Source organism: Mytilus trossulus, chromosome 2 (assembly GCF_036588685.1).
Source record: "Mytilus trossulus isolate FHL-02 chromosome 2, PNRI_Mtr1.1.1.hap1, whole genome shotgun sequence".
NCBI lineage: Eukaryota > Metazoa > Mollusca > Bivalvia > Mytilida > Mytilidae > Mytilus > Mytilus trossulus.
This window is the reverse complement of record NC_086374.1, coordinates 53889775-54033953: the sequence shown is the minus strand read 5'-3', so window position 1 is coordinate 54033953 and position 144179 is coordinate 53889775. Positions and strand designations below refer to the sequence as shown.

Genomic DNA, 144179 nt, shown 5'->3' with positions numbered 1-144179 from the left:
AAGTTTTGGATTTATGGGGCTTTATTCATAAAAATGGGGGGATTTTCAACACTTCGGACAATAACTCAAAAAGGCTTTGACCAATGTCCATGAAACTTTGGTAAATTGTTTATATCTATTGACGTAAGCTCCCTTTCGTTTTTTTTTTTAATTTCAGATTTTAAGTTTTGGATTTATGGGGCTTTATTCATAAAAAAGGGGGGATTTTCAACACTTCGGACAATAACTCAAAAAGGCTTTGACCAATGTCCATGAAACTTTGGTGAATTGTTTATATCTATTGATGTAAGCTCCCTTTCAATTTTTATAAATTTCAGATTTAAAGTTGTGGATTTATGGGGCTTTATTCATAAAAAAAGGGGGATTTTAAACACTTCGGACAATAACTCAAAAAGGCTTTCACCAATGTCCATGAAACTTTGGTGAATTGTTTATATCTATTGATGTAAGTTCCCTTTTAATTTTTATAAATTTCAGATTTTAAGTTTTGGATTTTTGGGGCTTTATTCATAAAAAAAAGGGGGATTTTTAACACTTCGGACAATAACTCAAAAAGGCTTTCACCAATGTCCATGAAACTTTGGTGAATTGTTTATATCTATTGATGTAAACTCCCTTTCAATTTTTATAAATTTCAGATTTCACATTTTCTTGTTATAAATTTTTATGCTTAAAAAGGGGGGAATTTTCCAATAAAAGACAAGTTAAAAGAGCAACGGGCGTAATTTGCGCTGAAGCGCAGCCCTTTATTAGGCTTGAGGTTATAGACCGGTTTATAAGTACTATTTTATGAATATAAACTTATCATAGATACCAGGACTTAATTTAATATATACGCCAGACGCGCGTTTCGTCCGTTATCTATGTATTACCTGATATAGATTATTAAATCCGGGATATTGGTGACAAACAAACTACTTGAAAATATTACTAAATTCTTCCATAGATATAAAGTTTTAGTTTTGAAGTTTGGTTGAACCTGTAGAATATTTATTTCGAACCAGATAGTCCATTTTTATTTCTACGAATTGTCGTTAACCGTGCGCGGACATTTAGATATAATCTGGGTAAATCAAAAGGGTTACCAATTCAACACTGTAATTATATCTTTGAACATTACTTTAATTTTTATTAAGGTAGTTCAGGGTATAACGCCATCTTGATTTGTACAATCACAGTAAATAGTCGGTCCAGTTCTTTGCCTAAATCTGCATTTGAAGACAGATTTGCAATGTATTGGTTACACTGATTAACTTTATAAAGAAAACTTAGTTAATTCATTGCATTATCGAAAAAATTTTAAATACTTAATATTTGTGCTTTTAGAATTTAAAAAAAAAAAGCCATTTAAGGGGAGATAACTCTTTTAGTACAAAATTTATACTGGACATTTCGGAAAATTTTCATTTGTTTTGCTTGTAGCAAGAAAACAAAATCAGTGAGACCATTTTTTTTATTTTCTTATAATATATTATGAAATATATTATTTAAAAATTCTGTCACATAGATTTCTTTTTATGCACAAAAATGTGTTTCTTCGTGAACAATCTAACAAATTTAGGCAATTTTAAACGACTCTTACCTTGAAAAAAGCATAGTAAAACCTTTATTTTGGCAAAGTTTAAGAAAATTCTGTAATAATTTTTTTTACACCCCTGAATTTCTTTAATATTGATTTGGCAGTAAATTAAAATCAAATTAAATGTTGTTTTATATACAGATACATATGCTTGACAGCCACAAACTGTCGTTCCTGTGTCTTAGCATCGACCAAATGTTTTTCTCTGACTTTTAAGATCTGTTAAGGATCCGTTGTATGTTGGAAGTGTTCTAACTGACATTTAAGCGTGTACCTAACACTACAGGGAGATAACTCTGTAAAATCAGCAGAACGTTTTAATGACGTTGTGTTCATAAGGGAATATCAAGCTTCTCAATGTCAAACTGCTATATAACCAGTGTAATTTTTCTGATTAAACGGTTGGTTCAATTGTTTTGAAATTTTCATATTTTTGTCAAAGGGTCAAAGTAAATACTTTGTCAAAATTTCAAGAAAATTAAACGAGCCAAATTAATTTTAGTTAAAGTGTTAGGTACCACCTTAAGTCTTAAAAGCATGCCTTTTTCTATCAGTTGGTCTTTGCTTTGAACTAGCAGTCAGTAACTGTGAGTACTCTCAAGTTTGTACTAAAGTGGGTTTTTTTTGTTGTGGTAATTGAAAAATACTCTGTCACGTCCACCCTTTGTTTGGCTAGATATGTTTTTTTATCTGTCTTATCTAACTGTTTTTTATAGTTTGTTTTATATTGTACCATTACATCACTTTCCTAGGTAAAGAGAGGGGTTGGCATGGTTAAATTGCAATTTTGTTTAACCCCGCCACATTATTTATGTTCCTGTTAGGAGCCTGTAATTCACTGATTCATTGCCACTGAGACAACTCTCTAAAGAGATCAAAGACACTGAAATTTACAATTATTGGTCACTGCACGGTCTTTAGCAAAGAGCAAAGCTCATACCAAACTAATAAAAGCACCAAAGTGGCAAATGTAAAACAATTCAAACGAGAACACTGACTGCCTAATTAATGTATATACATTGTAGTATTAAAAGTTTGCGAATTGAACGTCAACATAACAAGTGTGTTGTCTTTTTCCTATCATAAATAGACGTATGTTCTTGAGAAATTACACTGTAAAAGAAGAGGGACGAAAGATACCAAAGGGACAGTCAAACTCATAAATCTAAAACAAACAAACAACGCCATGGCTAAAAATGAAAAAGACAAACAGAAAAAACAAGAGTACACAGAAATATAGAAAACTAAAGGATAAACAACACGAACCCCATCAAAAACTAGGGGTGATCTCAGGTGCTCCGGAAGGGTAAGCAGATCCTGCTCCACATGTGGCACCCGTCGTGTTGCTTATGTGATTACAAATCGGGTAAATAGTCCAATTCGGTAGGTAACATTCATGAAAGGGAAGGGGATTGTAGTTACGACGTAAAGAACATATCCGATATCATTTGTGAAACGGTTATCCCATAACGGTCAACCAACTCGTGATGGCGTCCGTAAAATTTACGAAGGGATGATTTCAACTTCACCATTTGGAATTCTTGGTTTAATAGCTTCCTTGTGAGCAGCAACCCTCTATCAAGAAAATCATGATAGGAAATGCAAGCACGGGAATATCGTATCAATTGGGAGATATATACCCGTATGCAGGTGCTGCTGGAATGTTGCTACTTAGAAATGGAAAGTTCACAATTGGAAAGCTGAAATCATCTCTTTTGTCATAAAGTTTTGTTTTCAATCGACCCTCATTGTCAATTTCTAGATGTAAGTCAAGATATGAAGCCGACTTAACTGTATCTGTAGTATCCTTTATCTCTAGTTCTAAGTTAAACAATCATCATTTAATCAAAGCGTACGAGGGTTTAACGTCAAATAACCGAATAAACCAAATGACTTCAATCTGTGTTTAAAACAGAGCTTAGGAGAACATCTGCTCATCAAGGTTGATGACTCCTTCTGGTGTTATGTATAAAATTGCACTCTTGATCGCTAGCTCTAATAATTAATGAGGTTTTTTTTTCTTCATTTCCTTTGATAGATTTGCACATGTTCTTGTGAAATTAATCAATTGAAATTTTACGTAAAGCGACCTTATAAACCAAATGACACTTATCTATGTTAAAAGTATATAATTAAAACATCGGTCCATTTTAAAGTGTAATGTTATGAAAACAGCAAACAGTGATATATTTAAGAGGCAAGTTATGTTGTACCCTATCCCACAGGGAAACGTCATGCACAGAAAATTGTTTCTATAAGTCTTAATACAAAAAGTCATACACAAACTGAAATTCACCAAAACCCGAGCTAAGTAACGAACGTTGTTCGCATCTTAGTAGGTGAACTTCAAAAGGTCTATACTTTTTGGAATTTTGAATCCTCAATTCTCTTTAACTTTTTACTTGTTTGGCTAAAAAATATTTTGATATAAGCGTCACTGATGAATCTTATGTAGACGAAACGCGCGTCTGGCGTTCTTAATTATAATCCTGGTACCTTTGATAACTATTTGTACCTGTTTTTACTAAAACTCTTTTTCTATAAACTTTAGGAATGAAAGCAGTGCATGCCATAGCTATGGTTACAGGTACAGAGATTGAATCGTAATCAAACACGTAATGTTCATGACGCGATATGCAATTGACCATTATCAAACATAATAATATTTTGAAAGGTAGGCTTACTGAACGAGTACATTTTTTAGGGGCCAGCTGAATCACGCATCTGGGATGGGGATGTTCCCGCTGTATGGAAGACCAGTTGGTGGACTTTGTATGTTTTCTGTATTTTGGTCGGATTGTTGTCTCTTTGACACATTTTCCATTTAAATGCTCAATTTTATTGTACATACACTTTGAATTATTCTATCATGTTGGGTTTTTTCTTCACTTTTTAATATAGTTATCACAAAAAAACTGAACTCCGAGAAATATTAATAAAAGAAAATCCCTAATCAAATGGCAAAATCAAAAGCTCAAACACATCAAACGACAAACATGGCACAATGCTGACGGGATGTAAAAGTACACAGCCACGTTCTATATCAGTAAGAAACACAAAAAGGTATATAGACAAAGCATATTACCAACAATAAAAGATAGGAATACAAAAATGATCAGAGAACAATGAAGGAATGTATAAGTACAGAGCCACGTCATTGCAATAAAGAATTACTAAAAGGAGATATGCCATATGTTATGGTACCTTTGATAACTATTTACACCACTGGACGTTTCGTCCCCGAGGGTATCACCAGTTCGATGAATGAATATCAATAATGTGGTAATTTTTATAAATTTCCTGCTTATAAATCTTTGAATTTTTCAAAAAACGAAGAATTTTCCTATCCCGGGCATCGATTACATTAGCCGTAATAGGCATGCATAACTTTTTGGAATTTTGTGTCCTCAATGCTCTTAGTACTTGTTTGGCTTTATACATATTTTGATATGAGCGTCACTGATGAGTCAGTCTTATGTAGACGAAACGCGCGTCTGGCGTACTAAATTATAATCCTGGTATCTTTGATAACTATTATAAACCTGCATCTCCAATGGCAAAACCAGGTATAATAACACTTCCACTCCGTCGTCCATAAAACCTTAAAAAAGGACGCTTTTGGTATTTTTTCTTGGTATATATGACAAGAAATGATTTGATATTTTCATCTTGTTAACGCTGAACTAAAGTGTGTTACCAATTTTAAATCTGAAGTGCGGACCCTCATGTTTGCCTATGGGTTCAATTTCATACCATACGGAAAAAAATTATAGCTGATTCACAAGGGAACGATTTATTACTTGTTTTACAGTTTTGTACTTTAATGTTGGAACAAGAAAAAATGTTTACAATTGTAAAACTTTCCCATCGAATTTGAAATTTAACAGCGTTCATTGTTGAAACTCTTCCTGGCTTCTATGGAAGGGAATCATTTTATATTTTGGTCTCCTGCTTGATAATGTTGAGTCCCAGCATGTTAGTATTTTTGTTTGTCTACAGTTTGAAACTTTAAAACAATAATAGTGCGAGGGAAATTTAAGTTTTCGTCAAAGTTGTCATGGCTTTGATGAATGGAAATATTCAGTTATCGTTGAGTGATAATGTTTAATCAGTCATTTGCATGAAGCAGCAACGGATATCCAGAAACTTTATAGCTTGTTGTTCGGTGTGAGCCAAGGCTCCGTGTTGAAGGCCGTACTTTAACCTATAATGGTTTAATTTTTAAATTGTTATTTGGATGGAGAGTTGTCTCATTGGCACTCACACCACATCTTCCTATATCTATTTGATTTGTTCATCCTAACATTGCTTAATCGTGTGTACTACTGTTTGTCTGTTTGTACTTTTCATTTTTAGCCGTGGCGTTGTCAGTTTATTTCAGATTTATGAGTTGGACTGTCCCTCTGGTATCTTTCGGTCCTTTTCTCTTGCTTAGATATATTTAAAACATGATTATACGTTAGACGAAGCAAAACAAAGAGACCAGTATGCAAAGTATATCATGAAGCCGTAGGATTGAAAAAGACACACAAATATCACCCGAAAGACAAAAGCACAGTTTTCTGCTTACAGCTGCTTGGCGAAATAAGAATGCAAAGTACAGGAAATCGATAATTCATAAGCAGTACTCTTTCTATTAAAAGGTATGAAATGATTTTCCTTTTAACACTTGATTTACATTCCTTACAAAAACCAAAATTAGCAATTGCACTTCTTTTCGGGTAAAGGATTTTACTGGTACTTTTGAGGCTTATATCTATATATATTTGTCTCAATAACAGCCCAGCATTGTTATATCTGTTCTCCGCTAGCCTAAATTTGAACCCGTGCTACTGATTTATCGTGGCACACGTTGTAAGGCTGTTATTTAGACGAATTATATAATAAACAGTACGTGTTTTTAGCTTTGGATCATCATTACTGGTGATCCTATGGATTAAATCTATTATAGCGTTGTCATTGGTTCAGACGTACTTGTAATATAATTACATATTGTTATAGTTAATTTGTGACTTCCTCTACGATAGATAATTCAGCTGATCTGTAATATGCCTTCTTCATGCCTGATATATCATGTCTTGTGTTATGACGCTAAATACAAACTGAAGAGGACAGGTTTCCCGTCGACCGAAATCTTGATTTTTGTCGACCCTATGTTGTCGATTGGTCTAGCACGGGGCATAGTGCAAGGCAACTTGGTGCCACGATATCTCAGTAGCATGAGTTTTAATCCCAACAAGGGAAGAACAAATATTTGCTTTCGAAAATTTACAGTTTTAACATTGTTTTTGTTGTTATTCATAAGACAAATTATATATACAGGATGTGTTACGCGTCTGGTGTATTAAATAAACTTATCATAGATACAAGGTTTGAAATTTCATATTTAGATATAAACCATGGTACCTTTATTCAGCCGTGTTTTCAGCCTTGAATTACCATCACTGATGATCCGAGGGATTAAATCTGTCGTAGAGTTTTCTCTGGTTCAGACGTTCTTGTATATGTGCTTGTGTGTGCGGTGATGCAGTTCGAATTTGGATTGAGGGTCAAAATACGTGATCAGTCGATGGAATATCCATGTTTACAATAGAGTTTTGTTTTAAAAAGGTTTGTTTTTTTCATTTTGTTTTTAGCGTTTTGTATGTTATATAGTCAATACTATTAGCATAACCACACAAATAAGTTAAAATGCGCTTTGTGACAGCTAGCATGATATTTAGAGAGAGAAGACATTTCTTACTCATGTTTAAAAACGGTTTCGGGATTTTCGCCCTCGCCCCTCAACGGTTTTTTTTTAAGTTTTGTATAAATAAACATTTTAGATGGGTGTTAGCATAATTTCTTATTTACACAAACGGTTTAGGTTTTGAAGCCAACTTAAATATTTCACTTCTGTGACGATTAAAATCACCATTATATAAATCGAACATATTTATGTGTTGGTTACTGTCAGCTTACAATTTGAAATCATATCGTATTTTACATGTTCATACTGGTATGTATATTAATTAACAGGTCTAAAAAGCATACATTTGAAGATATTCACGATACATACTAGAGCTTTACGAGTTCAAAAATGTAAAACGTAACATGATCAATATGAATTTATTAATGAATAAAATAACAATGTACCGTACACCAAGAGGAATTCAAATCGGAAACTCCCTTACTGCAACAAATTGCAAAAATAAACCTCTCACCTGTATGTCAGCTTCATTTAAATTTCATTTTATGACAAAAATGTGAGCAAAACATACATACATAATAGGAATGAATGTAAAAAAAAGTGTTCATTATATAATTTTTAAAAATACATACAATAAGTTATCACTGAACTAGTATATATTTGTTTAGGAGCCAGCTGAAGGACGCCTCCGAATTTCTCGTTACATTGAAGACCTGTTGGTGACCTTCTGCTGTTGTTTTTGCTATGGTCGAGTTGTTGTCTCTTTGACACATTTCCCATTTCCATTCTCAATTTTAATAAAAGCAAGTACAATAATTTTTCTCTTTTTTTGCATAAGTAGGTAATAAAATATTGCACCTGTGGTAAATGTGCTGGGGTTTTTTTTGTGTGTCCCCTTAACCTACAAAGAATCTAAAAAGGCTCTTGAATCCCAGCTAACCGACGAGATGAATAATTTCTCGATACTTTTAGCCTCGATCACACCTTACCGGATAGCTCGAACGGATGCCTAACGGATAACTTCTTTTCAATCCGTTCATGTCCGTTGTTATCTTTTAGATGTCCGTCCATATCCGTTGCATGTTTGTTAAGCGTACGTTTTATCCGTCGACGTCCGTTCTGTCCGGTGGAAAATTTTGAGCATGTTCAAAACTTTGAACGGACATCCAACGGATAAAATGTCCGTTTTGTACGGTACTCGTCTGTTTTGTACCCGTTACGTGTCCGTTAAATATCCGTTGAAGGTCTGGAAGATAAATTCACCAACGGACATATAACGGACGATGAACGGATCTGAAACGGATAAATGCCAATTGAAAATTTCGCGTCAGAAATGCAAATTATTGGTATGACAGATTTCTTAAGGTTCATGAATTCTTATTATTCATAATCGATCTTAGATCTTGTCTATCCCAAATTCATGTATTTGGTTTTGATGTTATTTATGTGTTATATTTGGTATTCTCGTTGGATTTTGTCTATGTGTGTTACATTTTAGTGTTGTGTCGTTGTTCTCCTCTTATATTTGATGCGTATCCCTCGGTTTTAGTTTGTTACCCCGATTTTGTTTTTTGTCAATGGATTTATGAGTTTTGAACAGCGGTTTACTAATGTTGCCTTTATTTAGAGTATAGACACGTCTTCACAATCAAAAGCTCTTATTCAGGTCAGATACTGCCCTTTGGCGGAATTTTGAAGACCAAAACAAAACCAGTTACACAGAAACATTTTGAATATTTATGCAATTTACATGTATTATTATTGGCGCCTTTGCTTTTTTCGTATATTTTGTTCATCCGTTTTATCCGGTACGCTTCCGTTAGGTGTCCGTTTCATGTGGTATTCGTCCGTTGGATGTACGTTCGACATCCGTTCTGTCCGGTACGATTCTGTTTCTCGTACGTTGCATATCCGGTATGTGTCTATTATCCATCCGTTACTCGTCCGTTTTATTCTGTCAGTCCTCAACGGACGCCAAACGGATAACAATTTTGTCAACGGACAACTTTTATTTTCATCCGTTAGGCGCCCGTTCGTGCTATCCGGAAAGGTGTGACCGAGGCTTTACTATCACATGTGTCTTCTTATGATTGCTTTTGTAGTCCAAATAAAAAAACGGTGTTTTTCAGTTCATATCAAGTGCAAATGTATCCACTCCATGTTGTTCTAGAATCTTTATTGTCTCATTGCACCCGTTTATAAAAGCATAGTGAAGAGCTATCCTTTTATTAATGTCACTTGCGTTTACTTATGCCCCGTTTTTTACCAAACATTTTCAAGCCATATTTTTTTCAAGATGACAATCACATGTTACTGCATCACATGCCGCCATCAATGTTGTTACTCCTGATGAAAGTTTTGCAGAAATATTTGCTCCACCCTCCGTTAAAACTCGTGCGAGTTGAACAGTAACTGTTTACTTTTTGTGTTGCAAATGTCTGGTTATGTAATGTATTTAAGTTGTTTCCTGTAATTAGTTAATACTTCAGTTTTATCATGTACATCTTTTGAATAGTCATTTTATAAAATTTACTGTTTGCAAAAGTATTAATTATTCTAAATAACAGGGATGTTCTGTAACTAACAGAAAACCCTTGCCGTTTTTGGCACAACTTTTTAGCTCACCTGGCCGAAAGGCCAAGTGAGCTTTTCCCATCACTTGGCGTCCGTCGTCCGTCGTCGTCGTCGGCGTCCGTCGTCGTTAACTTTTACAAAAATCTTCTCCTCTGAAACTACTGGGCCAAATTAAACCAAACTTGGCCACAATCATCATTGATGTATCTAGTTTAAAGTTTGTGTTTGATTACCCGGCCAACCATCCAAGATGGCCGCCATGGCTAAAAATAGAACATAGGGGTAAAATGCAGTTTTCGGCTTATAACTCAAAAACCAAAGCATTTAGAGCAAATCTGACATGGGATAAATTTGTTTATCAGGTGAAGATCTATCTGCCCTGAAATTTTCAGATGAATCAGACAACCCATTGTTGGGTTGCTGCCCCTAAATTGGTCATTTTAAGGAAATTTTACTGTTTTTGGTTATTATCTTGAATATTATTATAGATGGAGATAAACTGTAACAGCAATAATGTTCAGCAAAGTAAGATTTACAAATAAGTCAACATGATCAAAATGGTCAGTTGACCACTTTAGGTGTTATTGCCCTTTATAGTCAATTTTTAACCATTTTTCGTAAATATCCATTATCTTTTACAAAAAATCTTCTCCTCTGAAACTCCCAAGCCAAATTAAACCAAACTTGGACACAATCATCATTGATGTATCTAGTTTAAATTTTGTGTTTAATTACCCGGCCAACCATCCAAGATGGCCGCCATGGCTAAAAATAGAACATAGGGGTAAAATGCAGTTTTCGGCTTATAACTCAAAAACCAAAGAATTTAGAGCAAATCTGACATGGGGTAAAATTGTTTATAATGTCAAGATCTATCTGCCCTGAAATTTTCAGATGAATCAGACAACCCATTGTTGGGTTGCTGCCCCTAAATTGGTAATTTTAAGGAAATTTTACTGTTTTTGGTTATCATCTTGAATATTATTATAGATGGAGATAAACTGTAAACAGCAATAATGTTCAGCAAAGTAAGATTTACAAATAAGTCAGCATGACCAAAATGGTCAGTTGACCCCTTTAGGAGTTATTGCCCTTTATAGTCAATGTTAAACCATTTTTCGTAAATATCCATGATCTTTTACAAAAATCTTCTCCTCTGAAACTACCGGGCCAAATTAATCCAAACTTGGCCACAATCATCATTGATGTATTTAGTTTAAAGTTTGTGTTTAATTACCCGGCCAACTATGCAAGATGGCCGCCATGGCTTAAAATAGAACATAGGGTAAAATGCAGTTTTTGGCTTAAAACTCAAAAACCAAAGCATTTAGAGCAAATCTGACATGGGGGTAAAATTGTTTATCAGGTCAAGATCTATCTGCCCTGAAATTTTGAGATGAATCAGACAACCCATTGTTGGGTTGCTGCCCATAAATTGGTAATTTAAAGGAAATTTGACTGTTTTTGGTTATTATCTTGAATATTATTATAGATGGAGATAAACTGTAAACAGCAATAATGTACAGCAATTTAAGACTAAAAAATAAGTCAAATGACCAAAATGGTCAATTGACCCCCTAAGAAGTTATTATCCTTTACAATCATTTTTTAACAATTTTCATAAAATTTGTAAATTTTTACTAACATTTTCCACTGAAACTACACGGACAAGTTTATTATAGATAGAGATAATTGTAAGCAGCAAGAATGTTCAGTAAAGTAAGATGTACAAACACATCACAATCACCTAAACACAATTTTGTCATGAACTGTCTGCTTCCTTTGTTCACATATACCAAGGTGAGCGACACAGGCTCTTTAGAGCCTCTAGTTTGATCTTTTGGTCCTCGATGCTGTTAAACTTTGTACTTGTTTCAAAACTTTTGTATCTGGGCGTCACTAGTAGGTCTTGTGTGGACAAAATGCACTTCTGGCGTATTAAAATTTTGAACTTGTTGCCTTTTGTTGGCTGTTGTTCGTGTGATTCTTTGTCAATTGTGTTCTCCAATTTATTTATATTGTAGTCCTGTGGTGTTGTGTTGTCATGTTGATGTTATATTTCACATGGCCATAAAAGTGCGAGGTTTGGCTGCCACAAAACCAGGTTCAACCCACCCTTTTTTTCCTTTAAAAATGTCCTGTACTCAGTCAGGAATATGACCATTGTTATATTATAGTTCGTTTCAGTGTGTATTACATTTTAACGTTGCGTCGTTTGTTTTCTCTTATTTTTGAGTGTAAATTCACATTGCGATAAAGGAGGGACGAAAGATACCAAAGGGACAGTCAAACTCATAAATCTAAAACAAACTGACATCGCCATGGCTAAAAATGAAAAAGACAAACAGACAAACAATAGTACACATGAGCATATTAAAGGGCTATATAAATAACTATATAAGCATTTCTAAAGATGATTGATTCAGTAATATTTGTCACACTCCTGACCTATACATCTAACTGTATTCATATTCAAATTATAACAAAGGCAACAAACATATATACATAATATGGAACGCCAAAACTGTCTTGTTATGACCATTTATCATTATATGATGTGCATTTACCTTTATATGATGTGCAATTGTCATTATATGATGTGCATTTACCTTTATATGATGTGCAGTGGTCATTATATGATATACAAACACCTTTATATGACGTGCAAATATGCTTATATTATGTGCAAGTATCTGTATATGATGTCCAATCATCTTTATATGATGTCCAAACATCTTTATATGATGCCCAAACATCTTTATATGATGTGCAACTACACTTATATGATGTACGGACATACTTATATGATGTGCAAATGTACTTATATGATGTGCAAATGTACTTATACGATGTGCAAATGTCCTTATATGATGTGCATTTTCCCTTGTATTATGTGCAAACATCTTTATAATATGTGGTTGTGTCATTATATTATGTGCTTGTAATTTTTTATCATGTGGTTCGGTTAAATTCATTATATTATGTTGAAACGTCATTATATGATGTGCTGTCATCGTCGTTATGGTCAATGAACATGATTACGATTAGAATGATTACTGTCTACGTCATAACTGATTCCGATCAACTTCTGCAGAATTAATATAAACCCGGATCAAATCTTAAGTTATTTAAAAAGAGAAAAACCTTGACATGTTTGTCCTCAAATTAAGATGAACAAATCACACAAAATAATGATGGAAAATTGTCAAATTATAAATTTTAATCGATGGGTCTACAATAATGAATATACGGGATCTACAATAATGAGCATACAGTTAACTTATTACGTTTTAGAAATAGATCTTTAATCTTTTAAGCGAAAGTGCATTTTTAAGAAAAAGTGAGACAGTGCATTTTAACAAAAAATAACGTTTCAAACATTTCGGCGGAAGATTAAGATCAATTAATACAGGAACTAGTTGAAGAATTTCCCGGCAGCGGCGAAAATATGATAAAGCAAATTATGTGGCTCATGTTTATAGCTTGCTGTTTGGTTTGAGTAAAAGCACCGTGTTGAAGGCCGTAATTTAACCTATAATTGTTTGCTTTTTACACATTATGACTTAGATGCAGAGTTGTTTATATTGATGTGGGAAGCCGAAGTCCCCGGAAAGAACCACCGACTTTCGATACGAAAAGTTATAATTCTATTCAATTGAGATTGGAGTCGAGCTTACCTGCCACGTGTGGGATTCGAACTCACAACCTACATGTTAGTGTTGACAGGCTAGATACATGGACCACTAGGCCATCGAGCACCCCCCCCCCCCCCCAAGGAATGAAAGGAGAAATGGGATGACCTTCAACTCGATGCATGACCTTTGCTTGCATCTTTTTATTATGTTTTTATGCATTTATTGCACACTTACAGGATTATGAATGTATTCTTGACGTCCAGCGGAAAATTGATATATATATATATATATATATGATATAAACGAGTCTAAATTGAAAACTACGTTCAAACCTATGACTGCGTTGGATAAAAACCGCAATTTTTAAACGTGTGCATGTCAAACAAATTTCGTTGTAGAAGGGTCTAAAAACAGCACAAACAACATTTTCCAAAAGACCAAAAGCGTGAAAAAGTATATTTAAACAAAACGCATTTGACTAACAGGTCGAACAACTGATGTTCTTTAACCCTGCTGACTGCCATTGACGATTGCCAAAATAAAATTGATCACAAGATGTTAATATAAATTAAATACGTCACAGAAAAAAAAAATGTTAACTTGTGGACAGGATGTTGTGCCACAAACATTCGGTGTCAATATTTCTTTAGTACACCATATCCGGATTTCGACAATACATGTCTCTTCAGTGATGTTAGGGATCGAAACGGTATTTGGAAGGCCATATAAAAAGTACCCTCATTTTTTAGAGAAAGTACCCTCATTTTTAGATTAACTCTTGAATTTTAAAATCAATATATAGGATGAACGGATCATATAAACCGGAGGGAAAATATGATACATGCCCAAACAAAAAATATAAACGAGTCTAAATTGAAAACTACGTTCAAACCTATGACTGCGTTGGATAAAAACCGCAACTTTTATACGTGTGCATGTCAAACAAATTTCGTTGTAGAAGGGTCTAAAAACAGCACAAACAACATTTTCCAAAAGACCAAAAGCGTGAAAAAGTATATTTAAACAAAACGCATTTGACTAACAGGTCGAACAACTGATGTTCTTTAACCCTGCTGACTGCCATTGACGATTGCCAAAAAAAATTGATCACAAGATGTTAATATAAATTAAATACGTCACAGAAAAAAAAATTGTTAACTTGTGGACAGGATGTTGTGCCACAAACATTCGGTGTCAATATTTCTTTAGTACACCATATCCGGATTTCGACAATAAATGTCTCTTCAGTGATGTTAGGGATCGAAACGGTATTTGGAAGGCCATATAAAAAGTACCCTCATTTTTTAGAGAAAGTACCCTCATTTTTAGATTAACTCTTGAATTTTATATATATATAAAAGACTATGTGGTATGATTTCCATTGAAACAACTCTCCACAAGACACCAAATGACACAAAAATTAATAACTATAGGTCACCGTACGACCTTCAACAATGAGCAATTTTGACTCTTATGAGTGTTGTTGTTTTATTGCCTATTATCTTGCTACTTATTTATGAGAAACCTTTTCTTACAAAATAGTTTTCTCGTTTGAATTGTTTTACTTTGTCATCATGGGGCCTTTTATACTGACTATGCGGTATGGGCTTTACTCATTGTTGAAGGCCTTACGGTTACGTATAGTTTTTAATTTCTGTGTCATTTTGGTCTCTTGTGGAGAGTTGTCTTATTGGCAATTATACCACATCTTCTTTTTTTATATTATAAGAACAGATTTAAAAATAAGTAAAATTAATGATAATTATTGTCATTTTCATCATTGGTGTAAGGGACGGGGTAGGAAAGATGGTCTTAGATTTTCAAAAGTTGAAATTAGGCAATTACCTGTTATATTGTCTGATATCCGAAATCTCAATATATTGCTAGATTCAACATATCAAAGAAACCTAATAATTGCTTGTTTTAAGTGCCGTTTAGGCCCCTTATTTTTAAAAAGTTTTTGTTTGGCAACAAATAAAATTGAGAATAGATATGGGGAATGTATCAAAGAGACAACAACCCGACCATAGAAAAAACAACAGTTCAGTGATAATAAACGCCGTATTAATATCCAAATTGTACACAAGAAACTAAAATTAAAATAATACAAGACTAACAGACCAGAGGCTCCTGATTTGGGACAGGCGCAAAAATGCGTCGGGGTTAAACATGTTTATGAGATCCCAACCCTCCCCTATACCTCTAGCCAATGTAGAAAAGTAAAGTATTTTACAGACAACGAACACATCGCAAAAACATTATACTGCGTCAAATCTATGAATATAAACCATTTTATTTATTTTTTCAAAAATCAAAATTAAAGGCTCCCTTAATTTCTTCTTATCCACTCTTTATGGGGGTTGCAAATGACCCGTCCATTATATTAATTACCCTATCAATGTCCGGTTTTTGTCTATTTTTGTGTCTTTCTTCAGAAAAGTGATATTTAAAGACAAACTTCCACAGCTAAAATTATCAGCAAAGCAAACTTTACAAAACAATGAACATACTACAAATTCATGTATTTACTTCTTTAAAAAAAAAGCGGCTAACGCTAGATATAAAGATATTGTCCAAATATGCCTTGTACAATGAGCATAATGATGGCATTACAGAATCATTTCTTTAATTTAATAACTTTTACTGTATGCCCATTATTGCAGACCTCGTATATAGATATAGGAAGATGTGGTGTGAGTGCCAATGAGACAACTCTCCATCCAAATAACAATTTAAAAAAAAGTAAACCATTATAGGTCAATGTACGGCCTTCAACACGGAGCCTTGTCTCACACCGAACAACAAACTATAAAGGGCCCCATAATTACTAGTGTAAAACCATTCAAACGGGAAAACCAACGGTCTAATCTATATAAAAAAAAAACGAGAAACGAGAAACACGTATATATTACATAAACAAACGACAACTACTGTACATCAGATTCCTGACTTAGGGCAGGTGCAAACATTTGCAGCAGGATGAAACGTTTTAATGGATCCAAACTTTCTCCCTTTTCTGAAACAATAGCATAACATCACAACATAGAAAAACACACACATTATTGTAGACCCATTAATTAAAAATAATGTTTGCAATTCACAATTTGACAATTTTCCAATAATATCTGGTGTGATTTTTTCATCATGTCAAGGTTTTTTCCTTTTTACATCTCAACCATTTTCCAAACGATAGCTACAGATTTGATCCGGGTTTATATTAATTCTGCAGAAGCAGATCGGAATCAGTTATGACGTAGACAGTAATCATTCTAATCGTAATCATGTTCATTGACCATAACGACGATGAAAGCACATCATATAATGACGTTTCGACATAACATAATGAAGTTAACCGAACCACATAATATAATGACACAATCACATCATATAAAGATGTTTGCACATAAAATAAGGGAAAATGCACATCACATAAGTACATTTGCACATCATATAAGTACATTTGCACATAATATAAGTATAGGTACACATCATATAAGGATATTTATACATCGTATAAGAATGATTGCACATCATATAAGTATGTTTGCACATCATATAAGAACATTTGCACATCATATAAGTATTTATGCACATCATATAAGTATATATGCACATCATATAAATATATTTGCACATCATATAGAGATGTTTAGACATCATATATAGATACTTGCACATAATATAAGCATATTTGTACGTCATATAAAGGTGTTTGCTCATCATATAATGACAAGTGCACATCATGTAAAGGTGAATGCACATCATATAATGACAAGTGCACATCATATAAAGGTAAATGCACACCATATAATGAAAATGGTCATAACAAGACAGTTTTGGCGTTCCATAACATAACATTAAATTGAAAGTTACATGTAGTGTCAAAAATGTTTTTTTTTGTGACAGCCACTTCTTATTTCCCTATTTTTAAGCTAAAACTATAAGAAAAAAAGAACCTTCTGTTATTTCTTGCAGAACACATTTAATTATGTCAAGATAAGATAAAAAAAAAAAAAATAAGCTACTAATTATAAAGACCTTTCCCTAATTTTTTATCCGATTTTTTTTTACATAGAAATTGTAAAGCACTGATTTAAAAACAGCTGTTTTTTAAACAAAAAAATGTCACACTCCTGACATATATTTCTGATCACATAAAATTCAACTTTCAGAACAAAATAAACACAAAACTGTTTTACAAAAATTTGTCGGCATGTTTCAAGTTTCAAGTTTCAAGTTTTTATTTCTCAAGACCCTTAACCAGGGTATGTGAACAAATACAATTGAATACAATTTAACACAATATAACAAAATAGGTTGATTAAATGAACAAGTTAACATATATACATGATATACATTTCCAAATATATGGAAGACGAACATATTATATAAACAGTAACTTCAATCATTTTAGTAAAGAAAGTATGATTTTACAAAATTTTGCAGCTTTGAATATTACATTATAATTGTCTGAGTTAAACAAAGCATGAAATTTATCAACATTTGGATTTGTAGTGAATTCTTTTGGCAATAACATTTTCCTCTCGTTTTTGAAATAAGAACATTGGAATAAATAATGAAATTCATCACCGAATGAGTTACAGTCACAAATATCACAAATTCTATCATCTCTTGCTATTCCCCAAAACCTGCCCTTTTCAACTGGCAGTTTATTATTAACACATCTAAAATTACATAAAGATTTCCTTAAATCTGTAGGAAGTTCTATTAAATATTTTTCAAAACAATGCTTTCTTTTAAAAATTCTATAATTGAGACATTTAGGTGATTCATACACAGTAGCACACCATTTCTGCTTAAATTGGTCACATAACCTTTGCTTTACAATCTTAGCTAGGTTGACAGATTTAGACACATTTTGAGTTAACCAATATTCAGAACAACCACATTCATTTAGAGTATTTTTAACACAACGTATCCATTCTGAATGGTACATATTTCTGTTATGCATGGTGTATAACAATTTATACAAAATAGATGAAATCTTATCTTGCTTACTACACATGAATCTTTTCCATAGACCAATCATCCTACTTTTAATAAATACATCAATAGGATATCTACCTAGTTCTCCATATATAATACAATTTGGAGTTGACTTCTTAACATTTAAAATAATCTTATAAAATTGTAAGAATAAACATTCAACAGTATTATTGTTACTATAACCCCACACTTCACACCCATATAACAATATAGGTGCTACCATTGTGTCAAACATTTGTAATTGCAAATCAATAGGCAATCCTAGACTTCTACATTTTCTTAACATACTGTACATGGCTTTTCTACCTTGTTCTAACAATTTATTCTGGTTATTTTTAAAGGAACCGTTATACATAAATATAATACCTAAATAAGCAAAATCATCAACAATATTCAAAACCTCCCCATTCAGTGTAAATACAGGTTTATCAGGGGATTTACGTTTCCTAAATACAACAACTTTTGTTTTTGTAGCATTAATTTCAAGTTTCCAAGTCTTACAATATAAATACATGGAATTAAGTGCAGCTTGTAACTCAGCCTTAGATTCAGCAAGTATAACAGTGTCATCAGCATATAATAATAGATACAATCTTAAATAGACAGAAATTTCATCAGTATCAAGAGCAGTATGAACAGCATTACAAACATCTGACAACCCATCATATGCATTAGATACAAACTGGACTAAATCATTAAGAAACAGCGAAAAAAGTACAGGCGACAGGTTTTCTCACTGTCTAACACCAACATTACTTTGAAAATAATCTGACATTTGACTACCCTGTCGTACACAAGATTTAGCATTTTCATACATAGCATGTACAATATTAAACATTTTACCATCAATACAGTTTTGCAGTAACTTATTCCATAAAGCTGTTCTATTAATGGAGTCAAAAGCCTTGCGATAATCAATAAAGGCACAATATAGTGGTTTATTCTTGTGTAAGTACAAATCAATTAAACATTTAAGATTGAATATATGATCATAAGTTCCATAATTCTTTCTAAAACCTGCCTGTTCTTCACAGAGAACATTCATATTTTCAAGATAAACATTAAGTCTGTTATTTAGTACAGCTGTAAAAAGTTTACCATAACAACTAAGTATTGTAATCCCCCTGTAATTGTCAGGGTTAGTGACATCACCTTTGTTTTTATAAATTGGACATATAACACCAATCGACCATAAGTCTGGCACAATACCAGCTTCAAAAATAATATTAAACAGCTTCACAAATATAGGAAGCATTTTATGGCTTGAATACTTTAAAAATTCATTCAAAATTAAATCTGTACCACATGATTTGTTATTTTTCAAATTCTTAATTGCATTTTCAACCTCTTTTTCGGTGATAACAGCATTTACATTAATATTCAGATTAGTAACAGTATTTCTATCAACATCTACAAAATCACAATCATTGTCCTCTTGTGCATTGCTTAACTTCTTAAAATGCTCAAAAAAACATTCATTCGACACTTTTTCAAGTACCTTATTTTTACCATCACAATTTCCTGACCTATTTAACAATGTCCAGTAAGACTTTGGATCATTCCGACTAAGATTTCGGAGTTTCTTGACAAAGTTTCGTCTATACTCATTATATTGACAATTCAATACCTTTTTATAATTTTTACTACATCTGACTAAGTTATTCATGCTATCAACAGTTTTGACACGCCAATTATAACATTTGGCTTTGTGATAATCACTCCTTTTTCTTTTACAATCTGCCTTAAACCATGGTTTATTAACCTTACACTTAGGTTTTTTTCTACTTTTCTTCTCACTAACATTTATTTCTTTTAACATATTACTATCAGTAGCAGCATGAATAATAATATCATTACATTCAACAACAAAGTCATTAATCATATCTTTGGTAACAGATGTAACATCAAGTGAATCAAGTCGCTCATACAAGTCATTGATATTATCAGCATTTAAAGCATCATTAAACAGTTGACAGTTATTATTATCCCATTTAGGTTTGACAATATTGTTTTTATCAAAATTTTCAATGTCACATGTAACAATTGGATTACATAGTAATTCAATGTGTAAAGCATTATGCACATCACTTATCATATGATCAAAAGGTAAAATGTGAAAATCAGAAACAAAGGAAAACAAATTAGGTGACAAAATACAATAATCAACAGTAGAACAATTTTTACATGTCAAGGCTCCTTTTTCCTTATCTGTACCTAATCTACCATTTGCTATAAGAATTTCAAAATTTTTACATAATTGTAATAGTCTATTACCATAATTATTAACATTTTTGTCAAAGTTATAGCGAGAAGTTTTTACATCAAAATTTTCCAAGTTTACAACATCAACAATGTCTTCTAACTGGACAGAATTACACACGTAACCGTCCAGCAGAGTAAAGTCAGACTTAATGCCCGTACGAGCATTGAAATCTCCCAGCAGGCAAACGTTGTAGTCTTTCTCAGCAGTATGGCGGATTAAATCGGCTTCTATTACATCGAAAATGTCAATTTTACTATAGTTACTATTTTCTGGTGGTATATACACAGAACCGAAAAGTACATTCTTAAATAACACATCATTTACAGCAAACCATAATACATTTTCACATGAACTATGCAGCACTTTAACATTTTCATATATATTTTCCCTCACAAATACAATAATCCCCCCAGATTTACATTTTGCATTTGAACGATTCAAAGGAGGCAATGCCTTAAAATTTTCAATTTCAATATCATCATACTGATCCAATTTTGATTCACAAAAGCACAATACATCATAATTTGCACACAATTCCTCTAGATCAGGTGCTTTTAATTTGGATTTGATACCGCACACATTCAAAGACAAGATTTTAATAACACTATTAATATCGGATTTTACATTATTATAGAAAGACACACTTGCATTTTCCACACTGTTTCCATCATTAATACAAGGAATACCATCCCTTCCTTCATCACAAACACTAGAATTGACTGATATTTGAATAATTTCACTACATTTTTGGGCAATAGCTATAGGCCTTCCATGCCTGTACTAATCAAGATCTCCCATTCCAAACAGACTGTAGTCAACATGGTCTACTCCAATTTTGAAGAGGTCATCGGGTGATTCAATAACAAACTTAGAATTGTTTTTCGTCAGGCAATGAATCTTTCCGTCACGAGTAAATACAGATTTCAGTTTCATATGTTACAGGTAACAAAGATGTTTGTTTTACTTTTCCTGTTGGAACTATGGTAACTGAGATAAACAAACTACAAAATAGATTTACACTTCTGAATTTGGTCAGTGTCAAATTTTAAATAAAGTCCTCTTCCAGGAACAATTTCAGGTTGCGCAAAAACTGTCAGTATGTTGCTCAATGCTTCCCAACTTTCATCACTTCGTTTTGGCCATTTGTATACACCATTTTCAAGAGTTTCTTTCTCCAAAAACTTCAATTCAATTTCATCACTTATTTGATCAGTTTGTAAAATCTGAAAAATTTAATTATGGCCATTTCTGTATATTGCCACTAAATAGTATATATTTTTGATTTGGAGTTGAAAGCACTACAAAATATATAGATATTTGGACAAAAAATCAGAATTAGTTTGAAATGTTTAAATTAACACAAAACTAAATTGTAAGTGATAACTTTTGTGAATAGTGTAAAAACATGACGTGTCCAGACTTTTACAAATAAACCTGGATAAAACTGTTAACATATATGCAAGACCAAGACTGTATTAGTGGATTTGGTACAAACCTTAGCTATCTGCAGTGCTTTTCTTCTTCCATTTTCAAGTCGAACACCAACAAAATCTCCAGGTTTATAACTATAAAAAAAAAAGAAAATATGAATTTCAATTATCCATATATTGGTGGATCTTAACTTTTATCACAAAAAAATGCCACCTTAGTATTGGTGCAGCAAATGGAATTGCTTTGTACATAATTCCTAAAAATATCAGTAAATCCTTTACTGTATCTTTTAATGTTTAAAAATATGATATAGAGGTGTTAATTTCTCCCAAAGTGCAAAGTCAGTAAGATTGTTATTCGTTTAGCAAGTAAGATTTAAAATGTCATGGCCCACTGGCTGAATTCAGCTTTTTCAAATGATGAAAGGAGCAATAAAGTTGATACATGTATATATTTTTTAATCATACCTCAAGAAGTGCTCCAGGCTAGTGTAATGTTCCATTTCTGCAATGAACCCAATAACAACCAAGTCTTCTAGATCTGTGTCACCAATAAGTACATGATCTCTACCATCACCATGGATAACTCTAAACCTGCATTCTAATATTTTGGACAATTGTTCAAGACAAATGTGGTCCCCATAAGTTCCAGACTTGGCCAAGTTATCCAAGTAAGCAGGCAAGTCTGCATCTGTAATGAACCCAGCTAACTCTGTCTTTTTGTCCTGTAACACAACATATATTTTTAATTAAAATATATAATATTATTTATAAAGAATTCATATGACACAATATCTACATGACAGAATCAAACACAATTTTTAATTTGGACTTACTGGGATTAATGATTGTTTTTGGATTCAATTATAATTATCATTGTAAAAAAGTCTTCATGATCTATGCTTAGATCAAATGTATGACTATATTTTGTTCAATGATAACTCTTATAAATTCAAGGTGATTTTTTTTCAAATACTTAACAATGTATTAAAAATATGTTTCACAAAACCATTTAAATGGTAAAAAAACCATCAAAATGCTGGCAGAACATAAAGTGATGAGCAAGCAAAAAAGAGCAAGCATGCAACAACAACAAAATAAGCAGACAAAATATATAACGAAATCATGCAGTGAACTTGGAGAACAATGGATTACATCAGAAAGCTCGTTAATGGAGTCCACAACCATCCTTCTCAGCTGGATATGGGTAAACATAGTTGGCCTGTTCAATCTATCCAATTGGTAACTAACAGCCCAAAAGAGACAATTTCCATCAGCTGGGGTATCTCATCTTGTGGTTGCAGTGAAAGGTTTTCCGAAAAGTCCATGACCACTAAACAATGGTCCATTGGTAGCTCATTTATTATGTTTGATTGGACTCTTTGTTGGAAATTTGAACGGAAACTGTGGCTTGAAAATTGCTCCATACTTTCTGAGACTTCTTTGACCACATCACTAACAGGCTGTTTTTTCTGTACTTTAATCCAACGGTTGGTTCTTTTCTTGATACCTTTTCTGTCTTCATACTGTTCAGAAGTCGTTTCCCACTGATGATATTTGACTATCTGATTACATGTAGTACTACTTTTGGTGATGAGGGGTTCATACCAGTTGACAACATAGTATATTCCACAGTTGTTACAGTCTCGATCACTGCATTTCCTCTCTGGAAATTCAATGTATTTACACAGGGACAAATCCGACAAATCCCTGACTGAAATCTTGGTCTCCACATCAAGGGTTGTTCCTAATTGCTTGAGGGCATTTACTTTTTGTTCAAGGTTGTAATCCTTGATGCAAACGCACACCTGTCTGCAGCTGAGATTGAGGGGTTTGAAGTTCTTTGGTACCATTTTTCGAAAGGTTGTAAACTTCCGGGGAAATTCAGGGTGTAACTCCATAAATCTGCTGAAAGCTTCTCTCTTACTGCACAGGAGATGACGTTTAGCAACCACTTCACCATTAATCAAGACTGTGTCTTTCTTGTTTGGCATAATCCTAGAGTGTACCTCTAGAAATCGTTCTACCCTCGGTTCCCAAATATCATAAAGGACTCTTATTTTATGTAATCTTTTTACTTGTTGTGCCTTTCTGGTCTTGTATTGTTGAAGTTTTTTTTTATTCTTCCAAATAGACTCTGGTATTGACTTGTCATCAGCAAATGCAAGTGATCTTTTAGCCTTTTCTGTATGTGAGCTTGGTCTTCCTGCTCCAGTAATATTAAGGATATTGCTGATGTCACTTTCTGTATTACCTACTAGCAGACCTTTTTGCCTTCGAGGTGTGACATTCTTAATGATATGTTTCATGGTACTAGCCCATGCTGTAGGGCTTTCTGGAAGAATTTTCCTTGCTCTTTCTGCACGCTTTCTTAGTGCAGGACCAGAGGAATAGTTTCTCACCCGACTTTGCTTAGGGTCTTTTGTCTCTGTATTGGTATTAGTGCAACCTTCTTTCTTCTTTTGTTCAGCTCTCCTTTTTCTACTTGCTTGTTTCCATTTTCTCTGTTTTATTTTAAAGTCATCATTAAATTCTGCATCCAATATTCTTTTTCTTTTCTGTTTTTCTTTGTAGGCTTTGTTTTGATTTTTCTTTTTTTTCTGTACCTTTTCAAGTTTTGTTTGATTATTTTGAATTCTTTGCCGGTATTGTCTTGTCCTCTCTTTTGATGTCTGTTTTCCATTGCTCTGGTTTTGGTTGGGTCTATTTTGTACCAGTCTTGTCGATTTTCTAAATGCTGGTAGTTTCACTATAAGCTTCTTCATCATTTACATTAACTTATACTGAAAAAAATGCAAATGGTTATCTCCTTTCCTATTTTGTCTATTTTATGTCAGGAGTGTGACAAATTATGCCTTAAACAGAATTGCATTTAAAAGCTAAATTTGTATAAATTCCAAAAGAGATGATTGTGTACCAGAAGGATATTGACATTTCCTTAAATATTCAAGCTATTTTTAATCTATAATTTACATTTTTCATTTATATATTGAGATAAATGTCAACATGTTATGGTGACAATTAGTTTCATAAATGAATTATTACTAAATAAATATTATCCATGTGTCTTAGAAATCACAAAAAATGTTTAATAACCTTCTTCTATCAAAATTTTGACACCAAGTAACAATGGATCATTTTTTTGAATATGTAATTAAAATTTAAACAATGTCATTGAATGTATAAAAAAAGTGCCACACTCCTGACATCTAAAAATCAAGTGTGTAGATTCAACATATAGATTATCACAGCTGCAATAAATGTTTTTCTTCTCTATGGAACAGGTGCTTCTGAAAAATAAATAACAATGTAAGATGAAAAGCATTATATAAATTTGGTACATGTTTAAAGACAGTTGTCACACTCCTGACATTTTTGGGTGCTTGTATAGAAGTTAATCCAATATGTGAATTATGCACCTCAGGATGTCTGTATAGCCTTTTACGGATAGCTTATACATGTATACAATAAATACTTACCAGTTTTACACACAAATACTCCTTTAAAATACTTTAATTTAGAAATTATCAAATTTTGCCAATATTAATTTTTGGTACATACCTTTTCACAATGTATATTTATTTACATAATATTTGTGCAATGATAACACCAATCTATAATCTACAAAACCTAGTATTGAAGAATGATTATAAACCATCTTCATATACATGCATTCATCATAATAATTTTTACTCAACATGTAAATTATTAAAAAAAAATCCTCTCACACAAAAAGCGTCACACTCCTGAAAAATTTGACATGTTTTTTTAATAAAACTTTTGGCTGGTACAAGATATCTAAATGAAATTTGGCTGCAAGTTAGCTGGTATTGAACTTGTTGGTTTGACATTTAATTTACTTTCCTAAATATAATGGGGGAAACAATATGCCCCAATATGTTAAAATCTTCATTTTTTTCTGATTCCACCCATAATTAAAAAAATACAACGTGGGATATCATTTAATATATCGATTAAAGAAGATTTACGGACGTGTTTATAAATAGAATGTATTGTCTTTGTGGATATTACTTTTACTGGGTTTTTTTTTGTAATATCCATTTGATGTGGCTCAGTACTTATACATCCCGTCATTGTGCCGAGTTAAATTTTTGTCTTTCATTTTTGCTTATGTGCTTTGTCTTTATGCCTTATTTTGTATATTTGTTGACATATTACACAGTGTTGGCTGCTGTATCCCTTTTTTGAAATTTTATGTCTTTTATTAATTGTTCACGCATTGTTGTCAATATAATGGAATGTTAATAGTTATCAAAGTTACCAGGATTATAATTTAGTACGCGTTTCGTCTACATAAGACTCATCAGTGACGCTCATATTAAAATATTTATATAGCCAATAATTGAAAACAATAAAAAGAAATCGCAGGAGTCTAATCAATAAATGAACATCTCAACGAACGACATATAACTGATATGGAGTTTTTGCGACATATTGTTCAGGTCATCGCTATGTTTGAATTTAAGCTCTGAGCCTCAATAACATTACCAAAATATATCAAATGATAGAAGGATATTTATTTATTTATTTTCGATTATTTGCCGCTTACCGCACATTGCAATGCTAGGGGACATTTGCAGCCCTCACATTAGTATTGTCAAAATAATGACAATGCTTATCAAAACAACAATTTAACGTTTTAATGTTTTGAATATATACAATAAGCAGGTAAAACTACTCCTCAAAAACTTAAACGTCCGAGGGCATCTGTGAAATAGAAAATGTGGTATCTTTTTTTCTTCTGACCTGCATTAAAGCATTTGACATAATAGGGCGTCCAGTTATAACAATAACGGTACCAATTTTTCTGCACCAGATGCGTATTTTGACAATACATGTCTCTTCAGTGATGCTCGTGGCAAAAATATTTGAAATCCAAAGCGTATATAAAAGATGAAGAGCTATAATCCACAAGTTCCAAAAAGTATAGCCAAATCCGTGAAAGGAATCAGAGCTTTACATGAGGGAGATACATTCCTTAATTTATAATAATTTCTAACATTTTGTAACTGCAAATTTTAACGAAACCAAAAATCCGTTATTTAGTACTGGAATACTGGCTACTGGGCTTGTGATACCAGTTAACTGTGTGGGATGTATAAGTACACAGTCACGCCCGATCAGAAAAGAGATATATAATTAAATTCGATGATTCATGTTATTATAGGGCAAACGCTCTTTGAACGTTAAGAACCGTTGCTACACCTCTTTCAAGTGTCAGCAATTTGCCATTTGCAAGGTATTATTCTGTCAATATCAAACATAACTTTACTTACTAATTTGAATCCGATTCCCGGGCGACCTACTTTTTTTTTTATTGTAAACCTGGTTATCGTCTTGACCATGCATGAACTATTTGTAATTTTTCGTTCCGCATCTAAAAATCAATCACTCAAGAATTCAATTTGTGTTGTTTAGTAATTTTCATCTTTTATCTTCTTGTTTCTCTTATTCCTTATTTTTTTCTTGATCGCCTCTCTATAGACAATTCTTTTTATTTCCATTAAATTTGAATGAGTCCTTCCAAGCAGTTCTGATTCGACAAGAATACAACCGAAATACCAATTTAGAAAATGATGATCATTTTTTTATTTTTTTGTTACAATAGAATCGAATTCATAACAGTGTGGCTGTGGACATTGATTGACGCACTTTAATGTCACATTGACTGGGACAGATTAGGTGAACGTTCGTCTATAACGCCCATTGTTCACGACGTCCTTAGTATAGACATTTAAACCGTGGGGTCACCAAAGGTTCTCAACGCCTAATCAAATAATTCGAAATACTGATCAGAAATTTGTGTTTTGATTTATATTAAATAATTAAACGTCCTTTACTTGCGTTTTTGTTATGTTTTGACAATCAATTTTCATAATATGATATCGCATGTTCTTTCAGAAAAAAGAATGACTTACTGGCTTTAAAAGTTGCAATGCATGTGTTGATTATCTTTTTCGGACGTCAAAGCGATTTAACAATTGCGATTGTCGAATTATGTCATCTTTTAACTTTTATCTGGTCTAAAATTTTATTTTAGAACAAATGCATAATCCACTTTCAAAAGTGGTGCAAATACAAAATATATAGACAAAACATACTTCTGCACTGTCTTTTTCGTACTTGAAAGTTATTGGATAGTAAGAAAGCTATTTGGATTAAACCTTGTGAAATTTGCATGCATTTACGTTATTGTATTGGTAAAACGTATCATTTGGTGTATAAAGGAAAATTAAACTGTTCTGCTATACTGCTTCTATAGTTGTGAAAACACTTGGCAACAGAAACGCATTCATCTTTTTTATATATTTAAATCCACCCAATTGACATAGAAATTGACGACTTTGTGCATTTTGTGATCGCAAATAAAATATGTTCCGGACCATATGAGTATTTGGACCATACGCGTATGATCATGGTCATGACCATACACATATGGTCCAAATACTCATATGGTCCGGAACACATACATGCTATTCTGTGCGTTGTAGGTCGTCTATTCATTTTTCTTTCTTTTGTTGATTGATTTGACGTCTTTCTATCAGTGATTATTTGTTAATGTCTTTAAACTTACTTGCAAATAATTTAAAACCAAGACTTGAATTATAGAAATACCCAAACAAACCATGATTTTTTTTTTAAACATACATCACATCCATTGAAAAAGGCTAAAATTATTTCTTAAACCTACCATTTTTTTGTCTGTGTTGGTTTTGTGTGGCATTAAAAAATGCAAGATTATAAACTACACAGTGCAACTTCCAACAAGAATACAAGATCTATTGATTTTAAAAATGCGACCAAAACTAAAAATTTCCTCGCAGCGGAAAAATTCAAGTTTGATTTTCAATTGAAATAAAATAACTGTTATGATTTACATACCGTTACTTTTTCCAATATGAATATTCGAACTATTTTGTTTGTTATTTCTTTTATAAATTTACATCATTTTTAAAAAGACCACTGTGTGACTTCGATATTTAGTAGACTATAAAAGCGATGTTCATTATCTCACTTCTGCTGTAAGTTTAATTAAGTTAATTTTGTGTCATGAATGCCATCGTATGTTAGGTCCGGTAAGGACTCATTTTGGCCTCAAATTTCAGTTTCATCTGACAAAAGATTTTGACCCCTTTTTAAACACTTAAGTGTCTATTTCACTTGATTCAATTAGTTTATGTGAAAGATTTTAACTGATTAAGTCATTAAAAACGATCCGACTTCAGCTCAAATATGAAAAATCTCTCAAATATGCCAAAAAATGTCACTTTTCAGATGGTTTTTGTTAAAAATGAAAGTGGCCGCATCCGTGTTCATCCACAACCTTTATATATGTTATGTATTATCATAAAATACAGCTTACATTTTGAAATTAAGGATGAACACGAATGCGGCCACTTTCGTTTTACACAGAAACCGTCTAAAATTTAACTAAAATGATAGAACTTTGAAGATTTCGGTAATTTAGCATGACTTAATGGTGCTACAACCCGATATATGTGCATTGTTTTGTCAAAAACAGCCCATATTTATGTAGCAGAAGCATTCAACTGTCCAATAAATAACTAAAAGTTTACATTTTAACAATTTTGTAAAACTGTTATATTTTGGGGCCAAAAAAAGTTCTTACCGGACCTTCTCCTTTGATAAAGGAGAGTCAGGTTGTCTTATACTTCAATGATACAAACACAAAAAACGACAAAAAAATAAAATAAGGCGCAACATGCATTCTCCATCAAAAGGATACATCATGTGAATGTAATTTTGTCAGAAAAATACCAATTTCGTGAGAAGTTGTGTGTTGGACTGAAGAGACAAGGCAAACTGACAAATATCTGAATGAACGAATCGATTTATGGTATAAAACAAAAAAAATATATGGTATAAAACAAACAAAAAAATTATCCGGAACTTTTCACAAACAAAGCCCACATTGTTAGCATTGAATAGATAGTACGCCACTCTTAAGGAAATGATCACAATGTCGATATTTTTGTTCCTTTAATCAATAAGATATTTTGTGAAATAACGCGGGTCCCCATTAACTTAAAAGTTTGGTTTTATTTTACAATGAATAAACTATTTTTTTTTTATATTATTTATTGATATCAGCTCTGAACATTATTGTTCTTAAAAGTGAAACTGTTGTAAGGATGGTATCAAAATTTTCTAATACAAGTTTCATTTTTAAATCCCCACTTGAAGGCCTCCGATAGACTGAGTGAGCATAACATCATCGGCAACGACAATCAAGTTATAGGTAATTTTTTCAGTATAATTACTAACAAACGTGTTACCGTCGACCACACTGTTATGAATTTGATTCTATAATCTTAGTCAAGTACGATATCAAAATAATACCATGGATAACGCTGTCATCTTTAATTAGCTTTTTGTGTGCTTTGGCGATTCCTTTTTAGCTCACCTGGCCGAAGGGCCAGATGAGCTTTTCTCATCACTTGGAGTCCGTCGTCCGGCGTCGTTAACTTTTACAAAAATCTTCTCCTCTGAAACTACTGGGCCAAATTAAACCAAACTTGGCCACAATCATCATTAGGGTATCTAGTTTAAAAATTGTGTCCGGTGACCCGCCCAACCATCCAAGATGGCCGCCATGGCTAAAAATAGAACATAGGGGTAAAATGCAGTTTTTGGCTTATAACTCAAAAACAAAAGCATTAAGAGCAAATCTGACAGAGTAAATTTGTTCATCAGGTCCAGATCTATCTTCCCTGAAATTTTCAGATAAATCAGACAACCCGTTGTTGGGTTGCTGCCCCTGAATTGGTAATTTCAAGGAAATTTTGCTGTTTTTGGTCATTATCTTGAATATTATTATAGAAAGAGATAAACTGTAAAAAGCAATAATGTCCAGCAAAGAAAGATTTACAAATAAGTCAACATGACCAAAATGGTCAGTTGACCCCTTTAGGAGAGTTTGCCCTTTATAGTCAATTTTTAACCTTTTTTGGTAAATCTTAGTAATCTTTTACAAAAATCTTCTCCTGAAACAACTGAGCCAAATTAAACTAAACTTGCCCACAACTATCATTGGGGTATCTAGTTTGAAAAATAAGTGGCGTGACTCGGCCAACCAACCAAGTTGGCCACCACAGCTAAAAATAGAACATAGGGGTAAAATGCAGTTTTTTGGCTTATAACTCAAAAACCAAAGCATTTAGAGCAAATCTGATATGGTGTGAAATTGTTTATCAGGTCAAAATCTATCTGCCCTGGAATTTTCAGATGAATCAGACAACCAGTTGTTGGGTTGCTGCCCCTGAATTGGTAAATTAAGGAAATTTTGCTGTTTTGGGTTATTTTCTTGAATATTATTATAGATAGAGATAAACTGTAAACAGCAATAATGTCCAGCAAAGTAAGATTTACAAATAAGTCAACATAACCGAAATGGTCAGTTGACCCCATTAGGAGTTATTGCCCTTTATAGTCAATTTTTAACAATTTTTCGTAAATCTTAGTAATCTTTTACAAAAATCTTCTCCTCTGAAAATAAACCAAACTTGGCCACAACTATCATTTGGGTATCTAGTTTAGAAAATGTGTGGCGTGACCCGATCAACCCACCAAGATAGCTGCCACGGCTGAAAATAGAACATAGCGGTAAAATTCAGTTTTTGGCTTATAACTAAAAAACCATAGCATTCAACGCAAATCAAACAGAAGTAAAATTGCTTATCAGGTCAAAATTTATCTGCCCTGGAATTTTCAGATGAATTGTTTGGTTGCTGCCTCTGAACTGGTAATTTTAAGGAAATTTTGCTGATTTGGTTATTATCTTGAATATTATTATAGATAGAGATAAACTTTAAAATACAATAAATGTTGGCAAAGTAAGATCTATAAAAAGTCAACATGATGGAAATTGTCAGTTGACTCCTTTAGGAGTTATTGCCCTTTATAGTCAAGTTTTAACCATTTTTTCGTAAATCTTAGTAATCTTTTACAAAATTCTTCTCCTCTGAAACTACTGGGCTAAGTTAATTATAGATAGAGATAATTGTAAGCAGCTAGAATGTTCAGTAAATTAAGATGTACAAACACATCACCAAAACACAATTTTGTCATGAATCCATCTGCGTCCTTTGTTTAATATTCACATAGACCAAGGTGAGCGACACAGGCTCTTTAGAGCCTCTAGTTTTAATGATACTACCTTACTTCATGTAAATTTATTTTTCGAATAGATGTGCTCCCTTGTAACGTTATTCCGTTGACACATTTCACATGACCATGCACATGTATACATGATGAAAGAGGCACTAGCTGTCAAATTCATGTACACACATTTTACTTAAATTCTCATATTTGTTTTATAACAATGTAAAACATTTATCCAAATTAAAAAGTCTAAAACAAACAACTTACAGGTCATTGGCTCGATAATATGTAGCCTTGTTTTGTGTGTACTTTAGTCTAGATGCCATCTCATTAACTGTCGAGTTGACCTCCCGAAGACCACCGATGCCCATATAAGCTATACATACATAACTATGTATATAAAATGAAAGAGAAATTCGTGCAATTAGATTCTTCTAGGTCTGTTTAATTTCCTTAAAAGATTAAAAAATATATGTCAATCATCATTTTGACCTGAATCAGAATGATTTTTGGAGGATCGAATCAGGCAATTAAATGATTTACCTTTGTTTCACTTTCAGTGTTTACATTCTGTTCCTTTAAATAATCTAACACGCACACTATTCATGCGTTATTTATCTCTAGTAAACGGGTTAAATTGAATTCACATGAATACGGATTCAATGAAGTCAAATTATTAACTTGCCAGTAAATAATTCATCATGAATGTTCATTGCTTATTTTGACAGATTTGGACCATACTGGATTCTAATAGCGAATGACTATTTCACTATTTCAAACATGACATCATTATCTATGACAAACAAGACGATTTTAATTTTGAAATTATAAATTTCCCCCACCTTAGTAGATAAATAAAGGCAACAGTAGTATACCGCTGTTCAAAACTCATAAATCCATGGACAAAAAACAAAATCGGTGTAACAAACTAAAACCGAGGGAAACGCATTAAATATAAGAGGAGAACAACGACACAACACCGAAACCACCTTGGACTTTGTAGAAATATACCAACTTCACCTTCATATGGAATATACATTTCCCAACTCATTCGGCATTCAAGAGCTTGTAGCTCATACTCAGACTTTGTAAAACGTCATCAGTGTCTGAGCAGAAAGTTGATGAACCAGGGGTATGTCAAAGAACGTCTCGTCCTTTTCTTTAAAAAATTCATCGGAAGGTACCAAGACCTTGTTGACAAATATTCCGTATGAACTTCACAAATAATACAGGATGGTCTTGATGTATAGATTCTGAGTACTGACGATGTTTATCATTTTAACAAATTACATCTTAAAATATTGATATTTAGTCGTCTTCGTTCCATCATTAATGTTACTTTTACTGTTGGATTGTGTTGTGTGATATCCATTTAACGTGGCTCGGTGCTTATACATCAATGTGTTTGTATTATCTTTAATTTTTGCTGGTATGATTTTGTATATGCGACTGTTTGTGCTTCGTTGGTTCTTATAGCCTGACTTTGTACTTTGAAATATCCTGTCAGTATGTAATTGTTTTGTTATATTGCTGTTATGAATTGGAAAATACTTGGATCCTCAAACGTCAAAATTATTTAATTACGTAGTGGAATGAACTATTTATGGATTCTTATAAATTCTATAGAACTTTTGGACTATTTTAAATCTCGGTCTATTTCTGAAACTAATTCTAACATACTTTTGATTGTTTAACCCTGTATGCTAACATTTCCCATGTGAAATTTTATAGTTGTTTGTATGAACTTTAAATGACAAAAATATGTGACGTATAAATTTTCTGACGTCAGACACGCGAAATTTTTTCTTTTAAAATTATAAGACGATGATAACTGCTGTATCCATATTTTAACCCCGCCACATTATTTATGTTTGTGACTGTCCCAAGTCAGGAGCCTGTAATTCAGTGGTTGTCGTTTGTTACATATTTGTTTTTCGTTCATTTTTTATATATATAAGGCCGTTAGTTTTTTCGTTTGAATTGTTTTACATTGTCTTATCGGGGCCTTTTATAGCTGACTATGTGGTATGCATGGGCTTTGCTTATTATTGAAGGCCGTACGGTGACCTATAGTTGTTTATGTCTCTGTCATTTTGGTCTCTTGTGGACGGTTGTCTCAATGACAATCATACCACATCTTTTTTTATATTTGACTTATATTTATTATGTTTGTTTAGTTCACGCATCATTGTAAATATAACGAACTTTGTTGACACTTTCGTACAAAGTGAGAGGTGTAGCGCTTTAAAACCAGGTTTAATCCATCATTTTCTACATTTGAAAATGCCTGTATTTAGTCAGGAATATGACAGTTGTTGTCCATTCGTTTATGATGTGTTTTGTCATTTAATTTTGACAAGTGATAAGGGACTTTCCGATTTGATTTCCCCCTGAGTTCAGTATTTTTTGTGATTTTACTTTGGTCGATGCTACTGCTGGTGGACGTTTCGTCCCCGAGGGTATCACCAGCCCAGTAGTCAACATTTCGGTGTTGAAATGAATATCAATAATGTGGTCATTTTTATAAATTTCCTGTTTACAAAACTTTGAATTTTACGAACAACTAAGGATTTTCTTATCCCAGACATAGACTACCTTAGCCGTATTCGGCACAACTTTTTGGAATTTTGGATCCTCGATGCTCTCCATCTTTGTACTTGTTTGGCTTTATAAATATTTTGATATGAGCGTCACTGATGAGTTTTATGTAGACGAAACGCGCGTCTGACGTACTAAATCATAATCCTCGTACCTTTGACAACTATTTGATTTATTATTTTGCAGTTTACATTTTGTATATCCTATATGTTTGCCTTTGCCAATTGTAATTAAAAGTAGTACAGTTCGCTTTAAAGCATAAATGATATCTGACAATCAATACCAGTGTACAGTTATATGCCATGGCTGTCAATATTTTTTATTTTAGGTATTAAGGTGTACTAGTGACCTCTTTCCCTTAATATGTACCGTTTATTCCGTCTGAACAGCAAACTGTTATAAACACACTATTGTTATTTTGTTTCTTTTTTTTTTAGTCCTTAGGGCACAATTTTGGTCTTTTTCCTCAATAAACAAACCTTTTTTCAATAAATACTATAACTAAAAACTTTAACTTTACATAATCATTAACACCACCTACATTGCCTTTCCAAGTAGACATATGTTGTTGACACAACCTGCTTAATAATTGCATCCATTTGTAAGAAAGAGGACAGTATGTTGAAATCGATAATAGTTTTCTGTAGTATCACATATTATAGACAAGCAAGACTCAGATTTAATTTCCTATCCATATTCAATAGGATTTAGAAGTTTAACAAGGGAATGTAGGACCTCGATAATCAGCATATTTTGTAAATATGACAAATCAATACCAGTGTACAGTTTTTCGTAATTGCTGTCCATATTGTGGTTTAGGTACTTAAGGTGCATTAGTGACCTCTTTCCCCCATATATCTACCGTTCATTCCTGAACAGCAAAGTGTTATAAACAAACTATCGTTTTTTGTTTCTTTTCTGAGTACTGAGGGCACATAATTGGTCTCTTTCCTTAATATACAAACCTTTTTTCAATGTGTCAGAAAGACATTGTTTTTATTGTTATACTGGCTATTTCAGGCTAAATTATATATACATATCGAAAAAGAGTCCACATCATAACTAAATACAATGTATTGTTCAGTTAATCAATAGCGATGAGATAAATTGATTCAGTAATGAATTCTAACTAAATACTATAACCAAAAATGAAATGAAACTCAAGAAACTTATAGACAAGCAAGACTCCGACATATAACATCCATATTCAATATGATTTAGAAGTTTAAAGAGGAATTTAGGGCTTCGTCTCACATGTCAGATACCCAGCAACCACGATTCCATTTATAATGCGTCTGCTGTTGGCATCATCTCATCTTCGTTGGTCATACGATCCCAAATTTTTTTTCATATCTTCTTTTAGAAATCTAGATTCCTTTAAATAAATTCCAAGTGGGTATATTCATGTACAACAATAAGAAAACAACCCAATTGTCAACGAGAATTTAAAGACGTCAAGAGGTCAATACGCAATTTTAAACAATCGACAAAATAAAACCAAAAGCAAAGCCAATTATAAAATTTAAAAAATACAAAATCAAAGATATGATGAAAATAAAAAAAATATTCATCCAGTAAAATACAGAAAATTAGCTACCACTATAAATAAATAAATTGCCTAATTACAGTGATTCTTCATTTCAGTTTTTCGGAAGGATGAAAACAACGAACAGATTATATCTCCAAAGGTAGATTTCTTCTTCATCTTTGGACCATCTGAAAAATAAGCGCAACCAGTTATAAATATAAGCTGATCAAAACTGCATTGTTAACTACAAACTTAATTCAAATGTAAAGCGCATGTCCACTACGATGTATTATTGTATTTCTTTTTTTTTTTAGAGATATCCTCTTCTTATGCAAATATTTATACAAAAAAGCATTTGATAATGACGAAAGCATCTTAGAAATATATGTATCTTAAAAAAACAAAATGGCAGAAAAAATTACAATGTATAATATGAGATAAAAGTACTAAGAATTGATTGAGTTCTATATACTTTTGTTTATTTCTTTTTAGTTTGATTATCCTCCGTCTGTCTTTTATTTTTACCAATGTAAAAAGGTAATGTGTAAAATTTTAAAAATAAAGTTTCGTGATTGGTAATAATTAAGAATAACAAAAACTTTTTGAATAATTATTTTGTATATCTTTTAATTATTTGTTAGTCTTTGCTTATTGCAATTTTAATAGTTAATTTCACTATTAACATTTATGACATGTGACAAATCAATACCTGTGTACAGTAATTCGTAATTGCTGTCCCTATTTTGGTTTAGGTAATTAAGGTGCATAAGTGACATTCTTTCCCTTTTATATCTACCGTTCATTTATGAACAGTATAGTGTTATAAACATGGTCTCTTTCCTCAATATACAAACCTTTTTTTTCAATTCGACAGATATTGTTTTGTTCAAAGTCATTGTTTATTTTTGTTATACTGGCTATTTCAGGCTAATTTATATATTCATATTGGAAAAAGAGCCCACATCATAACTAAATAAAATGTATGGTATATTTAATCAATAGCGAAAAGATAAATTGATTTAGTAATAAATTCTAACTATATACTATTATATAACTAACTAGAGGCTTTCAAGAGCCTGTATCGCTCACCTGACTACTTTTATTTGAAATCATAAAAAAAGAAGGCTTTTCTACCTCAGGCATATATTACATAAGCTGTATTTGGCAACACTTTTAGGAATTTTGATCCTCATTGCTCTTCAACTTCGTATTTTATTTGGCCTTTTGAACTTTTTAAGATTCGAGCGTCACTGATAAGACGAAACGCGCGTCTGGCGTATATACAAAATTTAGTCCTGGTATCTATGATGAGTTTATTGGCTACAAAGAAACAACACTTGGCCAGCACCTGATTAGGAAAGGAGCATTCATGCTATGTTTGGTTTTATTCAATTCAGTGGTTCTCTAGTAGAAGACTTTTGGATGCATTTCCCACAGGGTCCTATGTTAAACTAAGCCCGTCGCTGGTGGCCATCTTGTACGATGGATTGCCTACAAAGTAACAACACATGGATAGCACTTCATTAGGAGCATTCATGCTATGTTTGGTTTCATTCAATTCGTCGGTTCTCCAAAAGAAGTCATTTGTATGCATTTCCCTTAGAGTCCTATGTTAAACCAAGTCACCCCACTGGCGGCCATTTTGGATGTTGGATCGGCGACAAAGTAACAACACTTGGTCAGCATCTCATAAGGACATTTATGCTATGTTTGATGTCATTCCATTCAGTGTTTTTTCTAAAAAAAAAAAAAAAAAGAAAGTCATTTGTATGCATTTCCCATAGGGTCCTATGTTAAATTAAGTCCCTCACTGGCGGCCATCTTGGTTTTTGGATAAGAAGAAACACTTGGTGAGGACCTCATTAAGGAACATTCATACTGTGTTTGGTTTCATTATACTAGTATTCAGTGGTTCTCTAAAAGAAGTTATTTGTATGCATTTCCAATAGGCGGCCATCTTGGATAATGGATCGTCTACAAAGTAACAACACTTGATCAACAACTCATAAGGAACATTCATTGGTACCGTTAATTTTATTACTACCACTCGGTCGATGCCTCTGCTGGTGGATATTAGTCCCCGAGGGTATCACCAGCCCAGTAGCCAGTACTTCGGTACTGGCATGAAATACGGATTTTTTGTGTTATTAAAATTTGCTGTTACAAAATATTATAAATTATTATAAATTAAGGAATGTATCTCCCTCATGCAAAGCTCTGATTCCTTTCACGGATTTGGCTATACTTTTTGGACCTTTTGGATTATAGCTTTTCATCTTTTATATAGCTTTGGATTTCAAATATTTTGGCCACGAGCATCACTGAACGAACATGTATTGTCGAAATGCGCATCTGGTGCAAGATAATTGGTACCGTTAATTTTATTATCATGCTATGTTTGGTTTCTTTCTATTTAGTGGTTCTCTAAAAGAAGTCATGTGTATGCATTTCTTATATGGTCTTATGTTAAACAAAGTCCCTCGCTGGTGGCCATCTTGGATGATGGATCCGCTACAAATTAACAAAACTTGGTCAACAACTCATAAGACACATTCATGCCATGTTTGGTTTCATTCCATTCAGTGGTTTTCTAAAAGAAGTCATCTGTATGCATTTCCCACAGGATCCTATATTAGACTAAGTCCCCGGCTGATGGCCATCTTGGATGATGGATCGGCTAAAAAGTAACAACACTTGGTCAGCACCTCATAAGGAACATGCATGCCATGTTTGGTTGCATTCCATTCAGTGGTTCTCTAGAAGGAAGTTCAAAATGTAAAAAGGTTACGCCGACGAACGACGGACGCCAAGTGATGAGAAAGCTCGGGACAGGTGAGCTAAAAATGAAATGATACACTAATAACACTTTAGATGTACATAATCATTTACACCACATATGTACAATGCCTTTCAACTCACATAGACATCTGTTGTTGACACAGCCTGTGTTATAATTGCATCCGTTTGTAAGAAAAAGGACAGTATGTTCAATTCGAACATAGTTTTCTGTGGTATCCCATATCATAGACAAACAAGGCTCAGATTTAAGTTCCCATCCATATTCAATAGGATTTAGAAGTTTAACGGAAGAATGCAGGACTTTGTCCCACATATCAGATACCCAGCAACCACGTATCCAGTGATTTTGTTATGCTTCTTATGTTGATGTCATCTCATCTTCATTGACTATACGATCCCATACGTTTTCTCTTATCTTCTGTGAGAAATCTAAATGAATTTGTAAGTTGACCTTTTCGTGTGATCTTTGGAGAATAAGAAGGCTTTTTAGTAAAGGTTATTTTTAGTAAATGCTGTCATGTGCTTCAAAAAGTATAATGTACCAATAAGTCTATAACATGCCAAAAGATCATCGGGATTGGTTTCTGCAATCAGGAAAACCTGTGACTTCTGTACCTAATATGAAATCAGAGTGTTTCCAAAAGTTGTCAAACACTATTTTTTGTTGTTGTAAATCCTCTGTAGAAAGAGACAAAGTTAAAAGCAATTACAATGAATAGATTGTGTAGGCATTTATAAAGTTTTTTCAATTTTGTAAAAGAGATCATTTGCTATCTCACTGCTTAATGTGTTCATGTCAAGGTATATTTTCTAATTTTGCTGTCCTTCAATTGACTGAAAATTGTTTTAGTTTGATGAGAATTTCAAGACACAATCAGAGGTAAACATATGAAGCAAATATCTGCATTAGGACTGTAGAACATCATATTTGTACAAGGAGATTAAGAGGCATTTAACCATGCTCTACTATACATTTCTTTGCGATTTCTTGTCACGTTCAAAGCCCTGATGCAGCAAAAACAAAATCGAGTGACTTTGAAAGTTCTAAAAAAATAATTTTAATGTTTCTGCTGTTGGCATCATCTCATCTTCATTGACGATACGATTTTCAATTTTTTTTTCTTATTTTCTCTTAAGAAATCTTTATGAATTTGTAGGTTGTCCTTTTCGTGTGATGTTTGGAGAATGGAAAGGCTTTTTTGTAAAGAATCTCTTCAGGAAATGCTGTCCTGTGCCTTAAAAAATATAATGTACCAATAAGTCTATAACATGCCAAAAGACCATTGTGAATGGTTTCTGCAAGAGAAGCTTTGAATTCAGTACCTGATCAATAAGACACCACAGTGTTGAAGTTGTCTAAAACTATTCGTTTAATAAATCTTCTAAAGAATGAGACATAAGCACAAATATGTGTGCGCATTTATGAAGGTTTTCAATTTTGTAACAAGAGATCATTTGCTTTCTCACTGATTAAAGTGTTCATTTCCATGTTTTTGTTTGTCCTTCAATTGAATGAAAAATGTTTTATAGTTTTAATAGGCTTTTCAGACACAATCAGAGGTAAACATATGAAACAGGTATCTGTATCAGGACTGTAGATCAAAATATTTGTACAATGAAATGAAGAGGCATCCAACCATGCTCTGCTATCCATTTTTTTTTTGGCGTTTTCTATTGGCCGTTGAATATTCAAAAATTGCGCTTTTTAGAACACATTGCCTTTGTCTTTCTTGTCACGTTAAAAGCCCTGTTGCAACAAAAACAAAATCGGGTGACTTTTAAAGTTTTAAAAAATGAATCTGATGCTTCTGTAGCCATTATCTCATTAGCATTGACTATACGATCTTCAAATTTTTCTCTACAAATCTAAGTGAATTTGTAGGTTGTCCTTTTCGCGGGAATTTTTGGAGAATGGAAAATATTTTTGGTGAATAATCTTTTTCAGGAAATGCTGTCATTTGCTTTAAAAAAAATATAATGCACCAATAAGTTTATAACATGCCAAAAGACCATCGGGATAGGTTTCTGCAAGAGAACCTGGGAATTCTGTACCCGATATGAAATCGCAGTGGTTCATAAAATTGTCAAAGACTATGCTTTTAGTAAATCCTCTGAAGAAAGAGACATAGTCACAACCAGTTGCAATGCACAAATTGTGATGGTATTTATGAAGGTTTTTCAATTTTTGTAAAAAGATATCATTTGCTATGACACTGCGTAATGTGATCATGTCAAGGTATAATTTTTCTTATGGAAATTGTTTCAGTTTTAAGAGCATTTTCAGACAATCAGAGGTAAGCCTTTAAAGCAGGTATCTGTATCAGGACTGTAGATAAAACTTTTTGTACAAGGAGATGAAGAGGCATGCAACCATGCTCTGTTATCTCTTCTTCGTGCGGCCTTTGAATATTCGAAAATTGCTCTTTCAAGAACACATTGCCTTGTTTTTCTTGTCACGTTCAAAGCCCTGCTGCAACAAAAACAAAATCGGGTGACTTTGAAAGTTTAAAAAAAAAATTTTTTAATGTTTCTGCTGTTGGCATCATCTCATCTTCATTTTTAGTTTAAACATATCTATTTATAGTGGATTTGGAAACAAGTTTAGCAACTTATATTAATCCCTTTCCACTTTGCGGGTGCGAGTGCTGCCTTGTAGCGGCATTAGCCTACTCTTTTTCGAAATCTACAAGGGTGTCTTTAACGTGCAAAAGATGTGGCTCTCTCTTAACACGGGTCAGCCATTTATCGTCCCTTTCCGACGGACTATCGTCGTTTCCTCAAGACCATACTCGCAGATGGTGTCAAGGGAGAGCCGAAAATTGAGTTCCTGAAATTTTCATCCCAAACGGGAATCGAACCAGGAACCTTTGTGTTAGTAGTCCGATGCACTTTTTTTTATCTTTATTAGTAGTCCGATGCACTAACCACTACACCACGGCTCTCTATCTTCATTGACGATACGATTGGTGAAGAAACTTTTAACTTTTTCAGGAAATGCTGTCCTGTGCTTTAAAAAACCTAATAAAGCAACAAGTCTATAACATGCCAAAAGATTATCGGGATTATTGGTTTCTGCAAGAGAACCTGGTAATTATGTACCCGATATGTTATCCCAGTGTTGCCTAAATATGTCAAAAACTTTTCTTTAAGTAAACCCTCTGAGGAAAGAGACGTAATTACAATGAACAGATTTGTAGACATTTACGAAGGTTTTCAATATTTTGTAACAAGAAAATATTTGCTATCTCACTGCTTAATGTGGTCATGTTAAGGTGTGTTTTTCGAAATTTGCTGTCCTTCAGTTGAATGATATTTTTTTTAGTTTTATTAGAATTTTCAGACACAATCAGAGGTAAACCTATGTAGCAGGTGTCTGCATCAGGACTGTATATCAAAATATTTGTACAAGGAGATAAAGAGGCATGCAACCATACTCTGCTATCCCTTTCTTCGTGATTTTCATTGGCCTTTGAATATTAAAAATGTTTGCCTTCAAGAACACAGATGGCCTTGTTTTTTTTGTCACCTTCAAAACCCCCTTGCTGTAATAAAAACAAAACCATGTGACATTGTAAGTTCTAAAAAAATAATTTTAATGTTTCTAATTGTTGGCATCATCTCATCTTTGTGTATACGATCCAATTTTTGTTCTTTAATCTTCTCTAAGAAATCTAAATAAATTTGTAGGTTGTCCTTTTCACCAGATTTTTGGAGAATAAAAAGTGCTTTTAGGTGAAGATTTTTTTTAAGGAAATGCTGTCCTGTGCTTCAAAAAGAATATGTAGCAATAAGTCTACAACATTCTAAACGACCATTGTGATTGATTTATGCAAGAGAGTCTAGGAAATCTGAACCTCATACAAAATCACAGTGTTTCCTAAAGATGTCAAAAACTATTATTTTAGTAAACCCTCTGAAGAAATTAAAGGGACATAGTTATAATGAACAAATTTGTTATGCATTTATGAAGGTTTTAAATTTTTGTAACAAGAGATCATTTGCTATCTCACTGATTAATGTGTTCATTTCTAGGTATTTTTTTTAAAATTTGCTGTCGTTCAATTAAATGAAAAAAGTGTTATAGTTTTAAGAAAATTTTCCGACACAATCAGATGTGAACCTTTGAAGCAGATATCTGTATCAGGACTGTAGATCAACATATTTGTAAAAGGAGATGAAAAGGCATGCAACCATGCTCTGCTATTCATTTCTTTGCGATTTACATTGGCCGTTGAAAATTTAAAAAATGCCCTTTGGAGAACACATGGCTTTGTCTTTCTTGTCACGTTAAAGCCCTGCTGCAACAAAAACAAAATCGGGTGACGTTTTAAAGTTCTAAAAAATATGTTTAATGTTTCTGCTGTTGGCATTATATCATCTTCATTGACTATACGATCCTAAATTTTTCTCTAATCTTCTGTAAGAAATTTAAATGAATTTGTAGGTAGTTTTTTTCGGTGTATTTTTGGAGAATGAAAAGGCTTTTTGGTGAAGAATCTTTTTCAGGAAATGCTGTCCTGTGCTTTAAAAAATATAATGTACCAATAAGTCTATAACATGGCAAAACGCCGTTATGAATAGAACCTGGTAATTCAGTACCTGATATGAAAAAAATTAAAATCACAAAAATACTGAACTCAGAGGAAAATCAATTTGGAAAGTCCATAATCACATGGCAAAATCAAAAAACAAAACGCATCAAAAACGAATGGACAAGAACTGTCATATTCCTGACTTGGTACAGGCATTTTCAAATGTAGAAAATGGTGGATTAAACCTGGTTCTATAGCGCTAACCCTCTCACTTTAATAACAGTCTCATCAAATTCCGCTACATTTACATGTTACAGTGTTACAATTCGTTTAGTAAATCTTCTGAAGAATGCGACATAGTCACAACTATAAACAGACTGTGTGCGCATTTATAAAGTTTTTCATTTTTTTAACAAGAGATCATTGCTTTCTCACTGCTCAATGTTTTCATGTCGAGGTATGTTTTTCAAAATTTGCTGTCCTTTAGTTAAATGAAAATTGTTTTAGTTTTAAGAGAATTTTCAGACACAATCAGAGGTAAATCTATGAAGCCGGTAGTTAGCGTATCAGGACTGTAGATCAAAATATTTGTACAAGAAATGAAGAGGCATGCAACCTTTATCAAGATGCTGTGATCCAAACATGTCAATACCATTAGTGGTTCCGTGCCATGCAATCAGTATTGAACCACAAGTTTTCGTTTTCAAATTTCTTGTAGAAAGTTGGGACTTGAGTCCAACAAAACGGTTGAATTTAATTAATTTTGTTTTTCCTGTTTTAAAAAAAGATAGAAACTACTAAAAATTTATTGATTTATTAAATAATATTAGGTAAACACAAAAACATACAGTACCGTTACGAATGGAGGGTTTTTATTTACATCAAGAATAATGAACAGTTAATTGCTGCAAATCATTTGTCCTAAGGTTTCCCGTTAATAATAATCAGACATTCTCGATTTATTTATGACAGCAATGCTATCACGCCTTGTGAGTATATGAAATTTGTTCTGCATGAAATTTTTTTCTGAATAAAATTTGGGAACTTTACCGTTGATGTCAACTGCAGATTGATCTGCCCCATTTTCCTTAAGAATTTCAATAATATCCGGACATCCATTTATACAAGCATAATGAAGTGGTGTTCGGTCATCGTTGTCTTTAGCATTGACATCAGAGCCATTTCTAATAAGACATGATATGACTTCACATTTCTTTTCCAAATGTCTGTCGTCTATAACAGCATCACATGCCGCCATCAATGGAGTTATACCAGAGGGTAGCGTTGCCTTAACATCAACTCCCCCTTCTGCTAAAATCCTAGCAAGTTTAAACTTCTTTGATACAATGGCTGCAAACAGTTTATCCGTGATTAGCTGGTCTTCTTCAAAACTGGAATCATTTCCATTCGTATCTAAAAGGCTTTTCCTTTTTATGTCCATCGTCAAAGGAAATTGTGATTTGTTTAGAATGATTACAGTTTAGTACCTGACTAAAACGTGTGCCAGATCTCAGTCGTTTTATATCTTCTTTTCTTTGATACATTGAACAGATGGTTCTTAGAATACCAACGGAAGGTTTTATGACATTTACATTAACAGCTTGGTCAATCTTAATTAGCACATTTATTAATTATCCTATGTTATGTTATGTGTACTAGTATTTGTTTTATGGTCGTTTGTTTATTCGTTTGCTTGTTTTTTTCTGTTGTTTTTTTTATATAATGTCAGTACGCTTTCATCTTTTGAATTTGAATACTGATTATCACTTTCTTTTATTTTTCTTTATTTTCAAAAGATCGGTGTGGACAGTAATTTTGAACTTTTAGAGTGTTGACTGCTTTTTTCTAGAGAATTCAGGTATATGCCCTACAAGATATTTTCTGAGATTTTGGTTTGTATTTATCAAGGTTTCTACTGCTTTTGTTTCACGTTGATTTTTTGGTATCAAATAAGTACTAAAGCTGGTGGTGCTGACAGAAATTAATGGTTTTAAAAAATTAGTTGTCGAAATGCGCATGTGTTGCAATTAATTGTTTCTGTTTACGTTATTTTTATAAAAGGTTTATGTATTTAGAATGCAATAAATCAAGATCTTTCATACTACATTTGTAACACCACAATAATGTTTTTCTACTGTTACAAAAACTGAATGTTGAGAACCTTTCCACTAGGGCTAATTGACCATAACATCATCTTGACAGAGGATGGAATTGTCAAATTTGCTTATTTCAATGATAACTTTAAACTAAAATAAAGGCAACAGACGTACACCGCTGTTCGAAAGTCACAAATCAATTGAGAAAAAAGCATGTCCGGGATACAAACTAAAACTAAGGGAAACGTTCTATAAGATGAGAACTACGACACATCAGAAACACAACACTAAAATGTTACACACACAGAAACGAACTATAATAATAAAATAAAAAGCTTTTTTTAAAAGCGGTAATGGACATATGCTATTATGAAACACTATATATTTATTTCCTGTGCCTGAGGGGCATATGAATATCTAATTATCCAAGAATATTCATATTTCACGAGGGCTGTTCCCGAAGGAAATATATTTTTTCGAGGATGATCAAATATTCATATCTCCCAAAGCCAAGGGAAATGAATGTTTTATTCCACTGCTTGTGCTTAGTTTACTACCTGAACAAACAATATAAGTTTGCATACATTTTTTTTCTTATCCGCTTGTTTTTAGAACTAAACACAATATACACATAATTGGTAAACAGTAAGGATCAAAGGTATTTATTAGTCTTTTTGTTTAAACGTCTGGAATGATCACGATAATGATTTTGGTATCGCTATATTAAAAAAAAGAAGTTCAAATAAAGGCAACAGTAGTATACCGCTGTTCGAAAGTCGTTCGTTCTTCTGTTGTACTGTTATACCACTGTCCCAGGTTAGGGGAGGGTTGGGATCCCGTTAAGATGTTTAACCCCGCCACATTATTTATGTATGTGCCTGTCCCAAGTCAAGAGCCAGTAATTCAGTGGTTGTGGTTTGGTTATGTGTTTTTTTATATAAATAAGGCCGTTAGTTTTCTAGTTTGAATTGTTTTACATTGTCATATCGGGTCCTTTTATTGCTAACTATGCGGTATGGGATTTGCTCATTGTTAAAGGCCGTACTGTGACCTATAGTTGTTAATGTCTGTGCTATTTTGGTCTCTGGTGTACAGTTGTCTCATTGGCATTCATACCACATCTTTTTTATATAAATCGATTGAGATGAAACAAATCCGGGTTACAAAATAAAACTGAGGTAAACACATCAATTATAAAAGGAAAACAACGAAACAACAGAAACAAACAGAAACACTGAATTGCAACAAAAAACAAAACGACATACAGAGAAACGATCTATAAGATAACAACTGCCACTTTCCTGACTTGGTACAGGATTTTTTTAATAAAAAAAAATTGGTAGGTTGAACCTGGTTTTACGGCTAGCCAAACCTCCCGCTGTTATGGCATTGTTAAATTACATGACAGAATTACAGTACAAATAAATGCAAAAACAAAACGTTATGCATATGCAACGTTGCAAGATATGTTGTCCCCACAATCCACGGAGGAATATGATACTCTAAGAGAGGAATATAAAGATTTGTTCAATGACACGTAGGATAGTCTTAACCAATCAAATATTGATGTAATTATAAATACGAATAAATAGTGTAATAAAATAGATTATCCATAGACAAAATTTATTGATTTTAAATTTAGATCATCGTTGAATTATTTTACCATTTTGAGAACCTTTAAAAAACCGTAGGACGGAAGTATACAATACCCAAAAAGACTTATTGGAACGAAGTACTTATTTTTACATGAAATTCAGTAAACGGTTCCTTGTAATATTATGTTTTTTTTATCTCTTTATCTAAGAGTTCAAGGGGACCATATCCTAATTGCTGGTTACTAAATAATAAATTCTGACGTATCGATGGTTTTTCATTCAATTAAGATCCAAGAAGGAAGGCATAAGACAATTGACCTAGAATATATAACCAATATCACCGGGCGCCCAGTAAATGAATAATGGTTGTTAATATAATTATAATAAGATTTAGTTACAGGTGATGATGTAGTTGACATTTGTGAACGCCTTCATATATTTTGCTTATTGGGAAAAAAAGGTGAGAAAGTCTGATTAATGTTATCGAACTTTCGGACAAATTCTGATTTGTAGAGTTCGCTGCTTGAAATTATCATTTCGATTAATAAAAAGTAGCATTCCCTTCGAAGATCCAAATTGATTTTATCTCCCATTCAGTTTCCACAATCTAATATTGTCATTTATATTTATATGTGACAGAACATTTGCCATTATTAGCAATCTGCAACTAGCCAGATATATTGAAGACGGTTCTATGGTCAGCAATCTACAGTATCTTTATATATTGATATCGTTTAAATACATTATGTTCCAATCTGGAAGTAATAATTTATTAATGCTGTGGCATATTAGAATTGAGGTTTTGTACTTCGATAAAGTTATCATGATGCGCTGTTCCATAATGTTTTATTTCGGTTATCAGTAATTGTAATGAGACCATGATCTCATAGTTAGTTACTTAACCAAAACTTTGACGAAACGATCCTTTTTCAGTTTGGATTCTAAAAAGAAACCTAAAGACAACTGAACTGCAATATAAAACCCGATATCCCCCTTTCTTCCTGGGAATAGAAATTGTTTTTCTACAAGAAACTGTTTTGGTTTAGTTATAAATTTCAGGTGTCATTAGAGTTGACTTAACCGAAAGCCTTCATGTATTTGGCTAAAATGACAGGTGCAGACGGCTGGTTAATGTTATCGAACTTTCAGACACAGACTACTTTTACCTTGTCTGTGATTGACAGAATTCGCTCCTCAAAAACATTTCGTAGATAGTATCGCTCATTTAAACTGATTTATAACGTTTATTCTTATGTTGTTTTTTGCACCACCGTCCCAAATTAATTACAAAGTTTATAGCCAGCAAACATTTTAATCCCAACTGATTCCGTATGTGTCTGTTTTTTGTCATAAGCCTGTAATTCAGTTATTGTTTTGGGCTGTGTGACATGTTTTACGTATGTTTTGTTCATAAACCAGGCCATTCGTTTTCATGTTTGAATTGTTACAATTTGTCATTAGGGGGCTCTTAACGTTGCTTCGCGGAATCGAGTTTTCTTATTGTTAAAGGCATACAGTTTTTAACTTCTAAGTTATTTGTTCATTGGCAATCATACAACATCTTATATTCAAACGTAAGGGCTTTGATCCCTGACCCGTGTTGCCACAATCCATGGTAGTCATTTAAATATATACTTGACACTATGGTTGTATTTATAAGCGATCTGCGAGAAGCCTCATATAGGTGACAGTTCAATTGTCAATGGTATGCAATACTTACACATACGGTATTGCAAACTATGTTATTAATATCAAATACGCGCATATCTTTCTGGTTTTATTCATAATTAGCTAAATCTCTCACTTGTATGACAGTGACAACTAAAAGACATGATAGGAAGGAATGTCAAAAATAAGAGTACAGCAGTTAACATTGTGTTTCAATCTTAAGCACTATAAAAAAAAAGAAGTATGTACAAGGAGCACAAAAAGACATATAGACAAAGTACATTAGCAAAAAATGAAAGACAAGAATACCAAAATTTACCATAACACAATACCGGGATGTATAAGTTCAGAGCCACTTTAATTTTTTATTACAAACATTTGTAAGGGTTCCGCGGAACCCAGTGTCTCGCCTATTTTTGCTGTAAATCGCAGGCTCAACAATAATGAGGAAAAAAATCAATAAAAATATTCCTCTTGTTACTGTTTTATGATTGTGAGAAAATCTAAGTCCATTTAAAAGTAAATTACAGAATCTTTTTACAAACTTTACTTGTGGTTACAATCTTATGATCATAAATAAGCTTCTGTCCAAGTTTGGTACAAACCCAGGATAGTTTAAGAAAGTTATTAAAATTTTAAAAACGTTAACCACAGAGTGAATGTAATGGTTCCCCGCAGAAAAACTAAGTCCATTTAAAAGTAAAATATGGAAAAAATGGATTTATTTATTTACAAAATTTACCTCTGGATACTATCTTATGATCAAAAACAAGCTTCTGTCCAAGTTTGGTACAAACCCAGGATAGTTGGGGAAAGTTATTAAAATACTAAAAACTTTAACCACAGAGTGAATGTTTTGTTCTCCGCAGAAAAAACTAAGTCCATTTATAGTAAAATACGGAAAAAACGGAATTTTAATTTTACAAAATTTACTTCTGGATACTATCTTATGATCATAAACAAGCTTCTGTCCAAGTTTGGTACAAACCCAGGATAGTTTGAGAAAGTTATTAAAATTCTAAAAACTTTAACCACAGAGTGAATGTAATGGTTCCCCGCAGAAAAACTAAGTCCATTTAAAAGTAAAATATGGAAAAAATGGATTTATTTATTTACAAAATTTACTTCTGGATACTATCTTATGATCATAAACAAGCTTCTGTCCAAGTTTGGTACAAACCCAGGATAGTTGGAGAAAGTTATTAAAATTCTAAAAACTTTAACCACAGAGTGAATGTTTTGTTTCCCCGCAGGAAAAACTAAGTCCATTTATAGTAAAATATGGAAAAATGAAATTCTATTTTTACAAAGTTTACTTCTGGATACTATCTTATGATCATAAACAAGCTGCGGTCAAAGTTTGGTAGAAATCCAGTATAGTTTAAGAAAGTTATTAAAATTTCAAAACTTTAACCACAGAGTGAATATTTGTTGACGCCAACGACGACGGAAGGTAGGATCGCTTTGTCTCGCTTTTTCGACTAAAGTCGAAGGCTACACAAAAAGCAGTTCAAACAGACAAAAGTTATATCCATACAGGCAAATGAAAAAATATCATATCACGTTATTTTGTTGATAAACAACATCAGTACCCAAAAGATATCATTCAAGACCATCGTGTATTAATTGTGAAGTTGATATTGATTATTTATCAACAGGGTCTCGATATCTTCCGATGCACTTTTTACAAAAAAAACGACGAGACTTTCTTTTCATACTCCCTTTTACTCAGACACTTTTTTTACAAAGTGTTGAGAAGCAACTACAAGCTCTTTAATACCGAATATGTTGGGAAATATATACCCCTTATACAGGCGAATGTGGTATATTGCTACTAGAGTATCAGAAATAATTTCAAAATAAATCGTCTCGATTGTCATAAATTCTGGTTCTGAATACACTGCAGCTACCTTAAACGTCTTTTTAAAGGATTTATATTGGTGTATAGATGGAACCAAGTCACTGAACAAAATGGTATTTAAGTCCTTCTGACTCTTATTTGTTTCTGAATGAATTGGTCTTGTTTTTACACTAATAATTCCTTTAAGGTGGTATGGGTGTCTTCCTCCATCTTGGATTGTAAAAAACAGTGAACCAAAGGTCCAGATTTTCTATCATGTTAGCAAAATTTTATGCAGGAATGCAGATATTTAATATAAATTTTCATATAAAAGAACCAATTTATAAGAATATAACTTATAAATATTAATATTTTTGCAAATGATGATAATTTTTGTTTGTTTTTTATTTATTTAGAAGTTACTTGTAACGAAAAGTAAGATTACAAAACTACAGAACTCCAAGTGAACGAAGAGTCCTTTAACAAACGACAATATCGAAAGCTGAAACATTTATTTTTGTTTAAACATGTTTTATTTGTTATGATCTATAATAAAAGGGATCAGACATAAGTTATCACTTGTAAGATAGTCCTCTACTAAGTATAATAAGTTATGATATAATATAAACCAGTTTTAAAATATAACATTTCACTGTTGCTAAAGGTAGGCCTGTAACAATTCTTGCATCTTCACGCTGTAGTGTGTCCAACAGTTCAGTATTATCAACACTATATTCATCCTATACTTCGCAATTATGCTCAAATAATGATGTTATATAAGTTAAATACTGTTTTTCAATATATGAACGAGTTAGCTTATATTTTAATTTTGCAAGCACGTCTTGATGATTAAATATGTCTTTTAGTAATTTTGAGAACAAGATCGTTCCATTTACCAGCTTAATTTAAAAGTATACTCAAGAAATTCCGATAGCATCTAATCAAAACACTTGATTGTCTAATCGAAATGAAAGTTCATCTAGGAGTTTCTTGTTTATGAAGTTCAGAAATATGTATGAAGTCATTAAACACGTTATCAACAAGTTATTAAATTGATTTAAATCAGTATGGCTATTCTACTAAAATACCCAAAGGAGTTATCATTCACATATAATCTACCGAGAGACGTTACATTTTGATTATATAATTTATGTCAATCTAAAATAATTCTTTTGAGGAATCTGCCAAAAACAAAGCAAATATCTTCCTTATTTTCGAGTGCATTAGAATCGAATTATAGATGTCTAAGAGGGACGAAAGATCCCAGAGGGACAGTCAACTCATAAATCGAAAATAAACTGACAACGCCACGGCTAAAAATGAAAAAGACAAACAGACAAACAATAGTACACATAACACAACATAGAAAACTAAAGAATAAGCAACAGGAACCCCACCTAAAACTGGGTGTGATCTCATGTGATCGGTAAGCACATGTGGCACTGTCGTGTTGCTCATGTTATAACAAATCCGGTAAATAGTCTTATTCTGTAGGTCACATTCATCTAAGAGTTAGTATGTAGTGAGATCATTTGCCAAACAATCAAGACCGGTAAGGGTAAAAAAAGGCAATGCTCAACTATCAAATTATAAAGCGAGTATGTACTTGTTTGGATTTATAAATATTTTGATATGAGCGTCACTGATGAGTCTTATGTAGACGAAACGCGCGTCTGGCGTACTTAATTATAATCCTGGTACCTTTGATAAATTTTTACACCACTGGGTCGATGCTACTGCTGGTGGACGTTTCGTCACCGAGGGTATCACCAGTCCAGTAGTCAGCACTTCAATGTTGACATGAATATCAATAATGTGGTCATTTCTGTAAATTTCCGGTTTACAAAAATTTGAATATTTCGAAAAACTAAAGATTTTCTTATCCCAAATTTAGATAACTTAGTCATATTTGGCACAACGTATGGAATTTTGGCTCTTCAATGCTCTTCAACTTTGTACTTGTTTGGCTTTATAAATATTTTGATTTGAGCGTCACTGATGAGTCTAATGTAGACGAAACGCGCGTCTGGCGTACTTAATTATAATCCTGGTACCTTTGATAACTTTTTATATATAACCATGTCGATCATTTTATCTAAACAGCTTTTAAGTGAAATCAAACGATAGTAAGAAGGAATAGAAGCATCTCCAATTTTAAAGACATGAATAAAATTTGCCAATTTTCCTTGAGAAGGACACATACATGTATGTAATGAAAAATGAAAAATAATACATAAAGGCACTGATATGTTGCTTCGTTACAGCTGATCAGTAGCTTGTGAGTTATCAAATCAGGTTCAGCCGCTTTACTTGGATTTAAGATTGTAAGATTCATAGATTGAACATGTTGTAAAAAAGGTCTAAGCTCCAATCTCTATAAATTACAACGTTTTCCTTTATTTCATATGATAATGAGATTGCATTATTCAGACGACCCCAAAAAGACACGGAAAAAATGTATACTTTATATGTTTAAATAAATTTATGTTCGTTCTTTTTAACATTTTCAGAGTGCGCAATAAAATGAGTAAGTCAAACAATGAAAAACATACATATCACTCTTCTGACGCTATTTTATTTGCTTAAAAAAAATCCAAATATACAACACTAACCAATATAGCCAATACTAAAAAAAAATACTTTTAAACACCTAGGATGTTTTAGTATACGAATATGGATAGTAAACTGAACAAAGATAATCCATACTTAACAAAGATAATCAATACTTTACAAAGATAATGAATATTTTTACAAAATGAAACAAAGATATGCAAGTCAAATTTTATGTATACTTATATGTTAATAAAATCACATGAAGAACCAAACTTTTAAAATACATTCAAAAATTCTCTGGAGTCCCAGTGACGGTAAGAGAAATTTGTGTTCATCATACTCTCAGTAGCTATACTGTCACGCTGTGTTCGAATAGAGAACTTTTTCTGTGTGAATTCATTCTCTGTGTAAAAACTAGGTTTCTTTCCGTTTAAGTCGAATTCCTCTTTGTCGGCGCCATTTTCTTCAAGTATTTTCATCACTTCGGCACAACCATTTATGCAGGCGTAATGCAATGGCGTTCTGTCATATTTGTCTTTAGCATTAATATCAGCACCATTTTTAAGCAAGCAAAATATTACCTCACATTTCTTTTTTAGGTGTCTTTTTTCTGTGACTGCATCACAAGCTGCCATTAGTGGAGTGACTCCAGATGAAAGTGTTGCTTTAACGTCTGCTCCTCCTTCAGCTAAAATTCTAGCAAGCTTAAACCTTTTCAACACAATAGATGCAAAAAGTTTATCAGTAATGAATTGATCTTCATCAACAGTAGATTGTGAGTTGATTCCTGGTGGACTTTTGTTTCTATCCTCCATATTGTGTGTGTTGCTGTCATTAGCCTAGACACAAAGTCGGTAACATTTATATAATTCAATCGTCATCGTTATTTTGTCACTCGACATTTAACATTGGAGTTAACCAATGAAATATGATATATTTTTAAACAATGAACTTTTTCTTATTATCGCTACAATTAGTGTTAATTTCTATATAGCAAGATGAAACAGACATCATGTAGGTGTCGTCTTAATCAATTTTATCATACAATATAAATAAGTAGTTTTTTTCAGTGGAATGATAAGGTTATTTGGAAATGAATTTAAAAAAAAAAGAAAATATCAAAGATATAATAATAGTTGTAATAGTAATGCAAGAACTTCTATGTACATGGATATGGTATATACTCAAAACAGGCTTCAGTTGTAGTGCCGTATTCCAGAGAACCTAAACATAACATGCCAATGTGAACAGAAAGGTTTCATTAAAAGTTTATTATCTAGGCATACGATCAAGTTTTCATCCAATGGGAGTTTTGTTCGACTATTTGCGACATTTTTTTTATAAGGTCTATTAAACATTTGATAAAAAAAAAATGGCTCCATATACTTCTGAAGAGATGAAAAGGGTCGAAATTTTAGATGATTACTCAAAATTTCTAGCGATTTTTTGACAATTCTATCCGTTGAGAAAAAATACTTAACATTTGTCAAATCATTTGGATAATCTTCTTTCATACTAGGATCTAAATATGTTTAACGGTGCTTTTTAAAATATTTCATACTCACTTAATTTTGCACGATTTTAGCCCCATAAAAAATTTGGTACAAGTATATCTTCCTACATAATTTAACCAAAAGTTTTGAAAAAAACAGAGGTCGATGTATTCACCTGTCTTATAAAAGTCAATAAAAAGGTGTTAAGATGAATTTCAATACGTCTTCAGCAGACCTTTCTCTTTTTAAGGAATGGCTGGTATTAGAACAAATTCACATCATATCATCTTCAAGTGATAATTGCCTTCTCAATAATTTGAACTATGAAGAATAAGAGAATTTAATAAAAGAGGGACGAAAGATACCAAAGGGACAGTCAAACTCGTAAATCTAAAACAAACTGACAACGCCATGGCTAAAAATGAAAAAGACAAACAGAAAAACAATAGTACACACGACACAACATAGAACCCCACCAAAAACATATTAACACTACAGCAAAAGGATAAAAAGAGTTTGTTGGCCGAGGATTATTTCATTTGTCACTTAAAAAAGCGATGAAGAAACACTCCTTCACTGCAAATCTACTAAAACATCTGTCATTGATCGGGATATATGGGCTTTGTTTTTCTTTTTTTTTGTCACGTTCAAAGACATGTTTGTACTAAAACAGCACAAGACCTCAGATAAAAAAAAAAACTAATGCAAAACGTGAATCTTCAAACCATGTCTATTATCGGGTATGAATAAGATAACTATCGTATGTTGAACGTGAACACCGTATGTATAAATCCTACTTATAACTGAGAAAAGTAACATAATACTAAAATAATATAAAACGATAATACAGATATCAATTCCGAAAAAATATCCAAAAAGCATGTTAATTAACATGACTTAGTTTCACGAGATAAAATGTCAGAAAAATGAGTTATTTATGAATGTGCTTTCAAACGACGGTGATAATATATATATAATATCTAATCCAAATATAAAGTACTAGGTTCACTTTTCATATGCGCAATAACTGCTTCATTAGGATATACATGTTTATTTCACTACAATCTACACACAAAATGTTTACACTTTCCAAATAGCAGTAAACATAAAAATGTAATTTTATGCCATAGGAAAACTCACGCCACTGAAGATCACTAAAACCTAACAATAGTTTGTCTGTGAAAAATGTGTTGAGTAAATAAACTATTGACGAACAAAGTGTAGGTATGAGAGTTCTTACATAAAACCAAATATATGATTAATATTTTCATAACTCTTTAAATGGTTGATCAGCGCTGGAAAAAAATCTTAGATATACATTTCATAAAATACTGGCAAGAAATACACTCGAGAGAGCGATTACGATTACTAGAGCAAACATTGCTATAAAGTTATAATTGTCAATGAATTTTATCAGGTGGAATGATACTTCAAAAACAATCTATATATTTGAAAAGATGTGACCATTCTTTCTGCGTTGGAACTCTTCATCAAAAGAGAGGACTATTTTGTAGTTTATTTTTACACTTGTAGGAAGTAGTTGTGATAAGACTTATACATACTCAATAAATAGAAGAAAATATTTCTCAGATTCTGGCCTAGTAAGTATTTGTTTGCTTTATAGTGATTAAGATTATAACAAAATGTTAACTGCTGTACCCCTATTGTTTACAGTGTTACCTATTTTGTATGTTTGTTTTGTCAATATAATGGAATTTTATGTAACAATCATACAAGTGAGAGGTTTAGCTTGCTTTAAAACTAGATTCAATCAATCATTTTATATAAGTTCTATGATTGCTATGGATCAGTCATTATTGTTTCTGGTAAATGTTGGATGTAACACGTAAATCTCATAATGATATCAGGCTTGTAATTTGGAACGAGCGGTTTTCGTCTATATCAACATTAATGATACCAAAATATTCGGAGTCGTAAAGCATTGGAATCCAATAATGTCAACATTAAAATTGAAGCAAGAATGAATTATTTGGTTGACTGATTCGATCACCACAAAAAAATCATTTGTATACATGTAAAACGATAATGAACATAGTTTAAACATACAATATGAAATAAAACATAGACATATTGCACGTGGACATTTTCTGTTTATATCGGGTTATATGAACGCCGGCAGTCTTCGGAGGACATCTCAATGGTTAAATTGATCACGCTTAAACAAAATTACCTACGAAAATGTTGATACATATTATTGTCCATGCATTGTTGATTGTTTATTATAGACTTTTTTTTTAGCTCACCTGGCCTAAAAGGCCATGTGAGCTTTTCTCATCACTTGGCGTCCGTCGTCTTCGTCGTCGTCGTCGTCGTTAACAATTTTTCAAACATCTTCTCCTCTGAAACTACTGAATGGATTTGAATGTAACTTAGCATGATAGTTAGATTTCCCTGCACAAATATTGTGCTTCGACTTTTGATCCGTCAAAAAACATGGCCGCCGTTACTTAAAATAGAACATAGGGGTCAAATGCTGTTTTTGGCTTATATCTCAAACACGAAAGCATTTAGAGCAAACTGACATGGGGTTAAAATGTTCATTAGGTCAATATCTATCAGCCCTGAAATTTTCAGATGAATCAAACAAACCATTCTTGGGTTGCTGCCACTTAATTGGTTATTTTAAGGAAATTTTGCAGTTTTTGGTCATTATCTTGAATATTATTATAGATAAAGATAAACTGTAAGCAGCAAAAATGATCAGCAAAGTAAGATCTACAAATAAGTTAATATGACCAAAATTGTCAATTGACCCCTTAAGGGGTTATTGTCCTTTAATGACAATTTTTCACAATTTGTTCTTCATATTTGCTAACTTTAAAAAATCTTCTCCTCTAAAACTACTCAACCAAATTCAACCAAATTTCAACTGAATGATCAGTAGGGTGACAAAATAAAGTTAGTGTTTTATTTTCTATTTCGTCAAAAAAGATGGCCGTCATGGCTAAAAATAGAACACAGGGTAAACTGCAGTTTTTGGCTTATATCTCAAAAACTCCAGCATTTAGAGCAAATAAGTCAAGAAGTTAAAGTATTTATTAGGTCAAGGTCTACCTGTCCTGAAATTTTCAGCCGAATTGGGTAACTGGTTTATCAGGTATAATGCCCCTGAGTTGATGATTTTAAAGAAATTTTGCAGTTTTTGGTTATTATCTTGAATATTATTATAGATACAGATAAACTGTTAATAGCAAAAATGTTAAGCAAAGTAAGATCTACAAATAAGTCAATGTGACCAAAATTGTCAATTGACCCCTTAACGAGTTATTGCCCTTTAAAGACTTTTTTCACAATTTGTTCATTATGTTGACTTACTTTTAAAAAAATCTTCTCCATTGAAACTGCTGTTTCAATTTCAGCCAAACTTAGGCTAAATGAGTTTCAGAGTATCTAGTATAAATTTTATATTTTATTTCTTTGTATGTAAAGAAACATAGCTCCTATGGCTAAAATAGAACATGGGAGAAAATGGTTTTATTTTTTTTTTGCTTTTGAAGAAAATAGGACGATTCAAAGAACATTTAAATAAATTGAAAAGCCAAAATAATCATTGATGAGAGATTTAACCAAAAAAAATTAAGGTGAGCGATTCAGGCTCTTGAGAGCCTCTTGTTTTATTTTGATATACGTTTTAACACATTATACATCAAATATGAGAATTTGATTCAAATCGCTGACCTTTATATTGACAAACAATGACCTTTTAAGTCTTCTAAGAACAAAATGTCTGGAATATGAAATCGTATATTTTTTTTTTTTTATTAGGTTTCTACTGTCAAGGACAAGAAATGCTGTTCCGTTTGTGAAATGTTGCTACCACAAAGAGTCCTGTAAAATTAATCGCAGAAAAGTATTATAGACTATTTTAATATAACCGATAAAAAATATGACTACCAAAGTCGGTATTATGAAACTGGTCTATTGTATAATGTGTACAAGATATTATTTTGTTATACTATTAACGTGTGCTGACTTATTTGTTTTAACTCTCGCCTTCTTTCCACAAGTGACAGAACTTTATATTCAATAATAAACCAACCAGATATATGTTTTATAAATAATGATGCATATATAATAATATATATTAAGCTTCGGCTTTTTTAACCACAAACCTGCAAAAATTAAGAGATTTGGTGGGTTTCTATTTGAATATTTCGTTTGTATTAGTTTCTTAGTTTATTGAAGATCTAACATTATCGCTATTTTGTGCGTTTTTCCTTTGGTCTTTTTTTGTGATAATTTTCATATCATGCTTCTCGCTCGAGATGGAAAAATTACCGCTAGAAACTAAGGAAGCCACGTGGCGTTACTAACGAAATTGACATTGAAATTGACAACATCGTCATAGGAAAAACAGCGATAAACAGATTATCATTGGTCATCTCAACTCGATTGCTTTTCTCACTTTCGCTGTACCAGCTCAAGCGAGAAAATCAATCTCGTTGAGATAATCAACGAAAATCTATAAATATCATATTTATATCAGTTTTATGAATTATCAGAATAAAATTAGCATGAATACATATGAGGCATGTGCATTTAAGACATGGTTTCATGTATCAGACATGTTCAATTTCAACATGTAGTCATGTACATATGAGACATGCAGTAATGTACATATTAGACATGGACATATTTTAAGCCTGGTTATTATGATGCGTTTATCAAAATTCAAATACATGTTTGTGGGTTAGTTGTTTTCAATCAATGATGGTAAGAGGTTTTCAAAATAGTAATTACATGCACAAAAAATTGTGTGAAACTTATCATTTGTTCACAATTTTGAAAACATTTACAATAATTTCTCTTAGCTTGTTTGTTTGATAATGGGAATTTAGACACATCCAACGATTAGGGTTAACCTTTCCAAGTAAAAAGTAGGAACAGAAGAAAACCCTATATTAATTGAATAACACTTTACAAAACTTTTAAATGAATATTTCAAACAATAAGTTTGAATGAAGAGCACGTCTTTATCATTATCTTTAATGTAGACAATGGAAAATATAAACACACATTTAAAGGTATTTTGGAACAAATGGCAAACTTTGAATTGTATTCACTGGATTCCCTAAAGGCAAATGAGAGCTAATTTTTTTCAGGAGTTAATTCCCAAATATTAAAAAGTTATTTAGTTTTACCAAAAAAAATAACATTGTCATAGCTACTAGTAAAATTGAAAATGAAAATGGGGAATGTGTCAAAGAGACAACAACCCGACCACAAAAAAAACAACAGCAGAAGGTCACCAACAGGTCGTGAATGTAGCGAAAAATTCCCGCACCCGGAGGAGTCCTTCAGCTGGCCCCTAAACAAATATATACTACTAGTAGTTCAGTGGTAATGAACGCCATACTAATTTCCAAATTGTACACAAGCAACTAAAATTAAGATAATACAACACTAACAAATGCCAGAGGCTCCTGACTTGGGACAGGCGCAAAAATGCGGCGGTGTTAAACATGTTTATGAGATCTCAACCCTCCCCCTATACCTCTAGCCAATGTAGAAAAGTAAATGCATAACAATACGCACATTGAAAATACAATCTTTTATATAAGCTTTGGATTTCAAATATTTTGGCCACGAGCATCACTGAAGAGACATGTATTGTCGAAATGCGCATCTGGTGCAAGAAAATTGGTACCGTTAATTTGATTACTACCACTGGGTCGATGCCTCTGCTGGTGGACTATTAGTCCCCGAGGGTATCACCAGCCCAGTAGCCAGTACTTCGGTACTGGAATGAAAATACAGATTTTTTGTGTTATTAAAATTTGCTGTTACAAAATATTAGAAATTATTATAAATTAAGGAATGTATCTCCCTCATGCAAAGCTCTAACTCCTTTCACGAATTCGGCTATACTTTTTGGACCTTTTGGATTATAGCTCTTCATCTTTTATATAAGCTTTGGATTTCAAATATTTTGGCCACGAGCATCACTGAAGAGACATGTATTGTCGAAATGCGCATCTGGTGCAAGGAAATTGGTACCGCTAATTTAATTACTACCACTGGGTCGATGCCTCTGCTGGTGGACTATTAGTCCCCGAGGGTATCACCAGCCCAGTAGCCAGTACTTCGGTACTGGCATGAAAATACGGATTTTTTGTGTTATTTAAATTTGCTGTTACAAAATATTAGAAATTATTATAAATTAAGGAATGTATCTCCCTCATGCAAAGCTCTAATTCCTTTCACGAATTCGGCTATACTTTTTTGGACCTTTTGGATTATAGCTCTTCATCTTTTATATAAGCTTTGGATTTCAAATATTTTGGCCACGAGCATCACTGAAGAGACATGTATTGTCCAAATGCGCATCTGGTGCAAGAAAATTGGTACCGTTAATTTTATTAAAGAGAAAGTCCAAGTCTGATGTCAGAAGATGTAACCAAAGAAAATAAACAAAATGACAATAATACATAAATAACAACAGACTACTAACAGTTAACTGACATGCCAGCTCCAGACTTCAATTAAACTGATTGGAAGATTATGATTTCATCATATGAATATCAGGCACAATTCTTCCCGTTAGGGGTTTAGTATCATACCATCATAACATATATGAGAAGAACATAACCCGTGTCATGCCAACAACTGTTTTTTTAATAAATGTGTTTAGTTCCGATACAAAGTGCATACTTTGAGTTTCTTTATACGTCATATTTGTGTGCAATAATATTGGGAAAATGACATTATTAATTCTTCTTTTACTAGTTTTTAAACCATTTTCGTGTTAAAAAAAAAAGGACAATCTGGCAATGTTCATTTATATGTGTTGAATTAATAAACACTTCCTATGAAAACCTGATAATATGTTCTGCGAAAATTAACGCTTTCCATATTGAAAAAGACTTCCTACTTCCTTATAAAACAAATATTTTATTAACACTTTCCGTTCCAACAAATCTATCGTTTGTCTGTCAGTTAACACTTTCTATTGTTGTAAACATTATTCTCTTTGTAAAACCGTTGATTAATGTATCTCAGACTTTACTTTTGTGACTACTCATAATAAACATCTTTTAAATTGTGTTAATGCCACTGCTGATAGAGGTTTTCTCCTTGATTTATGTTTGCATATGAAATATCATTGATATGGTCATATTTATAAATTAACAGTTTACAAGGGTTTCAAAAAATACTAAGGAATATCTCAGGTCAAAATTATTCATGGCAAAACATTTAAGAGTTTGAGCTATATATGCTCTTCAACTTCGTCCTTGATATTGCCTTTTAACTTTAAATTTTATTACTCGAGCGTCTTGTGATTTTTTTGTGGGCGAAACGCCTGATTTTCATTGTTATGATTATGTTTTGCCATAAATCTAGAAGAAAGTAGCAATAGCAGATAAGAACCCTAATTACTTGAATAATAAGCACAAAAAAAATTACTCAATATTTCAAATAATATCTACATTTGAAGAGCATGTCTTTGTTAGTATCTTTATGGTAGCCAAGTGGGAAAGAACTAACATTGGAGGGCATTCTGGAACAATTCGTAAAGGTGTGATGCGAAGGACATAAAAGCAATTTCTTATTATGCACAAGCTAATCGCGAAAATCAAAGCGTTATACCTTCATGTCCGTACTTGAAAAATTAAAATATGTAATACGTACTGAAATTTATAAAAAAATACTATGACTCGCAACATTTTAAAATGTTTTGTATTGTTATTAGAACATCCATACATACGCAATACTTTATAATCATCTCATTTTTGTGTGAAAATTAACACTTTCCATGTTGAGAAAGACTTCCTATTTCCTTAATTACATATTGTTTAACATGTAGACCTCACTTCAGTACCTTAATTAAAAAAATCGGATAATGTTAAAATAAAATTAACTGGTATAAATTTAGGAATTACGTTTAAGTTCCTTAAATTTTTCACTAGATTTGAAATTTCCAAGACTTTAGACTCAAGCATCGCCTCATATACAAATTATCAATATTCTCATCTGGTACAGTAAAGCTTAGCATCACCAGCCCGGTAGCCAGTAATTTGATACTGGGCTGAAGATACGGATGTGTTTATGAAATTTGCTGATATAATAAAACATTACTTTAATCCATTAGAATAAGGAATGTATCTCGAATATGCATAGCTCTGATTTTTCGTTTAGCTTTGACTTTACTTTTGTTAGTCCTTTTTTGTTTCATCAGCTGTTCCACGTTGGAATTGGATTTTTAATTTATGTTTGAACTATCGCAAACAGCATTACTGTAAAAAAAAAATGTTATTAACTGTGGATATAATGCAGTAAAATATATACCATTAATATTCTTAAATCATAAATCATTCTATACTTCAAAGATCTCCAAATATAGTTGAACTATTGCTTATTTAGTATCTGAGAAATAAACTCAGGCATAAGAGCTCAACATTGATAAATACACAATTAAAATGAGGATAACGTCGGGCTAGTCGAATGTGTTAATCTTACAATCATTCTAAGCACAGATTAAAGTTGAGCTATCTTTGATTATGTTTTTGCAACATGGCAGCTACCCTTGTTGTTGGACGTTTCGTCCCAGTGATGTTAAATCATTCAGTTGACTGTTCTAGGCTGATACAGAAATGATTGAAAATTTCTGTTAATTTACTTTTAAAACTAATAAATACTTTTCAAACAATTATTTGTCTGGCCTCATGAGTAGAAGTTCTTATTTGGTTCAAACGTTTGAAGTTTTTTCTTTTAATGCACTTTAAATTGCAGTAAATATTTTTCTCGAAAAACTTATTTGGCTTACTAATTTATTCAAGTTCCACTAATGATTGTTCGTTAGACAAATGACATTTTAAACTTTGCAGTTTTTAAACAGCCGCTAAACCATTAGGTCATTTAATATCACATTCAGATTATTGTCATTTTATGATGTTCTTTCCATTAACAATTGCTTTTCTGATTTGGTTGATATCGCACATAACTAGAAATTAAAGAAACAACACATAGGGCTTCCTCGAATTTGACATTCACGTTCATCTCAGTACCAGAATCTATGACAAGCGAGACGAATTTAATTTAAAAAAAATCTATTTGCCCCACCGTAGTAGCAATATGCCAACTTCACCTTATGGGATATACATTTCACAACTTATTCAGTTTTCAAAAGCTTGCAGCTCCTACTCAGACTTAGTAAAACGTCACCCGTGTCTGCGAAGAAAGTTGATGATACACGGGTTCGTCAAGAAACTTCTCATCCTTTTTTTTCATCGGAAGGTACCAAGACCTTGTTGATAAATATGCTATATCAATTTTACAAATAATATACGATGGTCTTGAATGATAAGATTCCAGATACTGATGTTGTGAATCATTTTAATAACATCCTGTCATTGTATTATTGTGCTTTGTTACATGTGTGTTTACTTTTATAGTAGTTAAGATATAACACAATCTTGAATGCTGTTTCCCTATTTCTAACTGTTTACTTATTATGCCTATTTTTTTTTTGTTCACACTGTTGTCAATATAACAATGGAATTTGGTGCGACTGTCTTACAAGTGAGAGCTTTAGCTAGCTATAAAACCCGGTTTAATACACCATTTTCTACATAGGAAAATGCCTGTACCAAATGGCATTATGACAGTTGTTATCCATTCGTTTGATGTGTTTGAGCTTTAGATTTTGCCATTTGACTTTCCGTTTTGAATTTTCCTCGGAGTTCGGCTTTTTGTAATTTTACCTTTTTCTTAACTAAAGACATCTGTATATAATAGATACGAGATCCATGGTTTGCTTATCCGATTTATGACTTTTGAACAGTGGTTTACAAATGTAACAAGTTTCACCAGCCACTATACTATAAGTGATATACTGCCATATTATTGTATGTAAATGTACATGATAATTAATTAGTCACCAAGTTATTTGATATGGGCAAATGATAAGAAAACATCAATAAATTCAATGGAGCTACACTGGGTAATTACGTATATCATTTATCTTAAAACTGAGATGCTCTAACACCTGTACTACAAAATTTGTATTTGTAATACAAATGCTTTATTATTAGAAATGTAAGAATTAACAAGTCACTTAAGATTGACTATAAAAGAACATGGCTCATCATTGAATAGCTAGAACTGCACCTCTATAAAAATGCCGAACTCAAAAACCTAATAATGAAGCAATGTAAATAGTCAATGAAAACCATAACTCAGACGATGACTACAATATTCTGTTTTCAGAACTGAAATTTAACTAATATCATGCTACTGCAACATGTCATAAAACAATGGTCTTCAAAAACTTCTCTTCATTAACACAACTAATCAGAGAGTTTATAAATTAAAAAGTAGGTAAATATCTGAGACAGCAAACCATAAACATTTTCACATACCTTAGAATCTGATATTTAATTATAAACTTAGTCATTAGTGATGTACAATACCATTGTTTCAACAAAGGCTAAAAAAGTTTTGCCATCAACTTCAAATTTATACATTTAAACACAGTTTAAAATCTGCGTTATTTGGTCTTTGTTGGATTATTGTCCGGTTGGAAATCATCTCACATCTCCATATTTTATAATAATTTACAACTTAACAATCTTATAAAGTCAATTCAGCTTGATTAAGAGGCAAAATAAATGAAAGGAAATTGTCAAAACAAATCATAAAGCCATTACCAGAGGTCAATTTTAGATGCAGTGGGTCAATTTAGTGCACAAGCATTTGTTAACTTTTTTTTTTAAGAGGAAAAGTGATTAGACAGTTGACATTCTAATTTAAAAGAGTTAAACTATATGCATTTATTTTAATCTGCAAGTCAAATAAACTATTAATAATCATATGCTTAAGATTTTTTAATATTTATCCAGAAATACATGTATCCATAAAAGATTGTTCAGTTGTATGCTCATACCAAAATTCTATTTTCAGTGGTAGTAAGTATCATATGTGATGTTGGTTTGGGTAATAAACCTTGATTCAATAATACCTTATCAACATTATTTTCCCAAGATTAAGTATAGTTGAATTTTGTGACTGCTTAATTTTTCAAAATGAGTCATGCTGGGTAGGGCTATATATGTATATATAAACAAGAATGCGCAACAGTACATGGATGCCCCACCCACACAATCCTTTCCTATGTTCAGGGAGATGTGAAATTGGGATTAAAACTCTAATTTGGCATAATATTAGAAAGATTATATCATAGGGAACATGTGTATTAAGTATCAAGTTGATTGGACTTCAACTTCATCAAAACTAACTTCACTATAAACTTTAACCTGAAGCATGAAAGAAAGACCAGAAATCAAAATGCCCCTCTACTATTGTATGTATGGCATAAAAATAAAATAAACAAAACTATCATTGCTGTATCGTATATTTTATGAAGTATTATTTTTCAACCTCTACAAAACACATGTGGTGGAAGATGTCACACATTATTATTTACAACACAAAATCATATTACAAGCTGTTCTAATTTCAAAGATTTGCACCTGTCAAAGAGACCATAACGTGTTGTACATGAGTACATGTATATGTACTACAGATTATAAACACAACAAGAGAACACAATGATACTAAAATGTTACTGAAAACCATTCACAAATTTTAAAAGTGGCAAAATTTCTTTAAAATATTCTTTATGAATTCTAAACTAATCACTTACAGTTCTGATGGAAAATTTTCATTTATAAAAAAAAATCAATTCAGGTAGTAGATATGAAATAGCACCATTGAAGATTATTTTAAATACTTCATACTAGCATAAAATGGAAGAAGAAACAGTTAAGGACTATAAACACAAAATATTTAATGAGATATAAGATGAAACCAAGGTAAGAATATTCACATAGTAAAATACATAAAAATGTACACACATTCAAAAAAAACTACACAATAGTCATGTATAAATTAAAATGATATGTACCCTTCAAAAGCAATGACTATATACTACTATATACATTTGTTCATTCATTTTCTTTCAGACTTAATCACCATGCCATGTGAACTGTATGTAATTTAATGAATCAGGAAGCATGAAACTGAAATGTGGCCTCTTCAACACAGACAACTGTATGTCTAAATTGCAAGCAAATGTTTCGGGTCAAATGTACTATTAGATTTTAGTTTGAACTTCTAATCAACATAATTCAGAAGCAGACAGATTAACAAACATGTCTAAAAATAATTTTTTGTAGGAATCATAAAATTTTATCTATAGCAAACACGAGATGTAATTTGAACTCTCTGGAGTTTGCAAGAAATACAAAACTAACTTATCAATTAGAATATACCTTAAAAATGAGAGTGTATTAAAGTCAGATATAATAACCATGTGGTAATCCACGTGATTTTGTTTTCACACATGATTAATAGGGATTGAGTTTCATATCATTGAATACTTCTATCCAATTATAAAGATGAAAATAGAAAAATAAAATAAGATGCCAGATGATATGCCAGAATACAAAAATATGATAACTATAACATTGATTTGATTTCTTTGTTTAGCTTATCTATGATTGGTTTCAAATGAACAAGAAAATCTGAAAATGTGGGGATAGCTATTTCAAATGAAACCACCTAACATGCATGCTTAGCATCCCTTTTTATTATTACTTATTCCAAAGGCAAATAGTTTTCCAAATTATTGTATTAGTTAGTTAAAGTATATTGTTTTGGCCCCAAGATTTTTTTCAAGAATTGTAAAAATTGAAAAGAAGAAACTAGTCTTTACCTGAATTCTTATAGAATAAGGAAAAAGTTAATTGAACAATCAATTTTATCACATAAAAATTATTTATAAAATTTGATAATTCAGATAGAATTATTTATAAATCTATTAATTCTGTCAGACAAAAATCATACATCAATGAGTTAGTTTTGACAATCCTTCTAAAGGGCCTGCAAAACCTTTGACTTGAGTTTTCAAACTCCTCCTACATTCATTACTGATGAAGATTAGAATTGTACTTCCAAATACCTTTCAATTAATCTCAATTTTATAAGAAGAAACATTTGAAACTAAAAAGATGGATCCACCATCATCATTTTCTTAAAATCACATTACAATCAAGTTATAACTAGCAATGAAAAGTAATCAGATTGATTAACCTTGAAAATTGCATGACCTTGGAATAGTTTTTGTTTACTCCTTGTTTTTTTACAATATGACCTTGGACCTGTTTGTTTACTACACCAATGTTAATAACACCTCTGACAATAAATAATTAACTAGGATTCCATTGTCCTTGAAATAGTTTGTTTACTACATTAATGTTTACACCATCTTAATCAATTACTAAATCAGATTCCATGACTATTTACACATCTGATTCTACTGTCATTCGACTATCTGCACTTGATACAGATATCTCACTAAAATTACTGTCTAAAGAAGTTAAAGAGAGTTGTCTCCTCATGTTAGAAGATGGTTTCACACTTCCTTTTTTTGGACTGAGAAATCTTCCTGGTGACTTTGGTCTACAAGTAAAAAAAAATAAAAGGTGAATAAAAGTAATAGCATATTGCAATTCCTCACCTAGAATAATTGTTTGAGCATGAACATTTTAATTCATGACCACATTTTAGCCACTATCAGAACGGACAAATAAAAAATATCAAAAAAAGATTAAAATTAAAATTACTTGATTGAGTTAATTTAAAAGGCAAATGGATATCGGGATTTCTTATATACATTTCTAACAACAACAAAAATAGCTAAAGCAAATCTTACAGTTTACAAGTTTCCAGACGTTCCAATTTATCCTTCATAGAATAGCTTTCATTAAAACATTGATAATATAAATATGTTAAAATTACCGTTTAAGTATAAAAATTGAACTGTGAATATTTTAAAATTACCATTGAAGTAATATTGTACTGTAAATACGTTAAAATTACCATTTCAAAATAAAAATTAAAACCGTCTGTTATAAACAACTCAATCTTTTGGGTTTTTTTTAAACTGACCTATTTTCTTTATCATCCTCATCCTTGAATTCTCTTGAGATTCCATCGTTTCCTTGGAGAACTATTAATTCTGTCAGGTATCCTGTTCCCATGGAAATGTAAACAGTACCACGAGTAATACCTACACCCAGAAATCGGGGGCCTTGAATATCTATACAGGTCTGTTTACCTCTATAAGGATAAGAAACAAACAAAATTATTATTAAAAATAGCATTTGTAAAAAGTTTCAATTAGAATTTTAATATTCTTACTAATTGAAATTGATACACCCTATCCATTGGCAATATTCAATAAATTTGAAATGTTAACAATTTTATTAACTGTGAATAGACCATATAACCATAAAATATTAAATACACAGGGGACACAGCATTTTACAAATACAGGTGAAAAAACTATATATATATATATTGTTTTCAGTAATTTGGATTATACTTCACTCAAGGAAACACCAGTGACTATGTAGACAATGAAGTAAAGAGATTTCAAGTATTTAAAAAGTTCTGATAAATAAAGATTTTTTTACTCCAAATCATAATATACATGTATAAATATTAACAAACCTTGTTTCTCTTTTGTCAGCAGGTATTGTAATACATTGTACACTACTAAAGTATGTGACATAAAGGAATGGTTCACTGTAAGCTGTCAAAACAATAAAACTAATAATAAGTTCAGTCTCATCATGTTAACAGCAAGTTATTCCTTGAAGATTTTGAAGTCAGATAAATGATTAATTAAATTACTACTAATAATTTTAGGGTCACAGAATCACTTCGTGTGTGTAAATATGCTCCAAAGTGGACACCTCAGTAAAAATACTGATCAAAATAAATATAAACTTGTAATGGCATTCGGCATAATTGTTATATTTTATATTGGGGTTAAATTCATCAATTATGGAATGCATTTATAATTCTGATTTTTGAAAAAAAGGACTCAAAGTGCAGGATTACTAATTACAATTTCAGGAAAATCTGCATACAGATGTATGTATAAGATATCAGAATATGAGTTCTAATTATTATGATACTCACCCAGTTAGTGTAAACATATTTTACTGTTCAAAAATGACAAATGGATTAGACGCAAGTTTTTCAACTTAGTAACGTCTTCTCCAGCTCACTTGCATTATTCGCATACATAAAAATCTCACAATAATTTCTAAATTTACAGTATAATGAACAACAAAAGTTAATGGAGAATAAAAAAATCTCTGTGCTTCAGGTAAAGAGGCAAACTTCTAACTTTACCTACCAAAAGACAATGGGAGACAACTCCATTTCAGCTCTGTTGGTCTGCTTCTTTTTCCCTTTGAATCAACATAAAATCCAAATTCTGCAAAAATAATCAGTTACATATTGACTTTTTATGTTCAATGTAAAGTCATTTTGGTTTCTGCTTAAATGCAAATAAAAACTTATATCCCTTTATTTGCAAAGAAGGTCTTTATTCTTACAAACTTTGTAGCTTAGAACTGGTACCTTTATTTCATTAGAGAAGACATTATATAAATAACACATAGCTGAGAGGGTGATAGAGCAGATTGTTTCCCCGAGAAAACATTGTCAACTGAGGCAAAGCCAAGGTTGACAATGTCTTTTCGAGGGGTAACAATCTGCTCTATCACCCTCTCAGATATGTGTTATTTACTTTATTATACTGAATGTTCTGTTATCACTGTCGATTAAATTTAAAATTCAAAGTAATAAAGTATGACATCTTGTATATAACCATCCGTATTTAATAAAGCGCACACTTGAACAAGCGTCTCTGTGAAGGGTGATAGAGTATTTGTCATAGGATAGAGTCGTGTTTAATAAAGCGCACACTTGATCAAGCGTCTCAATGAAGGGTAACACAGTAAATTGACACCCTCTCATTAGCCAATCAAAATCTGGCATTTTGACATGAAGTATAATAAATATTACTATTCACTTTTCATTCATTATTATTTGTGAGACATCAATTTTCATGTATTTCATTGGTAAAGGTAAACTACAAATCAAATGTTCAATGATTTTATTTTGTTATGCCCCACCTAGGATAACAGAGGGGCATTATGTTTTCTGGTCTGTACATCAGTCTTTTTATTTGTCCGTTCGTCCATCTGTCCCTCTTCAGGTTAAAGTTTTTTTTATACTATGACGTAGGCAAATTCAGGAAATTAATTTACATAAATATACAATTTTTCTGCCATCAATGGAAATTTGTATCCACGAAAATAAATGAATGCACAAAATGAAGGGATAATTTTTTGGCAATCGACAGTTATCTGGGGCACTTTTGTATCGGAAAAGAAAAGGCTCACAATGTAAGTAACAACTGTACTGTAACACATAACAAATGTTAACAAGCTTGATCTTCAATAAAAAGACCTTATAATGTATCTACAACAAAGATGCTTTTAGATCTTGTCTGCCTTTAAAGGTCTCTCATGACTAAGTTGTTATCTAACACGGATATATGCACTAACCAGAAGCTGTAGAGCTGTTTGAAACAAATAAAGAAAAGAACCAATCTAGATTTTTTTTTAGTTGTAATTAATGTTTAACAAAATCATTACCATGAAAACAGATGAGAAATTCTAACGGCAATCCTTCAGGTGATACTTTTACAACTGCTAAGGGGAAGCTATTGTGTATTGCTGCTCCAAAAGCTGCAAATGCTAAAGAGTTATCCCTCTTGTCAACAAAATCTACAAAAACAAAAAAAAAACAAATAAGTTTATATGAAACATTGTTCATTCAATTCTAACATCTTGACTTTCCTTGTTCATTAAATCTTTATTTTTAAAGATATTATAATTTTTGAAACATACAGAAAAACTTGAAAAATGAGAAGTAGAAGCATTATTCTTGAAAAATATTGCACAATTTATTCAAATCATAGAGTAGTTTAAATTGATTGCCAATCTTTGGTATTATAAATTATATGCCTTTGTAATTACCAATAAAATACAAATAAGAATAATAGTAGTTCAAGTTCAATCTATAATTTAAACACAAATGTTACTTTTTTTGTGTAAACATCATTCATGGTAGAATCCTGGGTAAAACAAAACAAAAAGAAGCATAAAAAAATATGCATAAAATTGCAATGTGATAAGAAATTTATTCCACATTTGGTTTAAAAAATAACATTCTATTTTTAAAAGAAGCAATTAGTAAACATGCTAATATTTCCTTTCTGCAGTGAAAAACCACTTGTTAATACATTTTCTATGAATAAATATTTGATTTTTATTCAGTCGACTCCACTTAATTGCATACTGCTTAATAGCATAATTCGGTTAATTGCATAATTTTCTCCTGCACAAAACCATTTTTCATTCATCTAATGTTAAATTGTCCAGTTAAATGCATAGCTCTTCAAGTGACCTTTGGGTTAATTGTATAGAAAATAAATGCCAGCTAGATGTGCTTTGTTAAAACTGACAAGATTTATGACATAGTATATTTTTCTTGAATGCATCATAATTATCTTTATTTCATATTTACTTTTCTGTTATTTAAATAAAGTTTTAAAACAGTTTCTTTCATGTTTATATGATGGAATTTGATGATAAAATAAACCTTGATCTGTACACATGTTCTTTTACGTATTTTAAGCCTCAAGGTCATAAAGTCAAACAGGTAATTGTTGTAAAAAAGATTGGATTTCAAACTTGTCAATGGTGAATTTTAAAAACAATAACGCCTGCTAATTATCGATCATTATCCAACGTGTACGCTTGGATGATCTGCATTTATGGTAAATATTACAGGGCATTTATACAAGGTTGAAGAATTTTATACATCATTTATTTATTCTTAATATTTTTTTGAATGAGCATTTACGTCTAATTATCATATTTGCTCACTTTCAACACTTGTGTCCAGCAAATAACCCGTGCAGGGTCCCATTACCTGTTTACTGCTTTGCATATACGAAACTAACAAGGTTAAAGAAACAGTGTTACATAACTATGCAAGCAGAAAATAATGCAGTTCATTGCACATCTATTATTCAAAATGATTAAAAACTGTGTAGTACTGTTGAACAGTTTATTTTAATAAAAGTGGAACAATGTACATTGTACATACGGGTCATAGAAACAAATCTATTTTTAGAACAATTTGTTTTTTATTTTCAGATTCCAGGTAAAAGGAAACTTTGGTATGCAAATAAACTAAAACTAAATAAATTAGAAATATTATTGAAAGAATACAAAATAAAATAGCATGAATGACACTAGGCATATAACTTTTATTAGAATAAATCAACATTTAATATGTTGTAAGTGGATTATGGACGTTCATCTTTCGTCAGTGATTTTCTTTAATGTTCTGTACTATCGATGTCATTTTGACTTCGTTATTTGGCATATCGGATGTAAGCATACTCCGCTTAGTTGCAAAATTTTGTCTGACAATTAGGCTATGCGAATAACCAGAATTGACTCTAATACTAATTAATCAACATACCAGTAATGTTTGGATGATCTAAACTCAAACGATAAAATTTGTCTGTTCCCACTATTGCAAACTCATGGGATAAACAAACACAGCTGCATGGCTCATTAGTCATGAATTCCTGCAAAAAAAGAAATAAATCACAGTTTTAAAATTATTAAATATTAATAAAAACCTTCTATGCTAGTTCTGCTGTGAAACAGGGTTTTTACCAACAGCAAAAATTATATATATGGGTATTATATAACATCTTTTTATTCTATATTAATCAAGCCTTTAAATTAATTTCTTAGAACCAAAACTTAAAGTCATATGAAACATACTTTTCTCAAACAGAATGACTTCATTTCTGAGTTATACTTCATAAGTAGAACTCTGTCAGCCATACCAACAACCATGTAGGAACCACCATGACACTTGGAAGCATCCATCACAGTACATCCAACAATTCCCTCAATGACTGTATGGGGAATAGGATTTGTCTCTTCTTTAGCAGCAGAGTTGGCCTGATCTATTCTGGAATGTATCATACGCTTGTCAATGGTGACTACAGACCTTTCCCTTCCTGCAACAGAAACAAATTTTGTTAGTAAAGGATTGAAATGGTACATGATATCAACAATATCTTTTCTTCTTCAGTGCACCTGGATAGCATGTCACAAACATATCATTTTTACTGTCAGGGAGTATGTTAACCAACTAAAAAATTGGCATACTTTTGTAGTTTTTGCTTGTAAGAATTTATTTTTTTTTAATTTTGCTATGAATGAGGATTTTTCTATTCTTCCTATACTGTGGATTCATTTATTTTCGTGGGTATCAATTTCATGGATTGCTGAACACTTACATATTCCAGGATATTTCTTGGTTTTGCCTATCTCTGTTTACATAGCCTATTGAAAATATGTTATTCGTTGAACATTTGAATTCATGGTTCACCTGTTCCCACGAAACCCACAGAAATTGGTATCCAACGAATAACAATCATTCTAGTTTAAATTTATTTTTTTGTCTTGGTTATGTAAGTTTCAGCTTGTCAAAATAAAATTAAGAAGATATGGCATGTTTGCCAAACTGAGACCAAAGTTAACAGTTATAAGTCAATATACTGCCTTCAACAATCGGAAAACTCATACCATATGATTAAAATTTTGATTTAAGTTTCTAGTTCCCTCATATCTTGATTTAAAGCATCTAAGAAGACACAATATTTATTGTAATGTGCATCTGCTGCATTAAAAATTTGTAAGGGTTCCGCGGAACCTAGTGTCTCGCCTATTTTTGCTGTAAATCGCAGGCTCAACAACAATGAGGAAAAAAATCAATAAAAATATTCCTCTTGTTACTATTTTATGATTTAAAAGTAAATTACAGAAAAAACGGAGTAATCTTTTTACAAACTTTACTTCTGGATACAATCTTGTGATCATAAATAAGCTTCTGTCCAAGTTTGGTACAAACCCAGGATAGTTTAAGAAAGTTATCAAAATTTTAAAAACTTTAACCACAGAGTGAATGTAATGGTTCCCCGCAGAAAAACTAAGTCCATTTAAAAGTAAAATATGGAAAAAATGGATTTATTTATTTACAAAATTTACTTCTTGATACTATCTTATGATCATAAACAAGCTTCTGTCCAAGTTTGGTACAAACCAAGGATAGTTTAAGAAAGTTATTAAAATTCTTAAAACTATAACCACAGAGTGAATGTAATGTTTCCCTGCAGAAAAATCTAAGTCCATTTATAAGTAAAATACGGAAAAAATGAAATTTTATTTTTACAAAATTTACTTCTGGATATTATCTTATGATCATAAACAAGCTTCTGTCCAAGTTTGGTACAAACCCAGGATAGTTGGAGAAAGTTATTAAAATTCTAAAAAATTTAACCACAGAGTGAATGTTTTGTTTCCCCGCAGAAAAAATTAAGTCCATTTATAGTAAAATACGGAAAAAATGGAATTTTATTTTTACAAAATTTACTTCTGGATACTATCTTATGATCATAAACAAGCTTCTGTCAAAGTTTGGTAGAAATCCAGTATAGTTTAAGAAAGTTATTAAAATTCTAAAAACTTTAACCACAGAGTGAATGTTTTGTTTCCCCACAGAAAAAACTTAGTCCATTTCTAGTAAAATACGGAAAAACTGGAATTTTATTTTTACAAAATTTACTTCTGGATACTATCTTATGATCATAAACAATCTTCTGTCAAAGTTTGGTAGAAATCCAGTATAGTTTAAGAAAGTTATTAAAATTTCAAAAACTTTAACCACAGAGTGAATATTTGTTGACGCCGCCGACGACGCAGACGCCGACGGAATGTAGGATCGCTTAGTCTCGCTTTTTCGACTAAAGTCGAAGGCTCGACAAAAATGGTTTCACCTAAAATTATTACTATTTTTTTACCTGTTATTAGAATGATCAGGTTGAGAGAGGATATGTATACAATTTGATGCACACATTTAAATCCTGTCAGCTGTGTAATAATGGCATGTGTACCATGGTATAAATTCACACAAAATAGTCCCTCGTCTGCACCAAGTAATACCAGCTGAAGAAAAAGAAGAAAAATTTGTAAGGGTTCCGCGGAACCCAGTGTCTCGCCTACTTTTGCTGTAAATCGCAGGCTCAACAAAAAGGAGGGAAAAAAATCAATAAAAATATTCCTTTCGATTGTAAGAAACATCTGTCCAAGTTTGGTAAAAATGTAGGATAGTTATAAATGAATATATAATTAATGTTTTGAAAACTTAAACTGCAGACTGTATGTAATGTTAACTGGAAGAAAATCTAAGTCCCTTTAAAAGTAAAATACAGAAAAATTGGAGTTATCTTTTTACAAAATTTACTTCTGGGTACTATCTTATGATCATAAATAAGCTTCTGTCCAAGTTTGGTATAAACCCAGGATAGTTTAAGAAAGTTATTAAAATTTTAAAAACTTTAACCACAGAGTAAATGTAATGTTTCCCTGCAGAAAAACTAAGTCCATTTAAAAGTAAAATACGGAAAAAATGGATTTATTTTTTTACAAAATTTACTTCTGGATACTATCTTATGATCATAAACAAGTTTCTGTCCAAGTTTGGTACAAACCAAGGACAGTTTAAGAAAGTTATTAAAATTCTAAAAACTTTAACCACAGAGTGAATGTAATGTTTCCCCGCAGAAAAAACTAAGTCCATTTATAAGTAAAATACTGAAAAAATAGAATTTTATTTTTACAAATTTACTTCTGGATACTATCTTATGATCATAAACAAGCTTCTGTCCAAGTTTAATAGAAATCCAGTATAGTTTAAGAAAGTTATAAAAATTTCAAAAACTTTAACCACAGAGTGAATATTTGTGGACGCCGCCGACGACGATGACGCCGACAGAAAGTAGGATCGCTAAGTCTCGCTTTTTTTACTAAAGTCGAAGGCTCGACAAAAAAACTGTTCACACAAAATCAACCCTGAGGTTTTTCCACACATGCACCACATTTTTTTATAGAGTTAAATTAACCATGTTCTGAAAATACTAATCAAATGAAAACTGGTTGAAAAAAATAATTTCCCATGTCAGTCAATAGATCTGCACTGTTTACGCTATGATAATTTGGTATGCGCTATATTTATCACCACATATTATTCAAGAACATCTTTTAATTTCTTCATTTCATTTTAACATTTTAAATAAAATTGAGAATGGAAATGGGAAGTCTGATGTCAGAAGATGTAACCAAAGAAAATAAACAAAATGACAATTATACATAAATAACAACAGACTACTAGCAGTTAACTGACATGCCAGCTCCAGACTTCAATTAAACTGATTGAAAGATTATGATTTCATCATATGAATATCAGGCACAATCCTTCACTTTAGGGGTTTAGTATCATAACCATCATAACATATATGAGAGGAACATAACCCGTGTCATGCCAACAACTGGTTTTTTAATAAATGTGTTTAGTTCCGATGCAAAGACCCTATAAGTGAATCAATATTGAAACAAAAATATGCAATCTTTAGTGACCTGACAACAGTATCGTAACTATATCCCTTCTTAATAAGTCTATTTAAAGGTTTTGCTAGTTTCTGCAGTGAATACTGACATTTTTGTGCTTTATAAAGAATATTTCCATAAAAAAATTGGATGTGAAATACCTAAATGTATAAGAAGTCTGCGTGTTGAGCTATATTTACGAATGATGTCCTTATACTGATGATAAAATTTAGTAAATGTTTTGACTAGTTTGTGATATCGAAAACCCTGGTGTAATAAAGTTTATATATAACATAATTTGTTCCAATTCAAAAAAGAAAATGTAAGACCACCAAACTTTGTCATGTTTTTCAAAAAGCATACATCACTCTGTAGACATCTGTATGATAACTGGTTTTTTTTAGTTTTTGTTCTTTGTTGCTGTATATCGTATTTATTAATCGTTTATTGTTTTGTTCATATATCAGGAGGATAGTTTTTGCATTTGAATTTAGGGACCTTGGCCTGGGTTTGTCTAAATAGTTCAACTTCTGTATTATTAGCCTGTCAACACTGTGGTTGTGAGTTTGAATACATGTCAGGTGTGTTTGACTCCAATCTTAATTGTCTGGGATTGTCAGTTTTCCTACGGAAGGGAAGTTGTTCTCTCTATCATTAGCCTGTCAACACTGTGGTTGTGAGTTTGTATACATGTCAGGTGTGTTTGACTCCAATCTTAATTGTCAGGGATTGTCAGTTTTCCTACGGAAGGCAAGTTGTTCTCTCTATCATTAGCCTATAAACACTGTGGCTGTGAGTTTGAATACATGTCAGGTGTGTTTGACTCCAATCTTAATTGTCTGGGATTATCAGTTTTACTACGGAAGGCAAGTTGTTCTCTCTTTCATTAGCCTATAAACACTGTGGCTGTGAGTTTGAATACATGTCAGGTGTGTTTGACTCCAATCTTAATTGTCTGGGATTGTCAGTTTTCCTACGGAAGGCAAGTTGTTCTCTCTAACATTAGCCTATCAACACTGTGGTTGTGAGTTTGTATACATGTCAGGTGTGTGTCACTCCAATCTTAATTGTCTGGGATTAGCAGTTTTCCTACGGAAGGCAAGTTGTTCTCTCTATCATTAGCCTATAAACACTGTGGTTGTGAGTTTGTTTACATGTCAGGTGTGTTTGACTCCAATCTTAATTGTCTGGGATTATCAGTTTTCCTACGAAAGGCAAGTTGTTCTCTCTATCATTAGCCTATAAACACTGTGGCTGTGAGTTTGAATACATGTCAGGTGTGTTTGACTCCAATCTTAATTGTCTGGGATTGTCAGTTTTCCTACGCAAGGCAAGTTGTTCTCTCTATCATTAGCCTGTCAACACTGTGGTTGTGAGTTTGTATACATGTCAGGTGTGTTTGACTCCAATCTTAATTGTCTGGGATTATCAGTTTTCCTACGGAAGGCAAGTTGTTCTCTCTATCATTAGCCTGTCAACACTGTGGTTGTGATTTTGAATACATGTCAGGTGTGTTTGACTCCAATCTTAATTGTCTGGGATTATCAGTTTTCCTACGGAAGGCAAGTTGTTCTCTCTATCATTAGCCTATAAACACTGTGGCTGTGAGTTTGTATACATGTCAGGTGTGTTTGACTCCAATCTTAATTGTCTGGGATTATCAGTTTTCCTACGGAAGGCAAGTTGTTCTCTCTATCATTAGCCTATAAACACTGTGGCTGTGAGTTTGTATACATGTCAGGTGTGTTTGACTCCAATCTTAATTGTCTGGGATTATCAGTTTTCCTACGGAAGGCAAGTTGTTCTCTCTATCATTAGCCTATAAACACTGTGGCTGTGAGTTTGTATACATGTCAGGTGTGTTTGACTCCAATCTTAATTGTCTGGGATTCAGTTTTCCTACGGAAGGCAAGTTGTTCTCTCTATCATTAGCCTATAAACACTGTGGTTGTGAGTTTGAATACATGTCAGGTGTGTTTGACTCCAATCTTAATTGTCTGGGATTGTCAGTTTTCCTACGGAAGGCAAGTTGTTCTCTCTATCATTAGCCTATAAACACTGTGGCTGTGAGTTTGTATACATGTCAGGTGTGTTTGACTCCAATCTTAATTGTCTGGGATTATCAGTTTTCCTACGGAAGGCAAGTTGTTCTCTCTATCATTAGCCTATAAACACTGTGGCTGTGAGTTTGAATACATGTCAGGTGTGTTTGACTCCAATCTTAATTGTCTGGGATTATCAGTTTTCCTACAGAAGGCAAGTTGTTTTCTCTGTGCTCTCCAGCTTCCTCCTCCAATACAAACTGGCTTCCACAAAATAGTGGTGATAGTACTGTTGAACATCAATCAATTGTTTGAATTGTTTTACATTTTGTCATGTTGGGGCCATGCACGGGTTATTTGCTGGACACGAGTGTTGAAAGTGAGCAAATATGTTAATAGCTGGCTATGTGGGGTATTGTTTTTTTTCATTGTTGAATGACATAAGGTTTCTGACTTCTATGTCTTTATGCTTTATGTTTGTATTGTTCACATGTGCTTCAATATTTTATGTAATTGTTTATATATTCTCTGTAACTATGTAACTTGTAGTTTATGAGAAATAAAATTCATTCATTCATTCATTCATTCATTTGGTCTCTTAGTCGAGAGTTGTCTTATTGGTAATCACACCACATCTTCTTTTTTTGTATCAAAAAAACTATTCATTTTATTGGCCTACCTCTTTACAAAGGGCAAAGGAGCAGTTGAGTTCCAGTCTTCGACTTCCTTCTAATTCTAACAGTGTTTTGGAAAACATTCCCTGTAGAAATCAAAGCAGTATTATGTCAGACATTAATGAGTAATCTAAGTTTTTTAAGTTAACAATAAAAATGAGTAATCAAGGATGTTAAAGTTTGTAATCAACATTAGTTATTTAGAATTCCAAAGTTTCCTACAGACATAATGTCAAATCTTGGGTTTACATTGCAATGGGTGGATTTAAAAGATTACATTTAACATTGAGTAATCTAGCATCAGAGTTCTCTTTCATTTCACTGCTGACAGAATATCAAATCTTGGTGTACAATCAAGAGGATGCATGTCAAAGTTTACATTAATCTTTAGTAATCTAGGATGTCAAGTTTTCCTTTCATTTTCCTAACAAACAGCATATTAAATCTTGGAGAACATTGCATAGGATGCATAAAACAAAGATATGGACATAAAGACTTTGGATAGTTTCAAAATATATATATTATAAAAAAGGCAATAAAAAAAACAGAATACAGGTAGCTTCAAAATCAATTTTGCCAATTTCATGACCAATAATGCTGAATTTGAAAATAATATGAAAACCAGGTACTTGCAGGGTGCAGCTTTATACGACTGCAGAGGTCAAACCCTGAACAGTTGGGGCAAGTATGGAAACAACATCCAAGCTTGATACAGCTCTGAATTTGGATTGTGATCAAATTTTTGACATATGGGTTTCTTACACAAAAAAACAAATGTCAAGATTTTACAAATCTATTGAACAATATTGTGCAATTAAAGATTTCTTCTTGAAACTTTAAAAAAATTTAAAATTTAACAATTTGAGAGAAAAAATTGAAAACTGCAAACACCCCCTTTTTTTAGAATTAGTCCAAAACCTGACATTCCTTAAAACGTAATGTACAAGTAGTGTAAGGGAGGTAAATCCGAACATACCCAACATTGTAAGTTAAATGTTTTTGAATTACCTCCCTTACACTGCTTTTAAATTGTCTTAGTTGTCCATTGACCAGAAAAACCTAGTTTTTCCCCTTTTTTTGCCCCTAATTCCAAAACATTTTGAGCCATAACCCCCCAAAGTCAATACTAACTATCCCTTCATGGTATTGAAACTTTTGGTATAATTTCAGAGAGATTCATACACTTAAACACAAGTTATTGTTTGAAAACTACAAAAAATATTATTTTGGGCCCCCTTTATGACCCCTAATTCCACAAGAGTGCACACGCTGAAATGTCTGGCCTTCTTTACTAATCATTGATATTTTGTTGATAGTCCTAAGTATAAAGCTTTATTACAACTGTCACATAAACTTAACATTAACCAAGACTAAATAAAGACCATGATAATGAAAATGAGGTCAAGGTCAGATGAACAATGCCAGGCAGACATATAAAGCTAACAATGCTTCCATACAACAATTATAGTTGACCTATTACTTTAAGTTTGAGAAAAATAGACTAAACCACAAAAACTAAACACTGATCAATGACCCGTGAAAATGAGATCAAGGTCAAATAAAACCTGCGCCACTGACATATAGATCATAAAATATTTCTATACACCAAATATAGTTGACCTATGGCTTATAGTATTAGATACAGAGACCAAAACTCAAAAACTGAACTTTTGACCACTGAACCATGAAAATGAGGTCAAGGTCAGATGACATCTGCCCGCTAGACATGTACACCTTACAATCATTCCATACAACAAATATAGTAGACCTATTGCATAAAGTATGAGAAAAACAGACCAAAACACAAAAACTTATCCATAACCACTGAACCATGAAAATGAGGTTAAGGTCAGATGACACCTGCCAGTTGGCCATGTACACCATACAGTCCTTCCATACTCCAAATATACTAGACCTATTGCTTCTAGTATCTGAGATATGGACTTGACCACCAAAACTTAACCTTGTTCACTGATCCATGAAATGAGGTCAAGGTCAAGTGAAAACTGTTTGACGGGCATGAGGACCTTGCAAGGTACGCACATACCAAATATAATTATCCTATTACTTGTAAGAGAGAATTCAACTTTACAAAAAATCTGAACTTTTTTTACAAGTGGTCACTGAACCATGAAAATGAGGTAAAGGACATTGAACATGTGACTGACGGAAACTTTGTAACATGAGGCATCTATATACAAAGTATGAAGCATCCAGGTCTTCCACCTTCTAAAACATAAAGCTTTTAAGAAGTTAGAGAACGCGGCCGCAGCCACTGCCACCACCACTGCCTGATCACTATCCCTATGTCGAGCTTTCTGCAACAAAAGTTGCAGGCTAGACAAAAACTACTGGGACCATAAACACCAAATCAAATCCCAACCTTCCTTTAGTGGTATTGAACCTTCTGGTAAAAATTTATAAAGATTCATTCACTAAAACTAAAGTTTTTGTCTGGAAACTAAATGCGTCTTCGGATGATGAAGCAGACAAGGACATGATAGCATTATACTACACAAAAAAAAATGTTGGTTGTATAAAAATACTACTTTTACCTGTAAACTTTAAAGTAAAACTTTTTATAGACTTACAGTTCTGACAATGGTGTCTTTTCTCTGTATACTTTTGACAGCAGCCTCCAAACATGCTACCCATTTCTGCTTGTCTGAGAAGTTACTAGCCATTAGATACAACACTCTAAAAAGAGAATAAAGATATGCTTCTTGAAAACATAGATTATATATATACAATGTAGGTAGGTAGTTACAAAGTCAAACAAAAATATTCATACACTTATCTGTTGTCAAATCAGTACCTTTATTGACAAAACATTAAATTGAGCAGGGATAGAGGATAGCCATACTGACTTGAAAATTGTCAACAAATGTGTCTGTTTTACAAGATTTTTTCTGATTAGAGATCAACTCAAAAGATCATTTTCTCCAAATCTATATTCCTGCCGTTATCTTTAATTAGCATATAAGTTATTTTATAGGGGTTCAAATTTGCTTCAAAAAGGAAAGTTCCCTGAATATTTAAATATTCAAGTAAAAAGATCACCTTAAAAAGTTAAAGATCCTGTAAAATGGAGAAAGTAAAGAATGGGAGGTCTTTGAATTTTACAGGAAAGACAGGTGGTGGACCTGAGATTTTTACCTTCCTGGCCAGCAGGTTGTGAGTGGTTGCTGTTCTAGTTTCATGACATGAGCAAGATCAGTGTTTGTTGTGTTTGGCAGTTCTGCTGTACTAATTGCACTATGAACTGTCACATCTGTGTTCGGTGGACCAAGATCAAAAGTGTCTATTGGACTAGCATCAGATTCATACACAAATAATAACAATATATTGTTTTCTAGTGAAGCCCATCGTCTCTCCCAGCCTTGTTTCTCTGTTCTGGTAAAAATAATAAAAACACATTAGCTATTTTAATAAAGATAAACAGAAGTTAATTCCCACTAACATTGAACATTTCATTCCACTATATGAAAATACTGATAGTTATATTAATATTTGATTGGTGGAAACTATCCCATATGACATTGAACAATATTTCATATTCCCCTCTAATTTTGTAACATGTGCATCTTTTCAGCTCTTTTTGCCATAGTAAATATATAGATATAATGCTTCAGCATATTTAATAATAAAGTGTACAATCTAAATGGAAATATTATAAATAATGAATTACTAATGTACTGTTTTTGCCATATAGTTATAAAATCAAGCAGGTATGGAAAATTATACATTTGTATATGTTTACATGATGTCATGCCTAATATATCACAGACCTTGAACAAATGGCCCTAAAACACAATGCACCATATTTTTTCTTGCTTTGAGTCAATACATATTTTTTTTTATAATAAAGTTATTAAAAACTATAAATAAGAATTCAAAAATATACATAATTAATAATTTTACCTTGGAACTTTGAGCCATCCTTCCATTTTGATAGGGACATCAGAAACTATTGGTGAATACCTGTGACTAGACTGTTCTACCTGACCCATAATGCTCGAGAATTGTTGAATATACTCTGTTGGCATGCCACAATTATCTTTAGCAGATGACACACATTTAGGGTGGCATATCATGCCACATTCTGAAAAAAAATATTCATAAAACATTGGTGAAGCATGTACAAATCTCCCAAAAATATCAATCTTGTCATAATTAAAGTGTGGTGAGAGTCATTCCCCTCTCGTACATTCATTTCCATATGAATTTATTTTGGACACTTAATTTTCTTCTCAAAACAAGCATTGGTACTCATACCACATCCTCTTATATCTACATATATGTTGACCCTTGTTGTATTGGCTGTCCTTAAATACTTGTAAACTGACTTTTCTACTATCAATCAAATAGTCAAATATGATATACCTAAAAAATATACAAACATATATAAAACAAGAATGTGTCCTCAGTACACGAATGCCCCACTCGCACTATCATTTTCTATGTTCATTGGACCGTGAAATTAAAGTTAAATCTCTAATTTGGCATTAAAATTAGAAACATCATATCACAGGGAACATGTGTCAAAACTTTATCAAAAACTACCTTGACCAAAAACTTAAATCTGAGGTGGGACAGACGGACGGACAAACAGACGAATGGACGCACAGACCAGAAAACATAATGCCCCTCTACTATCCTAGGTGGGGCATAAAAACATGAAATAAAAGAAAAATCAATAAAACTTTTTGCTGTTCAAATATCAGTTCTACATGTATTTAGTCCTGACTAGTGATAGTGACATGACCCCACTAGGTAAAAGTCATTCTCCTACCTTGACATTTAGATGCCTGTTTGACAAACGGAACACTCCCTAAACACACCCCACATTTAGTGGCTCTAGAGTTTAACCCTGTAACAAATCTATGTGGAATCTTATGATGCATTCTCTGGTGTGTTGAGTTGTAATTCATGGTGGCAGCTCTTTTAACACTAGGTGTAAGAAGTCCAAGGTTCACTGCCTTCTTCACTTCAGGGGTGATGGTGTCCGTTAAAGGTCCTTTTAATCGTAATACTGTAAAATAATTCAAAATTATTCGATGACATTAGTTTATATAAGTTTAACCAATCATCAGAAAAACTATATACAATACAATATTCATGGTTTGACCAAAATCTAATGTTACACATATCTTCAATAAATATTCAAGTTTTATTCATTTAATTTTATCAGTTGAAATATTAACTAAAACTGTTGAACATCTTTTTATAACATTATATCACTGAGTCGTGAATTAAAAATTTAGCAGAACTATGTACATCTGTTGGAAACATATCTTGTCAATGTGAAAATGAATTTAAATGGCTTTAAAGTTTTAAACCACAATTTTAACGAAGTTTAACTGTAAAGTTAAAATAATATGGGCTCTACAAATACGAAAATAGATTGATGCTATCCATTACTTTTATTATGGCATATAAACCTAATAGGTGTATCATTATAATGTTTATTTGAAAATAACCTCAATTCTATTATTTTTTTCCAAATAATAATTCTCAATTCCATCCATCCTGTCACAATCATGACAATGTAATATAAATATTGCTCCATGACAGTAAACTTTCTCTAAATCTGTATACATTTAAGCTTGTTTTTACCACTCATATATTTTGATAAAGTCATTATTGCATGTAGTTTTCCCCTCCATAACTAGTTGGAACATTACACTCATCTTTTTCCATTAAATCAATAGAAAACTAGATTCTACCACTTAAAACTATTGGCTACAACATGTATACCATCTTGAATGTTGAATTTTTCCTTTAAAAAAGCTCAGCAAGCCTCATTTTAAAGTTTGAAAATATAACTACTTTAAGATTGTAAATATTGTGTTCAACCACTTTGTGCAGAAGAAACTGTATTTATAAATTGAGAAGAGAATTTACTTTACTCATAACCATTAGGTTTTATTCAAGTATTTTAAAACCTCAATATTCAATGAATAATTCATGACACTGAGTGTTTATGGACCAGATGGTCTTCTCCAAAACAGAATACTTTTTTCTTTCCATACATTTTCAATATTTCATAGCAACAATTTTAAAGGGAAGAATTTGAAGTGTGGTAATAACAAGCCCCACTTAAATGTTATCTCACAGCATTGGACTGAGAACTCCTTTACTTATATATAAAATTAAAATAAATAAATGCATGTTTTACAATCTACAAAGCACTTTTATGAGAACCTTATATAATGTCTTGAACTTTATCTTGGATAGAGGGTAAAATTTATCTAGATATAACTGTAAGGATTGATTTGATCTGATCTCAGCCCATTTGTATGTTTCTATGAAATTTATTAATAGCAAATGTAATTTAGGTTGTTAGAGTTATTGACTAATACATTTTATTGCTTTAATTAGAATGTATGGAATACTAGTATATGTTTTTTAGCTTTCTAAGTACCCATTACCAAAAGCAGTTTCACTCTGGATTATGATATGTTATACTTACTTGGTGCTACAGACAGTGTAAATATCATTCATTTTAAAATCTTTACAAATATACAAATACAAATCACTTATTCCCTGCCTAGATGATCAACTGATTGAAAGGTATAGCCAGTGCAGGAGAATAAAAAAAAAGTAAAACACTGTCAGGTACTATTCAACAGTGCTGCAATAAGGTTTGATAGTACACATGTATTGAAAATCACAGGGATAAATCACTTTGAGAAAACAGTTTTCTGAATGGCCCTTTGAATATGTGTACAAATTATTTTTTTAACAAACCAAAAGGAGCTCACAGCAACTTGAATCATATTCATTCAACCAAATAGTTTTTAATTTTCCTCCTCGCAACTGTTAAGCCTATCTAATGTGATAAGTTTTTCATGAAAACATCTATCAAACAACCTTAAACTGTGCTCACCATGGAAACCCTTTACCACAGAAACTGTGTTTTCCTTCTCACACTTATCCCAATTTTAACCCTTAATACGAATATTAACGCAAACACTGAAAACTTTCTTACTTGAAATAACCTTGTAGCATTTACCTATGATAAGAGATCAAATATTCATAATTACACCTCAAACTTTATGTATGTTAACCAATTTCATATAAGTGGTTAATTGTCAATTGCAAAAATAAAATTGATATCATGATTCACTGACACTTGCACAATTTCACATTTAAATCTTAATGTTGGCGATGATATGTAATAGTCTTCATGAAAACTGAAAATCTAATCTCTCTTTTCATCTTGCTCTCAATTTAAGGTAGCTAGGGTGTCTAAATGTTAGACAATATATTTGTCTTTATCTTCTGTATGACTAATGGGTTTATGAACTTTTGAATTTCAATATAGTAATGGACCTCATCTGCTTGAAAAATTTAAAAAAACGCATTTTGTCCTATCAAATACTATATAACTATCTGCCCCTGATTTAATGTTTAAATTTGAATTTTAGATTTATCGGTTGCATATCAAATGATATTTTGTAATATATTTTGAAAACAACAAAAAAATATTTCCAACATCAAGAGATAAGATCAGATAAAGACACTACAAATCAGATCTACGTTAAATATAACAATTCTTCTTGCAACTTTTTTGCTTAACAACATTAAACAAGGAATATAAAAAATTTCAAGAATAAAGCATGAAAATATAAAACAAAAGAACATCTGTAACAATGCTTACAATCTTGTGCTTGTGAATAATTTTCTTGTCTTAGTCTTTCGTTCTGTTCTTGAAGTCGTGCATTTTTCTTCCTCTCCTGATCAAGAGCAGCCTGTAGATCTCCACATACATTCATCACAGGACTTATGGTGTCTTTGCCTTTATTTCCAAATAATTTACCCGTCTGATTGAAATGTTGAAAAAAGTTAATTTTAAAAGGAGGTAGACCTAGCTAAGGAAAATAACCCTTAAAATCATCACTACATTTATGTCAACCATTTTTATGCATATATTCTAAGCTTCAAGACTTTATAGATTATTTTCAATCTGTTTCAGGTAAATGCTTAATATACATTGATGAAACTTGACTTTTACAAACACATTACTGATATACCCACTTAAATACCTAAAAAGTAATTTATATTTATCTGGATTTTTTTATTCAAATTACTTTTTTTTTCCAATTATTCCTTTAATTTATAATCATATACATTGTTTTTATCCAACTAACTGTGTTTTTATCCAACTGTCAATTCACAGTAGTTTAATACAAAATGTATATTCAAAGGCATAAATAAAATTTGGGTGGATTTTTCCTTTAATTTCAATCATCCTTGCAAAAAATTCATGGAGTTATTATTGATTCAGAGGTTATAATTTCTATGAGTCTTCTAATTTATGTAAAAAATAAAAATTAATCTAAAGCGATAAAATGCTGCTTGAATATTAATTTGAAAAAAAAATCTATATAAAAGGCTGACCCTCGCATGCATGAACCACTTCCATATAAATAAATGATGTGCTTTTTTGACTTAGGATTTAAGTATTTTTGTCTAGTTATATAAAATGTGCATAACTTGATTGTTAATACTAGAAAATTCTAATTTCTATATGTACGTATTTATGTTCTGTTGAAAAAACCTGTACAATTTTAAATACATAAACATGTAAATAAATATTTGTAATATCTTAGTATCAGGTGTATGGCTGACATAGAAAGACATTTGAAAGAAGCGCAATAATTCAACAAACCAAATAAGCTCAGCAGTGCTATACTCTTTTGTTTTAATTTATCTTTATTAACTTTCAAAAGGGATGTTGAGATTAAAAAATTTGGAAGAATTGCTGTATTAAGAATTAGGGAATAAACTGTCTCAGCGTGTACTAAGTTCAAGGTATACAAAAAAAAGTTATTGGACAAAATGCCCTGCTTTAATACAATATCACATTTCCCTATTCAGAAAATTGAAATCTGGGTTTAAATCCTAATTATGTCTATACTTATATGAGAACTGTTTCAAGTTGATGTGACTACAGCTCCATGATGAACTACCCCACACCAAAACTTTAACCTGATATGGCTAATTGATTTAGTGTTTTCTTTCAAGTTTTGTCAGTACAAAATAGCTATGAATATGCAAGCTGTTTAAAATTTCTGATTATTATGTCATACTTACATCATTCTATAATAAGAATAACAATATTCATATTTTAATTATCACAAAGTTCAACCACCTTATACATTTGAAAAGTTACTTTTGTTGTTAAGTACAATATATTCATCTGTACTTTATAAATTTTTTGAATCACATCACTTTTATTCAGTTGCTTTTTTTTTCAATTACAAAATACCAGTAGAAAGTGGGTTCTTCATAAAAAGAGCTATAATTACATTAAATAATTCAAATCTAAAAACAGATTAATTTATCAAAAAAAAATTATCCAGAAATCATAGCTAATTATATATTAATTAAGCTTTAACAATATTCAAAATATAGACTGTAAATTCATTCAGTCGCATTATTTGCATTAATAAAAACCTCGCAATAATTGTGAATATACAGTGACAAGTAAGTGATATAAATGACAAACCTTCTTCTTTTTGCCATTATTTTCTTTATATAATTCCTGAAGATAATCAATTAACTTCATCTGCTGATTTAAGGTACTTTCAAATCTGTATTTATCTAAGAAATGTAATCCCTGAAATAACAACAATATACCACATATTGAATAGCAAGAACACAAAATGCACAATTTATTGAGATATTGTTACCAATAAAATCAGGAATTTATTTTATCTATATGAGCTATTTTGTCTGAAAAACATACATGCAGTGCTGTAAAGGGAATGTTCACCCTTAAATTCTTAATACACTTAACTGTTCAAGGAATGTGAACTTTGACTATGCTTCTTAATACACTTAACTGTTCAAGGAATGTGAACTTTGACTATGCTTCTTAATACACTTAACTGTTCAAGGAATGTGAACTTTGACTATGCTTCTTAATACACTTAACTGTTCAAGGAATGTCAACTTTGACTATACTTCTTAATACACTTAACTGTTCAAGGAATGTCAACTTTGACTATGCTTCTTAATACACTTAACTGTTCAAGGAATGTCAACTTTGACTATGCTTCTTAATACACTTAACTGTTCAAGGAATGTCAACTTTGACTATGCTTCTTAATACACTTAACTGTTCAAGGAATGTCAACTTTGACTATGCTTCTTAATACACTTAACTGTTCAAGGAATGTCAACTTTGACTATGCTTCTTAATACACTTAACTGTTCAAGGAATGTGAACTTTGACTATGCTTCTTAATACACTTAAGGTGGTACCCAACACTTTCATTAAAATTAATTTGGCTCGTTTAATTTTCATAAAATTTTGTCAAAGTATATACTTTGACCCTTTAACAAAAATATAAAAATTTAAAAAATTTTGAACCAACCGTTTTGTCAGAAAAAATACACTGGTTATATAGCAGTTTGACAAACACGAATTTTGATCACTGAGAAGCTTAATATTCCTTTTACAACAAAACGTAAGTAAAACATTTAGCTGACTTTACAGAGTTATCTCCCTGTAGTGTTAGGTACCACCTTAACTGTTCAAGGAATGTCAACTTTGACTATGCTTCTTAATACACTTAACTGTTCAAGGAATGTGAACTTTGACTATGCTTCTTAATACACTTAACTGTTCAAGGAATGTCAACTTTGACTATGCTTCTTAATACACTTAACTGTTCAAGGAATGTGAACTTTGACTATGCTTCTTAATACACTTAACTGTTCAAGGAATGTCAACTTTGACTATGCTTCTTAATACACTTAACTGTTCAAGGAATGTCAACTTTGACTATGCTTCTTAATACACTTAACTGTTCAAGGAATGTCAACTTTGACTATGCTTCTTAATACACTTAACTGTTCAAGGAATGTCAACTTTGACTATGCTTCTTAATACACTTAACTATTCAAGGAATGTGAACTTTGACTATGCTTCTTAATACACTTAACTGTTCAAGGAATGTGAACATTGACTATACTATAAAGACTTAGTGTTAATACCATTGTCACCGGATATATTTATCCATTTTGGTTCATTATTATGCATTTCATATTAATTGTGTTTTCCGTGTTATATGTTTTCCATTCATATCATATTCATATTTCATATCATCATGTTTCTTGACGATTGACGACAATAGTTTTGCGCTGCATATTTTGAAATAGACTATAGCTTTATACGCTATGCTTTGCTTTACGTACTCAATATTTAAATTAGTACAATAGAAAGTTAAAGCGATTCCTATTATTATTTAAATGATATATATTTATATTTAAATAGCATGAGTTATGCATGAGCTCAAAGCGCGGCAATACTAACCATATATATATTAATACAATTTCACTTTTAAAGTTAGTCACTGGTCATTATTACAATCAGGGAGGCGGCAGACTAATGTCTACGCTGCAGGTACTTGTAAATTTATTTATTCTTTTAGCAATGTTTAAAATGTTTCAATTAAAGTAAAGTTATTTTAGTATTTCATATATAGAATTCAGTATGGCTTGAAAGCCGCATTTTGGTATAAAGTTAAGGTCAGAATAAAGCTCCGTTGCATGCAAATATTTCAGTATATATATTGTTCATATTTATTGGAACATAATTGTAAACTTGGTTTACAATTTGTATACTTGCAGATTTATATATAATAAAGTATTTATATATTGGACGACTCATTAAATGCAGAAATGGCCCACACGCATTACAACGACAAGTTTATTATGGGTTTATGGTGATTTATCCCTCATCCCAAGTCGATTTTATATGGTGTCCCATTTTTCCTGCGACAATGGAGGTTCCACCGAGATCGTCCAACGTTTATTGTTATACAGTCAAATTCGAGAAAATGGTTCCGGAACAATTATAGTACCGCTACTTCATGGTGAGACAACAACCACTTGTCAACTTTGATGTCAGCAACTGCTTTATATATTGTGAATTTACGACTGTGAAACCCTGTTGTTTGAAAGGTATATTTGAAATTCATATTTCTTATAGTGCGCATATCTACCGGGAAGCTCATACTACATCATGTAAATATGTTTGATGTTATTTATTATTAGTGAAAGTCAATTTACAAATTTCAACTGAAACATGCACGGTCAGCATACCTGTGAAGGTGAATGTGTATTGCTTTATCACGTGACAACCTAGACATAGAAGGAATTTAATCGATCAACGTTCCGCACGGATGGAGATTTTTACAACTGTTGCCGGTGAACTGTAGTAGTATTTATTTGACATTCATTTATGAAAACAAACTGTTATAAATATTTATTGATTTAAAAATTCATTGTGTTTTATTGTTTGAATATATTTTATCATCTTTACTGTATTTTACAGATTTGATTATTGTTTGTGCATGAATAGAAGCACGCACCTGATTTAACAAGTTACGCACTAATAGTTACAGCAGCGACTTAAGAAAGCGACTTGCATTGACACAGACATATGAGTAAGTTCATCATCATTACATCATTTTCATTTCATTCATTTGTATTGCCCTTGTTTTGTTTTGTTTATTTTGTGTTGTTTTTGTCGTTGGTTAAAGTTCAAGTGATGGCTGAAGCGGAGTCAAAACAAGGTTTAAAAACTGAACCTAAGGTTTCAGAAGAACACGTTCAGAAAATGATTGAGTTTTTGAATCATAATACAAGCTATAGAGTTGTAACATCAGATGAGTTTGATAAATTAAGTAGTGAGAAGCATGTATCTTTTGGACATAGTACTCCTATAAAGGGAACTACTGCTCATACTAAGCCTCCTTTGGCACCTGTTAGGTCTTCGTCTATAGCAAGAGTGGCAAATTATGCTGCTGGTTTTGGTAATAATACTACCGTTTCTTGTTCAAACTCTTCATATGCAAAACCCAAGATACCTGTATTTTCTGGGGAAGAAAAAAGTGAAGTGTCTTTTGACGTATGGAAGTTCGAAGTTAAATGTATAATACGGGAAGGTAATTATACAGATACTATATTATTGCAGTGTATAAGAGGGTCCCTAAAAGGTAAAGCTAGGGGTTTATTGTTATCACTCCCAGATGGGGCTACACCCACACAGATTATTGAAAAATTAGATGGGATATATGGAAATGTGTTCAGTAGTGAAGCATTGCTTCAAAAGTTTTACATGGAAACTCAGAAACAAGGTCAGTCTGTTGCTGATTATGGTATGAGACTTGAAGATATTGCCCAAAAAGCTGTTGAAAAAGGTCAAATTAGCTCACAGGCTAAAAACGACATGCTTAGATCAAAGCTGTGGTCAGGTCTCAGAGATCCCCTTTTGAAAAATGCTAGTCCTTATAAATAAGATACTGTTGAAAAATTTGATCAGTTATTAAAAGAGATCCGATCTATTGAATTGGACTTATCAAATTATGCCTCAGGTTCTGACAATAAGATTCAACATCAACCTGCGGTTGTTGAACAGTCGGGTATGCAAGAGATGATTAAGTCCATGAAGCTCTTGAATACTAGAATGGAATCATTTGAGGGAGAGTTAAAGAAATTAAAAGAAAGTAAACCTGATGATCATACAAGTTCGTCAAATAGTCAGTTTCGTGGCCAAGGTCGCGGGAACTATCGAGGGTCTGATAGAAGGGGTAGATTCAATAATAACCGTGGCTGGCGTGGCCGTGGCTATACAGGAAACCAACAAAACCAGAATTATAATTCTCAGACGAGGGGTTTAAACGAGTAAAGGTCTCGGTTGAGGGACAAACCAGAGACTTATATAGGCCTGAGAATGTGCCTAGTCCCAAACTTGTTGATACTTGTACGCAGAACATTCTTGCTCAACGTATGATTGGTTTGGCAAATGAATCTTTTATTTACATTAATAATACAAAGTGTAAGGCTTTGATTGATACAGGGTCCATGATATCAACAATATCTGAAGGTATGTTGAATGAGTTAACACCTCCACCTGAATTGAAAAGTTTAGATGACTTTAGCTTATCAATTAGTGTGGCAGGAGGTACCACTTTACCGTATTTAGGTTACATAGAAGCTAGTATAAAGGTTGATTTTGTAGAGCAAGATTTTATGATACCATTGTTGGTTGTCTCTCTTACTGATTATAACAAAAATGTACCTGTTATTATTGGTACAAATGTTATCAGATTGTTAGATTCATGTTCTATGGTTGGTAGACAGCAAACTAACATAGACAAGATCCCAAGAGAGTGGGATATTGCTTTTAATTCTATCAAAGATGAAGCAATAGGTCAAGTTTACTCTACGAATAAAAATCCCATCAAGATCAAACCTTTATCTGTCTTAAATGTATCTGGTTTAGCAAGGTCTAAGACACCAGAAGCATGTACAGTAGTGACTGAGAGTCTGTCAGATGATTTGTCAGATGTGTCAGTATGTAGTAAACGTTAAGGGGTCAACTTGTCGGGTCCCAGTTAGAATATTTAACATGACGGCCAAAGCTATGGTCATTAAACCTAAAACACACTTGTGTTCTCTGAATGAGGTTAAGGTTGTCCGTCATGTAGACGTGCAAAGTGCTGAAAGCGCTGTTGATGAAGAGAAAGGGAGTTTGTCTGATCAGGAGTTATCATCCCTAGGAATTAACTTAGAGAGTTTCGATGTTCCTGATGATACTAAACTCAGATTGAAAGGTTTGGTTAGCAAGTATAGGTCTATTTTCTCCCAAGGACCCACTGACATTGGGCTCACAGATCTGATGGAGCACGAGATCCAGTTATCAGATGACAAACCCTTTAGACAACCTTACAGGCGTATTCCTCCAGCATTGTTCGATGAGGTAAGAGAACATGTACGTGAAATGCTGGAGGCCGGCTGTATAAGGGAGTCTAACAGTCCTTATGCCAGTAACGCAGTTCTCGTGCGTAAGAAGGACAGTTCTTTGCACTTCTGTTTAGATTTTAGGTCTTTAAACAAGAAGACAATTCGGGACAGTTATTCTTTGCCTCGCATTGACGAGACAATTGATTGTTTAGCTGGGGCTAAATACTTTACGCGACTGGACCTTCGATCGGCATATTGGCAAATGGGCATTAAAGAGTCAGACAAGCATAAGACCGCGTTTTCGTTAGGTCCATTGGGGTTCTATGAATTCAATAGGCTCCCCTTTGGTCTGACAAACGCAGGGGCATCGTTTCAAAGATTGATGGAAAGATGCATGGGAGAAGCTCATTTGCGTGAATGCTTAGTATTTTTAGACGATATTGTGGTATTTTCACGTAACATAGATGACCATTTTGCTAGGCTTGAGTCTGTTTTTAGTCGTCTTAAACACCACGGCTTAAAACTCAAAGGTAGCAAGTGTGAATTTTTTAAGAAGGAGATTAAATATCTTGGTGTTATAGTGTCCGCCGACGGTATCAAAACCGACCCAGAGAAAGTTATAGCAGTCCAAAATTGGCCAGCTATAAAGAGCATTAAGGACCTTCGTAGGTTTATAGGTTTCACTTCCTATTACAGGAAATTCATTAGAGACTACGCTAAGATTGCAAAGCCTCTTAATGACCTATTTCTTGGACACCCTACGAACAAGAAAAACCTTGGGTCTAAGCGAAAGAAGTCTAGTAAGCCTAGTCCTTGGAAATGGGGTCCCGAGGAACAGAATGCTGTTGATCTTATTATTGAAAAGTTGACAAACCCACCAGTTCTTGCATATGCAGATTTTTCATTACCTTTCATTGTAAACGTTGATGCAAGTGGTACCGGTTTAGGTGCCGTCTTGTATCAAGAACAGGAGGGTAAAGAACGGGTGATAGCTTACGCTAGTCGTAGCCTACGTGGCCCAGAGAAGTTATATCCAGCCCATAAAAGAGAATTTTTGGCGCTTAAATGGGCTGTAACTGATAAGTTTCATGATTATCTCTTTGGTAGCAAATTTACCGTTAGAACGGATAATAATCCACTTACGTACGTTCTCGGTAAAGCTAAATTAGATGCTACCGGCCATAGATGGGTTGCTTCATTGTCAAACTATGATTTCAGCATTGTGTATAGAACAGGCAAGTCAAATATTGACGCTGACGCTCTTTCTAGACTTCCGTCCGATTGTAAAGAAGTTTTTAGTGACGTAGTTCAGGCTATTTGTAAATCTATAGTATTAACTCCAGATACAAACCCTGCTATTGAAACTATATGTTTGTCACATGATATTCAGTTTATAGACAGCGATAGCGAGATTTTGGCCGATACATCCAAATTCGCTGATATAGATTGGACGTATGACCAGAGACAAGATTCATGTTTAAGTAGAGTTAGTGATTTAGTTACAAACGGTCATAGACTCACTAAGCGTCAGATGTCTCATGAGACGGATCTTGTCCGAAGATTATTGAGAGAATGGGATAAACTTTGCCTGAAAGATAAGGTTTTATATAGGAAAAGCTACATTAATCATGAAGCTGTGTTTCAACTAGTATTACCTTCTATTTACCATGAACTAGTACTGACTGCTCTGCACGACGATGTAGGTCACCAGGGGCGCGATCGTACTTTATCACTTGTGAAATCAAGATATTTTTGGCCGGGTATTGATAGAGACGTAGAGAGAAAAGTTTCGAACTGTCAGAACTGCATACTCAGAAAGTCGAAGTGCAGGAATTCTGCGTCATTGGTAAATATATGTTCTTCCTACCCTTTGGAGCTCATTTGTATAGATTTTCTAACTCTTGAGCAGTCAAAGGGAGGATATGAGAATATTTTGGTCATTACGGATCATTTTACGAGGTACGCTCAAGCTATACCTACGAAAAATCAGTCCGCTAAAACTACAGCTAAAGCATTATGGGAAAATTTTATTCAGCACTATTCTTTTCCATCTCGATTTCACAGTGATCAGGGACGAAATTTTGAGGGTAAGGTTATCCAGGAACTGTGTAGATTAGCAGGCATAAAAAAATCTCGCACTACTCCGTATCACCCGCAAGGGAATGGTCAGTGCGAGCGTTTTAACCAGACTTTATTAAACATGTTGGGCACTCTTGATGATGAAAAGAAATCCAATTGGAAAGTGTATGTTGCGCCGTTAGTACATGCCTATAATGCAACAAAACACGATACAACTGGATACAGCCCACATTATCTGATGTTTGGTTGGCACCCGCGGCTTGCCATTGATGCTTTTATAGGTAATCCAAACCAGTCTGTTACAAAAGATCACTCTGCATATGTGAGTGATTTGAAAAAACGACTGCAGTTTGCCTATAGAACAGCTGAAAAATCAGCCGAAAGGACTGGGAGACGTCATAAAACGCGATATGATTTGAAAGTCAGACAGTCGGTACTGGAGCCTGGTGATAGAGTTCTACTTAAAAATGTGGCGTTTAGAGGGAAACATAAATTAGAAAATAAATGGGGTAAACAACCTTATGTTATAGTTTCAAAACCTGACTTTGATATTCCAGTTTATATCATCAGACAGGAACACGGTCGAGGCCGTAAAACAGTTCAGGAAATATTGTCCTTTAACCACTGAGACTGAATACAATACTATCATAGAAATGTTGACTCATTTTAAAATGATTCCCAACACTGCACTACCCCAGAACAGTGTACAAATGGAAAATTCAACCCTAAAATGACGTTTGAATCACAGTTCTATTAAGAACATTATAAACTGAACAACGTTGAAAAGACATATAAACAATACAACTGATAGTTCTATTCAGGAAATAACTTGCAAGATAGTCCTGTTAACTATATACCATAGTTTTATTAATAATATACCTGTAAGGCCTCTGCAAAGTTTTCCAGATCTACTTTCTCTCCAAATATCATTTCAAATTTGTCCATTGCATCTTCAAGTCCATGTTTAAGCTTCAGGCTTTTCTTCCTTAATTCTTGATTTTCTGTAATCAACTGGGATATCTGGTGGGGAAAAAATGCATTTATTGTAAACTATTGATCCCTATAACACATAATTCTAAATGATTTCAAAATGTCGATGATGTTCATATGACAAAGTTTTTCCGTTTTATAAGTTGTTTTAAAGAAATGTGCATACCAAAAATCAAATGGCAACTAAAATAAATTTATTCTGAAAAAGAATGATCTTCTCCTAAATAACTGTTCACCTGTTCTACTGTATAAACTTCATCTACTTACCTCTTCTTTCAATGTCCTTTTGTCGTCTGCTTCCACTTCCATCAAACGTTTATAATTGTCTGATGACATTTCCCTTTTCTGTAGCTGTTCACGTAACTGACCAATCTGAAACAAGTTTGTTTTATTATGTAAGAAATTTTTGTTTTATACTATCCATCCTTTCATTTTGTGCATACCAATTTGCAAGAATTTTATGATTCAATGGTTTTAAACAAATTCAGCAACAAAAAAATTAGAATATTTTGAATTTGTTGAATATTAAAATTCATGAATACTAGTGCCTTCAAATTACAAAACAATCCAATATTAAATGAAATTGTATTCGTTTCATTGAAACATGAACAAGGTAATAATACTAATTGATTTCTGGCTGCTTAATTTTCAGTGGTAAATATTCAATGGACTTGAACAAGTTTAAAAAGAAGACTAGTAGATAACCCTGAAAGTGGTATTGTAATTTCCCAAAATCATACCAAACAGGCTTACTTAGAATTGCTATTAAGAAAAGAGTAAATATAGATTTTCCCAGTGTGAAAAAAGAATGGATACCAATACAAGAACTCTAAAATTTCATTAGTTTGCATTTCAACTGAATTATTATTTCAAAAGAAGTTTTACATATCCAAAACACCTGAATGAACTCACCTCTATATTATATTTCTGTGCTGTTCTGTTAGCCTCCCATACTTTGTGATTTAACTCCTCGACTTCAGCTTTATGTAAAGCCTTCGACTGTTGTACTTGCTCTTTCATTTTGTGCATTTTCTGACTAGCAGATTGCCTACAATATCAAAACAATAATAACTTATATACTGTGGATTCATTTATTTTCGTGGGTCTCAATTTTCATGGATTACTGAAAACTTACATATTCGTGGATATTTAGTTTCATGGTTTTGCAAATTTTTGCATACAAAACCTATTGAAAATCTGTTATTTGTTGAACATTTAAGGAGGCTCCTGGGTACAAACATTTTAGCAAAAAATTAAACCTTTATTTTCTCATAACAAATTTTATTTATTACACAATTAGTTGTTACTTTATGATATGGTACATAAACAACCCACAAAAATGATTTGGTTTGGCCCAAGATGACTTTAAAACTTGAAAAAGCTCCAAATTATCTCCCTTTGGTGCGAAAAGGCCATTTTTTGGCCTTAAATTTGGAATATCTTTTTTAACTCATCAGTGACCTGTATTTTTTATTATTGTTTTCAAATAAGCTGTACATAAACTAAATTATTGTAAAATTTAAGCGATTTCTTATATTAGGTTATTTTTTTATTTCGATATTTCCTCTTTTTCTCCTAATAATTCAACAGAAAAAAAGGACATTAACAAGAATGTATGCTTTTTCCAGAGACAGATTTTAGCTTAAATGAACCGTGACCCCTTTTTTTTATTTCATTTTTCTTTTAAGTATATGATAAAGTTCATTTATGAAAAAATATAGCGAAATCCTATATTAGAAAAAAAAAATCATTTACTGTGGATTCATTTATTTTCGTGGGTATCAATTTTCGTAGTTTGAAGAAAATTTACATATTCGTGGATATTTAATTTCGTGGTTTTGGCAAAGTCTACACTCATTCCTTTAGAAAATTTGTTATTCGTTGAACATTTGAATTCGTGGTTCTTCTGTACCCACGAAATCCACGAAAATTGGTATCCAACGAATATTAATGAATCCACAGTATACCCAGGAGCCCCCTTAAATTTGTTGTTCACCTGTACCCACGAAAATTGGTATCCAACAAATAATAATGAATCCACAGTAATGATACAGGTTAAGTATAAATAATGGGCTTAAAACTGCCTTGGTTTGCCGTCTAATTGATGTACACCCCAAATCTTCTTTCATTCATTCTTATTACATCAATATATATTTCTTTACTACTTGTTGAATGAAATACTTGTTTTTCATGTTGTTTACATGTGAAGATACATAATGTCAACTCACTTTGCCTGTTCTAAAGCATGAATTTTCTGGGTAGTTCCTTCAATTTCATCTTCTCTTTCATCAACAGCTGTCTCAAATGTTTTCCTGTGAAGACAATAAAACATTAAAAGTATTCATAAAATGAGAGAATTGGGAATATGGATATGAATAGGATGAGAACAAATTAAAAATAGATCAAAGTAGGTTCTGCAAAGTGGTAAGACCAAGATGGAGGTGCAATAATTTTGACTACCATGGGAAAGAATGGCATACCTTAGTTATTTATGGAACCGCCCTTATGATGAAAGATGTTTCTTACTTGATATTATCCCATTCCACATGTCGTTCCTCATTTTCTGTATTAATGGCTTCTAAATCTTGTATTTGCTCTTCAAGTTCTCCACAGATCAGCTGTAGTTTTTCTGCTTTCTGTTAAAAATAATGAGCTTTTTAAATATCCAGACGATTTAAAATTACATAGAAAGGTGTATAGACAAGGAGGCACCCTAAAAAATGCCAAACCTGCATATCATTTCAATAAGATATTGTTCAAAAATAAACAACCTCTACATTTTTTTTCCTATCTACCAACCCTTTGTATTCATCTGTGATATGCCTAATGAAAGAGGTAAATTTACATTCCAAAAACCATCAAACTTGAGGATTTTATTAATCAAAATCCTTATCAAAATCCTTCCTTCAATAATTTTTTTTATATTTCAGCTCAAATCACTACTGCAAATATAAATGCTTGTTTTTATTATTACAAACCTGTTATTGTAAATTTTTCATATTAATAAAACCTTCCATAAAATTTCCAAATTTACGTTACATTTGATTTGTACTTCTAAAATCCTTGAAACCTCCTTTACACAACATACCGTGATTTCAAGTTCCAATTGATGTTCTTTCTGCTGTAATGTATCTTTCAATGTCTGTTTTTCCATAAAGGCTGAGCTTTTCTCTCTCTGGAGTTTACTAATTTTTTCATCTTGCTCCTAAAATACAGTGAGTATATGAGACAAACCACATTTATTTTTGGAAACTTAAAATGAGCAATTACAGACTGATAAAATCTTGTGTCACTTAAAACAATGTTAATAAAAAATTAACCCTTTTATCCTTTTTGTCAAATCAAGGAAATATAATTATTAAAACATTTCAATTTGATGTTAATCCACAGTACCTATGCTACTATCCTTCCAAAAGTCCCAATTAATAACCATATCCATCCCAATCCTTAGATCTCTGGTGGATAGTTACTTCATTGGCAATCATACCGTATCTTTATCTTATACTTTCTTTAAGAAATTATGCAAACGGTACATCAAATGGACATTTATAAAACCATAAAAGACAAATATAGCATGTCCAAAATCAAATAATTCTGTTTCAACTCTCTCACAAATTTTGTGGATGCTGTTAAATACTTCAGTAAATGATTATATTTTACACAGATGTTATAATAAACAGTAATTATATCTCACCTTAATATGTCTATTCAGTTTGTCTCTCTCAGACTTCAATACATTTACTTCATCGTCATTATCTGGACCTGATGTCTAAAATTAGATAATACAATTGTTAAAATAACAAAAATCCCGCTGTCAATAACTTAAATACACCTGTAACATGTGTGAGAAGACAAATAAACAGCTGCGCCATGAGAGCATGATACGCCCATCGTCTTGTGTGTGAAGTTTCATGCAATATCAATAAATAGTTTCTGAGATACAGTGGACATGTGAACAATTCCTTTTTTTCTTCTTCAAAAAACTCAATAAATCTAAAATAAAATTTTGAATTATCACCAAAAAGTATACAGATCTTTAGATAAATAATTGTGTGTAGTTTTAAGCCGGGCGGGTAATACTTTGCAAACCCTGTTTAAGCAATAACAATAAATTGTTTTTGACATACGCCACGACATGTGAAACACCACCACCCCCTCACCCCCTTTTTTTTTTACAAAAAACTCAATAACTCTATACTAAAATTTGAATCATCATCAAAAAGTAAACAGATCTTTAAATTAATATAACAACATAACTAAGAAATTTGTAAAGTTTTAAGCAATTATTTAAATTGTTTTTGAGATACGGCGCGACATGTGAAAAAATCACCCCCCTTGTTTTTGTTTCAAAGTCCTGTAATTAAAAAAGTTTTAATTTTGTTCTCACCAAAAAGTATACAGATCGTTTGAGCATCATTAGAAACAACTTTCTTCAGTTTCTTGAATAAGTTGTTCTCAAGTTACAGTGCGACATGTTTACACCGGACAGACAGACAGCTGAACATTTGTATACCATAATATGTCTGTCAAAATTTTTAACAGTGTATACAGAGCATATACATTTATACACATAAATAACTTCTTTTCTGGAATCATATTCAGTTAACATATGCTTCGAACATTACATGTGCAATTCCTAATTACCTCAACTCACTATAGGATTTTAATGACTGCATCTAGATTGTAATACATATGTTTTGCATACTGCAACTGTCACCGCAGTAAACACTAAAAGGAATATGGAATGTTTGGTTCATGTTTACCTCTAATTTGTGAAGCTTAAGTTGCAATTCTCTTATATCAGATTCCAGTCTCTCCCTCATACTTTTCTCCTGTCTCTGTGTAGCAGCTAACAATGACCTAGCTTCACTCAGTGCCAAGTTAGACTCCTCTAGTTCCTGTCTTACCTCCTGGATAGCTTCTTCATGACTTTTTCTATCCTATGTAATAAGAATAAAAAAAAATTGTGAATAGTCAACAACTCTCTTATATCAGATTATTTATAAAGACCTTTCTTGAAGCACAATCGGCTCCTTTTTACAATTCATAAGTGAGTTGTGACTTTTGTTTCTATCATTACTTACTAATAAAGATGTAGTTTTATCATTCATTGCATAAGTTACATGTCAGGAGTGATCCTGAAAATGACTTTCTTAATCAAACATGTCTAAGATATTTGTTAATTATGCATGTAAAAGGATTGCATAAATTTCTAATATTTAAAACAGTAAAATAGACCACACAAAGCAGCAACAAACTACAGCTCTGATAAAAAGATATGTTCAATCAAAATAAACTGTGCCGATAATTAAATTTCTACAAACTATACCTAAACATTAAGATCCAGATAAAAATTATGCATTTATTAAACATCATACACTACCTTCTGGAATCTTTCCTCTACATGTAAAACATCTTTTTTAGTGTCTGTACTCTGTCTCTGTTTTTGTTCTAGATCACGGTTCAGTTCAGATAACTTGACCTCTGTCGACCTTTTCTCCAAACGTATTCTGTCTAACTCTTCCATTAGACTTTTAATCTTTCCATCTTTCTTGCTGATTTCCTTTGTTTGTTCCTCAAGGTTTCTTAGTTTGATTTCTAATTGTTCCAATGTATCTTGCTGTGTCTTTATTTTACTTTCTAAATACCTGTTAACAGAAATCCTAGTGATTTATGGTTTTTATGAAACTTTTGAATTAAACAGCTTTACAAAAATCCAAATGAAACTTCCAAGTTGATGAAATTTGTTTTCTTTTTATCAGAAAATACAATAAATGTGACTGGAACGGGTTAACAAAAATTTGTAAGAACACAGTGTCTCGCCTTCCTTATGAATCTTATTAACGTTTTAAGAACTTTAACTGCAGACTGTATGCAATGTTAACTGGAAGAAAGTCCATATATAAGTAACATACTGAAAAACAGGAAATATATTTTAACAAAATTTTCTTCTAGAGACTAGTTTTTGATCATAAACAAGCTACTGTACAATCTTGGAAGAAATCCAAGATAGTTTCAGAAAGTTCTTATAGTTCTAAAAACTTTAACAACCGAGTAAATGTAATGCTAACCCTTTTCTCCATTGAATTTTTTTTTTTGCATACTTGTTTCACATAGGATTTTTTTGATAAAATGCTGAACTTATGATTTGAAGTATTAAAGCATTGTGAAAAACAACTATTTCATCAAATAAATTTAAGTCAGATACTCCTATGATATTCCTTTTCATATTGGATACAAACTTTATTAAGTCAACTGCAGACACTTTGTAGTCGAAGTGTTTCAACTGAGGTACTACACAGGCGTCAAAAGGCGTCATTATGGAGTAAAGGGGGTGGTGTCAAAAGACGTCATTATGGAGGAAAGGGTTAACTGGCAGAAAAACTCCATTTATATATAAAATACGGATAAACAGGAAATATATTTTTACAAAATTTCCTTATGATCAAGGATACTAACTTATGATCATAAACAAGCTTCTGTCCGAGTATAGTAAAAATCCAGAACAGTTTAAGAAACTTATTAAATTTCAAAAACTTTGATCACAGGGTGAATATTTGTAGACGCCGCCGACAAAAATGTTTCTGCCTATGGGAAACATAGTATTTCCTGAAACAGCCTTTAATGGGGTTTTCCTTACTTTAACCTCACTTTTTTTTAATTGTAATATCCTGTTTTCAAAATATATCCCTGGATGAATTGTATGGTTTATGGAAGTCTTTAAAACAACAGACTGCTTATATTAATTTATCATTGATTTACCTGTTTTCTTGTTGAAGATCTTCTGCATCTTCTACCTTGTTCCAACGTTTAGAAGACAATATTTTCAAATCACTCAAATCTTTCTCAAGATTCTGCACTTTAATTTCTAAACTATCTCTTTCATGTTTGAATTTATCGGCCGCTTCAGCCTTTTCAGCTGTCTGTTCAAGTTCTTTCACTTTCAAATTTAATCTGTCTTTTTCCAGTTTTACTCTCTGAAATTCTCTTTGACCATTTTGCAATTCCTCCACTTGTTTTTCAAGACGATTTACTGCATCTTTTGATCTTTTAAAAGAAGTTTCCAGAGTGTCATTCTCTAACCGTAAATCTCTGACTTTTTTATCCAAGTCAAATTTCTCCTTCTTACATTGATCCATCTTTTCTTGAACACTGTTAAGTTTTTCTATATTATCTACAACTTCTGTTTTTAATCGAGAAATTTCATCGGTTTGATCATTGGAATGCTTCGATGTTAATTTTAGCTTCTCTATTTCTTCTTCCAGTTCCCTGATTTTAACCTTTAGGTCGCGGTTTTGTTTTTCAAGCTCTGCAAATCTTTCATTTGAAAGTTTAGTCCTGTAAAATATGGTTTAAGTTTAAATGTACAACACTTTTTCAAAAGAAGGAAATTTCATTTCAGTCACTGCAATTTTTTAACATTTTTATGTATTATCTATCCTATAGTTCATAAAAGATACATATCTATATTTGACATTCTGCAGACGGACATTAAAACTTACCGAAGTTCTTGCTGTTCCCTCATCTTGACCCTCAAATCAATGTCTCTGTCTCTTGTATCATTCAGTTGTCGCTCCACTCTTTCTAGCTTGCCTGTCTGTCTTGAAATTGTCTGTGTAACATTAGCAATAACCTATTAACAAATGACATGTCATGCATGGGTTAACCATCACCACAAGAGCTATATTGCCATGCTGCTAGGAGCTATATATATAGGAGTTAATCATATCTGCTAACCTTGACATTGACAGCTGGCGCATGCTCTCAAGAATTCCTGGGATTTAATGTTCCAAATGGACATAGAAAAAAATCTATTTCAGTTGTAGAATTTTAAGATCTTCATGCTGTATAAATTCATAACAGAGACATTTTTGTAAATTTTTTAAGTTATTCATAATTCATTACAGCTAAGGTTTTATCTACCTTAAGCAAGCCTGACCAAAGAAAGTGTAAGCATAAATAGCTGCACTGGAAGTACACTTCGTTTTGATGCTCATAAATGTATAATGCATTAAGCATCCAAAACTTTTGTGTACATTATGAAGGATACTGAGCACTCAAATATGAATGTAAACATCAAAGTATCAGCCTGTTGTCATTCAACCAGAAAGCATACTTTCATTTCTAGAAACATAACTATTTCAAATCTTAACTGATTCAATCAAAATTGTGTCAGTTATCTAAATACTGTAAAAATTTCAAAACTAAGGCGATCTTTCAAGAAGGTGTTTCTTCGACAAAATACTAAAAAGGTTAGCAAGTATGTGTTTTATATAAAATCATGCCACTACAGATAAATACTCGAGATGCTACTATTAGTTGTATTCCACTCTTGTCATTAGAAAGTTAAGAACGAATACTTACCTTTTAGGCAGGTATTTTAAATAGCTTTTAAAGAAATTTCAAATATGTTATCCATTTCACTACTCCAGTGACACTTAAATAAACTCATCATAGATACCAGGAGTGAAATTTTGTATTTGTGCCAAATGCCCGTTTAATCTACAAAAGACTCATCAGTGAAGCTCGAATAAAAAAAAGCTAAAAATGCAGAAGAAAGTGTGAAGGTGAAGTTTTGCCAAATATAGCTAAGGTAATTAAATATTTTATTTGTGCTGTGATATTCAATAATGCTTTTTTTCAGCTCTGCTTAAATCCCACATCAAATACATCCCTGAAAGTACTTATTTTTTTCAAATATGGAAAACAACCTTTTTAATGATGAAGATTTGGAATACAAATAATAAAAATGCATGTTAATGATATAAATAATATACAACAGGTAATTCTTGCTACAAACTACATTAAAAAAATAACAGTTTTAGTAAATTAAATAAATATAATAGTACAAATATATAGGAAAAAGTAATCTAAATACATATGCAGCCATGCAAAGCAAAGCATATACATGTAATTCACTTAAAACAACCAAATATATTAAAGGTTAATGATATATGCATGAGGGATTATATGTAAAGAATTTCTAAGAAAAGAAATCTTTAAAATAGCAAATATATTTAATGAATGTAATTTATATAAACAACACTTTTAATAATTGACTATTACATTGCAGTTATCTCATCATCTACAAGCTGAGAATAATTTGGTATAAACCTGAGAAAGAAAAATCTTGATCGGTAAAAATTCAAGTCTGGTTTACAACCAAGTATACAAATCTACTTTTGATTATTTAATAACATCAAATAAATCTTTTTAGGTACTCCTGCTTATGAAAAAAAGAAACAATTTCTGTTTGCAATTGAATTTACTAATTACCCTCTCTTGTTCTGCCACTTTAAATCTTTTATCTTCTAGTTCTTGTTGGTGTTTGATGACATCACTCCTCAACTTTCTCTTGTCTTCATGTAACAGATCAACTTCTATTTCTAGGGTCTAAATATATACAATATTATAGATTTATACATTGTCTGGGAAGTGACTGATTTTTATGATGTAACTGTTTTTTAAAACATTGGCGTGGTTTGCTTTTGCTCCAATGGTATAATCTGAATTATCATATCATCACGGCAAAAAGAGAGAAAAAAAAGAGGCAAAATCACAATAAGGCAATTTGTCTGCAGAATTTTGCAAGGAAATCAACTTGAATATCAAGGTTTTTTTCAAATTTGAAATATCTAACCACGCAAATGAAAAAATGGACCTATGCATTTGATAAATACACAAAGAATAATTAATTGACATAGTTCTCCTCACTTATCCTGAAAAACTGGTCAGTTTTATTTACCTTGACCTGCTTCTGAAGAGCATCCTCCTTTTTGGCAGTATCTTCTGATTCCATATACAGCTGAATACTTTCTTGTAAACTCTGAAATAAATATTCTTCATATTTGTAAATGTGATTTGAGGAAATAATATCTAGGAAATGCATAAATGTACATAAAAATACTTTTGCACTATGAACTCATGAGAAACCATTTTTGAAGGATATCCAATTGACTGAAAAGAAAGTGGACACACGTTTTAAAGGTAAACTGAGATATCAAATTTAATGGATACCAACTGAAATTAACAAATAGGTCCCACTATGTATAGTGAGAGTATGAGTCAATTTGGTAAATATGAATTTTGCAGTTATGACTCTTTTTAACTTTTTCTTTTTGGAAAAAAAAAAATTTATCATACATACCTTGATTTTGTTCTTGAGTTCATTAATTTCCTCCTGATAAACTTTAACTTGTTCTAAGAGTTTGTCTTTGGTTTGACTTGAGGGATTATATATCATATATACCTTGATTTTGTTCTTGAGTTCATTAATTTCCTCCTGATAAACTTTAACTTGTTCTAAGAGTTTGTCTTTGGTTTGACTTGAGGGATTATATATCATACATACCTTGATTTTGTTCTTGAGTTCATTAATTTCCTCCTGATAAACTTTAACTTGTTCTAAGAGGTTGTCTTTGGTTTGACTTGAGGGATTATATATCATACATACCTTGATTTTGTTCTTGAGTTCATTAATTTCCTCCTGATAAACTTTAACTTGTTCTAAGAGGTTGTCTTTGGTTTGACTTGAGGGATTATATATCATACATACCTTGATTTTGTTCTTGAGTTCATTAATTTCCTCCTGATAAACTTTAACTTGTTCTAAGAGGTTGTCTTTGGTTTGACTTGAGGGATTATATATCATACATACCTTGATTTTGTTCTTGAGTTCATTAATTTCCTCCTGATAAACTTTAACTTGTTCCAAGAGGTTGTCTTTGGTTTGACTTGAGGGATTATATATCATACATACCTTGATTTTGTTCTTGAGTTCATTAATTTCCTCCTGATAAACTTTAACTTGTTCTAAGAGGTTGTCTTTGGTTTGACTTGAGGGATTATATATCATACATACCTTGATTTTGTTCTTGAGTTCATTAATTTCCTCCTGATAAACTTTAACTTGTTCCAAGAGGTTGTCTTTGGTTTGACTTGAGGGATTATATATCATACATACCTTGATTTTGTTCTTGAGTTCATTAATTTCCTCCTGATAAACTTTAACTTGTTCTAAGAGGTTGTCTTTGGTTTGACTTGAGGGATTATATATCATACATACCTTGATTTTGTTCTTGAGTTCATTAATTTCCTCCTGATAAACTTTAACTTGTTCCAAGAGGTTGTCTTTGGTTTGACTTGAGGGATTATATATCATACATACCTTGATTTTGTTCTTGAGTTCATTAATTTCCTCCTGATAAACTTTAACTTGTTCTAAGAGGTTGTCTTTGGTTTGACTTGAGGGATTATATATCATACATACCTTGATTTTGTTCTTGAGTTCATTAATTTCCTCCTGATAAACTTTAACTTGTTCCAAGAGGTTGTCTTTGGTTTGACTTGAGGGATTATATATCATACATACCTTGATTTTGTTCTTGAGTTCATTAATTTCCTCCTGATAAACTTTAACTTGTTCTAAGAGTTTGTCTTTGGTTTGACTTGAGGGATTATATATCATACATACCTTGATTTTGTTCTTGAGTTCATTAATTTCCTCCTGATAAACTTTAACTTGTTCCAAGAGGTTGTCTTTGGTTTGACTTGAGGGATTATATATCATACATACCTTGATTTTGTTCTTGAGTTCATTAATTTCCTCCTGATAAACTTTAACTTGTTCTAAGAGGTTGTCTTTGGTTTGACTTGAGGGATTATATATCATACATACCTTGATTTTGTTCTTGAGTTCATTAATTTCCTCCTGATAAACTTTAACTTGTTCTAAGAGGTTGTCTTTGGTTTGACTTGAGGGATTATATATCATACATACCTTGATTTTGTTCTTGAGTTCATTAATTTCCTCCTGATAAACTTTAACTTGTTCTAAGAGGTTGTCTTTGGTTTGACTTGAGGGATTATATATCATACATACCTTGATTTTGTTCTTGAGTTCATTAATTTCCTCCTGATAAACTTTAACTTGTTCCAAGAGGTTGTCTTTGGTTTGACTTGAGGGATTATATATCATACATACCTTGATTTTGTTCTTGAGTTCATTAATTTCCTCCTGATAAACTTTAACTTGTTCTAAGAGGTTGTCTTTGGTTTGACTTGAGGGATTATATATCATACATACCTTGATTTTGTTCTTGAGTTCATTAATTTCCTCCTGATAAACTTTAACTTGTTCTAAGAGGTTGTCTTTGGTTTGACTTGAGGGATTATATATCATACATACCTTGATTTTGTTCTTGAGTTCATTAATTTCCTCCTGATAAACTTTAACTTGTTCTAAGAGGTTGTCTTTGGTTTGACTTGAGGGATTATATATCATACATACCTTGATTTTGTTCTTGAGTTCATTAATTTCCTCCTGATAAACTTTAACTTGTTCTAAGAGGTTGTCTTTGGTTTGACTTGAGGGATTATATATCATACATACCTTGATTTTGTTCTTGAGTTCATTAATTTCCTCCTGATAAACTTTAACTTGTTCTAAGAGGTTGTCTTTGGTTTGACTTGAGGGATTATATATCATACATACCTTGATTTTGTTCTTGAGTTCATTAATTTCCTCCTGATAAACTTTAACTTGTTCCAAGAGGTTGTCTTTGGTTTGACTTGAGGGATTATATATCATACATACCTTGATTTTGTTCTTGAGTTCATTAATTTCCTCCTGATAAACTTTAACTTGTTCTAAGAGGTTGTCTTTGGTTTGACTTGAGGGATTATATATCATACATACCTTGATTTTGTTCTTGAGTTCATTAATTTCCTCCTGATAAACTTTAACTTGTTCTAAGAGGTTGTCTTTGGTTTGACTTGAGGGATTATATATCATACATACCTTGATTTTGTTCTTGAGTTCATTAATTTCTTCCTGATAAATTTTAACTTGTTCCAAGAGGTTGTCTTTGGTTTGACTTGAGGGATTATATATCATACATACCTTGATTTTGTTCTTGAGTTCATTAATTTCCTCCTGATAAACTTTAACTTGTTCTAAGAGGTTGTCTTTGGTTTGACTTGAGGGATTATATATCATACATACCTTGATTTTGTTCTTGAGTTCATTAATTTCCTCCTGATAAACTTTAATTTGTTCAAAGAGGTTGTCTTTGGTTTGACTTGAGGGATTATATATCATACATACCTTGATTTTGTTCTTGAGTTCATTAATTTCCTCCTGATAAACTTTAATTTGTTCAAAGAGGTTGTCTTTGGTTTGACTTGAGACATTTGCTCGATGTCTCAACATCTCTATTTCTGAATGTAATTTCTGTAAGAATAAAATACAATTATACATTACATTCTTTCATACATGTAAGGTTGCTTTTTTTTTTCCTTGGTGAAGAAATGATTGGGTACTGAGGACTCATTATTATTCATTGGAGTTGATTTAGTTAGTACACACGAACCATGAAATTAAATGTTCAACAAATAACAAATTTACTATAGGCTTCTTTCCATACTTTGGCAAAACCATGAAGTTAAATGTCCACGAATATGTGAGGTTTTCTCAATCCAAGGAAAATTGGTACCCACAAAAATAAATGAATCCACAGTATTACAGTTTATATACTTGTGCATGTACAAAGATCAACAGAGTTAAGTTTGCTTATTTTCAAGTACAATTTTTACAGAAAAATAAGCATGTTGGCCAAAAAAAATCGGTCATACTGCATAAATGCCTTTACAGTTTGTTTCTTATCTGATCTACCTGGTTTTGTTCTTGGAAGTCCTCTTCTTTTTCCCTAAACAGATCAGCTTCAGAAGAGTGCTTCTGAATTAAACTTGTTAGTTCCTCTATCCTCTTCCTACTTTTACCATCAGATTTCCTGCTTCTTGACTTGGTGTGAAACAAAACACGTAATTCCTATAAAAGATAACATCCATTCAAAGTACTGAGTTAGTTTTCTACTTAATGAACAGTCGAAAATGACACCTTGCTTTTTGGTTTTTTTAAGGTCTAGTGGCAGTAACAAAATAGAAAATAGCCAGATACTATAGTAGGTACTTAATGTACAGTTGAAAATGACAACTTGCTTGGCAGTGACAAAATCGAAAAATAGCCATATATTAAAGAAGGTATATCATATGTGTAAAGACAAACTTTTTTCTCCTAACACCCAAACCATAAAATTTAATAATAAACTTACTGATAAGTTCACTCAACATATTCCATGGGTGTCAGGAATATTTTGATGTAATAGTCTTCAATTAGGGTGTAAAAAATCTTTAATTCAAATCAAAACCTAATAATTTCACTTTCACCAATTTTCTGTGTTAAACAGATACAAATTTCTTTAACGGATCATTATAAATAATCTTCATATCAACAATTTAGAATTTTCTTTATGAATATGTTCTGATTTATTTCTAATGATGTGAGTTTTTCAAGGAAGAACCATAAACAAACAAAAATCTTAAAAAAATATATGTATTTGAATGCAGGCAATATAAAAGCATATTACAGGATTGGGCCAAAGCCGTGCTTGTGATAAAATAATTTGCCAACGAAGTTGCTCTTAAAGGAACTTTTATAAAAGGGCCTGCTTATTAGTTTATTAAAACAATAGGACAGCAATTTGCAAATATGTTCAATAAATAAATCTCTCAGTGTATATCTTTCTTGTGAATATCATAAATACTCAACATGTACAGTTAGGAATATTATCAAAAGAAGAATGCATGCATTGTCATGCTAGCATACCACTTTCAATTTATCAGAAAATATGAAGTAGATGGCTGAAAGACAAGAAAAATAAACTGTTATCATAGAGATATGTCTTGCCTTTTTGTAATTCTGATTGTGCAAATGTTGAAATCAAAATAACAATACTTTAACATCTTACACAAAGTTATGAAAATATTCAAAGTCATTACATGGCTTAACTATCTCCATGTAAGCCAATGCTTATACAACTGCATACCAAAAACCATCATGACCATTGACTTATTATAAGTCGTTCCCAAATCTAAATACAAACATTAACTAGTAAACTATAGAATAGTCAATAAGAGGGGTGGAGCTATATAATCTCCATGGAAAAGATGCTTGCAAATAAATGCCAATAAATTTGCATAATAAATATCATTGACTTAACATTAGCAGTTCATCTTAAACTAATCACAAACTAATACATGTAAACTAAGATAAGTTTCAAAGTCATTAGACTGTGACTGAGGCGTGAGGTATTCTCCATGGAAATGAGATGTGCTAATGCTTATACAACTGAATACGAATTAACATTAGCCTACCACTAATGGTTACCCTTAAATTGACCTAATCACAAACTAATACATGATAACTCAGAAAAAATTTCAAAGTCAATCTACCATGACTAAGGGGGCGCTGCAAATTATCTAGATGGAAATGAGGTATGCTGATGCTTACACAACTACATACCAAATATCAATGACCTACCAATTGTGGTTCCCCATAAACTGACCTAATCACAAACTAATACATGTAAAATAAGCAAAAGTTTCAAAGTCAATAGACCACGACTAAGGGGGAGGAGCTAAATTATCTCCAAGAAAATGAGATGTTCCGATACTTACACAACTGCATACCAAATATCATTGACCTTATAATTGTAGTTCTCCATAAACTGACCTAATTACAAACTAATACATGTAAATAAGCAAAAGTTTTGAAGTCATTGAATAGACCATGACTGAGGGGGCAGGGCCAAATAATCTCCATGGAAATGAGATGTTCCAATGCTTATACAACTGCATACCAAATATGATTGACCTACCAATCATTGATTCACCATAAACTAGACCTTATCACAATCTAATATATTGTTGACGAAACAGCATACATATGTCTCACTTTTTGACTACGTTAAGGAAAAACCAAAACCACTTGTAACAAAATATTGAGTTGTTTCATTCTGTTTGAAGAGTGTGACTAAAATATTTGTTGGATGAACAAATGCTATATATAGGTCAAAGCAATATAACCATAAGAATGGTATGTATATGTATACTAATAATTGAGAAAAAAAATTATAACAAAAAAAACCAAGAATGTGTCCAAAGTACACAGATGCCCCACTCGCACTATAATTTTCTATGTTCAATGGACCATGAAATTGGGTAAAAACTCTAATGTGGCATTAAAATTAGAAAGATCATACCATAGGGAACATGTGTACTAAGTTTCAAGTTGATTGGACTTCAACATCATCAAAAATTACCTTGACCAAATACTTTAACCTGAAACTAACACTTTCATTTTCTATGTTCAGTGGACAGTGAAATTGGGGTCAAAAGTCTAATTTGGCTTTAAAATTAGAAAGATATATATCAAAAGGAAGATGTATACTAAGTTTCAAGTTGATTGGACTTTACCAAAAAACATAAACCTGAAGCGCGACAGACGGACGAACGACGGACAGACAGACAGACGGATGAACGGACGCACAGACCATAAAACATAATGCCCCTCTACTATCATAGGTGGGGCAGAAAAATGCAACTTCATTTAAAATTACGCCAAAACCCTCTAATCAATTACTCTATGTGGGGACATAAAAATTATTATGATACTCTTATAAAACATGATCTAAGTGAGCACTTGGGAACTTATGAAGAAGACATCAGGTATATATAAATGGGGCTCGCAACCTTAAAGCACAAAAATAAGTGTCCATTGTACATGGATGCCCCACTCAAACTATCATTTTCTATGTTAAGTGGACCATGAAATTGGGATAAATACTCTTATTTTGCATTAAAATTAGAAAGATCATATCATAGGGACATATATACTAACTTTCAAGTTGATTGGACTTCAATTTCATCCATAACACCTTGACCAAAAACTTTAACCTAAAGTGGGACTAACAGACGGACAAACAGACGGATGAAAGGACGGATGGACAGACTAGAAAACATAATGCCCCTCTACTATTGTGGGTGGGGCATAAAAACACTTATTTAGTTCAACATTGTGTCTCAGGCCATATAATTCAGGAACTATATACATGATATAAACTTGGGACTATTTTAGTTTTGTTACTGGGTCTTTTTCATTATCAAACAAAATGTAAAATGTGCACCCCTCTACCAGTGACAGATTTACACAACCAGAATAACACTTATATTATAGAGTGTCTGTGAGGACCATGTAAACTTATAAGATTTTACCTTATAAATATGATCAGAGAACAGATTGTCATTAATGTTACATTTACATAGCCATCAACCATGTGTACAAATTATAGATACAAGCAGTACCATTATAAAACATGTGTACAAATCAAAGATACACACAGTTACAATATAAAACATCAAGTTCTACTTTCTAGTACAAACATAATACAGATACCTCATATTCCTAGGTAAAAATTAATTTAAATACTACGTTTTGAATCTGTAGGTTTAAAATTTAAGTGATAAAGTGATAACATATTGTCAATGTGTATACAAAGAATTTATTAAACTTGGAATTGTACAAGATGGGTACCCTCTAGCCAAAAAGCTGTTAAAATTTGAGTAAGTTTTGATATCAGGAAATTAGCACATAAAAATTGACAAGTGTACAAAAAGTGAATTGTTATTTCTTTATGTTCATTCAAACATTTTAAAAAGCTTCAGAGATGATTACACAAACTTTTCTAACCTGCCAAACTCCATGCAACCCTCCCAAAATGTGACTAAAATTACTGGTTTTTTTTCTATATTGGTAATTACAGCATGATTCTTATATTCTGGCATTAAAGCAACTATCACCACCACAACAAATATACTGAATATATATACGAGATTTTCTATTTCTCTAATTCTGGTTATAAATTGTATGGATATTTACTTTCAAATAATCAACAACAAAAAATAAAAAGTAGAAAAAGATAGGGGTTCAGATGTCTGATTTTAACCATCAGAATTTTCAATTCTTATTTCTATAAAAAAAATAATTCTTAAAACACTTTCTTTAAGGATGAACTTACGTGAGGTTTTAGAATTTGTGTCAGATGTTTGGACTCCTTAGTGTTTTTCCATACAATATAATGTATCTTTTGATTTGAGACCCAAATAATACCAATGTACATATAAGGTAAAAGTAGGCACCTTTTCCTGCCAAATTTCATAAATCAAATATCTTGAAAAGGAGTTCTATGACCTATCAATATTTTGAGCTTTTTTATCCTTAACTCATACTCTTCCAGCTAAAAGTATAATTTTCACCTAAATACATCCTTAATACAGAAATGTGACACTTCTAACATATTTCTTGTCATCTTGAAATTTATTGATGTCCAAAAATAAAATAAAAAAGGAAGATGTGGTTGCAAATGAAACAATTATCCACCAGTATTGAAGGTTATCATACAGCCTTCAATGAGTTATACTCTACCTATTTCTTGCTTTTTGAAAATTTTTGGAGCTTTGTACATATCTTAAATTTGATTGTAAACAAAAAGTTCAAAACAAATTTAAAACTAAGATGACATGCTTATTTGAATTGCCCCAGTCTGTATAAAGGGTAATTTGCATGACCAAGTAATTAAAAAAAGATCCTAGCATTATTTGAAACAGAATGCGATATAATGATTGCAATGTCTAAAATCTGTAGAATCAAAGAACTGTCCATGCTGTAAGCAGTATATTGATGGGTTGCTTTACCTGCAGTTTAATAGATGCTTCAATGGATATGTTACAGACCTCTATCATATCAACCTAACAAAACATATACAATGGAGAATCAATTAGGCCATAAAAAACAATGTTAGTTTGCCCTAAACCTAACAACACAGAAAATAACTACCTACTCAAAATGTTGTGTTGTGCTGATGTGATTTTTTTTTTAAATCAGATAAGCATGAAGACTAAACAAACATCTGACTCTTCAATTTCTCTTAGCCGGAAAAAAAAAGAGAAAAAAACAATGTTCATATACCTACCCTCTTCCTTTGGGCAAACCAAAAAATTGTAAGTGTGGCCTTATACTGTACAAAATTAACCACAGTATAAATAAACACATATATTCTAATATCTATATCAACCCTACATAGGTACAGATTCTTGTTCATAGGTACAAGTTCTTATAATTTTTTGTCTCTAAACAAAGAATTTAACTATTCTAATGAAAAACCTAATAAAAGACAAAGAGAAATTCTATTACACTAACCACTTTATCAACTTCTTGACTATCTTGTAATTTACTCAAAAGATACTGCTCTCGTTCCATAAACTCTTTCTCTTGAATTTCAAAAGCATCAACCAAATCATCCATTTCCTGTCGAAGATAGTACATGTACAAGTAATGAAAAAATATCCATACTTTAAACAATGTTAACTGGTAAATGGTACTGCATTTGTTTACGTTTAATATCATATATTATTGTTGTGAACACTTCAGTTTCAATGATCTGAATATGTTACAGGTCACCAAATTGTTTTTTACCATCTAAATCATTGAACCTTGATTGGTCTCTGAAAATAAACATAATAAATCATTATTTTGCAGCATGATGCCTTATGATGTAATGTAATTTAATTTTTGTCATTTTTGATAATTTCCTACGAAACTTGATTTTTAAAGGAGAAAAAAATCCAGGGACCAATTAATACTTTCAGATTATTAAAACAAAAATGTTCGCAGCAATAATTCTAATGAGAAAACTTTAAACAGAAAGTAATATTTTTAGAGATAAAGTAGGATTTTTACCTTCTTTTAATGTACTTAAAATTCATATCAGATATATTTCTTTTATAAATTGTACTTCTAAAAGCACAAATGCTACATGTACCAATATTTCTGTATTCAGATTCAAGTTCAACAATTTTCATGAAAAATCAAAAAGTCTGTTCATCTATTTATACTTTGTCTACAGTGAGATTTACTTATGACTGCTCCATCACAACATGTGTGGGACTCAAGTCAAGCGCTTGGAAATCTCTGGCTGGTGGTGGCTCAGTCACAGTAAAAACTAGGGTGAATTTTTAAATTCTCTCTAAAGATGGTTACCCCATTTTGAAAGTGCCTTCCCCATGTACTACGAGAACCTTTACCTTAGAACAAAGGTTGGAACTCATTTTACACAAGAGCTTTTCAAATTTTTTTTTTTTTTACATCAAAATTGCACCAGCCAAACTTAGATAGACCTTGGCAAATTAACTAAATCAAGCAGTTTTATCTTAAGCAATTTCAAACAGAAACTTTTTAAGTTTATCACTATGTAAAAAAAGATGTGACAACATTCAGGTAAAAAGGTTTAGGTATATGTAACATGTGATGTATGGTGAAAATACACTAGAGGCTCTAAAGAGCCTGTGTCGCTCACCTTGGTCTATGTTAATATTAAACATTGTACACAAATGAATTCATGACAAAATTGTGTTTTGGTGATGGTGATGTGTTTGAAGATCTTACTTTACTAAGGGCTATTCCAGAAAAAAATGTATGGGAGGGTTGGAAGGCAGTTTTTGTCAGCACCCGCCACCAAGACAATTGTAATTAAGAATTGTAGTGCATTATAGTGTGAAAAGTTGCTCTGATACCCATCACCCATGTATTATTGATACAATGTGCCTTCCAACCCCCCCCATACATTTTTTTCTGGAATAGCCCTAAACATTTATGCTGCTTACAATTATCTCTATCTATAACAGTAGTTTCTGTGGAAAATGTTAGTAAAAATCTACAAATTTTGTGAAAATTGTTAAAAAATGACTATGAAGGGCAATAACTCCTCAGGGGGTCAATTGACTATTTTGGTCATGTTGACTCATTTTTAGTTCTTACTTTACTGTACATTATTGCTGTTTACAGTTTATCTCTATCTATAATAATATTCAAGATAATAACAAAAAAACAGCAAAATTTCCTCAAAATTACCAATTTAGGGGCAGCAACCTAACACCTGATGATCCAATTCATCTGAAAATTCCTGGGCAGATAGATCTTGACCTGATCAACAATTTCAACTCTGTCAGATTTGCTCTTAATGCTTTGTTTTTTGGTTTATAAGCCAAAAACTGCATTTTACTCCGATGTTCTATTTTTAGCCATGGCCGCCATCTTGGTTGGTTGGCCAAGTTACCGGACACAATTTTTATACTAGATACCCCAAAGATGATTGTGGCCAAGTTTCAATTAATTTGGCCCAGTAGTTTCAAAGGAGAAGATTTTTCTAAAAGATAACTAAGATTTACGTACAATGGTTAAAAATTGACTATAAAGGGCAATAACTCCTACAGTGGTCAACTGACCATTTTGGTCATGTCGACTTATTTGTAGATCTTACTATGCTGAACATTATTGCTGTTTACAGTTTTTCTCTATCTATAATAATATTCAAGATAATAACCAAAAACAGCAAAATTTCCTTAAAATTACTGATTCAGGGGCAGCAACCTAACAACGGAATGTCAGATTCATCTGAAAATTTCAAGGCAGATAGATCTTAACCTGATAAACAATTTTACCCCCATGTAAGATTTGCTCTAAATGCTTTGGTTTTTGAGTTATAAGCCAAAAACTGCATTTTACCCCTATGTTCTATTTTTAGCCATGGCGGCCATCTTGGTTGGTTGGCAAGGTCACCGGACACAATTTTCAAACTAGATACCTCAATGATGATTGTGGCCAAGTTTGGTTAAATTTGGCCCAGTAGTTTCAGAGGAGAAGATTTTTGTAAAAGTTAACGCCGGACGCAGGACGACGACGACGGACGACGGACGCCAAGTGATGAGAAAAGCTCACTTGGCCCTTCGGGCCAGGTGAGCTAAAAAGTGAAAACAGTATTACTGACAAAATAAATGACAAAAGTATGTTTTATTTCAATGCTTCTGTTTAAATATCTGTATACAAACCTGTAATTTATTGTTAAGTTCTGCTATTTCTATATTTTTATCTTCTAACTGACTTCTCCATGTATCCTCCCTAGTCTCTAGTAATGTCAAATCCCTCTTTTGGTCATCTCTAGATTTTCTTCTTTCCTTAAAAACAAAACATTTTCAATATAATATAGAAGACTTTTTATCTGAAATTTCTCAACAATGGATTATTAAAAAGGGAGAAGATGGTTTTTCCATGAATGAATTTAAACACCAAATAATTTATGTGTAGTAATGTAAACAGATATGTAATGACCAACAGATATTCAAACAAATCTGTTATAAATAGATATAGGAATATGTGGTGTAAGTTTTTTTTAACTCTTTAATTGCTGATCTTTTCCTAAAAAATCACAGTAACCATTAAACCAAAATTAAGTGCAAAATCAAAGATTTCACATTCAAGATGCTTCTTCCACAGGTTTAATTGGTATTCTTTGATGGACATCAATAATGCTACATTGGTGTTTTTCTAATTGTATGTACAAACATCTTATCCCTAACTAAAGACAGAATATTATAGGTAACTGTACACTGCCTAAACGACTCTGTTAAATATCTATTTGTTTTTGTTCTGAATAAACTGTTCTGTGTATATACATTGTATAAATGACTCTGTTAAATATCTATTTGTTTTTTGTTTTGAATAAGCTGTTCTGTGTATATATCTTGTCTAAATGACTCTGTTTGTTTTTTGTTCTGGATAAGCTTTTTTGTGTACATACCTTGTCTAAACGACCCTGTAACCTATCTATTTGTTTTTTGTTCTGAATAAGCTGTTCTTTGTTTAACTTTAGCTGCTTGTCTCTGTCAGCAATCTTCTTCAACATTTTCTTCTTTTCTTTTTCCAATTCTGCTACCAAGTCTTGCAGTTCATCTACTTGTGATCTGTGAGAGAAAAATAATGTATTTTACCACTTCTTGAATAAGTAATATCTAACTTTAACTTTAAATTTCTAAAATTAAACAGCATGAGTAACAAAGAACAAAATTCTCAAATGACAATGACTGTCAAATAGTTGCTTATCTTGATTGATTGTCACTTAATGTCATGCAGAACATTTTACATTCTTTTTCTGGACAATAACATGTCAACGGTAATTATATAATTATAATTTTAAAGAAGGAAATCGAACACTAGTCAAGGATTTTAAGGTTTATTTAGAATTATTTGACAGTTGTCTAATCTATGGTTTTGTTCATTACTGATTTTTTCAGAGTAAGCTTTGCATAAAGGAATTGTGTAGTTCAGGGATCCCATGGACATATTGAAGAATTCCCTTGTAGCATGAATGATGGAAATCATTTTTGAAAATACCTTAGGATTTCTTCCTCAATTTGTAGAACTTCTGAATTCATATCTTTAATTTCTTCATACAATTTGTAGGCTCTATTTTCTAGAATTTCTTTTTCCTCTACAACTTTATCATATCTGTCCTTCAAATTCTAAAATAATAAAAACATATGTTTTCTCTCAATAAATATATGTACATTTTTTTTCTTTATTAAACTTTTGCTATTATTCAAATCAATATTATACTTTCAGCCAATGATGTTACACAATATACATTTATATGTTTTAATATTTGTTTTTCGTTCATTATTATTTACATAAATTAGGCTGTAAGTTTTCACGCTTGAAATGTTTTACATTTGTCATTTCTGGGCCTTTCATATCTGACTTTGCAGTATTGCTTTGCTCATTGTTGAAGGCTGTATGTCAACCTTTAGTTGTTAATTTGTGTCATTTGGTCTTTTGTGAATAGTTGTCTCATTGGCAATCATACCACATCTTCTTTTTAAAGTGTAATTCAATATATCCAATTAAATATGATAAAAAGGGTTTTATTTATTATTGGCTAGAGGTATAAGGGGGGTTGAGATCTCATAAACATGTTTAACCCAGCCACATTTTTGCGCCTGTCCCAAGTCAGGAGCCTCTGGTCTTTTTTGTCTTGTATTATTTTTAAATTTAGTTTCTTGTGTATAATTTGGACTTTAGTATGGCGTTCATTATCACTGAACAAGTATATATTTATTTAGGAGTCAGCTGAAGGACGCCTCCGGGTGAGGGAATTTCACGCTGCATTGAAGACCTATTGGTGACCTTCTGCTGTTGTCTTTTATATGGTCGGGTTGTTGTCTATTTGACACATTCCCCATTTTCATTCTCAATTTTATTCTCTCCTGATTAAAAGGTCAACACTATTTGTGTTTACAGTTCTGGCATGATTCAGTAGGTTTTATAAATTGTCTCATGTGCATCTTCTTATATCCTTTCTTATGAAACTTACAGTTGATCCACCTTTAATCCCATTACAAAGTTCACAATTCATGTAACTAATATTCAAATCCCTTTACATACAAAAATCTCTATGAAAATTTCCCCCATTAATTTTGACAGCTAACCAACTCACATTAGCTTTGGTAATGTATGACTGAAGCTCATTCTCCAATGCATCTTTCTCTACAGTAACCTTCATCAATTCCTCATCTTTCTCATGGTATGACACTCTCCATTTATCTACCTCCGACTGTAAGGAGCACTCCTTCTCTTCCAGCTGGTGGTATTTTCTTTTAAGACCATGAAGCTCATTTATTTTTACAGTAAGTGTAACTTCCAAATTACGAGGTGGAGTACTACAGCTAGAGTCTGCACACGATGAGGTTGCAGTTGAGTCAGCATCACTAAAACTCTCTGAATGTATCTTGATCCTAAAACATAAAACACCCAGTACAAAATTATTTCTTTCCAATACATTTCCTTTATCCTGTATTATCAACCATAAACTGAGGACTTTTTAACATTTTGTTAATTCGATAAAATACATATCAGAAGATAACAAAGTAAAATGAAAGGACATGTTTATACTACTTTTTTCAATTCCCGAAAAGGAAAGTTGAAACCATTTATAATATATACACTAAACATCAACATTGTCTCATTGGCAATCATACCACATCTTCTTTTTTTTTTTTTTATATCTTATGGTTTTTTCAACAGACATTCTTCTAGCTATTTTACAACAAAATAAAATAAAACAATTAAGAACATTTGAGTCCATAGACCAGAACTTCGTGGTAAACCACAAGCTTTAATCTGATACTGGAGGGAATAATGGACAAAACAAAAAGACTGGAAAACATGATGCTCCCTTCTATCAATAGTAGGGCATATAAATGAGCTGCACCTTCCTTACATACCCTGAATCTTCTTCCTTTGCATTCCTGACATATGTAAAGCCGACAAAAGGCAAGTCTTTCCCACTAAAATCTCTGGTATCATTGTATTCATCAAATGCTGGTTGGTATTTAACTCTCTCAAACTCGTCAAAGTTTGAAGTATCATCTAAACTTGACAAATGAGGTACAAAAGGGGGTGTATCTGAAATTGGAAAACACATACTGTAAATTCATTATATATTTTTTATTGAGAATTTGGAAGAATAGACAAAAAATTGAGATTAGTTTTTGTGATTTCTGAAAAATTGGCAGACATTGTACATATGTTCAGATATCACAATGCCAGTTTTTATTATTGCAAACTCATCTAGAAGCATTATATCCATTGATAAAAACCTCAAATAATTTGTTTTTACAGTAATGTTTCAAAATAACAAGGTTTTGTAAGTAATTGCCATAAAATGAAACAATTAACCCATCAAATATTAGGTGTTCAAATATTTTCTATTTCAGCATATAGATATTTATTTAATCACTAGTAATGGTTGGTAAGGATTTTTGTTATTATATCAGGTAAAACATTACTGCAATTCATGAACCATTTCTACTTTGAATTTGGATGTCTTTTTGTTTAGTGCCTTTGAGGACTTTTATTTTTATGGTGATTGACATGCTTGTTTTAATATCACACAGATACATTGAGGTAAATCTTTATAACTTTAAATCAACAAAAATTGGTACCCATGAAAATAAATTAATCTGTAGTAACTGTTAACACCACAAAACAGAACCTTAATGTTCATATCTATAACAGGTGAATATGTATTCATCTATATGTACCCAAGATTTTTACCGAAACAAACTTTTTTATCAATATATATTTAACCTACCTTCTCTAATATTCCCCAAATTCAATCCTTTAAAGAAGTCATGTAAGAGTAGACTTCTGTAGCCAAATCTATCTGATTTGTCTGTTAATAGTTTTTTCATCAGATCAACAGCATACTTAGATATTTTTACTTTCTCTGGGAAAGTCAAACATTCCTGAAAAGATATGGAAAATAAATTATTATAAAAAACAAAAAAATTGTTTCCTGAAGAATAGAATGAGTAAATGTATCAATATACTGGTATAACATCCTTCCATATTAATATATATAAAAACAAGAAAGTGTCCACAGTACATTGATGACCTACTCACACTATCATTTTCTATGTTCAGTGGACCGTGAAAATTGGGGTAAATACTCTTATTGTGGCATTAATATTGGAAAGATCATATCATAGGGAACAAATGTACCAAGTTGGAAGTTGAACTTCAACTTCATCAAAAACTTCCTAGACCAAAAACTTTAACCTGAAAATTGCACGTTCATTTTCTAAGTTCAGAGGACCATGATATAGGGGGTAAAAATTCTAATTTTGCATTTAAATTAGAAAAAATCACATTATAGCAAACATGTACACTAAGTTTCAAGTTGACCAAACTTCAACTTCATCAAAAACTTCCTTGACCAAAAAATTTAACTTTGAAGTGGGACAGATGAACCAACAACAAGACGCACAGACCAGAAAACATAATGCCCCTCTACTATCATAGGTGGGGTATAAAAAACAAGAATGTGTCCATGATACACAAATGTCCCATCTTCACTATCATTTACTATGTTCATCAGTGGCTCATGAAAATGGGGTAAAAACTCTCATTTGGCATTAAATTTTGAAAGATCATATCATAGATAACATGTGTACTAAGTTTCAAGTTCATTGGACTACAACTTCATCAAAAACTTTTTCTAACCAAAACCTTTAACCTGAAGCAGGGCAGACGAACAGACAAACAGACCAGAAAACATAATGCCCATAAATGGGTCATATTAAGGAGATGTGGTATGAATAACCGTATGATTGCCAATGAGCAAATGACATAGAAGGTTTGCAACTATGGATAACCTATATATAGCTAAGTCTTTCATCCTTAAATTTATTTTTCAAATTCCAAAAAATTGTATGTCCTTTTTTTTTACATTTGCTGTTGTCACTGATATAAGTGTTATATTGGAATAAAGATTTGTATATATTTGTTTACTGACCTTGAAGTTCATGATATTGGAATAGGTGATGACCATGGACCCACTCTCATCAGTGAATGGTGTCTTCCCAAACAACATCTCGTACATACAGACACCTAATGACCACCAGTCAACCTCAACACCATATCTGGAATCACTGCTATGATTGTTCATAGAGGTCAAAAGTTCAGGAGACACATAGTCTGGGGTACCAACAGGCATCCTTGATGAAACCTAAAAATAGAAATAGAGAGAACCATAAAGATCCATCAGAACATGAAAAAAATATTTTTATAGTAAGCAAACAAAGTTGGCAACAAATACATACATTAGTGTAAAAGTGTATTCATTTGTGGATTTAATTTAGTGAATTTGTGTGTCTAACATTATAACAGCAACTATTCAATTTAAACAGATACTTAGGAATATGATTATAGTTTTCGTGTATTTGTCTGAAGGCATAATTTTGATGTGGTTAAAATGCAGCTTTAAAAAAGAGTAGATGTGGTATAATTATCAATGAGAAAACTGAATTTTCTGAATCCACAAAAGTTCAAATGAAGAGGATGTATATTTTATATTACCAGACTATTCAATCCATTAAGGTTGGAAACAATTTGTATAGGTGTTGCCTATTGGTCCAATCCCTTGTTAAAATGTATGTTTGATATTAAAACAATAAAATATTTCAAATTGAATTGAAGTGGTTGTAGCTAGGCAATTATAGACAATCATACGTGAATTTTGAACATGACCACAATGTTTATTTCAAATAAATACTTTTACTTTGTTTGTGCCTTTCCATACCCACTTACTTAACATTTGTTTCTGAAGTAGCCCATGGTAATTATACTAACCAACATATCTGCTGATAACTGGGCAGCTGATCCAAAATCTGCTAGCTTTACATGTCCTGTACTATCCAATAGTATATTTTCTGGTTTAATATCCCTTAAAAAAAGTTCAATATGTATCAGAACAAAAGATATTAAAGTATCTATACCAATCCAAGTGTACACTTATTGATTGTTTGCTCAAGCAACAATATGTATTCTACCGATTCCATGTGGCAATCATGACACTGTTTTTTATGGATGTTAACAACTGATTTCGTTATGTCAATTTCAATGAACTGCTTTCCTCCGATCATTTAAAGATCTTTTAAATCCTCAACTAAATAATATTAAAATGTTGTTGTCTTAGTAAAAAAAATCCCCTTTTTAAGGCCTAGTATATTTATTTTTTTGGCATTTGAGTATTAAAGGAATGAAGTGTCAATAATTTACAAGAGTTGCTTCAGTAAGAACAATCTTATTACTACTATCAAGCCTTAAAATGTCACACCCTATTCATAGAAAACCTACCTGTGTACATATCCCATGCAATGTAAAGCATGTATTGCCTGTGTCATTTCTCCTACATAAAATCTACACATGGATTCTTCAAATATATCATCGTTCCTAAAAAAATCAAACCAGAAAAATAAATTAAATAGCAATATCAGCATTTTTCAACAAAATTAAGATAAGAATTGCATATTTGTACATATTCAAAGATAAACTGGAAGCAACTTGGAAGACATTCCAACCTCTAAAAAGACTATAGATTGTTTATTATAAGTCTTAAAAACAATGATTAAATTAAAACACTGTTTTACTTTGAGGGCTTTTCCAAAATTCAATGAATGGGTAGGTAGGAAGGCACTCCATTCAACCCAAAACCGCCATCCATACAATTGTAATGATAATTCAATGTGTTATTGAGTAAATCTTCTTTGCAACCCCACTATCCCTATATTAGTATCAACTGCTGCCTTTTAAACCATGTAACCCCCATTGTCATGAGGATTTCTTTTGATATCAGAAACAAACCTTGATAATAAAGATAAGAGATCCCCTCCACCATGGAATTCCATCACTAAATATAAATTCTGAGCATCTTGGAAAGCAAAGTGTAGCTGTGTTATCCACTCTGATGTAGCCTTGGCCATAATGTCTCTTTCCTCTTCATAAAAAGTGATCTGCAATTTTCAATTAATAAATTGGGATAGTTCATAAAATATGCAGTGTATAATTAATGTGAAGCTCTGAAATATATAACTTTTTAAAAATTCAGTGCACATTCTTCATTATTCTTATATTCATCAAAATTTCATAATATTGCAGTTTAATTTAAGAAATTCAGAAACAGTATCTATGAACTGATTGCAGTATATAAGAAATGAACAGAATCAAACATATTATGTTGATATCCAACAATGCAGAGATAGCAGGGCTCTTTAATATATCTACATGTATGAGAACAGCAGTCAATTTTTTATATATGTGTGTACAGTGATGATTTCGTGTAATACAACAGTCAAAATACCTAAATTTCATGTGTTATTTCTTATTTTTCTAAGTGTGTAATGTACCTCCTGTTGTGCCAACGTCTCATGTTTATGTAAAATTTTCATAGCATATACTGTGCTTGTCACTTTATCTCGGACTACTTGTACTTCACCAAAATGGCCTCGTCCAATCACATCTTTCACCTCAAAGTCTGCCATTTTCATTCTGATCTTTCTCAGTTCTTTAACTGTTGATTCATCTATAAACACATATAAAATCTTCAAAGACAGCATTTCCATCTTAAAACAATTTTTGTCTAATATCTTGTCTAAAAATAAAGTTTGGACCATGAAAATGTAAATAAAAACAGATGTAAACTAAATTAGCCTTGAATTAAACAGAGTAATATGGGGTTATTTAAGGGGCCAGCTGAAGCTCACCTCTGGATGCAGTATTTTCTTGCTGTGTTGAAGATCCATTGGTGGCCTTTGGCTGTTTTCTGCTTTTTGGTCAAAATGTTTTCTCTTTGACACATTCCTCATTTCCATTCACAATTTTGTAAATATGCCAGTAAAACAAATGCACCTTGCCTTCATGAACATTCATAAATCAAATCTAACTGATAAATTTTTTATTGGAAAAGATATGCATGAAATGGTTCGACAGACATAGATAACACAATTGGCTCCATTCAATCTCATACATGTGAATACAATTACATACATTGTAACACTGATCATCAACAATATTGTAAATGTACAAATTAAATTATTTTCTTGCTACCAAAACTTACATTTTTTCACAAAAGCCGAAACATGTTTATTTTTCATTAGATTGTCATGACTACACTCATCAAATAAGGCCAGCAAACTGTCCATTAATCCATCTCTTGTCAATAAAGATGTATGAACATCATCAGTCTCGACTTGTCCTTTAACAAAGCCATCCAACACCTGTATTCTGTTGGTGATAGATTCCATTCTTAAGTCCCCCATGGCCTGAAAAGAATATTATACACTGTCAATCAAATATATACATGTAACTAGTCAATATTCAACAAGTAAATACATGTGTATTTTATGAAAGCATAAATGCATATTAAACTCAAAATTTGGCATGCCAGTCCCCTCTTTTTAAATCCTGAAACAACACCTAGTGTCTCTAAATGCAGGAATACAAAACAGGGATTTTATTTAGGGTATACAAATTAATTTTTCGAGTTATGGTAAGAGTTTTCAGGGTACTGTAAAACCACATTGATATGTTAGTTTATTTACATCAACTTGTTTTTTTGATTTATTTATCATTGTCATTTAATTTTGTTTAGTTTCTTTTGTTACCTATTCGGACATTAGACGTCTTTTGAACTGATTTTACTATGCATATTGCTGTGTTTGTATCTGGTATAGGATTAACAAGTTTAACCCTGCCACATTTTTTGTGCCTGTCCAAAGTCAGGAGACTCTTGCCTTTGATAGTCTTGTATTTTTTTTAAATTTTAGTTCATTTATATATTTATATGGGGACAAAGTTCCCTATTACAGTAGAAAATCAATAAAAAAAAAAAATTAAATCGGAAAAGTTACAAAAAAATAATTCATAGACTTTTCCCCATTCACAGGTATATAAAGCCTGCCTCCCTCATTATAATATTATCACATAGATGCCAACCCCCTTTTGACACAATCAGTAACAAACTATCAAATTTTCCGTATTTTTGAAAAGTTTTCAGTAATCATTCATAAATGTGCATTTACCAATAAAAACTACTGACGAGTGGTTGCAAGGTGATGTGCACTAAAATTTGTTGTTAAACATGTTGTCTGTAGTATGTATTCCATTAATTTATTGTTCAAATGTTCTCGACTCGTACATTTTGGTTTTGTCAAGGAGAAGTAGAGAAAGGGGGAAAGCTACTTCATGAATGCACGTTTGCCTCTTTGGAAGTCAGTTGGTTTCTCAACAATAGGTTGATAACTCCAGAGAAACTGGAAGCATTACATTGGCGTTTCTAAATACCGGACCAGGACGGAAAAGTAATGATAAAAATCCGCGTTTTACAAAATTGAATGGCGATGATTGGTAATCCGTAACTATTCAACTTTGACCGTAATAGCGTAGTTTTTAAAGCAAAATCGGAAAAACTACGCAAAAATCTTAATGGTTGGCATCTATGTTATCACTGAACTAGAACAAATTTTTGTTTAGGGGCAAGCTGAAGCACCACTGTCGGTGCGGGATTTACTTGCTGTATTGATAACCAATTGGTGGCCTTAGGCTTATGCTGTTTTTTGCTCTATCAAGTCTTTGATCAGGTTAATTGTTCTCTTCGACGTCGACACATTCCCCATTTCTATTCTCAATTTTATCATGTGTGTATCATTACAAGCCTATTTAACCATCATACTAGTTGGTTAGAAAACAAGTCAAGTTTAATTTGGTGCACTTTATAACCTTTAAATATGAAAATTTATATTATGTATAATTTTGGGCTGGTGGACAAAATCTCATCCAATAAACATTGACTCTGCATACACATACTTGATGAATATGTTTTTTCAACAAAATACTGGGCATTAAACAAGTATATAGTTTCTAGTGGCAGATTTTTATCTGCAGACTTACTGCTAGTGGAAGGAAAGTGTCACAGTTGCATTTGTTGTTTATTATGTTATTGAATTCGAGCGCCATTCATTTTCAAAAACACAGCGCCACCTGTGGGGGAAATATTCATGTTTCGTCTAGTACAGTTTCGTACCATACCGATTTCGTACCATGATCATTTCATATCATCTTATCTATAAACCATCTAAATAATTTTATTAATTTCAATTTACTTTGTATACGATTTTTAAAAAGAAAAGATATCTATCAAAATGTTATGCTAGTGTTATCAAAATTTGAGATGATCTACAACTCGCCCTAATACTAACCGGCCGCCTCACATCAACTTATCTCCACATTAAACACACTCGCCACCGTTTTGAACCAACTCGGCTCTACTCTGAAAATGACTCGCTTCGTGTGTTATATAGTAGTCTCAAGTCCGAATGAGATATTCCTCAGTATGCAAAACACTTGCATGTAGCCAGAAATTCAGTCATATTTTTACTGATGTAGCCTATTGTCAATTAATAATTATCAGAGACATATATAAATGTCTCCGATAATACCGTTTACAATGAATGTTTCATAGCATAATACCGTATTATACGATAGACCTAATACACATGTATGCAACGTTGCCAGTTAAACCTGTTGCAGGATGTACAGTAATTCTCAAGTTTGTAAAAACTGAGATCATTTGTTGTTTACGCTTATTGCATAACACTTTTTTAGCATTAAACCTCATATCCCATTTTGTGGCCTATGCTTCCAGTGATACCAGGTCGTTTTGTAGTAGTTGGTGGTCCTGTTATTTTTTTATACTTTTCTATATAGTAGACAATCGTCGACGAATAATCTTACTTAAGATTTAACTGTTTCAGGTAGGTCATTAATGCGACACAGGAACAACAGCAGTCATAGTATCGTGTCTAGCGGTTCTCCTGATGCTACACCTACAGGGTTGGAATTCACGCAATCTACCACGACTTTCATAGATCGTTTTGTAGGGAACATGTTGAGCCAATCTAGTATTGGACTATCAATACCATAACTTTTCAAGTTTGGATAACGGCCTTTTGTGCGGGACCGTATCGAGGCTTTGGAGAAATCTAGTATCACGATATCTTTCTGCAGGCCTACGCATGTCATTGCCTCATTAACCCCAAATCTATACGTATGTCAAATAACCGGTAATAACAACCAAAAATATCTACTATAGATGTCTTGGTTTCTTACATGCAGTATTTGTTGTTTTGTCATTTTTGTTGCCTTCTCATTAACGCATATATATGACACTTCAACGCGGATTCCACATCACGGTGCAGCACACCTATATATATAGGATACCTCCAGTCTTTGGTGGGGTTCGTGACTCTCAGACTTTAGTTTTCTTTGTTGTGTTTTGTGTACTCTTGTTTGTCTTTTTTTCTTATTTTTTGCTATAGCGTTGTCAGTTTGGGTTTACTTATGAGTTTGAAAGTCACTTTAAATTTAGATAAATATGACATTAGCTCATTAACATCAAATCTATATATGTATGTTGAATTACCGGTAATCACAGTCAAGTATCTGGATGTCTTTGTTTCTTACAGTTTGTTTTTTTGTTGCTTTCTCGTGTTGTTTAGACTTTAGTTTTTTGTGTTGTGTTTTGTATATCATTGTTTGTCCTTTGGTCTCTCTTATTTGCCATTTCGGCTTTCAACAATGAGTATAATATACACCGTATAGTCATGCAAGTATATACAAAAGACACCGAAATGTCGAAAAATGAAACAATTCAAATGAGAAAACCAACGACTTGAAGTATGACAAAACGATAAACGAATAACAAATACCGAATTCTCTTGACAACGTAACAGAATAAGGCGGGGTTAATATTTTTGTAAGCGCGTGCAACACTGCTCTACTGAATGCAGCAAAACATAAGAACACACATTTACATCAGTTGGATTTTCTGGGCGCACAAAGCTCTACCAGGTACTTTTGATATGAGTGTCGCAAGATATAGTTGTTATGAGTGTATATATACACATCGAATACGATAAAAATTCCCTGCAATAATGCGAAAAGCTATCAAGTCTACTCGCATTTATTATATAAATTCGTCAGATAAATATGAACATGAAAGTAGAGCATTTAAACGTCACATGTCAGTAAGTAAAAGTTGTCGTTATAGATAACAGCTTATATATTAGGGTAAACAAAGGTTAACTTAGATATAACAACCTGGTACAGGTTGAAGATTATTCCCAAAATAGGTCATACATGATATCCCAAACGGTAACCTAAATGGATATAATATTTGTAACCCGACTTTTCCGAAGACTGCATTTTTTATAAGTAAGAGTTTGAATTTCAGAGATATCGATCTAGCAAATGGATCTGGGTTTTTTTTTAAATTGTTAAACCAAAAGTTAAATTGCAACTATTGACCTTAACAAATGCACTTTTATTTTTTTTGGCACTAAAAATGGAATGGTCACAGGAATTTAAAAAACGCACATTTTTTTAATTAGTTTCGATTATATTTAATTTTCTAACTAAAAAGTACACCCCCAAAATATCGAATGAAACCATTAGAAACAGTGAACTATTTCTATCACGAATATTACTCCTAAATGAAAAAAAATAAGAATAGTATTGTAAAATTTTAGAATGACTGAAAAGGCTGAGGAGGAGATTTGATATTATACTTTACATTCGAAATAAAGATTTCTCAATTACGGTCAGATTCGACTAATCGATATCCAAACGAAATTACGAAAATTATAATTTTTTTCTTACAAGAAAAAAAATGAACAAAAAATTGTAACGTTCTTCGAAAAAAATCAGGAACATATACTGATATAAATATACTGTTCCCAGAAAAAATGTATTCACCAGTTTTTACAGCAAAATCAATGTATTGACGATCGCATTTGAGAAAATGAACTTGTATGTATTGTAGATCACGTGACAAAACAATGTCAATTTTACCTGGTACCACGGTGTTTTAATTGGATTTGTATGTAAATTTGCTAAAGGTAAATTAGAAAAAGGTAAGCCAGAAATACTTTCTAAATGTTACTTAAATGAAATGCTACAAATTAACGTATGAAAATGTGATTTCAGTGAAAAAGTCGTGTTTCAAAAAGCCAAAAATGTATTGCAAATCATCTGACTACGAAATAACGATAACTTGTTTTAATGGTTCCTCAAAACGAAATTATACAGAAAATAGTAACGCGATAAAAAAAAAATCATTTATTTTACCTCTCACTAACAATAATATACAAAAACAAATAAGCTGAAATTACACTTTCAAGACCCTCCCCCTTTTCCATAGCGTCATTTAATAGGACGATGATTACATAAATAGACAATCTATCTCACGAAGTTTTAAATCCTGTATTGTAAACTTGACGATTTTAATCTATACCGGGGTCAGAAAGACTTACTTGTTAAATATTTAAAAGTAAATGTTTAATTAAAACTGTTTAGTCAAGCCAAGCCTCAATCTGTTTTAAATAGAAAGGTACGTGCTTATGTGACTCGTATTCTACAAAATGGTTTCACAAATAATTGGAAACATCTCATTTTATTCTTTTTTCGCAGTTTTTCGACTTATCTGATCTTATCTTGCACGTAAGAAATCATATCTTCTTCAATTCTTATCAGATATGTCAAACACATATAACACAACATTACTAAACCCATGCAGAAGTAGTTTATTAAAACAAATCGCATGTTCAAAATTAATGACATGACTGAGAAACACCTGCAATATGAAACTTAAGAGACGAATGGAAGGTTACCCATCGAAAAATAGGTGCTAAAACCAGGTTTCTTGACAACGAGTTTCAATACCTGTAGGACTATTAATAAATGTTTCGGCCAGCATATTAAAAATCTATGGATTTGAAAATGGAGATTTCATAACTTCAAGACAACGTTTTTCGCCAATGTATGTTGTTTCTAAGCGTCATTTTGGAAATAGACCAATGGTTTCAATTTTTCATTTTTTCATTGTGTTTTAATTTTTTTTCAGCGAATATTCCGTCATATTTTATCTTGTTTTTACTTTCTTGATGTGTTCTTTCTCTTTTCCATTATAAAATTTTGACTATGAATAATACAATTTTAGAAACAGGGTAGTCCTTTCCCCAATCGCCTGTGAATCGAATCGGAGAATAAGAATATGTCAGTTAAATGCCCTTTTGATACCATTGTGCATCTCTTATTTTTGCTATTTATCAATCTGATGAATATACAATATCTGTATCCCTGATATTCCTACAAGCCTTTGGGCCGTTGGTTTTTCCGTTTGAATAGTTGTACACCAGTAATTTTGGGGCCCTTTATAGCTTGTTGTTCGGTGTGAGCCAAGGCTCCGTGTTGAAGGCCGTACATTGACCTATACTGGTTTACTTTTTTTTTAATTGTTATTTGAATGGAGGGTTGTCTCATTGACACTCACACCACATATTCCTATATCTATTTGGTCATTGTACGGTGACCTATAGTTGTTAATTTTTTAGTCCTTTTGGTCTCTTGTGGAGAGTTGTCTCAATGACAATAATACCACATCTTCTATTTTGTATTGTAAGAGAACTGTGGTCACATATATATCTGTCTTGTCTTTAACAATTTTGATCTGATGATTTTTTATTTTCGTTTAAAATTCTCTTTACACCAATATGATCGAATTCGCTCTATCGTATAACCAATATTTACATTGCATTTATGATGGAGATTATATTCCGTCCACTCAGTAGTTTATATTACAATTGTTCGACTTAATTCTTTATTTAGAATGACAACTAATCTAAACATGTTTCGTCAGAAAACTTATACGTTATTAGAATTTAGAAATGTGAGACTAAGTCAGAGATTAATGAAATATTAACAGCAATAATTGAATGCTAGACGAAAATCAATTAGCCAGGGTTAGCTTAGTACTATAGACTGAATGTAACACTTTTTGTAATTAAAGGGAAAGATTTCTAATATGCCATCCTCACGAATAAACGATAATAAGTGATTGTGCTCCTTTATTATATGGTGGTAGTATCATATTGACCTCTTGTCATTGTCTGTCTTACTGTATTCATAATATATTTACAAATGTTTATTGTGATACTTTCAAATTTCTGAAAACATACAGTGAAAGTTTTAACACTGATTTTTATAGAGTGGATCTTTGCTGCACCTTGATGAAAATTATTAATTTAAAAATAGGAGATGTATCATTTTCATACATCACTTTTCGGGTGTTATTGGTGTATTCCTAAATATGATACATTTTTCTGCAGTTAACTACTTTTAGCAACTACAAAAATAGTATCGAAATATTGTCACATCCCGAACTAAGCTTATGCACAACATAAGCGTTCGTTTGTCAGCACGGATTGAACGATGGGACTTTAAATTAAAGATTCAAGTTTCAATATTTTTAGGGGTTCGCAGGGTGCCGAATGTCCTTGTTTCCAGTGGCAGCCAACTTTTCTGCACTTTCTTTGTAGCCTAGGACCCTAACCGTAAGCGCTCTGTACATTAAAAAAACCCATTGTAAAGAGTCTTTGATTGTCCGTATATAGGTGGCTTGTAGCAATGCTAGAGTTCTGCCCCTATCCAATTTCCCCTCGTTTTTCAGTGGCAGTCCAAATAACCTGGTCCTCATATAATTGCCTATAGCTGACTTTATATATACATGTATATGATATGGACATTGCTCATTGTTGAATGCCGTTAGTAGTTAACTTTTGTGTCGTATGGGCTCTTGTGGGGATTTGCCATCATAACTAATTTAACTACTAGTATACCTATTGTATTTATTACTAATGTGTTATCGTCTTGAACATGCATGAAATATTTGCCACTGGAAATTAAGCAACCAACAATCAACCAATCAATATTACAGGCTGTCTGTTCGGCATATACATAAGGATTTGTGCTCACGATTTCTATAATAAAAAAGAACTGCACCGAAGTACCTGTGTTATTTCTGTCTCGTATGTCATATCGATAGCCGCTAGGATGTGTGAGTAGGTGTGTTAAGAAGACATCTGCGTTGAACGAATCATTAATACCTATTTTTTTATAGTATTATCTTTCATTTCTATTGTTATTTACTTAATAGTTGATTAATGATGTTCATTTGATATATACAGAATTGAATCGATTATGCCAAAAGTCCATGTATGTATTAATAGAAATTGGGAATAACAGCACAAACATATATATGCATTGGTTCCCTGCAAAAAAAAGTAATGAGTATAATTATACAAGATGTACTTATTAAAAGGGTTTTAATAACATGTGAAACATATATATTGAACCTATTGACACGTATTCACACATATCAATTGTAGATTACGATGGATTATCTAGATTATTCCGGATTTGAACCTGATTCCACAACATTTTACGATCAGAATAATGAAAATTATGAAATAGAACCATGCGATAAAATTGAAGGAGAGCCTGAGTCAACATCTACGCCAGCACTATTACCCCCATGTAGAATTTGTACCAGGAAAGCTTCTGGGTTTCACTACGGCGTAAATACATGTGAAGCTTGCAAGGTACTTAAAAATCTTAAATGTAATATAGAACAGCAACATAAAAAAGATGGACAATATTTATTTGCACATAGACGTTTACAACATTAATATTACAATAAATAAAATTGTTGACTACATGCAACTGCTGTTATCAAAATAAGAGTTTGTAGTACTAGTATATACCAATCACCAACTTAGCATAGTTTCTTATCAAAACCATACACAATGTATGCAAAGATACAATAATAATGAACACATTTCCTTTTAGTTCAAGTATTTTCTCGTATTTTAAGATATTCATTAACACATTTTAAGTTGATATGAGAATTATTGCAAATTGTGTTTTATTAGTAAAATATTCATTATGGTCTTGCCTGCGACTGCGGTGACAGAATACAAGCACAATTTATATTTTCAGGTGGCGGCGACATCAATTGGCACATACATTATTTGTATAAAGCTTTTTATTTCAGAAACAGGAAGTTATGCCATATACCTTGTATGCAGATGCCTTATGAAACGAATTTTACGTTTGTCCGATGTACCTTGTATTTGACCTCATTTTCATGGTTCAGCAGCTGCATGAACACAATATTTAAGTTTTTTGTCAGATTGGATAGAAAGTTGTCTGATTGGCACCACATCTTCTTATTTATTCTAAATTCGTTACACAAACAACTTTCTCTACAGGGATTTTACAGAAGAACAGTACAGAAACTCACTAGAGGGCTAACTCTGCCATATAAATGTGATCAGGACCAGAATTGTCCAATAGAAAAGGAAAGAAACATGTGTTCATATTGTAGATACCAAAGATGTGTAGACGTTGGCATGTCAAAACAAGGTACTAGACTTCTAGTAACAAATATAATCTATATTACCTCACAATACACACATGTAACTCAAATACTATAATTTTGGGTTAGATTCAAAGATTTTTTGGATACATTTGACATAGTGAGAGATATGTTTCATATTAGAATTAGATCGTTAATTTTGTAAATCTTCTGCTTGAGTCCATCCATTTAACCCTCGCTTTCCAGTGGCAGTCCAAATTTCCCTGATCATCATCTCGGACGACCTCTGTGTACTTAAAAATTTAAAAAAAAATATGTATAACTAAACACATTATTTAGGTGCCAAGTATGTTATATAGTGGTTGTTGTTGGTTGCTCTTTGTCGTAGTTGTTTAAAATTATTTGAGATTAAATCAGCTCTTATCAATGGTTTCACATTTTGTCCTGCTGTGACCTCTTATAATGTATTTTACGGTATCGGTGAGGCGGGATGTAAAGAGACACACACACGTTAATTTTTATCTCTAAAGAAGTAGCTCCTCACTATCCTACTACATGTCGATACATTAAATTTTTTGGCATTGCACAAGTCATGTCTTTTCTGTTCATGACGTTAAAATACTAAATCCCTGGGATGTGTTTTAGTTGATTTTAGTCTCTGATGCATGATTTTTTTTATTTATAATTGTTTTTGGCTTTTAACTAGCTGTCAGTAACTGCGAGTACTCTGAAATCGTACTTTCTTGTTAATTCGACCTGTTGATACTACATTTTGTATTTGTAATACTTTTTTTGTTATCTTATATTAATATGGATCTTGTCTATATACCAGCTTTGATTATTTGGAATATCTACTAATTTTCACTTCTTCATACTACATTTGTATGAACATCAATATTATTCACACCATATATATCTACTGTTTACTTAGGTATTTATATGACATACCTTTCTTGGTATTCCTAATTATTAGAAGATTTTACATAGACAGAAGTAGTATACCTAAACTGACGACAAAGTTATTTTTCATGTACCTGTATACATTATGAAAACCGTTTTTTTTTCAAAAGTGAGTATTTTCTACGGGTTAAATATTTCGCGGTGGTGTCTTGCCATGGCTTTTTTTTTACTTGTTTGTTTGCTTTTTGGCCTTGCATGTTTGTCCCTAATACTTTATTAACTTTGTATTTACATACAGGTATCGCCGAACAAATTTATTCGTCCATAGTGTGTTAATTTACGTTTTTTGATTGAGTTAAACCTTCCAATTGATATTTTATTGTGTGTTTTTCTATATTGTGATGTTATACTATTGTTTTAGAACAAGAGAGAAGGTTTGGTACCATTTAAAACGTTTAATCCCGCTGCAAATGTGTGCATCTGTCCTAAGTCAGGAATCTGATGTACAGTAGTTGTCGTTTGTTAATGTAATGTATACGTGTTTATCGTTTTTTATATAGACTAGACCGTTGGTTTTCCCGTTTGAATGGTTTTACACAAGTAATTTTGGGGCCCTTTATAGCTTGTTGTTCGGTGTGAGCCAAGGCTTCGTGTTGAAGGCCGTACATTGACCTATAATGGTTTACTTTTATAAATTGTTATTTGGATGGAGAGTTGTGTCATTGGCACTCACACCACATCTTCCTATATCTGTTAAAGAAGGGTATATGCTAGCCTGCTATTGATCTCCACATCTTTGTATTTTTTGTTTAAGTGAATAGATGTCTCATTGGCAACCATGTCAAATCTCCCTTTTTTGTATCTAAGTTTCTTATGGCAAAAAATAGTTTTTAAAATGTGAAAAACATTTCGAAGCTTTAATAATAATTTTGATAGTCATTTCTTGATTTTTCATTTTCTATGTTTGATATTTTAAATTATACTATTTTTTTCAATTTTTTTTTAGCAATAAAACAAGGACGATATACGCATGCCCGTAGAGCACAGTATACCAAAGAGATCAAGGGGATGCCGCTGGCAGATGTAAAAACAGAACCAGCAGATTGTATACGAGTTGACGAAGGCCAACTCAATTGTTTGTTAAACAAATTAACGGAGGTCCAGGAAAAGTATATTCCTGGCCTTAGAAAACGATTTCCAAATCCTGAAGTATTCCATGCGACACATAAAGAAATTTACGTAAGTGTTTGAAATTGTTCTATCTCTTAATAATAGAAACAAGAAAACTTCAACCATATTATAAGAGCTTTAAATACTCGGCATTTCAAAACCTCAAGTAATATAAACATTAGCACACGACGGGTGCCATATGTGAACAGGATCTACTTAACTCTCCGGAGATCATGAGATCACCCCCGGTTTTGGATAGGGGTTCATGTTGCTCAGTTTTTAGTTTTTGTTTGTGGTGTTTTGTGCATGTACTGTTGTTTGTTTATTGGTCTTTTTTACATGGCATTGCTAGCTTGTTTTTCACTTCTGATTATGAATACCCCTTCGGTATCTTTCACTTCTCTTAGCTATCGTTTTCCCTCCCTCCATGTGCTTATTAATTATGACTATTTCCCGATCTGCAAAGTTTGTATTTGAATCCAATTAAAATTGTGTTATTTTCTTCAGGACAGCCAGTGTATATTTCGTGTTGATACAAAGCTACCTTGTCAGTTACCAAAATGTCTGCCTTGTGAAAAGGTTGATGCAATGAATGAAGACGAAAAAAACATCATTAGTGAAATTATAACATCAGGTCTTGATTCGTTAATACGTTTCCAGGTGGAATTTGTAAAATGCATTCCAGGATTTAAAGATTTATGCCTCTCTGATCAATCAGAACTCCTAAAAGGTATGTTTATGAATTTGTTGCACGAATGTTGAGTTCCAAATTTTTTGCACAGAAAGTCAAGATCTACATTCTTTCGATATATATATGTATACATATCGAAATTATAAAACGATTGCTGATAAATGAATTATCTCCCTTGAATAAAGACTAAACCAATTATAGCAAGTTTTCTTGTGTCTTTACATCCGATTGGATTGGGTGTGTAGGTAAAGGTAATATCTTTGGCTAGCTTGCATGCTAGCTGAACCGTGAAATCATTATAAGGAAAGGTATACAACCCTCCTTTAAAAGTAGTCTAGTCTAACAAATATATAGATTGGTTATCTGTCGGACTAGTCTACTCTTAGAGGGGGATAGTTTACCTAATCTAATAAGGACTATACGGTTTAGCTAGGAAGCAAGCTAACCAAATATATTTGTTTAACATGCACACGTATAAAAAATTGCGTTTTTTTTCCAACGCAACCATAGGTTTGAACGTAGTTTTCAATTTAGACTTGTTTACATTTACATGCATACATACTCAATGCAATCGGCTGTTAAAAAAATCAAATATATATCTCGGACTTATGAATGTTTGTGTATTTGTCAAAGATATTGTCTTCGATATCTAAAAGAGAATGAGATGCTTTCGAATTGACGTTTTGGCATTTCTTTCCTTGTACATTTTTCTATTGTTAGCTTCAGATATATGCAAAATGTTTCCATTACAAATCATTTAACACAGTTCTCACACCAAGCCTTCTTTCCATGTATACTTACAAATATATTTGAAAATAATCATACGAATGCTGATGTTCTACTGGTATTTCCCCGTGATCAATGTTCTTCCTTTTGTATTCTGTTTTTCTTGTAGCAACTTTTTGTGAATTCGGATATATTGGAGATACCTGCATGTTTAATCCTGATATGAAAGTAATGCTTGGTCTTATTAATATGCCTGCTGACAAACTTCAAATGCATGACTTGTGTGAACCAGAATTTATTGACAGCATGATGGAGTATGCTAGAAAAATGCAGAACCTGAGATTGACTTTTGAAGAAATGACAATTTTAAGAGGAATTATAGTATTATCTACAGGTAATAGAGATTTATTAAATAATTAAGAAAGAACAAATGTTTTGTGATAATTTGTTGATTGTCGATCATGGCCATTGTTACCAAGAAGCATCAACAATATGCATGTATGCCAACAGACCATACCGGTTTTCAAAATAATAATGTAAAATGAGATGGCATGTCAGAGTTAACTATACAAAATTATGAATATGGTTATGCAAAAGAAGGGGGTCTAAAAATCATGTCGTGAACTATTTAAATTAAGTTTTAAGTTAATACAAAATGTGCACAGTGTTTGAACATAATTAAAGAAAATGATATTCAAATTTCAGATCGATGTGAGTTGCAGAATCCAACCAAGGTCGAGGAAATACAGTGGACTCTCGTTCAATATTTACAATTTATGACACGACATTCTAAAAGTAGATTGTGGACCCTTATTGGCCAGCTAACAGCTCTACGCAGTTTAAGATTAGAACAAGTGGTAGGAAAATTACTAAACAACTTTAAACAAACTAGTCCATTTATGAATAGTTTTCCTGTTATAAAAGAAGTTATAGCAAGTGTAGATCCAAATGCCTAGTATTGAATTGTCTAATAAATTCATATATTTTTTTTTAACATATTGTTACTTAATATATTAAATTCTTTTTTGTATCTTGTCGACTTTATCTTGCCTGATAAACAGAATAAATACATTGTTGTGTATAATACTAGTATAAGGAGTTACAAAATAGCAAAAAAAATAATACCATACTATCGTTTAGTTTAAGAATAAGAAGATGTGGTACGATTGCCAATGAGAGACATAAGGCAACAAGAGAATCAGCAGTTCCACATGCTGATCACTAGAGATATAAAAAATAAAAAAGGAAGACATGTTATGATTGCCAATGAGACAACTCTCCACAAGAGACAAAAATGTCCTTCAACAATGAGCAAAGCCCATACCGCATAGTCAGTTATAAGGCCCCGAAATGACAATGTAAAACAATTCAAACGAGAAAACTAACCGCCTAATTTATGTACAAAAAATAAACCAAAAACAAATATGTAACACATAAACAAACGACAACCACTGAATTACTGACTAATGACTAGGAACAGGCACATACATACATACAGAATGTGGCGGGTTAAACATGTTAGCGGGATACCAACCCTCTCCTAAATCAGTTGAAAAAGGCGTAACTCATCAGATGGATGTGGACGGTTACTTGTACATCCCAGCAACAAAAAGACACTTGGTACAGATCTGAGAGTACTCGCAGTTAACTGAAAGCTAAGACAATTTCAAAGACATGGAGAGGCTATTTGTTGTTTGCGCTACATTTCGATGATCGAACATAGGTATGCTAATTTTCTAACTGCTCCAAGGTCTTTCCAACTTTGATAGCCAAGGGATACGATCCACTCCCGTTCGTGAAGAGAACGGGAGTGGATCGTAACCCTTGGCTAGCGAAGATGAGGTCTTGCGTATTGTGTGAGTAATAAGAGTGCAAATTGGTACATCTCGATGAATCGAAAGGAAGGCTTTCTATGCGTTTTGCGATCAGACATTTTACAAATATTATGCAAATGACGATTTAATCAGATACATTTTATGTTATCTTTAGCCCAGTTTCAAAGATTTATTATCTGTACAACTTTAAGTCCTATGTCTGGAAATAAAATTGAGAATGGAAATAAAAATGTGTCAAAGAGACAACAACCCGACCAGAGAGCAGACAAGAGCCGAAGGCCACCAATAGGTCTTCAATGCAGTAAGAAACTCCCACACACGGAGGCGTTGTTCAGCTGGCACCTAAACAAAAATGTATACTAGTTTAGTGATAATGGACGTCCGAAAACTAAGCTCCAAAACATACGAGCTCAATGTACACAAGAAACTAAAATTAAAAGGCAGTGGCTATTTTGCCGGCTCTGATGAAAGTTTTCCTATTCAAACCGGCTCAAGAGCATATTTCTATAGAAATCGCTTTTTTGCCGGCGCCAGTAATATAGGGATTTATAAAATTTAATCTATAGGTTATTTGTGAAGAATGAAGTTTAATATTTACTTTTGAAAAGAACATGAAATTATGAACTGTCAACATAAAAGAGTCAAATAATTACGGATGTCCCAGTAGGTAAATAAGTAAACAGCTAAAGTTACATCATTTGAGACACATATAATCATTTCAAAACATTTATCTGTCAAAGCAAAAATAACTATTTAAAAGAATGTATAGCAAGAAAAAGATTTTTTTTACCAATAGTCAGCATCCATTTGTTGTAATGAAATCAGTATAAACATGTAGTTGTAATTATCAGTCAGTGACAGTCTAATGTTAAGTATGTATTAGAATACAATCTCAGATTTTTCAACTGTGTGTTATAAAGAAAACTAAAAGTTAAAAATCTTATTGCATCATAAGTTAGATAAAATATTATACAATATATAAAAAAAATCAATCACATAGCTTCAACAATCAAAAATATTAAAATTAAACTGGCTTTTGAAATGACAGTCATATTTGAATTGCATATATGTGTAAACAAAATAGTTTTTTAACTTGGCTTCCGCTTACCTAAATACGCCAGCCAAATAACATGATTATCTTTTTTTAAAGCACAAGCAACAACTTTACTATATTTCTGGTGTCGGTTAAATAATCATTTCTATAGGAGAAAGAGGCTATTTTGCATGCTTGAATTAAGATATTTTTTTTTCAGTATTGGCAAAAAAGCCACTGCTAATTAATAAACAGCTGCGCCATGAGCGCCTGATACGCCCGTCGTCTTGTGTGGGAATTTTTATGCAATAATCACAAATAGTTTTTGACATATGGCGACATATGAACACACCTCTTTTTTTTTCTTTTACAAAAAAAACCGCAATAACTCTAAAATAAAATTTTGAATCATCACCAAAAAGTATACAGATTTTTAGATTAATATAACTAAGATGTGTGTAAAGTTTTAAGCGATAATCATAAATTGTTTTTGAGTTA

At 32.2% G+C, this 144179-nt stretch overlaps 3 protein-coding genes across 3 annotated transcripts; 1 reads left to right on the top strand and 2 right to left on the bottom strand.

The window, feature by feature from the left end:
* Positions 1-53804: 53804 nt before the first annotated feature.
* LOC134705864 (ankyrin repeat domain-containing protein 34B-like) lies at positions 53805-54344 on the bottom strand. Its single transcript, XM_063564579.1, has one exon. The coding sequence runs from the start codon at positions 54342-54344 to the stop codon at positions 53805-53807; it is 540 nt and encodes a 179-aa protein (XP_063420649.1).
* Positions 54345-66375: 12031 nt separating this feature from the next.
* On the bottom strand, positions 66376-130113 carry LOC134705863 (citron Rho-interacting kinase-like). The gene is made up of 45 exons (XM_063564577.1): positions 130006-130113; positions 128174-128378; positions 127464-127639; positions 126922-127070; positions 126415-126510; positions 125908-126001; positions 125072-125284; positions 123869-124022; positions 123000-123180; positions 122213-122510; positions 121114-121241; positions 120521-120683; positions 119772-119897; positions 117085-117192; positions 116580-116633; positions 111661-111816; positions 108136-111219; positions 107734-107814; positions 107265-107381; positions 105491-105621; positions 104751-105326; positions 103372-103636; positions 102752-102928; positions 101683-101757; positions 101077-101193; positions 100515-100624; positions 100217-100300; positions 98901-99036; positions 98256-98360; positions 97878-98018; positions 89671-89781; positions 87820-87982; positions 84949-85188; positions 84078-84258; positions 83313-83549; positions 82748-82853; positions 80162-80242; positions 75856-76000; positions 73769-74010; positions 73458-73566; positions 71558-71689; positions 70249-70329; positions 69555-69636; positions 68991-69161; positions 66376-68501 (listed from the first exon to the last, which is right to left on the bottom strand). The coding sequence occupies exons 1-45, from the start codon at positions 130069-130071 to the stop codon at positions 68342-68344; spliced, it is 9807 nt and encodes a 3268-aa protein (XP_063420647.1). The 5' UTR covers positions 130072-130113; the 3' UTR covers positions 66376-68341.
* A 3476-nt stretch (positions 130114-133589) lies between these two features.
* LOC134707573 (peroxisome proliferator-activated receptor gamma-like) lies at positions 133590-141843 on the top strand. Its single transcript, XM_063567467.1, has 7 exons — positions 133590-133611; positions 136338-136550; positions 137220-137373; positions 139233-139465; positions 139904-140126; positions 140983-141207; positions 141519-141843. The coding sequence occupies exons 2-7, from the start codon at positions 136344-136346 to the stop codon at positions 141767-141769; spliced, it is 1293 nt and encodes a 430-aa protein (XP_063423537.1). The 5' UTR covers positions 133590-133611; positions 136338-136343; the 3' UTR covers positions 141770-141843.
* Positions 141844-144179: the final 2336 nt, after the last annotated feature.

Bases quoted from the DNA above. Each gene is read 5' to 3' on its own strand.
- LOC134705864 (XM_063564579.1), bottom strand. From the start codon at position 54,344: ATGGAGGATAGAAACAAAAGTCCACCAGGAATCAACTCACAATCTACT.
- LOC134705863 (XM_063564577.1), bottom strand. From the start codon at position 130,071: ATGGCGCTCGAATTCAATAACATAATAAACAACAAATGCAACTGTGAC. The intron at 123,181-123,868 runs GTAGGTTAAATA...TTCCAATTTCAG, and splicing joins TTTGGGGAATATTAGAGAAG to ATACACCCCCTTTTGTACCT. The intron at 84,259-84,948 runs GTAGGAGAATGA...ATTTTTTTTCAG, and splicing joins ACAGGCATCTAAATGTCAAG to AATGTGGCATGATATGCCAC.
- LOC134707573 (XM_063567467.1), top strand. From the start codon at position 136,344: ATGGATTATCTAGATTATTCCGGATTTGAACCTGATTCCACAACATTT. The intron at 136,551-137,219 runs GTACTTAAAAAT...CTTTCTCTACAG, and splicing joins ATACATGTGAAGCTTGCAAG to GGATTTTACAGAAGAACAGT. The intron at 137,374-139,232 runs GTACTAGACTTC...ATTTTTTTTTAG, and splicing joins CGTTGGCATGTCAAAACAAG to CAATAAAACAAGGACGATAT.